Genomic DNA, 144,179 nt, shown 5'->3' on the forward strand with positions numbered 1-144,179 from the left:
GTTATAAATTAAATTCAAAATAATGCTATAATGTTTTGCACAAGTCTAAAATAATCGAGTATTCTGAATGCATTCATTGTCTTTGAATATGCTGTTGTGCCAACAGTCTTCATGTATCACAAGCATTGTTCAGAACTCCTTCAAATAAATTCTACATAATCCCAGAATAACACTTTACTCCAATGAGCACTACGTAATTTCAATGAGTAATTCAAACAAATGTTTCCTCTCAAATTATATCTAAACACAAAATTAAACACATCTGTAGACTGATGTTAAAACATGAACATAGGAAATAAGAATGAAATAATTGCACAGCTTTACCTACTTATGGACATCTATAAAACCTTAAAAGACAAGTCTTTTCCTTCTCACTGTGTGATATTTCACAATAATCCATGTCATATTAACCCACCCATCCAATCCATCCAATGAGAAATAACCTAAATCATTTAGGCACCCACCTGACCTCACTAGCCAATGAGAAATTAGTCCAAATATATAAACAGGTTCAATCTACTGGTTGAATTTAAGTTGAAAACACCTATTTAAAATCTCACTATTGTTAAAATAGAATATACACCCATGGACAAAAAAGTTTGCTATATAATATCTTGTTATAGATGATCAATACAATTTACATCATGAACAAGTATTACATACAATATAGATAGTCATGTACCAAAAGTAATGCACAAACTTTAGATCTATGCAACACAAGGTTTTCCCCTTTTTATGTTGGGTTACTCCATCCAGCTATTCCTGACAAAGGATTTTTTGTTGAAAATTTGTCAGGTTTTCTAATTGACGACCTAAATTATAAAGTAGACATGTTTTTGATAATAAGTAGCCACAAGTTAGTTTTTACAATCCTTATATAGTACATATGAATAGCATGGTCTCATATAACACAATCCTTATATGTAAATACGTATAGCACAGTTGCTCATATTACACAGTCCTTACTTATACAACATATACGTATATGCACTAATACATATATGTACAAATATATAGGAAAGTCTTACATAAAAAGCAATACTTACATGCAGATATGTATAGCACCGTGTCTCATAACACCGTTGCGATTAATGATCCTATTTTGGGCATCAATATGATTATGATACTAACCCTAACTTAGAAAACCAGTCCTTCATTAATCCATACCCATATAACTTGCAGACCTGCTTGTAATGCAGTAAGATATATGGATCATTATTGCTTACACCAGCTGTAAGAATTATGCTCTATCTGTTTGCTACCAATTTCGTTTCTGCACAAAAGTCAAATTTTCACCATCATCATTTACCTAATTTGTTGATGGCCAGAGGTGATGTATATAATGCACAATTTTTACGAGATGAGATGTCTTTAGACAACGAATGCTGTTAAAAACTAAATAATTGATCTATTGCTACAACAAAAATATGTACAAAGCTTTATGGATGAGTACATATCATACAAATAGTAGTAGTGAACATGTTTCAAACATTGTTAAGGTGAGTACATGATATACCAATATTCTAAAGAATAAAAGTACTGAATTAAGCAAAATCAAACAAATGATTGTCTTTGTAGAGGATGACTAAGAAGCTTATAAAAAGCTTGGCATGAGTCATCTGACTTTATATGAGTTGATATGGAATTCCATACTTTGGCTCCAAAAAAAGCAAAGCTCTTTGTATAAGTGACATAGGGTTACCTCGTGTATCGCACTGTTAAGAGTTTTGGGAACACTCTCCTATAATATATACAGCAAAGTTACGGTTAAGACCTTGTCTTAAGATATAACAGCACAACCTGCCTAACATTAAAGGGCAGTGAGAGTTTTTTTATTTCTGTCATTCTCTTGCAAAGATTAACATAAAAGTTGGCGATTAAGAAGGTCTTTAATAGGCTAAATTCTAGTCAAAATGACATTGCGAGGAAGGGACAACCAGTGCCTGGAAAGACAGCCTTGACAGGTAGCATCATCCTACCATTTGTGAAAGGGCTTTAACAACTGAAGCATATTTGTTTTTCAAAGACAAAATGAATGTGTATTTAAAGTGTACTGGACCCTAAAGACAGATGCTAGTTCACACAGAGAATAAGACTAATATGAAAGATATTTGTGGGCCTATCAATCACAATAAGTGTGATGGACAGGGTGTAAGTCAGTGCCATCATAACTATATTTGGGAAACAGAAAGGACATTGAAAGCAAGATTTTACGAAAATAGAAGACAAGTTCAAGGTCGTCTGAGGTATCATGGTATGACCTGATAATATCGTGTCTTGGAACTTGTTTAAAATCTTAGATCAAGAAGCCTGGTTTGAGGGGGAGGGTTTTAAAGAATTTACCCATAATCCAACATTGAACAGGAATGGGGGCCATTACAACCTGCTGCATATTTTGTACGATCTGTCAAGATCACTCACTATTCCCATAGGTGATGTTAACAGTCAGTAGAGGATAGATCAGTCTGCTGATGAAGTCCTTAGTGTGAGGACAAAAGCTTCAGGTTAGCTATGCATATTTATTTTCTATGATTTAAAAGTTAAAACATTATCAAATACCTGTAGAACTTATTAATGAATGTCATACAAAAAATTTGCCATTGAGATCTTTTGGATAAGCTTTACCCAGGTAGTGAATCCATAATGTTTTCTTTAAATGATGTTCATTTTCCAAATGGAAATTTGTATTTTCCATTTCTAATTTCCTTTGGAATTCTGTATCAAATTAGTGATTCAGAAATCTTTCCTTAAGGAAAGCTGAAATTGATCTTAAATTGGGAGTGTTACCTTTTTTTTCTAGCATGCAGTAGTTCATTGAGATATAAGAGAGCCATATTGTTTGAAACTTTATACATAACTCTAGCCTTTCTCAAAAATATTCATTCACTTACCATTAACATTTTAACAGCATCCATTGCCTTTGGGATGTTTTCAGTATAATGAAGTGCTTTGTAGTGAGGTAGTTCAGTCTACCATGATAATAAAGTGCTTTATAGTAAGGTAATTTTTGGTCCTGTATGTTGCAATAAAGTGCTTTATGGTGAGGTAGGTTTGGTCTACAACATTATAATGAAGTCCTTTGTCAGCAGTGAGGTAGTTTTGGTCCATATTGTTATAATAAAGTCGTTTGTCAGCAGTGAGGTAGTTTTGGTCCATAATGTTATAATAAAGTCCTTTGTCAGCAGTGAGGTAGTTTTGGTCCAATATTGTTATAATAAAGTCCTTTGTCAGCAGTGAGGTAGTTTTGGTTCATAATGTTATAATAAAGTCCTTTGTCAGCAGTGAGGTAGATTTGGTCCATAATGTTATAATAAAGTCCTTTGTCAGCAGTGAGGTAGTTTTGGTCCATATTGGTATAATAAAGTCGTTTGTCAGCAGTGAGGTAGTTTTGGTTCATAATGTTATAATAAAGTCCTTTGTCTACCATATGTTAATGAAGTGCTTTTTAGTGAGGTAGTTTTGCTCTACCATATTGTTATAATTAAGTGCTTTATAGGGAGGTAATTTGGGTCTACCATGTGATAATAATGAAGTGCTTTGTAGTGAGATAGTTTGGGTCTAATGTTATAATGAAGTATTTTATATTCAGGTAGTTTGGGTCTAACATGTTACAGTAAAGTGCTTTGTGGTGAAGTAGTGCTCAAGTTTTGGTCTACTATGTTATAATAAAGTACTTGTGTGGTAAGTTGTAGTTTTGGATCTATTTAAATTAATAGGAAATCAATTGTTATAAGCTAGGTTACAAGAGTGCAGCAGTGATACATACCCAAGATAAAAACAAATTTAGTTCTTGTTATTTCATATTATGCTTTCTTGGTTTCAGGTCTACCCTATTTCTATGTATTTTGGAAATGGTACACAATTATTTTACAAGCTGTTCAATGGCACATATTCAGGAGACGGTGACTCCCTGGAGGATATGATTTCGCAAGGAAATCAAAGAGGTTGGTTCATTCTTTACTAGGAAAGGGTTATAGTCTTCTGTCTAGCAGTTTAGTTTTTTCATCTCAGAATTCTCAAGTCCTGCAGTCAAAGAAATTTTCTAAATTAAACTCAGAAAATTATGGAACTATTACCGAAAAATGCAGTTGACAAATTCTTAGTTTGATTGGTTGTTTGATTTTATTTATTTATTGAAGATGTTTCTTGATGAATCAAAATATTGCCAGAATATTCCCAAACAATCCAACCAAAAGGTTGTAATAATTTATCAAAGATAATTTCAGGGTGTTTTTTAGAACATTTCTTTATACATTTTAATAAGAAGTGCTGAACTATTTTCACAGGTACCAACTAATTTCTTTGGAAAATATGTGCAACTCTTAAGATAAATAACTTAAGTTCGTGGCGTGGACCTGTATACATCTGGTCATCATATGACTATTAACACTTAGCAATTTTCAGTTTCTTAAGTAAAAGCAACATAGCAAGTTTTCTAATTTCAGACTACTTTTGCATTTAAACCTTTCAGAGTTGGACCTGTAATGCTTTTCTTTTGTCCAGTGTACTCACTGTTACTAAAAAGCAAGGAAAATCTTTTACAGATTCATCAAAAAATCGCTGAACAAAATTGATCAACTTTTAATTTGATAGAAAGAGTAAAGACATAAGGGACCATTATCAAATGATACCAGTCTTCTACAACTGAGATAACCTAGACATTGATTTTTTTGTGCAAAAATGACAAAAGGTGTCATTTGACATTTTTTAAATGATCTTACCATAAGATATTTTTACAGAATTGGTGAAGACAAATTTAAACATTATACTGTTGACCATCAGTCTGTTTTAGGCGTGGACCACATTTATAGACTTGTCCAGTCTTGTGACCAATTTACTGTCGGTTATGACAATATGATATTTCAATTATGCATCCATGTTTACATACAAAACATAAGAATGTGATCCACAAATTGACATTCAGAACCATCAAAGGACATGCTAACTCTTGAGAACTTATAGCATAGAACTTGTACATGATGAGCAGAGTTAATGATAACATTCTTGCTACAGTCTGGAGAAATTATCAGAGGTAGTGGTTACATTCCTGCTTAACTCAATAACCCCTGGAGGTTCTTTTCGTTTTCATCTGAAGTTCAAGTAGGAAACATATTTTGAAAGCTATTTCTGAATAAATCCTAAAACACCAAATTCCAGGTGATCTTCGAATAACATACTGCCTAGTTGTGTTAGAAACATCATTTTTCATTGGCTATTTGGCTCGCGCATGAGCAGAAGGGTAAAAGTTGAAATTTTTTTATAAAAAAGATTTTGTGTATGCTTAATGGACCAATTATTTTTGTATTGAGACCACTCTTTATTCCAAATGCCTATCTTATCCTACTTTTTGCAAAGGTTCACCTGTTTGCAGTTCATACCTGTCTGCCTTAGATCTGAGACCAAATAGTCTCAAATCAGGACACAAAATTGGATTCCGACCACAGGCGAATTTTGGGTAGAAAAATATCAGGTCCAAAAGATGAGGTTTTTCCCTCTGTATTTTGTTATGCAACTAGAAATTCCAGATTGTTTGGTATCATTGTAGAGCTACATCTGTGCCTTTCTATAATACCACCCACTTTAGTGTATCTTATATGACTTTGAGCTACAGAGCTCAGGAGTATGCTACTACCTCCTGCCACTTAAATTCATCACCAGGGGTTAATGTATTATTGCACCTCAGCACTTCATCACAAGAACAATCTAGTATTAATGTGATACCTGCCCAGTCCAGTTCAAGTTGATTACATTTGTCTTTATTGACATATTGTAATTCACACTTTAGCAAAAAGGACTTTTCAAAATTTAAAAGAATTTATTTATGTAATCAAGATTTTTCTTTGTGTAATGGATATGCGATTCATAAAGAATAATTGAACTGCCACTTTCTTTCTCTCTAAAAAAACTCTATTCAGAGAATTAAGGAGTTTGAAATGAAAAGATTTACCAGAAAGACTGAATCAATAACAAGGGTCCCATCAAGATTAGCAGAGTCCTGGAATGGATCATAGACTGAATGGTTAGGATTCCAGCAGGATTTTGATTTTCTGGAAAGATTTCTTTATCCACTAGCATTTCAGTTAGTCCCTGTTGGAATACCTTTTCCCTCTGTCTGTCTGTCTGTGTCTGTAGTGCACCTTTTCACATTTTTTCTGCCTCTTCAATAGTTACATCTTGAAATATTAAATGTACATGTACATTGTTAATCTTAGTTTTGTACTCCTAATTGCACTGGGAAATTAATATAATATGTCAGACTGGATATCTATTAATGAGTAAGAAAAATTAAAATTTGATTTTGGATAAATATATATATATATATATATATATATATATATATATATATATATATATATATATGGTGTGAACTTTTGTTCATGATTGTACTTGAGACAATGGTCATTTGTAAAGAACATGTTTACATAGCAAGAGTTCAAGGTAAGTATTGTTTACAGTTAGGCTAGGTTTTTCCATTTGAAAGCCTTCATGTTCTATTACATTATAGGTCAAGTTAAAATCTATATCAATAGAAACTTGATAAACAAATAATTAATTACTATTTTTATGATCAGTTTGTGGAATCCATTTACAATCAGAGTTTACAGTTGTGTTCAGATATAATTTAAGAGGAATTTATTTTAATTGTTAATTGGATTTTCTAAGTGCTAATTGACTTTGGAATTTTGTTCAAAGACTGAAATACATAATTGTGGCACATTGAGACAATCAGGACCATTAGAACTCATTTGGAACATTCTATATTTTTGTAATTGTGATAGGATATTAAGGATTTTTTAGGATTTAATTAACACTACTGTAAGTGTCTTCTGAATTTTCATTTTGTATTGAAGGGAAATAAATTGTTTGTTGATTTGAATAAACTTGTGGGTTTTGCTTTTTCATGTTGTAAGTCTCTTCATTTTGGGGTGGGTGGGTGGGTACTGAATTTCATGAATTTGAGCTTATTTTAAAGAACCAATAATGATTCTTCTGTAGAAACATTAAGACTTGATCCAAATCTATGAACAAACAAAAAAAAATGTTTCTAAAAGCCACATAATGAATATATATGAAAATAAATAATATATATCCATTATTGAATCCAGCCATTTTCATGTAGATAGATATGGATCTACTATCAGCACTCACTCTAAATCAGACGTCAAAATGGATGTCTTAGAATGTGTAACGGGATGAAGGATGAAGCTGGGTGGAATTGAATCTAGTGAACTCAACACGGTCATGTGAATTAGATGTTTATTTTTAATGCGTATTAATTATGAACTAATCTGACACCCTATCCATGCACACAAAGTTCCACAACATATACAACTTATAGGTATTGTTTCTCAATAAATACAATTAAAGGATAGATTTTCAGAAAATAATCACATTTGCTCCATGTATTATGTTGACATAGGTCTGATTTTCTAAAAAAAAGTTTAATAAATCATAAAACTATCAATATACTAAACAACTTCATCAGACAGAACTATCAAGAAAGAATAGTGTTTATTTTCACATGCCTCTACAACTGAAGATTGTTTCCTTAAAGTTTGCATCTTTCTGACAAGACAGATCTGTATTCTGATAATGTAGAGTAAATTTGGACTGTAAGTACTGTTACGACTCTACGGTCTTAAAGTAAGTAGCAGAAAAGAGCAATAACCAACAAGTTTGTTAAATTTAACATATAATTTATTTCCTTAGAATACATAGTGAAAATTTAAAAAGAAATTACAGCATCATGAATTAAATCCATAAAATTCCTAAATGTTCTACTGCAAGTCCAAATGTATGAAATCTACTGAATTCCAGAGGTATTCCAAATAAAATTTCAATATTAAATGTATTGATGTGCCTGTAGTCTTGAATATACTGATGTGTCTGGCCAGGAGTGTGGTGATGTGCCAGTAGTATTTTGATGTATCAAAATAATATAATCCAAAATTTTCCTTGTCTAAATTCACTCTAATTCCAAATTAATGTTTCTGGCAGAATATTATTGATCAGGACTTTGTATTTCCAGTGTATAATATATATTTGAATAAAATTAATCCACCCAAATGAAAAACTGAAAACCAAAAAAGCTAATTCTGCTTCAAGATATTAAGGCAAGAATGAGTTATTTCTCAAGAAAACAACATTATATCAAAAGCTGAGACACAATAAATAAGCTTGAATGTAGGTCAGCCTCTTCTCTAAAACATTTAAAGTTGTCTACAGATTTAGGAATTTTCAAGTTGAAAACTGATGTTCTAGAACTGAACCCAAATAAACATGTTTACCTCTTTTGTTTATGATCTGAATATTTAATCGACAATGAGAGAGAAATATTAGCTATATAGTAATATTGTGTAGAAAATAATTGGTATAGCTCAGGTACACAGTGAACTTGAGTTTGGACCAGATGTTGTGTATATTTAATTTACATTGTTTGTTAGATAGTTGTTTATTTTTTAAATACTATTTCATTAACTGCTACTGATAATGTGACATTGTCTGTTGGACTTGACCTTGTCAAAATCAAGTTCATTTTCTACTTGACGTGAATTATTGATTTTGGTTTTGTAGTAAACATATTTATATCAGTCTGAATCTTGAACTTTGGAAATTTAAATGGAAAATTAAAAATTCCGCATCATGTCACATAGCACAAATTTCTACAAAAGAGCCGGTGTCATTGGTATCTTTCAATTCAAGGCATCACTTCCTTTTCCTGTGTATCCACATGTGCAGTATCAGGCACACTTGGGACTCTTATTTAAAGACTGGAGACAGATTGCACAAGTTGCAAAAATTAAACATGTAAGAATTTTCTCTTATACAATAATCATTTACTGAATTTTTCTTTGTAGGTGCCATATTAATCCTTTCAACTCTATCCAGTATGATCAATGCCGACACCAATCAGACTTCAGATAACATTGAGCAAAGATTCGGCGTAAGTTGATTTAGTAATATCATATTGGTTTTTGTTTTGTGTTCACAGGTAACATTATAAACCTAGATCTGCCAGTACATTATGCATTGACAGGACTAGGCTGAAATGCTGTTTCCTTAAGATAGAGCTGGGTATGGCAGATATTTCCCAAACAATACACATCACATTATGCAACTTCTGATTCAACATGCATTTAATAATTTTCATCTTGTTTATCTGTAAAAAATAGTTGTTGGATATCTTAAGTCACATCAAATTACCAAAGGTTTGGGAACACACTAACTACACAATTAGGTATGCAGACAGATATAAAACTTAGACTACGACCTATAGCTCTACATGATCTACCAGAAGTTTGTAATTGACTGCTACATATGGAAAACAGCTGTTTTATTGTGTAGCGATGCTACTGGTGGTGGTGTTGTGAGGTTGCACCTTCTTACAAGGTGTCCGTTTTATTTAGCTATTGTTATCTAGAGGGTGATATCGACCGTTATCTAGAGGGTGATTTCCCTAGGTATTGCCCAGATCGAGCAAATATTAAAATAAAATATGAAATTATAGATGGAATAAATAGAGATCTGAGCAGATATATAGAACAGAATGACACAAGAAACAACAATTTAATCAGTTACATAAACAACTGTGATAATACATTAAATTAGCAAGATACACTTCTCTTTGAAATAAATCACTCAGCGAATTTCAAACACAAATATATTTATATCAATAGCCAATCTATTTTAAATGATAGAATTTGGTTCATCATAGAATCGAGTGAACAATCGAAGTCATTGCCTTGCACAACTTCATAACCTGCTTATTCCCAGTTAATCCAACTTACTGTGGCAGTTCTTCTCAGTCCTTTCGCTTTTTTCCTTCTCCAACCTACCTATTGTCTCGCCTCTTTTTGGCCCTCAAACTTTGTGTGGGTAGGTGGATACGTAAGTATGTAGACATGTAGATACTTGGATAAGTAGGCACATGGACCCATCATTGGATACTTCATTGGAGCTATTTCACCTTGTGCTTTCAAGTTTTGTTTGGTTCTACCGCTTGAATTGTGTCCGTTGACTTTCCAGACGTCTGATCCCTTTGACCAATGTTTTGCGAGAGAATTTCTTCCAAATTCAATCTCAGAGTCTCCTATATTTTCACACTTACTGGAAAAATGCAGACTGACTAGATTTTTGGTGATGTGGGGCATATAAAACCCAAGAAATTTTGTGTGGGAACCATGCCCCTTATTTAGCATAACCAATCAGGACTAAATATGTTTACCACCCTTTTATAACTAGGTGCCAAAATTGTGGTCAGCCTGACTTCTAGATTAGTAAAAAAAAAAAGGATTCTAGTCGGTTTCACATCTGACAGTTCCGCTATAAAATCGAAGTTAACTTTCCCTTTCTAGTATGTCTGATGGCTAAATAAACGAAGGCTTAATTAAGAATCAATTCCTCTCCCAACACAGACATTAGAAATCAGTTCAGTATAGTGATTTAACAAGCACCTGTCCCCATAAATCTAATTAAGTGTCCTCTGGCCCAAATTAATGTGCCCTTCATAGATCGACAGAAATTTGCATCCTTACATATAGATTTATTCTCTTTCTTAATTTTAATTTTTATCTTGCCCGCAAAACAAAGGTTTGACATCACATTTTGCAAGAGCATTTGCAACATTGGTTGTCTTCATAAGCATTAATGTTAAGTTTTGTAGTTTGCTCATTTTCTGTGACATTGTTGTCTATATAGTCATGAAACAATGTAAAAATTCATCTTTTAGAGTACTGCATCTTGCCTTAGGAAAAGTATGTCACAATGACCATCTTTCTCACTCCATTAAATTTTATGCTTTCTATTCAGGCCATTTTGTTCTATGTACATCAACAAAACTTTATGGGTTTATTTATCTTAAAAGGTACTACTTACTAAAAATGATCAAAAATTAGGTTGCAGTGACTTTTCTCACTCCACTCTGCACAAACTCACTTTTTTTCCATATAACTTGGTTCTTCAGACATATGTACAGACATATAATGGTGTATTAGGGTTATTATCCACCTCAGTGACCTACTGTATTATAAGAAGAAATTTCATAAGGATATATATACCACCAGAGAAAATGTTGGACTTTGGAGGGAATGTAGATTATATTTAAAAAAAATTGACCAAAATTTTTAGTGATTTTTCATATTTTACCTTTTATTGTATATACCTTGTACATAGTTTTACCGTTTTTAACTTTATTATTTAGATTTATTTTCCTTGAGTTTTTTGTAATGCCTTTAATTACATTTTTAGAACTTTATTTTAAACTTGCACCATATAGCCAATATTGTGCTAACATTCTGTTCAAAGTGACTACTTTTATACTCTGTTATGGTCACAGTGACCTACTTTTATACTGTGTTATGGTCACAGTGACCTACTTTTATTGCTCTAGTTACTATGCTTAGCTTTGGATTATGCCACAGTTGAGCAGGAGAGATAGAACATTCTTTGGAATTCTTGTTGATGGTAAATAACCAGAATTTGTCGGACTTCAAAATTCTTAATAAACCAACACAGTTGAGAATTATCATAGTTATTGTGACATGATATATAGATTTATGGTGGGTTATCAAGATCCACATGCATCTGCAGACATTGATCTGCTGATGTATTATGCAACAGAAGATCAGGGTCAGTACATTCTTTTTTTATCTCCCAGGTATGTAAAAATGATGGATACAGATACCTCCATGTTTGTCTTTCTGTCTGTAAACAGTTTTATTTCCCAAACATAACTCAAGACATTGAAAGTACAGTAAAACCTGTTATGAGAGACCATCTCTTAGAGCAGGTGGTCTCTTATAACATGTTTGTACAAAATGACCAGTTTCCAGGGTCCAGTTTCAAAACAATTTAAAGTACAATAACCACAATCACTGTACATATAATCACTGTACATATATTCTATTTCTTTATTAATAGTTCTTGCTAAGATATGGTCTGCATTCATGTGAGAATTTTTTTTTATATAGCAATATGTGTATGTATGTGTGTGTGTGTATGTGTGTGTGTGTATATATATATATATATATATATATATATATATATATATATATATATATATACTTCTAACATTAAACATGAAATCACATTTACATTTGAAGATCACTTATACATGTATTAGCTTATGAAATCATTTCTGATTTACTCATTTTCCTTAATAACACCCTAAATTTGTTTTACCGACATTTAAACCACAATATTATGAGTGGTCTGCTCTCTTTCACTTTTTTCAGTTACAATAATTATTTTCTCCAGTGTTAAAATTTGTCTCTTTTTTGCTGAAGGTTCTTCCATTGTTATTAAAGTGTTAACAGTATTAGTGCTCTTTTGTAATATAGACTGTAAAGACGGTTTTGACTGGGCCTTGGGAAGATATGAAAAATCTCTATATGTGCATTGCATATCGAACAATTAATGAAATAAAAAGAAACAATTATCTCATCCAGAAACAGAGTCATTTACTCAGAGAAAAGTCAATGGCTTAATTCAATGAAGACCTACAGGGTTAATTTCGATAACAAAGTGTTTAACCTGGTTGCACCAACTTGAATAGACGAAAGCTTATGTAGCTTTATGTAAAATCTGAACAGTTGATTTACTGCTACATAATAATAAAGTGACTGGGATGTAAGACCTTATTCACTCCCAGGCAATACAGATTAACTCTAAAGAAAAACAATATACTCTACCACTACCTTAATTTTGGCACCACAATGGAAACTCGTGACATGTACATTGGCCTAGTTTATAAAAATAATAATAATAATAATAATGGCTTTATTTAAAGAAGAGGCTCATTTGGTCAACTGACCAATATTCCATGAGGCCTTTGTACATACATACATACATACATACATACATACATACATACATACATACATACATATATACATACATACATACATACCTCTATATATATATATATATATATATATATATATATATATATATATATATATATATATATATATAAAAAATGCACAATTTTTACAAGAAAATATCCGTGTCTGTAGACAACAAATGCTGTTAAAACTCGACAATTGATTTACGGCTACAGTAAAGGTTATACAAGGCTTCAAGGATGAGTACATACAGGATTCATACAAATAGTAGTAGTGAACATGTGTAAAAAACTATAGTATAGTACATAATAATAATGTTGTAGAAAGTAATAGACTAAGTAGTGAATTAAAGAAAATCATACAAATTATTGTTTCTGTAGATGTTGACTAATAAGCTTTTTAAAAGCTTCGCATGTGTCAGCTGACTATATGAGGTGGTATGGAATTCCATAGTTTGACTCCAGATAAAACAAAACTCTTCTTGTAAAACTCTGAATTTGGTTTAGGTAAATGTAAGTTGTTGTTTGAGATGGATCTTAGTTTATATGTCCATATTTTAAAAATTTAAACTTGTAACATTTAAGATAACCAGGAGCCAATCCATGTAAGGATTTATAGACTTGTAAAAACCCTTTTGAAATTGAGTCCTCTGCTGAAATGGAAGCCACTTTAGGGTTTTAAAAAGATTTGATGGTGTATCTAAATCAGCATCAAGAATAACTCTAGCTGCTTTTTTAAAAAATTTCAGTAGTCTTTCCTGATTTTCTATACCACTACTACCCCAGACAGAACTTCAATATTCAAGGTGTGGCATGTATATATGCATAGTAGAATATCTTTGTTCTTGACATTATGTCTCATTACTAGCCAGATTATTTTCATACCAATTTCCTCAGGATCATATCGATGTTTGAAAGAAATGATATCCCTAATGTAAACAAGAAGTCCACAAGTCGGTCTTTTCTTTGAAAACTGTAGTTAGGAATTTTAAGTTCTTCATGAAATAGTTTGTGAAAGAAGGTTTCACTGAAAGCGAAAATAACAGTTACTGAATTAATTCCTGAAAGAAGTAATTTGATTTCGTCTAGTTAAATGGACTGTAACCTTCTGTCACTATAATACAAACCAGTAGCCTGAATTCTTTTCTTTTTTGTGTGTTCTTTTCATGCATATATTTTATCAGAACAATCTTTACTATTCAAGCGCTCGTTATTATGAATGATTAAATAAAGGTCAGTGGTGTCTGTCTCTGTTCTCACAATATGGTCATTCATAAAACTGGATGCTTGGTCCTACTTGTACTTATGGTCAGTATCTACAATAATGCCTGGAACCAGGCTAAGTGCTGGGATACTCTACAGGTACTTTAGTTTGGTTTACTGTAGAAAAATACAAAAACCAGATCAGCAAAATTTCAAATACTAGTAGTTAGCCTCTTTTTGTGGCCGTTCATAGCAGTGTCAAGAGGCCTATTTTGGCAAGCAATTGTGATCGCTGGTCGCGTTCAGCAGGTGGTTGCTCATGAATGCGTTTATATAATAAAATTGATCTGTGTATTACGATCGTGGTCAGAAATGACAGGTGATCGCTCATAACAGTTTTTACTGTATAGTCAAACCTCTCTGTTACAGCCACTCATGGGAAAATGATAAACTTGGCTTCGTGCACACACAAATGCAGATTCATCTTTCAAATTCTTAAATATATACCGTGTAACAAATACCATTATTGTTATTATTATTCATATTGCATTATTATTATTATTATTATTATTATTATTATTATTTCAAACAATAGACATAGTTTCCCATTCAAAGAATTCTCTGTTTACGTTTATCATTAATTCAGTCTTTTGGTAAAGATTTTCATGAATAGATTTCTTGAAGCTTTCTCTGTTTATTATGTTCTAGCTTATGATAAGGACTCGGATAGCTAGTTCAGCTGCTTGTATATTGTAGCTCTGCAATCTCAGAAGTGACAGGCCCAGGCTTTGCAGTGACACCTAATGATTGACAGATCACCCTTGTTCAAAGACTTTTAATACTTTTAAGTTGAAGCACTGTTCCCATCCTTTAAGTTGAAACACTGTTCCCATCCTTTAAGTTGAAACATTGTTCTCATCTTGGCGAGATACATTAAATATAATGTGTTAAAAATGGGACAAAAATGGTAACCTTACAGTGTATAATATGGGACAAGTATAACATTGTCAAATTGCCAATGAAATGGAACCCCAATATTAATCCATAGGTCTGAGGGGTATGGACCCCAAAATAAACATTTAGGTCTGGATGTATTAAACAAACAGCATATGTTACTGACAACAACTTTGTGACACTGATCAGTTTTTTAGAGCTGGAATTTTACAGTTAGTCTAGTTTCATTTTTTTTAAAAACAACAACAAAAGTTGTAGTGTCACTGGAAAAATTAAAAAGTAAGTGTCCCCCTACGGTATTATTTCTAACACTGTAGAAGAATGGACAATTTAAAATTTAGATAGTACTGAACCCCCAGTCAGCAATGCTAAAAGACTCAAGGTGAAATGTATAACAGTTTAATAAAGATCAACATATTCACCTATCTCTTATAAAATTTCTCAAATAATGCTTTCAACAAATACAAACAGTGACCTACTCCATTGCCAGTTACTTTCCTCGTGTGAAATTACAGCCTTAAGAGAGTGTGATTCCCATCGGTGTTGATTCTGGTACTCATCTGTCCTCTGTTATTTCTGGTACCCTTGACTCCGTACTCTCCTCATACTTCTTGAACTATCTTCCATGCTTCCTTCCGGTACTACACCTGTCTGGTACTTGTGACATCCTCGACTCCATGCTCTCCTTGCACTTTTGGAACTCTCGTCCATGCTTCCTTCCGGTACTTCGCCTTCACCCAGCTGCTTACATCATTATAGACCTCCCACATGGTCTCAATGTGTCTTTCTTCTTTCCGATTCTTGGGTCTTGTCTCTCACTCCCACCCAAAAAGTTTCCTGTGAAATTAGAAGGGATGTATTATCTGGTTTCTTTGCTGTAATCTCTGCAGAATTAACAACACTCTCACAGACCTTTCATCAGAATAATGCCGAATCACATCTAAATATTCCATACACGCTTGGTTCTACAATAATTGTGCTATAACAATAACGATATTATCAATGACTTCTGATACATGCATACACATTGTTAACTTCTTTATATAGTAAACTCTCATCATCAGCGACAATCATGCACATTTCCCACCCTACGAATTATAGCAATGCATAAAATATACAAATACCTAATTATATGTGTACAAGTCCAACAATGACTAACGCTGCATAATTCATAATATATATGTATGTATGTGTGTGTGTGTGTATGTGTGTGTATATATATATATATATATATATATATATATATATATATATATATATATATATATATACTAACAAAGCAGTACAAGTTCTAACTCCATTCACTAATATATTCAGTCATGCATTATGATGCAACATAGTAAATTGCACAATACAACAATCTACATACATTAATCTTGCATGTTAGTAATTCGCTAAACATTGAAGATTCCATTTCTAGTTAAAAAAAAGGTACATAGTAATGCATCAATCCTACAACTAGTTATAAAAGTGAGACAAATACGGGCAAAGATAAGTTACCTCAAGAAGCCTTCGTTCACAATCCAATCCTGAAATTCCTTTCTCACTTTTTTAATGAGTGCTTAACTTCGGCACTCAGAGTGCACTCGAGTGTCATAGTGCTCTGCCTCCCCAACAGGAAGGAACAACTCGCTACCTGAAGCGTGAACACTGTTAGGGATACAAGAACTTTCCGTCATCTCCCTACGGGGAGAGTTGAATGGCTTCTCTAACATTGAGACCCTTTTTCTGGAGGGGCTTCAACAGCTGCTGAAGATGTTTGGCCTAACATGTGAGATCTGGAAGAAAGCCAGACAAATTGGATGAAGAAGAATGAATGTTCTTCCATCTTTGATAGGTATGCCTGGAATCTACTAGATGCTGGAAAACCACAAATCACAAATGGTGCAATGGTTTTTCCAAGTGTACCTGGAGCACTTGATGCAGGCTGTGTGTATCCCATACTGTCCCACAGACTTTTGCTGATTTTTTTTTTTTCAGTGGCGTGGTCCCTTGTTGTGAAACTTGACTACACACGAATAAACAAAGGATGATTATCATTGAAATGTTTCCTTATTTATTGAAAGAAACAAGATATTCCAGTTCTGATTATTTATTTATTGAGGTAACATGCAAATATACATGAATTTCAACATGAGTGTTCTACGAAGTTATAACTATTTTATCGAGCTGAAAATAAAAATAGAGGAAACGGTGTCCTCAACATTTGAGTGAGGCCTGTTATTGTTCCTAGAATATAATGACTTACCCATACCATTCAGTTAATATTTTAAGTGAAAGTGTCTACTGTCATGGGTAGAACACGAGGTAGCTGCCTAATTCCTGCAAAGAACAAAGTTCTAAAGGGGAAAACAGAAAGCTACAATACAGTTTTTAGAAATGAACAGACAGTAGTGACACTGAGAATTATTAAACACTGTAGAGAAAGAGAGATAGCTAACTGCGGTATATTGGATGTCTAGATTTAAAATTTCTTAGTCACAACGACTTCAGACATCTGTACAGCATGGCATCCTTGAAAAGAATGACATATAGGTACATCTGCCTTCTGCTAAAGATGAGGTGACAGAGTGGTGTGCAACAGGTCAAAGGGTCATACTGACTTTTTCTCCATTCTGGGAGGATGTGTTCACATCATATGGACTATATTTTCAGCATGAAGCAATAGTGACAGGATAAGTAATTGCTGCTATTAAAAATATGTATACATTTCAGCCATTTATTTATCATGAATAATTTATATCTGGACTGGGTGCTGATTTCTACAGAGTGGATGTTAAATAGAAAGTTTTTTCTAAATTTTTAAATTGATTAGTGACTTAACATTATAGAATCCAGAACTTGGAGCTTTTATTTTATGAAGCTTTTCCCTGAGTTTGGGTTATGCTAGTTCCTCATTTCTACTTGGTATGGAAGTCCAGGAGTGACCAAGCTGTTAAAGCTCTCATGGTAATTCCATATTGGTCATGAGACTCATCTGGGTTACTTTCATTGTGACTTGTGTGTTGTAGTGCCTATTCCTGCATGACTCTCTTAAATATAAGAAACCTTTTATATTCTTGCATTTCAGAGAGACTTAACCTCTGACCTTTCTTTAATAATACACCCCCCCCCCCCCCCAGTTTGTCATATCTAAAGTTTGCTTGGATGGGGGTGAAATTACCTATACATTTCAGACAGACTCTGACCCTCTGAAGGTTTACTCCAATAATGCCCCACATCCATCAGATCTAAAGTGTGCTTTGATGGGTCTGGATCCATGTGAGGTATGCTTGGCTGGAAGTCTGGATTCAAGTAATGTATGCTTGACCGTGGCTGTGGATTCAACTAATGTATGCATGGATGGGGAATCTAGATCCATGTAATGCATGCATGGATGGGGGTCTGGATCCATGTGATGTATGCTTTGATGGCAGTCTGGATCCATGGGATGTTTACTTAGATGGGGTCTGGATCCATGAGCTGTTTGCTTGGATGGGGTCTGGATCCATTGTAATGCATGCTTTGATGCAGATCTGGATCCATCTGATGTATGCTTTGATGGTGATCTAGATCCATGTGATGAATGCCTGACTGGGAGTCTGGATTCAAGTGATGTATGCTTGGATAGGGGCCTAGATTCAAGTAAGGTATGCTTGGATGGGGTCTGGATCCATTGTAATGCATGCTTTGATGCAGGTCTGTATCCATCTGATGTATGCATTGATGGCGATCTAGATCCATGTGATGAATGCCTCACTGGAGGTCTGGATTCAAGTGATGTATGCTTGGATAGGGGCATAGATTCAAGTAACTTATGCTTGGATGGGGTCTGGATTCAAGTGCCTGGGGTTATGGATTCAGGTAATGTATGCAAGGATGCAGGCCTGGATTCAAGTAGTGTTTGCTTGGATGGGGGTCTGGACCCATGTGATTAATGCTTGATGGAGTCTTGATCCATGTGATATATGCTTGGGTGAGGGTCTGGATCATTGAGATGTACGCTTGGATGGAGGTCTGGATTTATGTGATGTATGCTTGGATGGGGGTCTGGTTCCATGGGATGCATGCTTGGATGGGGTCTAAATCCATGGAATGCATGCTTGGGAGTCTAAATCCATGGGATCTACGCTTGGATGGGGGTCTAAATGCATGAGCTGTATGCTTGGATATGGGTCTGGATCCATCGGAGGTATGCTTTGATGGGGATCCATTTTTCTACATGTCTTCTAAGTTTGGATTTTAATATTTATAGTCACATGTGCTTAAGAAGTCAAATAAACTGACGACAGACTGTAAATATACGATAAGATGTTATGCAGTCAGCACAAAATTGTGCATGAGCTAAATTGAAGTTCCTTTTTATCATTATTAAAGCATGTATCCATTAAGTGTTTATCTATATCATGTGTATTATTCATTTTATATTTTTGAAAGAGTTGTTTAGTTATTAACATTGAATTCTACGATTCTGTGAATTGGTTCTTTACTCTTTGAGCTATGTATATGTACTATGTCATTCATAAAAATTCCAAGGTCGATGTACGAAGTTCAGATAAACATCACATGGTCCAAATAAGGCTATGAGTGATGGAAATGCGCAGAATGTGGCTTTTGATTGGTTAGTTTGAATCAGCTGACTTGTTGACAGTTTCAAGTACAGGATGATTTACTGAAACCATTTATAAGCTCTGTGACAATTACACATTATCTTGCTATATAACAAGAAAGATGTGGAAAGACCAGGACATTTAGATGCTTGTCGAAAAACTATCCTGGATTATTTTTATATACTTTAAATTATTGAGAATTCATTTTCAGCATCAGCCTGTGAAATTGTATGACCAGCCATATTGATCTTTCACAATATTAAATCTACCAATTCTCTGTATTTTTATCACTGGATCATCCAGAATTGATAAATTATCAAAATCTGATTTACCGACATTAATATCGGTGACTGTATATCCGACATAATGAAATCATAGTCACAACACGAGAAAGGAAATGTAATCAACTGTTTCCATTTTAGATCAGTGAGTATTCAATCCAGTTACTTTAAATATCAAATTATGACAAATTTAAAAACTCAACAATGTAACTTGACATTTGTTCATTTACCTAATTGTTTGCCAGATGGGATTAAAGGCAATATCCCAGCAATAATGCTTTGAGTCAGTGCCTGTAAAAAATAGATAAAGATTTTATCAAAGTGTCTATGAGAATTATTAATTGTTAAATGTAATCAATCATGGTCAACAGTCATGGCCAATTTAAACTGGATGAAATCAGCTCATAACTTTACAGGTGATTTTCAAAAATAAAAAAATGTTATTATGAAATTTCTTTTTTAGGCTCGTGATGAAATTGTCAATATTTTAATGAAAGTCACTGCTTATACCATACAAGATGTTAAGGACATTGCCAGTGTGCTGAACTCTGCCACTCAGGTTACTGTTGAGCTTGAAGAGAAGACCAAGGTAAAGTTGTCTGCCCCTACAGTAGCACAAGATTAGAGGCATGTATCAGTCTGCAAAAAAATAAAAAAGAACTTATGTCAAGATCTAGAGAGAAGTTAAAATGCAACCCATTTAAAAGCATTATATTACTGTGCAGTACAATTGGAAATCATGATAAAATGTGGTATCATCAATAAGTAATGCAAAATCAGACCTGTTGGAGACGTTAATAGGTATTTGAAATAGTGCACAAATTATGTCAGTTTGCAATAAAAAGAAGCCTGTATTATGAACACTCTACATTAGAAAAAAAAATCCTATAGAAAACAAATTGTTTATAACACGATTCTAACCACTTGATTGTATTCTACTTACAAAAGCATAGTGTCAGCTACCATCACAAGATTACATATAAAACAAACTTTAAAGTTGGTTTTCACAAATGCCTACAAGCTATAAAATAATGTACACCTAGACAGATGCATAACAGATAAGTATATATCAAGGTACACATACACAGATGCATAAAAGATAATATATCAAGGAACACCTACACAGATGCATAAAAGATAATTATATCTCAAAGTACATCTACACAGATGCATGTAAGATAATTATATAGCCAGGTACATCTACACAGATGCATGTAAGATAATTATATATCAAGGTACATCTACACAGATGCATACAAGATAATTATATATCGAGGTACACATACACAGATGCATAAAAATATATATATCAAGGTGCACCTGCATATATGCATACAAGATAAATATATATCGAGGTACACATACACAGATGCATACAATATAATTATATAATAATAATAATAATAATGCTTTATTTATAGAGGGTGACTCATTAGTCAAGGACTATTCTCCCTAGAGGCCCTCTTAATGAGAGTATAACAATGCACATTATATGAAGATGGCAATAATCAGTATTTTCATATATGAAAATATATCAAGGTGCACCTGCACATATGCATACAAGATAATTATATATCAAGGTACACCCACATAGATGCATAATAGATAATAATACATCAAGGTACATCTAGAAAGATGCGTAAAAAATAATTATATATTGAAGTACACCTGCAAAAAGAAAAGTACACATTACTTTTTAATTTATACCATTTTTATTAACAACAACAATTGCCTAAAAGGTCTTATTTTTCTTTTGGTGAACATAATATCATAATTTTATTGTCCCATATTAATTTTTTTGGTGAGCATAATTGCACACTTTTATTGTCCCATATTTATTTTTTGGTGAGTATAATTGCATACTTTTACTGCCCCATATTTATTTTTTGGTTTTGGTTACTGTGGAGATGTGTGATCACCCCCACTCCAGATGGTTGTGATTACCGTGGAGATGTGTGATCACCCCCACTCCATATGGTTTTGGTTACCGTGGAGATGTGTGATCACCCCCACTCCATATGGTTTTGGTTACCGTGGAGATGTGTGATCACCCTCACTCCATATGGTTTTGATTACCGTGGAGATGTGTGATCACTCCCACTCCAAATGGTTTTGGTTATCGTTATCAAGGAGATTGACCATGGTGTTATTTCTCGATGATTGAGTAATCCATAAAATAAAATATGAAATTAATGGATGGAATATCAGAGATCTGAGTAGAGAGAAAAAATAGACCAACACAAACATCCGTATTTAAAATATAACAATTTAATCAATTACATAAACAAATTGAAATCGAACATGACATTTCAATGACTCACTTTCTCTTACAAAGAGAGTTACAAATGTATGTGAAATTCAGTTAACAATAGAACATCTCTTAATCGCTTGACTGAACTCAAATTGTATGCCCGCATCACCAGGTGCATCCGGTCTTCCCAAATCACTGTTGTTGATAGGTTAGCATTTCTGTATTTTCATCCTCCTGTGTGACTCTTTAGCCTTTTGGGATAATCAACCTCTTGGCTGCAGATTACACTCTCTTTCCACTGTGTAGTTGACTGCTGTGGTGGCCTTCTTGTTAGAGCATTTGCCTTGGATGTGGGAGGTTGTGGGTTCGAACCCTGGCTGAGTCATACCAAAGACTTACAAAAACGGTACTTGCAGCTGCCTTGCTAGGTACTCAGCATTAAGAGGTTAGTGTTAGAACTGGTTGGCCTGGTGTCAGGATAATGTGACTGGGTGGGACATCATGCTACATGTCTACAGCACGATGCCCCAGTGCTAGACAGCACTATAAACTTCGACAATGCAGACATTGTAGCGATGTTAAAAAACTAAATCACACGTACGCACTTCACTGTGCAGTCATGTATGGAGCTATGACATTTTTTTTCCATGTGCTTTTTCAGAGAATTGCACTTCCTATGAAGTTGAATTGCTCTCCTTCATGTCCCTCACTTTCCAACACATAGCCTTACACAATTTAATAAGAAATACTTTTATTTCTGAGAGCTAAATTGAGCTGGACATTAACACTGTATCTTCTGCAAGTACTTGCTGCCCTGGCTACTAAGCCTGATAAGCAGCCTGCCTTCTAGCAGCTGTTTGTAGGCTGAACCCCAGAGCATCATAATAGCTGCCCGAGTGAGAACTTCTTGAGTTATTTACATGCTGTCTACATTTTCTGTATCAATTTTGTCCCATGCAAACTATGTAATTTAATGAAAAATAAAACTTTAAACACTTACCAATATTTTATGCCACTCATTTCCACCAACAAGTACATATAATCTACAGGAATCAATGTTTATATTCACTTATTTATAATTAAAAAAACTTGCGCAGCTGTGTTACAGATAAGTCATTGATATAGACATTGAACAAACTTGGCGAAAGAACAGACCCTTGTGAGATTCCATTAGTTTGATGTATCCATGAGCTGCAGCTCTCTCTCTGATGTGCATTCTGAAGTACCAGTCGTGAAGAAACAGTTCGATAGTCTCAACTATCCAGTGTGGCAATACTCTGGAAATTTTCAACAACAGCCATGCATGACTGACTGTATCATATGCCGCTGTCAGGGCAAGGACTTGATTGCAAGTGCTACGGCCACGCCTGAAGCCTGCTTGCTCAACAGCTATGATATTCTCCAAGTCTGGACCAATTCTTTGGAGAATCAGGTGCTCCAGTACCTTAAAGCAGACTGAATGCAAGGAGACTGGCTGATAACTCGCTGCTTTGTGGGTATCTTTGCCAGGCTTTGGGATCAAAATAATCTTTCCCTGGCACCACAAAGTTGACATGCACTTTTTCCTGAAAACCCAGCGTAAAAAGTGGCAAGCCATTCCTTTGCCTTTGAGCCATGATGCTTCAATATCTCAGGCAGGATGTTTTCATATGCTGCTACTTTGTTTGATTTGATGTTGCATAGTACCATTTCAAATTCTGTTGTTGTAAATGCCTCTGAAGTATTTTGATCTAGTTCATCTGGCTTCCGACGGCAGTATTGTCACGACTCATCTCATACTTGATGTTGGTGATATTTCTCCAGGGGTGCTTGTGCCACTTGCAATAAGTGGCTAGCTACAGCATTTGGCTTGACAACAGGGTGAATTTGAACTGGTGGTTGCTGAGCAGTGCCTTATCTTTGAATCAATCTCCAGCAAGCATTTCTGGCTGGAGCACATAAAGTTAAGTGATCTGTAGTTTCCTCCCAGTGAGTGCGCATGGCAGTGTCTATTTAATTGATCAGGTGATCTGCTATGTCAGGGTCTCCAGATGCTCCGTACTCCTTGAGAAGAGCATGATACTCTTCATCCAAACAGGATCTATTAACTGGATGACAACCACAAGCGATAGACTGAGTGGCTGCTTTGAATATGGCTCTTTGGAAGCGATGGTAGGATTCCTTGATTGGGATGCGTAGAGATGGTATAGTGACTATGCTACACTCCAGTATGTCAATGTACTTTGTCCAGTCTCCTTTATGGAAGTTCTAATGCTGCTGTGAAGAGCTATGTATTGCCCCAGCTAAAGTCCAAATATAGATAAGTATTGGTCTGTGCTGACTGTGCAGGAAGTCATCTAGAACAGTTTGGCTTACTGGCTGATGATGGTCACCAATGGAGCTGACCCAGCAGATATCCAGTGAGTAATCCTTTTGCCATCTTGCAGAATGAAAGGTCCCACGTTGCTTGGAGTTGTGGGTCAGAAGGAGATCATCATTCATTGCCCACTCTAACAAGTGTTCCCCATCTTCATTGGAGTGTGAGTAGCCCCAGTCAGGGTGATGACTGTTGAAGTTGCTAATATAGACTAGTGTTTGAGAGTTGGAAGCATATTGTTTTCACAGTGGGCACTGGGCAGTATGTAGATATTGGCAATCTTGTAACATCCAACATGGACCACATTGCAGAGTCTTGTAGAGGAAACTGGAGAAATATCAGTAATGTCACAGCGTGCATATGTAGCATGGCCTAATTTGGAGTCTGGTGTTGATGAAATAAGGTCAAAGCCTCTAATGGTGTATTGTTCTGCTACCTCAGGTATGCTATGTGAGTCTCCTGCAGACAGATTATGTCAACATTATGATGGTAGGCTATAGTGCTGATGATGGATCGTTTGGCTGCTGAGAGACCCTTGACATTATGATTTAAAACTTGTAAGGCTGGTCCAATGGCTTAAAGGTCAGTGGACATTGCCAAATCAGGGGCTGCTCTTGGTAGTGGCATGTAAAAGGGATTCATTGCAGAAATCAGTTTGCGATTTGGATCCTTTGCAACCCCTTTCTCAGGCAGAGCCTTGGCTGAGTACTGACAGTGAGTGTGATGTGAACGCGGATCCATGCTCTGTGATGCTGCATTGGTACACTAGTTATGTACGTTGACAGTAGTCGCACACTAATCATGTGCAGCAACAGTAGTGGTACACTAGTTAAGTACAGTGACAGTTGTGACACACTAGTTATATATAGTGACAATATAGTGGCATACTAGTTATGTACAGTGACAGTAGTGACACACTAGTTATGTAGTAATAATAATAATGCTTTATTTATAGAGGGTGACTCATTAGTCAAGGGCTATTCTCCCTTGAGGCCCTCTTAAGGAGAGTATAACAATCTACATTATATAAAGATAGCAATAATTAGTGTTTATTTTAACATGTTTAGTATTAAAATACTAAATTCCATTATCAATTAATAACACATACATGCTCATTATATCTCTTCTTAAGTACTCTAATATTTTCAGCAGATTTTACATGTAGTGGAAATGTATTCCACAGAACTGTACCAGAGTACTGAAAACTCTTTTTAAATTGTTCTGTTCTTGGTTTTGGTATTAGAAGGTTTCCATGTGATATTGATCTCAACTGGTATTGTGTTGAAAAAGGCCTCATTAGTGGTACACTAGTTATGTACAAAGACAGTAGTGACACACTAGTTATGTACAGTGACAGTAGTGACACTAGTTATGTACAGTGACAGTAGTGGCACGCTATTTTTTTTGCCATGGCTGTATTGGCACACTAGTTATGTGCAGTGGCTGTATTGGCACACTATTTTTTGCCATGGCTGTAGTACCACACTAGTTTTGTGCCATGGCTGTATTGGCACACTATTTTTTGTCATGGCTGTAGTACCACACTAGTCTTGTGCCATGGCTGTAGTGGCACATTAGTCATGTGCAGTGGCTGTATTGGCACACTATTTTTTGTCATGGCTGTAGTGGCACACTAGTTTTGTACCATGGCTGTATTGGCAGTAGTACCACACTATGTGCCATGGCTGTAGTGGCACACTAGTCATGTGCAGTGGCTGTATTGGCACACTATTTTTTATCATGGCTGTAGTACCACACTAGTTTTGTGCCATGACTGTAGTGGCACACTAGTCATGTGCAGTGGCTGTATTGGCACACTATTTTTTGTCATGGCTGTAGTACCACACTAGTTTTCTGCCATGGCTGTATTGGCACACTAGTCATGTGCAGTGGCTGTATTGGCACACTATTTTTTGTCATGGCTGTAGTACCACACTAGTTTTGTGCCATGGCTGTAGTGGCACACTAGTCATGTGCAGTGGCTGTATTGGCACACTATTTTTGTCATGTCTGTAGTACCACACTAGTTTTCTGCCATGGCTGTATTGGCACACTAGTCATGTGCAGTGGCTGTATTGGCACACTATTTTTGTCATGGCTGTAGTACCACACTAGTTTTGTGCCATGGCTGTAGTGGCACACTAGTCATGTGCAGTGGCTGTATTGGCACACTATTTTTGTCATGGCTGTAGTACCACACTAGTTTTGTGCCATGGCTGTAGTGGCACACTAGTCATGTGCAGTGGCTGTATTGGCACACTATATTTTGTCATGGCTGTATTACCACACTAGTTTTGTGCCATGGCCGTAGTGGCACACTAGTCATGTGCAGTGGCTGTATTGGCATACTATTTTTTGTCATGGCTGTAGTACCACACTAGTTTTGTGCCATGGCTGTAGTGGCACACTAGTCATGTGCAGATGCTGTAGGACACACAGTACTAATTGTATGGAAAAATGGGAACCAATCCGGAAACAGATGAACTTAAAATAGAGTATATATGGGTTTGTCTGCCCTGGATTGGTTGATAATGAAAGTTATTTTCTAGGAAAAAGAGTTTTTGGAGCAGTTATCCTAATTGTAACTGAAAAAATAGAGACATGGTTTTATTGATGGAATTTCAGTCCTTCAAGAGTCTTGAGTTTAGAACACTCATTACTGAAATCAGCACCTGACTCTTTGGTGTAGAATTGAAAGCACATGTTTCAAACACATGTAGGTCCAGAAAAATGCAGCAGCTCATATCCTTTTCTCTACACATTAAGCTCTCATCCAGGTTTCATCTATACTGATATATATAGGTTTGATCATGAGCACTCAGAAATTTTAAGTTATTGAATTTTTAATATCTTGTTGTTTGCATAGGTTTACTGTGGGAACCGAATTAGTACCACGAGTCCATAAAAATCATACTAACAACTGCTGGAGTCCTTTAGTGGCACAGTTATGTGCTGATTTTCTTCTGATGAACATATTGATGCAATGGTAAATGAAGTAACCTCTGGATAAAGTTTAATTTCCATGCAAAATAAAAATACTTATTGAAAACTTTATTTCCTTAAAAACTCCTTCAAAAGACTGAAAGAAAACCATTTGGGCCTGTACAAACCATGGTTACTATAAATTCCCTACTAGATGCTTGTACTTGTTTGAAAGAGAACCACAGCAAAGGACAGGTTCACAAAGAATGTTTTTATTACAATTAAATTAAGGAGTGCCATTTAAAAATTGGGTATACCACCATGAAATAGATGGACCAATAAGTTGAATTTACTTCTCAAAAACGTAAAAATGAAAAGATATATAAGTCAAGGAAACATAAATACTTCTTGTTTTCAGAGTAAAGCAGTTGCCATGTATTCCAAGCTTACCAGCTCACTGATTGCACTTGAGAAAATGGGAACTGCAGCTGAAGTAAGGGACACAGCCAGGTAAAAGACATTTTTTTCATTGAGTAGTATAAATGTGAATGTTAAAGGTCTAGTTTTCAAAAAGTTGGTAAATAAATAACTTGCATGAAATCATTTGAGAATTCAAGGCAGTGAAATTAACCATCAGGGCTAAAATACTTCTGCATGAATAAGCATCAGGACCATTAAATGATGACCAGATTTTGAGGAAGTGGTACATATCTGGTAGCTGGGGCAATGTTTAGCTCTTCCTCTATGGTAATTAGGGTACTTGAAGAAATTGGAAGTTTATGATAGCAATCATTTTGTTATCCATCAACAGTTTTGTGTGTATGTGAGTGATTTGGATTTTTAATGTAGCCTTCACAATTTTTCACTTAAATCACTACAGTTTCTGCACTGGCATTTCATAGTGGTGTTTAGCACTGGGTATCATGCTAGCTGCAGGCATGTGGCATCAGTCCCACACAGTTACATTATCCTGACACAAAGCTGACCAGACTCCTAACACTGACTTCATAATGCTGAGGGCCTAGCAAGGCAGCTGTCTGTACCATTTTTATAAATCTTTGGTATGACTCGGCCAAGGTTCTAACCCGATGCCTCCTCCATCCAACGCTCTAGCCAGTATACCACTTGAGCAGTCATCAGCAAATTGGTTTCTGCAAGATAACTTTACTGGAAATGTTGCAATTTTCAGCATCTTTTATATCCATGTTTATTTTATTGAGACCTTGAAAGAGTTTGATTTCCAGCCTACACTGTCATCATTTATGGGAGTTATTACCCCTGATTGCTTGTGCTCTGAATTTCTGTTTCCACAGCTTAACTGTACCTTGCATAGTTGGATTTTTAGCCAAAGATATATATAATTATGAGACTTTGAACTTGTTCATTGTCCAGAATTTCACCACATAATTTACCTATGTCCCCAAATGTACATCCTCCTCACCTTTGGTTTCAGCAGCATAACTTTACACCAGTTTGGGGGACTTCAGCCAACTTTGGCATCCATGTTCACCTTGAGATTTTGTACAAGTTCTTTTCACTACATGATTGACATGAGTTATGGGACCAAATTGAATTTGGTTTTTACAGTGTAACATTGGCTTGATGGATTTCAATTAAATTCAGTGCAGTGCGTTATATGGTTTCCCCAACCCAGATTTAAAAAAAAAATCCATGTGTTTCCTATTGCACTCGTTTAAGAAAAAATTACCTTTGGGGGAAAATGTGATAGGGTTGGCAATGAAAAACAGGGCCGGTTGGCCGACCAGAAACACATTTTTTCTTTGGCTTAAGACCTTGCATGAGTCAAATTTCCAGCTTTCTGTGACATAATTTACAAGAGGTGAGCTCGTTACTACTCAGGAAGAAATTATTACTGATAGGATTTTGACTAAATAAGGGCTATATATTATTAATATCTCAGTCACGTTTAATAACAAATGATAGAGTGAGTTTCTTATCATGAAAGCTTGTACTAATCAGACTTCAGTAATTAGGCTGATATAATGAAGCCTTTAGGTGAGTATTGCTTATATGCTAGATCTATGGATAATTATGCTGTCATCTTAGATATTGCTGGATTTTTCACCACTATAAAGTCTTTACATTTTGACCAGACGTGGTAAATAGGCTTATATTGTCATGATCTTAGTTGGGTTTGATTAATTATAAGTAAGATCCACACATGAATGACATGATCTTGCATCTGGTTTGATGAGCTTCCGATTCCGATTGCAACGATAGTGATAAGTTATATCAGTCTTGTCAAATAGTCTAATACACTATGAAAATGTTGGTTGAGCTTGATAAAGAGCAAGATCTATGCATATTTAGGATGTAATCTGACTGGCTGAGTCTGAAGTTTAATTATAAGTTTATATTGCCATTGCCATGTTAATAAGATAATCTTGCATCTCATTTGCTGATCATATTACCTCACTTGACCTTGAGAATATATTTCTAATTAAGACATGATAAATAGGTGTTCATCATCAAGATAAGACAGCTTCAGCAAAATACTATGTATACAATAATTATGCTAATTATATTTTATAAACTTTGTAAAATCAAGAGATATAAAGATTGGGAGGGTTGTGGTCCAAAACTGTAACTATTGACCGTTACTGAAAATTTAAACAATTCGCTCCTTGAGACCTTGACCTCCATGGTCTTCAATCTCTAGTTATGTTCCCTCCCCTAATTCATTTGACCTTGATCTTTGACCTCTTTGGTTGTCAGTCTCTAGTGATGTGCCTTCCCCTGATTCTTTTGTTGGTAATGTCTGATGATGATCAACTGATAAAAAGAAAATATGAATAGATGAAGCACTTTATTCATGTTTTATGTATGTATGCATAAAAGTTTTTTCTTTTTCTTGTGTAGTTCTCTTGCTGAGGGAGTTTCAAAAATGTTGTTTGCATCTCCACCAGATCCATCAGCAGTAGACAAAGATCAGGTAAAAACTTATATAAACATTAACTTGTGAATTATCTGTCTGACATTCGATAAAGTCACTTGTATCTATGATTGATAAATGGCTACAGAAAGAAAAATGTTTGACCCTAGTATGATTTATTTTTGTAAAGATTTTGATCTTGTAGGGCATGGAATTTTGTTTGAAGAACTGAACATCTATCAATGTAATGAAAACCATAAACTAGTTTAAATCCTACATAACTGGTACTCTGTAGGAAGTATCACCCAGCAGTCACCTTTTTTGACAGTAAAAATATTAATTCTAGGTACTTTAGGACTCTGTCCTTGGAACCATGAGGAATAAAGACTTGGAACCAATCTATAGTGTCAATGCAACTCAAATTACGAATTCTTGGAACCATGAGGAATAAAGACTTGGAACCAATCTATAGTGTCAATGCAACTCAAATTACGAATTCTTAAGATATTTAAGCTTCATGTTTAGGAAATTACTAATGAGCAAAGGAGTTTATTTTCAAGTTTTATTACAATTTCCCTTTGATTGTGTATCCGGATAAACAATCATTAAGATTGATGGGCACCCGCTAGGAGTTTTCTTATAATTTTGACAGCATTATCCATAGTTGCGGTGCAACATGAGGGAAACCATCATAATGAGTAAACCCTTGTTTTTGATCAGTTAGACATGTCAGCCTACCCACCTGACAAATTCAGCGATGGGTAAGTTATTGCTGCTATCAAAATTAACTGGAGGGGGTAAACTAATTTTATTTATGCAGTCCTTACTGATTGCTATTGCTGACTGCCTCCTTCCACCCATGATCTGATGTCCTGGCATAATGTCTGTGAAAAAGTTCACTGTTCTGCACAGTCGTGTGAGGTGCATGAATTGATCATGTCTTATTGGCAATTCTCTACTCTGTGGGATGATGTATTCAGATCGAACAGATGAGATTTTAAAATGCACAAAAATATAAGCCATGTCATAATGACAGTTATGTTTTTGCTTAATAAAAATTTGCCCTTCCCAGAAAATTATGTTTCAGATTTCATAGTACTTTGATGCACTTAATGATGTCATAATGTTGTTATCACATCATTTTTAGCTGCGTTGATTGTACAAAAGTAGACTGCCTTAATGTAATTTTTACAGATGCGAAATTTTACCACCAGAGTGCTTCAAGTGGTGGAAACCCTGCTTGACTTGTTATTAGGGGTGCAAGAAGTCGGGGCAAATGAGACGTCCATTCAGACTGACCAGATGACATTGATTGTTCAAAAGTTCATACCACAGAATCTCCTTAATACTGACCTTGAAGTGATACGATCGGCACATGGGAATTACACAAAAGGAGCCTTCATCTTTCCCAACTCTTCATCCTTCTTAGACCAGCTTTCAGATAGTAGCAGCATTGGCTTGCAGGTTTGGTTGCTAAATATAACTACTTATCATACATTTGATTCTATTAAATTTTCGTTAATTTATATACCCTAAATTTATGCCATTTTGTGACAAACTTTTTTTATACTTGTTTTTACAAATTTGCATTGTTATATATATTTAATTTGCATTGTTTGCTAGTGAGTTTTTTATATATAAATATTTCATTATATGCTTTGGATAAATGTATTTTGGACTTGACCTTGTCCAAAGTCAAGTTCATTTTCTACCTGACTTGAATAATTGATTATTTTTAATTCTGTAAACATTAGCTAATATTGACTCTATGAGTATGGATGTCATATTAGGATTATTATTAAAAGAAACTTATTTATCTCATTCTGAGTCAAGGACATTATGTTTTCCATGTTCTTTATTATAATTTTAGTAACATTCCTTCTAATTATAACTAAAATTTTATCTTCTAAACATTTGGAACCTTCTAGACTGAAATTTTCCATTTTTGTAACTGTTTTTTTAATTTAGAAAATGTTAATCAGGTGACATGAGGTCAGGTAGAGGACTATATCATTTTTGCTGTAAGATTTGAGCAGAATCAGTTATATTATTGCTGTGTCCAGTATTTTATTTGGGTTGGAATTTATCTATTGAAACTATTAAATAAAGTGTTACTTTTCAGGAAATACAAAGTCTTCAAAATAACATTTTTGGAAATAGAGACTTGGATTTATAGAGAAATTTCAAATAAGGATATATTCTTGGAGTGCATTATTGCGATTCAACAAATGATTGACGTCACTATGACACAGGCCACAACAGGCACAGCAACACTTAAAGTGTTGTATTTATTTTAGAATACTGCTAATTTTTGTTCAAAACTTTAATTATAAAGACTTGTGTTCCCAAATTTTAGCATTATTTGTGGATTTTTTTGTGTGCAATACTGTAAGTTCTTTTTCCTTTTTTTCACTACTTATTCTAAAGAAATAAATTCTTTGTTGAATGTTACAAAGCTTGTTGCTTCTCACTCTTTTACCTTACTTATTATAAGACCATAGAGTTGTAATAGCATCTGGAGTGCATTTTTCCATATTTTACATAAAATATCTATTGTTGGTGCAAAAATTCGTGTCTAATTTGTCCTTGGTTTTTATAATTGAAGAATAATATGATCAAGAAGGTTTCACTTTTTTGGAAGTTCCTGAACAAAGAAAATGTACTATTTATGGTCACATGCTGCAACTAGTGACGCGTCTAAAATTGTTGATCAGCTTATGTGTTAACCTTGTAGCCTAATAGAAGACTAACTCACAGGTTGAGAGTGAGCAACAATTTGAAATTGATTCAACACTAAAGTATTCTTTGAGATGTCCGGCGGTGTTTCTCAGAAATGGATATTATTGATGTTGTGATATTTTTCAGGGCTTATCTAAAATTTGGTATAGTTCTGTTCGTAATATGTTTTTTTGATAAGAATTATTCATGTCCATATTTTTTTAAACGTTCCATTGATGAATATTCCACAATATTCGGGAAATTTCTAGACTATGTGAACAAAACCGACTGCTCCCCTTATCAGAGGCACATGATTTGTAGTCATCTTTTTTAGGATGACACTATATGCTTCTTTCACTTAAGTGTGCTCTGCAGAATTTTTGACTTCATTTGTGTGCAGAATGTGCATTGAACATCAAAATACAGTTTTCCTTTTTCTAGATTGTTATTTTCTTAAGAGTTTATAAGCATTTGTTACTTAAGCAGTTCCCTTTGAACTTTACTCACCAATGGTAATCAGGTAATCATTATTTTATAATTCAATTCAATTGCCATTATTCTTATTGTCCCCCAGTCATTGCGGGAATTGACTGACCTCTACTTCAGTCTTTCATATATAGGCTTGATGATTCATTCATAATGATTTATATTCAAAGAATGGGGTCACACACGTTCATTTATTAATGTTTGATACTCTAGAAAGGGGGATCATACACTTGACTATGATTCATAAATGCTTTGTGCTCGAGGAAGAGGGTCACACACATGATGATTCATTCAAATATTGGAAGAAGGGGGTCACACACTTGAAGATTCATTCAAATATTGGAGGAAGGTCATCACACACAAGATGATTCATTCATTAATGTAATTATACTCAATGAAGGGGGTCACACACTAGATGATTCATTCGTTAATGTTTTATACAAAGGGAAGGGGACTTATGCACTTGAGAATTAATGCATTAATGCTTTATACTCAAGGAAGGGGGACACACTTGATGATTCATTCAAGGAAGGGGGTACAGGCTTGATAATTCATTCATTAATGATTTATTATTGAGGAAGATCATCACACACTTTATAATTCATTCATTAATGCTTTATACTCAAGGAAGACTCCTGGGTCACATACCAGTACTTGATGATTGATTCATTAATGCTTTATACTTGAGGAAAGGCATCACACATTCATTATTGCATTATACTAGAGGAAGGGGGTCACGCACTTAATAATTCGTTCATTAATGCTTTATACTCGAGAAAAGGGGAAACACTTCATGATGCATTCAAGGAAAAGGGTACACACTACACTTAATAATTCATTCATTAATGCTTTATTGATGTACCCATTAGGATAACAGGTATGTGAAATGCTAATTGATCACCTCTATACTACCAATGCTGACAATGTTTAGTCTACAAACAGCCACTAGAAGGCAGGCAGTTTTGCTGGCTTTGTGGAGAGAGGATTTAGCACTTACAGAAGAATTCCCATTTTCAAAAGCCTATGGCTATAGATCATCAGGAGAAAGTTTGTTAATAGAGGATCTTCTGTTATGGAGTTGTGAAAATTGACAGATGAGGAGAAATAGGGACTTTTTGACAGGTTCAGTAAAATGTATGGGCATATGCATTTTTTTTAGCAATATACAGCATCATGCCAGTCGTAGTAAGTGTAATACTTTTAAAATATCCACATGAGAAATGTACGTGTACTATTGAAAGATTTATTAATTGGCTTAATTTCAGATGATGTTAATGGACCAGAATCCTTTTGTCTGGGATGACACAGCTGATAATATTACTTCTCCTGTTGCATCATTGTCCTTAAAGGATGAAAACAAACAAACCATCAAGCTGCAGCATCTGGAGGAGCCAATAAAAATAGTCTTATCTCATGAAGGTAACATTTTTAGCTTCCATATGTTCAAAGATAATTTATTTATTTTTACCATATATTCAATAATTTTGTGTTTGTAGATTTTGCAAATTTGCCAGATAGCAGAGTAAATCATAATTAGTCATCTCACATTTTGACAAATCTGGAATTGCCTATCAAAGTAAATTTCAAACAATATAAAAATGGATGTACAATATATACGCTTTGACTGGTATAATTTATTCCGTCGATCAGTAACTGTTTTAGTGACTGTTGTTTGTAACAGTGTCCAGAAGAAGAAGCAGATAGTCTCCATGTGTGGAATAGATGATTAAAAGATACTGTTTTGCAGGTCCAGAAATTGGTTCATCCACTATATTTTCTGACTTTCTGTTCATTGATTAATGTTGTTTACTAATTGTAAATCGATAGTGCAAGCCCTGTTGGTAACAGACCTTAAAATATTGAAATGCTTTTAACTTGGCAGAGCTGAAAACAGGTGTCTCAGCAACACATCAAATGTATTTATATGTGTATATGACATGTGTATATGTTTATGTAAGCAGTATGTATTAGTGTTGATCCTAGGGTGCAGGATTACAGGATTTCTATGTTATTTGTAACCTGGGCACAAATTAAACCACTCGATGCACACAATTTTTTTATACTTGTAGTTCAAATTTGGCACATTTCCCTTAATCCAGTACTTAATGTGATTCATGTGTATTGGGTTTATACATACATGTCACTCAGAAACTACCGCACAAGTGGCCTAGAGGTTAGAGCGTCTGCCTCAGATGCAGGAGGTCGCAGGTTTGAACCCTAGCCGAGTCATAACAAAGACTTACAAAAATGGTACTAACAGCTGCCTTGCTTGGCACTCAGCATTAAGAGGTTAGTGTTAGTATTAGAACTGGTCAGCCTGGTGTCAGGATAATGTGAGTGGGTGGGACATCATGCTACATGTCTGCGGCATGATGCCCCAGTGCTAGACATCACTATAAATTGCCACATTGCAGACATCGTAGCGATATGACTGAAAAATTGTTAAAGCTACGTTAAAAATCGAGATCACAGACACACACCTGTTAGAAACCAAACGAAAAATCTGCTAATTATAAATAAAAGCATGATGTTCCACCCAGTCACATTATCCTGACACCAGGCCGACCAGTCCTAACCTCTTAATGCTGAGGCAGCTGTTAGTACCATTTTTTTAAGTCTTTGGTATGATTCGGCTGGTGATCGAACCCATGACCTACTGCATACGAGGCAGACGCTCTAACCACTAGGCCACCAGAGTGGTGTTTCTGACAGGAGACCAGGTAATTGTTTGATCCATGAAACTGGCATGTCAAAAGGGTGATTTTTGTCTGGCAGCAATGCCGTTAACCATTTGTTCTACAACATTACTCTACACAAAATAACTGTTGGAAAATCTAAAGTGGGTTTAGCAGGATGAGATGGCCTGCATAATAGCAGTACTAAATTATTTTGCCCCCCCCCCCCCCCAATTATATTGGACTGACTAGCAATTGACGTCACTATCATTGTCAGTCAGTTAAGGTATGAACACTTGCTCGGTTGAGTAATATGATGATCGTAACTGAGTAAATACATGCATATTTATGGTCGTTTACATCAAAAGCAAACTATGTCTTGAGTGTTTAAGGTATTACAATTATTTTTGAAGCATTATTTCTGAAATTTCTTCATTATATTTTGGAAGTATTATTTAAGTTTAGCACAATTGTTCCTATAATTTGAATCCAAGGGATGTACTTCATTTACTGCAAGTCAAAATCGTCAATGTGCATGTGGTGACACTGTGATGTAAACATGCTATAACTTTAATATGAGCATTGAACCAAATGCTATTGTTGTTCATTCTTGTCATACTGGGAGCACAGATTTAACGAGTTAGGCATTTACATTTTCAAAGCAACATAAAACATTATTACTGGTGCATTGATAGAATATCCTGATGCATTAATGCTTACACAAAGAATAATAAACTGAAGACAAAAGGGATTGGTTACTGTTGTAAATGCTTATAGCAACCTGCTAATGCTCAACTCTTGTCATCAATCAAATTATACCCATTTCAATCAGGTAGAAATAAGAAGAAAATAGGTGAAAATCAAATATATTTATTGACTTTTCAAAAAAATTATTTCAGCGTATAACATTTCTATGTAGTAATTCATGATGATAGTCCAGTCCCTTGACAATTACCACTGTCACTTTGTAAAAAATGTTGTTACAATTGAGAAAATACATTGATCGATTAATAGAAAAAAATGTTGAAGGTGTCCCAAGACCTGAAAAATGGGCTTTAATTCTGTGTCCCAACATTTATTAGTCATAAAAAATTACTTTTTGAAAATAATTTAGGTGTCCAAAGACTATAAATAGACAGAATTAAAGTCATTACAGTAGTCTGCAGGAACATTGATTCTGAGAAGTTCTAATAATCCAGCAATCTGATTATATAAGGCTGGCAATGTCCAGTTACATTGTACATTCAAAGTTGAACCTGTAGTCTGCTGGTAACAGTGTGTCAAATAATCGTAAGTCAGTTTTGCATTTTTTTGTTGACATCACAAAAAACATTTTCAGTAAAGTTCAGAATCTCCAACGCTGAGGATGGTGGTTATTCTTTGCCACTTTAACAGCAGCAATAAAGTGTCTATCGTTGTTGCATAACTTTTACTATTTTCATGTCGAGAAACCTTACCTGTTCAATGTGAATACATCCTCCCACTTGGTTGAGAATTGTCTATAAGATATGGTTCACTCACGAACTCAGAACAGTTATCTTTTTCAAAGATGCTATGTTCATTGATGTGTCGTACATCATAGCCAGAGAAAAAATGCTCATTAAATGTATTTGACTGCGTTGCAGTTTTCCTGTAACGATATTATTAAGACTCTAGGATCTTAAAATATGTAGTAGAAAAGAGGGAGAAGCAACAAGCCTTGTAAATAGCAACAAATAATTTATTTCCCTAGACTACAAAGTAAAAATGTAAAAAAAAAAAGAACTTGCAGTATTTTGAATTAATTCCCAAATAGTCCTAGTATTACAGACACAAGTCCTAAAACATTAAATTAAATCCAATGCTGAAGGTGTTGATGTGCCTGTGGTAGCCCGTATAATGCGGATGTGCCAACATTCCTTTGTTTGGTCACAATAATACAATCAAAGAATTAAATCCTGATTTGAAATTTCATTATAAATTTAAGTCTTTATTTCCAAGAATGTTTTTTCTTTTGAAGAACAGTTTGTTCTTCCAGAGAAGAGTTACTTGAATTAAATAATTTGAATAAATAAAATTCTAGCCCAAAGAACTTTTGGACACAACAATAATACAATTGATTCTGCTAAGATCTTAAAGCATAAATGACTAATTTTCAAATAAAAACAAGATTTATATTTTAAACTAAGACCTAAAAAGAAACTCCAGATAAGGGTTGAAATTACACTGTTCTAGAAGGATCTTGGTTATAATTAGAAAGTCCCTCACCAAAATCACATTAAACATATGACAATAATCATATAGTCTGCCTCAGTGTTACATTTGACCGTATATATTCTGTTTATATGCCCATAATTCCTTACCCCGACCTTTTTGATTATCACATGGTATTCCACCATTAAGACGTTTGGGTACACCCCTATAATGCAACCATACATACTTCATGGCCAGCGCAAGCTATGTGCGAGAGTGCACTTGCACAAAGCACCGTTTTGAGAGAAGTGCCAAATCGGAGAAGAAAAGGTGTGTACTTAGACAAGGGAGCTAAAATGAAACAAACCCTTGTTTTTTAGTATCAAAATCCTATTATTTGGTCATAATTTACATCAGTTTCTTTCATATTTTCTTCTGAGAAAATATTGAATGAGGGTGTGTGTGTGTGCCAAATGTCCATTTCTTGTAGGGTGCCATGTTTCCTCGCAGTGGCCCTGCTACCCTATATTATTAGGAATTGGTATTCCTTTCTTTTCAAATTCTATCAAAAATCTTTTCAGTGTTTTTTCCTTTTCATTGTATGTTCATAATTATTCACATGGCTTATGTCCCAATTTTGTTTTGTGTGTCTGTATGGCTCCGAGATAATAATAAATGTTTATAATATAAATGTCTTCTTTACTAAAAAAATATGCGGATTCCTAACAGGTGAGTTCATTGTTTATTTTCTTCATACTCTGGGGTCTGTATAGCACCAACTGTATAATACAAGCAGGTGAGTTTTCACACCATTACATATTGTCATTATTTCTTGTCTTTTTTCAGATAATTTTATTATTTTAGGGAACATTGTCAGGGGAGATTGAGAAAGTTTGTCCCCAATAAAAGTCCTAGGGACACTCACCCATACTGACTCCTAATTGTTCAAAATACAGTAGAAAGAATCATGCCTTTTGCATATATGCCAAGCTTTTGGCATAATCATTGTTTTTTCCGCACTAAATTATGTGTTATGCTTGCCTGTAAATGGATTAAGTGTTTTTGGTACATTAAAAATAAAAACAAAGAAAAAATTTGTTTTTGTTTTTTTTATTATGATCTCTTTCATTCCACTCGCATAAATTTGAGAATATTCTTATAAAGGTAACTGCTGTGTAAGAATAGCATAGTCAGTGTATCCCCTAGGGTGCATGAGTGAGAGTCGAAAATCTCCTTGGTGTCAAAACTGGGGGTTAGACTGATTAAAAAATGAACTATGGTATAAAAACTGGGGATCAAATTAAAAATTTGGGGATCTCTGAAGCACAAATGAGGGTAAAGGGAAACACTGGCATAGGAAGTACTTTCCTTGTTTGCTATTTATAGCAACTGTATATGACCCATTGCCAAGAATACGGATGTGTTTCTTTAAATATGAACTATGCCTCACAGAGTCATTATATTGATAAACTAGTTAGTGGACCAATCTATACTTTTAAAGAAAGTGGTACCAAATGTTAAACAAAAGATTCATGCATTGTGTCTGTTGACACTGGCCGTCTTTGGTTTAATTGGAATTACAATTCTATTTTCTTTCCTTTGTGAACTGGAAGATTAAGCAAACAATCAGTTACCTTTGGTAAGTCCACTGGAGATCCCCAATCTCAGTAAAGTTTGTGATGGGGATTATCAAGATAGGCTTTTTTGCCTGGTCGGGGCACTGCATTTCTGTCTAAATGTCTCCGAAGGGAAAAGGAACGGTTGTAAATGTCTTTGCCTTCTTTTTTAAAGGCTCTAGCAACATTTCTGCTTCCACTATCTCATGATGGATTGTCACAATTCTAAAGAACTTTTCAGTCCCGTACTGATAGAGACCTTTCTTTTATGAAATTAAAAAACCATGAAGTTTGAGCTACTGCTGCCTTATGGACCTGTCTTAATCATTCTTCTTGGTGTCATGAAGGCAGAATTTTGGTGATTGCCTGCTACTTTCTCTTCTTTCTACCTCTGCTCATTAGCACAGTAACAGAGCACATTTACTTTTTCTCTGTGGCCCATAGTTGCAGCAAAAAATGTGGTCTAGAGTGATACCATCATTCCGTAAATTTGATATCCTTCAAATAATGAGTACATTACATTTTTCTGTTCTTGATCTGTTTAACACATCAGTAACTGACAGATTCAGCTGTGCAACAGTGATGGGTAAGATATTGCGGCTAATAAAATGTAGTTTGGGGTTTGGTAAAAAGAATTTTAATTATGCAGCATGCAAACTATTGCCAGATGTTTTCCTCCTATCCAGCTCTGTCGTCCTCGTCTAATTGTTGTCAAAGAAAAATGTAATTGGATTGTGTCTCTTTGACAATACTCCGTCGTTTGGGAAGATGATTCACACTGAATGTTTTTTTGAGATCACATAAGTAAAAGCAGTAGCAACAATCACTATTGTATAATCAAAATTAGTTTGACCCCTTAAACCCCACGTGATGCACCTAGATCTGAGACTGGGGAAGAAGGTTGCAGTTCTTCAGCAACTGAGATGTCCTTTCCATCGAAAAAAGTGAAATATGATTATACATTTTGAACTGTCCATTCCTATCAGAAAAATGAAAATGGAATGATGTGCGATGTACTTAAAACATTCATGATAGGATGTAAAAAGTGACTGAACTAGTGCTGTTGAAAAGTGTGAAAAGTCAGTACCATCTGGAGGCAATACAGAATGAGGCCTTGTGGAGGCCATACAGAAAGAGACCATGTGGAGGCCATACAGAAAGATCTGCCATACAAAAAGGAGCCATGTGGAGGCCATACAGAAAGAGCCGCTATACAGAAAGGGGCCATGTGGAGGCCATACATAAAGAGGCCATGTGGAGGCCATACAGAAAGGTCGGCCATACAGAAAAGGCCCATGTGGAGGCCATACAGAAAGAGGCCATATGGAGACCATACAGAAAGGGCCATGTGGAGGCCATACAGAAAGAGGCCATGTGGAGGCTATACAGAAAGGGCCCATGTGGAGGCCATACAGAAAGAGGCCATATTGAAAGATCTGCCATACAGAATGGGGCCATGTGGAGGCCATACAGAAAGAGGCCATGTGGAAGCCATACAGAGAGGGGCAATGTGGAGGCCATACAGAAAGATCTGCCATACAGAAAGGGGCCATGTGGAGGCCATACAGAAAGAGGCCATGTGGAGGCCATACAGAAAGGAGTCATGTGGAGGCCATACAAAAAGAGGACATGTGGAGGCCAGACAGAAAGGGGCCATGTGGAGGCCATACAGAAAGGAGCCATGTGGAGGCCATACAGAAAGAGGCTTTTCAGAACAACTTGAATCAAGCCAGAAGAGCTTTTACTTAATCCCAATTTTATCTGTAATGAATATTTATAGTTTGAATTGAAATTTTAAATGGAGTTGTCAAAATAAATGTCAGAACTTTACAACATGCAAAATACTTGTTCACTGTTAGTTACAAAGTTTAATATCCATTTGTCAAATTTAAATAGGTGCTTGGCTTGGCTTGTTTGATATCTTGAGTATTCTACAGTTACCACCCAATTATGCCTATAAACAGAAGAAAACAGCATGATTCAGGTAGCCAGTGTTGTAGTGCACCAAAGTGCTGATGAACCAGCAGCTTCAACTGCAAAGATCTGAACTGTTTTTTGCATGACAAGTGAAGATATACCCATAAAGAAATATACTGTAGTTAATTGTTCTGCACACCATTGTGAGTCCATGTCTGTAGCTCAGTGAATTCTCATGTTAGTATCTTTAAATGTACTTAAAATCACTTAATTCATTTTGGGCACAAAATAATTCAACACCATTTGTATAGACAAAGAGTGTAACACTTGCCACTCATTACACGCTGAAACAGGGTGGTCTGTTCATGTCAGATTCTTTGGTTCCTTTATAACCTGTGGAAGAGTCAATTTGTTTATTAAGGAGTGATCAGCTTTCCTGTTCTCCTATTTTTGGCCATAATGTAGTTGCCTCCCTTTGATTTCTTTGCATTATCAGAAGTTGACACATCCAGAACTCAGGACAAAAATGGTGACTTACATGTACCTTCTTCAGCATGTACCAAATAATGGTGTTTTGCTCTATATCAATATAAATTAATTTTAAATCCTTCATGAATAAAACAAATGCAGTAATTTAGCCACATTTTGAGATGCTAACATGAAATGAGAAAAAGATGCAGATTTAATTTTCATTGCTGTGTGAAACAAAGTATAGTTAGATATACCAGTATAGAAATGTACTATGATTTTGATATACCCACATATTACTTTGATATATCCATAAAGAAATGTACTAGTTTGTGTCATGAACTTAGTTGAACTTGAGATAGGGGAGGGTTAATATTTGGGACCGTTAATAGTCACTCAAGAGACAAAGACAGGCAGTGAAAAATAAATGAATAATATTACATTTATCGACATATACTACTAATAATGCACACTCTAACACATTCCCACTAATATTACCTCCATTGATGATAAATGCTAAATGAAATAATAAATACAACCTGATTCAAGTACTGCGATTCACCTGTGTTAATTGTACAGTTCTATCATTTCACTACATTGGGAACTCACCAATGTCAATTTTTTCTCTTGTCTGGTCCGAATATCATTCAGTTTGGCTCTATGAATTTACACAATTTTTCTGTCCATTAGTAACCAATATATATATATATATATATATATATATATATATATATATATATATATATATATATATAACACCTAAACGTGACTACAATTGAATACTATTCAATGTTCCATTAATTCTTTGCTAATTCCCTGCTTATATTGAAACAATCCTTACTACCTGTCAACTTATATTCTTATAAAGTGCATTTGCACATATCATTATTGTTTGAGATAATTTATAGTCTCCTTTCATTGTTAACATTCCCTTGATGTTGGAAAGTTGTATCTCTGTTTCCATTACAAATAATAGTAAATGCAGTAACAGTTTTTGATAAATGACCCTTGCACAAACGAAAAGAAATTTGATACAATATTTAAATCTTATAAAAATGATCTGTTTAAATATTTTTTTTTATCTGGGTAAAGATTTTTGAAGCCCAGTGTGTACATGATAGGATTGTAAACTGTTATCACTTACCTTCTATTTTGAGAGAGAAATAGGCAATTGTATCCATTTTTCTCCAGGATTAAGGTAATGCTCATGTAAGTTCATAATTTTTCGTCACCAGTGTGATGAAACTGTTCATCATCAATGTTGAATCTTTGTATAATTTATTGTGAAATAATTGCTGTTTTTGTCATTTGAAATCTGGTGCCATTTTTACTACTGTGTGTATTGGCGCTCGACTTCCCACTAGGAGGCACTCAGGTTAATCTTTCCAATTTCTTCCATATTTAGTCATGTTTGTGAAAACTTTGTCATGAATTTCCTGCGTGTATTCCCAAAACCTATAAATAGGGGTGAGATCCACTGTATACTTTTCTACAATTGCAGGTGTGGGTACCTTTAGTAGCCTTGGTCCAATCATATAATGTCCTGTAGCTTTACAATCATCCATTTTTGTAATATATTTTAACACAAATTCTGGACTCATTTCAGGAGTTTCAAACTTTATATTGTTTGGTAGTTTTTTAGCACAAAAATGTTTAAATGAAGTTCTGTGTTCTTTAAGTTTTTCAGCAGTTTGAGCAAAAAATGTATAAATGCACTCATGATTGAGGGATAAAATTTCAGTTTTACTCTTTCATTTGCCTGCACCAAACACTGTAAACACTTTGCAGATAGCTTTCGAGTTATTTAGATTTTCATCCAGGACGTTTTTGAAGTGCGTTTGTTTGGCTTGACGCATCAATTTATTAACTTTATTCCTCCAAACTCTATATTCAGTTTGATTTAAAGGGGCATGTTTGTTCACCATGCATGCATACTGATGAACAGATCTAACCAAGTATCTAAAACATCATCAATATCTTCAAAGATTTGGAGTGTATTCCATGAAATCTGTTTCAGATCTTTTAGGAATGTAACAATATCAAAGTTTTGAAAAGATCTATAAGTAATGGATTTAGGGATATTATTTTTTGTTGATTTGCCATTGACTTTACGTGTTAGAAAAATTGCAGAGTGGTCACTTATACCAATCTTTGGAACCATTACTTCCAAAACATTTTCTTTTGTATTGATATAAATTTGATCTATAAATGTTTTAGAGGTAGATGTTACTCTGGTGGGTTCATTTACAAGTTGCTTCATACCTAATGAAGCAATAAAGTTCATCCAATGCCCTTTTATTTGATCATTGAGTAGGTCTCTGTTTATATCGCCTAGAATGTAAAATTCTTTCTCTTCATTTGAAATTTTATCTACTTCAAGTTCAAAATATTCACACCAATCAGTATGTGATGATGGGACTGTCTGTACACAAAACCTACTAAATAGGGCTTAGCTTTTTCTGGAGTGATCTGTAGCCAAATGGATTCTATTTCCTGTATTTCTAGGTCTTCCCGTCTTTTACAAATAATACCAGTTCTAACATACACAAGGAGCCCACAACTGCCTGCTTTCCTATCCTTTTGATAAGGTTTGTCATAGCCATTGACATACAAGAAATTTTCACCCTGATTTTCTGTTAACATTGTTTCCAAGAGTCCAAATAAATGAATATTATTATTTGGAGAGGTTAACAGTAAATTCACTTGATCAACCTTTCCACGAACCCTAAATATTTAAATGATTTATGTGTAAACCTTTGCTAGAAACTCCTAAATTCATAAGATTAATATCAGTGCTATTAGAGGCACTCAAGGTGACATTGAAAGTATTAAAACTTATGTTCACAGTGATCATCGTTACAACTATCATTACTGTATAAAAAAAATTGTTTTTCTACAACTGCAGTTTCTACTTTTATAATCATTGTATAAATCTGAACTATCAGTCATATTTGAATATGTATGAGCTGGTAAGTTTCCACATTCAGAACATCCATCAGCAAGGGGATCAAATCTGTTTTGACAAAGGATGCATGGTGTATATGACAATCTTTGATAGACATATCGGTCCTCCTGCTGAAAAGTCTTCTTTTTCCTATTCCAATTGCCCTTTTCCTATTCCAATTGGTCTTTTCCTTTTCCAATTGCCCTTTTCCTTTTCTAATTGCCCTTTTCCTTTTCCAATTGCCCTTTTCATATAAAAACAAATGCTTGTAATATATGCTAGGATAGTAGACCAGCAAATTAAAATGTAATCCTGTGCTCTTGACTCATTATGACTTAGCCATATCTTCCATTTTTTTCAGTTCCTGAGGATCAAAATAACCTTCTGAACATGACCATTGCATTTTCGAAGCGTGCATCACAAGATCATTGGACCATGGACCTGTCCAAGACAAAGTTCCCATATCTGTGTTTTCAATCGGAAGAAAATGCCACAACAGTAATTATTGTGTCACCCGACACACTCAATATATCCCTTCTGTTTCTTATAGATGAAACAAAACCCACATTCACAGATATTTTGACTGAAGGGAATAGAGCAATGCCTTACAGTAACTGGAATTCATCTGGTATACTGCCAGCCTTGGTGGAATATAATACTACCAGTGGAGTCAAAATGTACAATCTTGGAGTAATAGTTGATGTAAATGATGCACATACCATGAATTCAGTCAAAGCTTTAATTGATCCCATGCAGCAGTGCTCAGGTGAGATGACCTGTCACCTTGCGGTAAATGTCACGGTTAGAATCATTATGTTTCCTTCAAAATGCCTTTATTGGGATGAAGAAATCGAGATATGGTCATCAGAGGGATGCAGAGTGAGTACATGTGTATTATAAATGGACATGTAAAATTCCATTTAACTAATAAATTACCAAACTTTCAAGGGTTAGGTTGAAATGTTGTTAAGTCTACACTGTTATGAGCCAAAGACAGTGACTAGCTAGACTGGCTTGCAAACATACCAAGCTCAGAAGGCTGTAATTTCTTCTGGTTCCCATGGCATGGTATGCTGTATAAGTACCAAACTAATGAAACCTCAGCCATTCTGATGACCCCAGCAATTTTTCCAAACCCCCAAAAATTATACATCTAAGTTTCCCTTTCTTGGTGGGTGGCCAGTCCATCACAGGTTATTCCCAAAAGTAGAGTCAATTGTATCCATTTTAGGTTCAGATAATTACAGCAAGTTATGCTAATTGCTAAATAACTCGAGAGCAAAAAAGCAATTGTCAGGGAACCACCTTAGACGCATGAGCTTCAGAGAGTCTGCAATATAACCACCACCAGGCCACACTGCATCTCAGGAACTCTTTATAGATTTATTTACTAAGACTTGCTTAATTGACCACCTGTATTTTAAGACCATTTATATATAAGTCAAATCTGGTTCAGATCCTCCTTGTTAACAAAGACAATCTTTGTGCAGTAAAACCTGCATTAGGACATACCTCCATTAATAGGATGCTTGCTTATGATTTACACTATGTGTGGTATATAACAGTAGCAACGGTCGTCTCCATCCATAAACAAGATGGTTTCAGCAGAACAACTTGGACAGTTGGTCTAATTCAACATTGCTGGCACTGGTAATGCATGTTTTTTTCTCTCTCTCTCTCTCTTTCTCTCTCTCTCTCTCTCTTTCTCACACACACACACACACACACTCACCCCTTGAAACTGAATAGCATGAAGAGCTTTCCATTTCAGCTGGTTTAATGAATCAAATGTGATTTTGACTTTAGTTCAGAATTTTGACTCGTGCATAACATCAGGTCATTGCATGTCAAAGTCACTTGAAGTAAAATTATGTTAGTTAGTGCTACTGGTAGTGGGGCCCCGAGTGGTCTAAAGTGCTCACCGTTCTGGATCACTGCCATCTCACCTATGTCTGCGCGGGTTTGAGTCTAAGGCTCACCTAGCATGGGTACGTGGGAAAGCCTGCCAGTAGCTTCTCGTGGGTCAGTGGTTCTTCCCTGGGTTTTCCAGGGTTCTTCCTCCACCATTTATGCTGGCCGCCATGTATAGCCTATCTTGTGCTGAAAAATGGCGTTAAACCCTAGAACAACAACAACAACAAAAATCTACTGGTAGTAGACCCAAACAATTGATGTGATGCCCAGCTGTACATTGTGGTCTGGTAGTAGACCCAAACAGTTGATGTGATGCCCTGTTGTACAATGTCTGTGGTCTGGTAGTAGACCCAAACAGTTGATGTGATGCCCTGTTGTACATTGTCTCTGGTCTGATAGTAGACCCTAACAGTTGATGTGATGCCCTGTTGTACAATGACTGTGGTCTGGTTGTAGACCCTAACAGTTGATGTGATGCCCTGTTGTACATTGTCTGTGGTCTGGTAGTAGACCCTAACAGTTGATGTGATGCCCTGTTGTACATTGTATATGGTCTGGTTGTAGACCCTAACAGTTGATGTGATGCCTTGTTGTACAGTGTCTGTGGTCTGGTAGTAGACCCTAACAGTTGATGTGATGCCCTGTTGTACATTGTCTATGGTCTGGTAGTATGCCCTAACAGTTGATGTGATGCCCTGTTGTACATTGTCTGTGGTCTGGTAGTAGGCCCAAACAGTTGATGTGATGCCTTGTTGTACATTATCTGTGATCTGGTAGTAGACCCTAACAGTTGATGTGATGCCCTGTTGTACATTGTATATGGTCTGGTAGTAGACCCTAACAGTTGATGTGATGCCCTGTTGTACATTGTCTGTGGCTGGTAGTAGACCCAAACAGTTGATGTGATGCCTTGTTGTACATTGTCTGTGGTCTGGTAGTAGACCCAAACAGTTGATGTGATGCCCTGTTGTACATTATCTGTGGTCTGGTAGTAGACCCTAACAGTTGATGTGATGCCCAGTTGTACAATATCTGGTCTGGTAGTAGTATACCCAAACAGGTGAAGTGATGGCCTGTTGTACATTGTCTGTGGTCTGGTAGTAGACCCAAACAGTTGATGTGATGGCCTGTTGTACATTATCTATGGTCTGGTAGTAGACCCTAACAGTTGACATGATGCCCTAGTGGTACATTGTCTATGGTCTGGTAGTAGACCCAAACAGTTGATGTGATGTCCTGTTATACATTGTGTGTGGTCTGGTAGTAGACCCTAACAGTTGATGTGATGCCCTGTTGTACATTATCTGGTCTGGTAGTAGTAGACCCAAACAGTTGAAGATGATGGCCTGTTGTACATTGTCTGTGGTCTGGTAGTAGACCCAAACAGTTGATGTGATGGCCTGTTGTACATTGTCTGTGGTCTGGTAGTAGACCCAAACAGTTGATGTGATGGCCTATTGTTCATTGTCTGTGGTCTGGTAGTAGACCCAAACAGTTGATGTGATGCCCAGTTGTACAGTATCTGGTCTGGTAGTAGTAGACCCAAACAGTTGAAGATGATGGCCTGTTGTACATTGTCTGTGGTCTGGTAGTAGACCCAAACAGTTGATGTGATGGCCTGTTGTACATTGTCTATGGTCTGGTAGTAGACCTAAATAGTTGATGTGATGCCCTGTTGTACATTGTCTGTGGTCTGGTAGTAGACCCAAAGAGTTGATGTGATGCCCAGTTGTACAATATCTGGTCTGGTACGTAGTAGACCCAAACAGTTGAAGTGATGGCCTGTTGTACATTGTCTATGGTCTGGTAGTAGACCCTAACAGTTGAAGTGATGGCCTGTTGTACATTGTCTATGGTCTGGTAGTAGACCCTAACAGTTGATGTGATGGCCTGTTGTACATTGTCTGTGGTCTTGTAGTAGACCCAAACAATTGAAGTGATGCCTGTTGTACATTGTCTGTGTTCTGGTAGTAGACCTAAATAGTCAATGTGATGCCCTGTTGTACATTTTCTGTGGTCTGGTAGTAGACCAAAACAGTTGATGTGATGCCCTGTTGTACATTGTCTATGGTCCGTTAAGTTTGTCATCACTACTCTTCCTAAACTACTGAAAGGATCACCATTCAACTTTACACACAAATTAATTCCATTGTCAAGTAGTCCGTAGTGAAAATGGTTCCCCTTGAATAACATGGAGTTTGAAGACTGTAAACAAGGCAGCCAAAGCAGCTTCAATGAAAATGTCACAGCCGAAGCAACTATCATGGTGGCCATGGTGGGCATTTTGAAAATCTTACTACTAATCCTAAATTAATGGTCATATTGACATGGTATTTTCACAGAAAGATTTATTTTTATGTCTGATTGGTTCTAGAGGAAAATAGTGTTGATCAAAAACTAAAATGGCCACTATGGCAGCCATCTTGCAAATCATTTTAATACTTTCCTGAACTGACAGTTATAGCAACATGAAGTTTCACAAAAAGACTATATGATTTCTAGATGGGCCTGAATCTAAATGGCGCCATAAAGCATTTATAATAGCAGCTTTAGCTGCCTTGTTTTCATGATTGCTGCTTTGGCTGCCATTATTTCATGATAGCCACTTTACCTGCCATATTTTCATGATAGCCGCTTTAGCTGCCATATTTTCATGATAGCTGCTTTAGCTGCCATGTTTTCATGATAGCTGCTTTAGCTGCCATGTTTTCATGATATCCACTTTCACTGCCTTGTTTTCATGATAGCTACTTAGCTGCCATGTTTTCATGATTGCTGCTTTAGCTGCCATATTTTCATGATAGCTGCTTTAGCTGCCATGTTTTCATGATAGCTGCTTTAGCTGCCATGTTTTCATGATATCCACTTTCACTGCCTTGTTTTCATGATAGCTACTTAGCTGCCATGTTTTCATGATTGCTGCTTTAGCTGCCATATTTTCATGATAGCCACTTTGGCTGCCATGTTTTCATGATTGCTGCTTTAGCTGCCATGTTTTCATGATAGCCGCTTTAGCTGCCATGTTTTCATGATATCCACTTTCACTGCCATGTTTTCATGATATCCGCTTTAGCTGCCTTGTTTTCATGATAGTTACTTAGCTGCCATGTTTTCATGATTGCTGCTTTAGCTGCCATGTTTCATGATAGTTGCTTTTCCTACCATATTTTCATGATAGCCATTTTAGCTGCCATATTTTCATGATATCCACTTTCACTGCCATGTTTTCATGATATCTCCTTTCACTGCCTTGTTTTCATGATAGCTACTTAGCTGCCATGTTTTCATGATTGCTGCTTTAGCTGCCATATTTTCATGATAGCCTATTTAGCTGCCATATTTTCATGATATCCACTTTAGCTGCCATGTTTTCATGATAGCCGCTTTAGCTGTCATGCTTTCATGATAGCTGCTTCGGCTGCGACATTTTCACTGAAGCTGCTTTGGCTGCCTTGTTTACAGTCTTCAGACTCCTTCTATTTGTCAGATAGTCATATCAACATGGAGTTTTTACTGAAAGACCTTTGATGGTGTTTACTTGTTCCTAAATGGTTCCAATCTAACATATGAATGGTGTTTTTACTGAAAGACCCTTTATGGTGTCTCCTTGGTCCTAAACTAAAATGGTGCCAATCAAACATATCAACATGTGTTTTTACTGAAAGACCCTTTATGGTGTCTACTTGGTCCTAAACTAAAATGGTGCCAATCTAACATATCAACATGGTGTTTTTACTGAAAGACCCTTTATGGTGTCTACTTGGTCCTAAACTAAAATGGTGCCAATCTAACATATCAACATGGTGTTTTTACTGAAAGACCTGTGATGGTGTCTACTTGGTCCTATACTAAAATCGTACCAATCTAACATATCAACATGGAGTTTTCACTGAAATACCTGTTATGGTGTATACTTTGTACAAAATTCAAATTGTGCCAATCTAACATATCAACATGGTGTTTTCACTGTCAGAAAGATTTATGATTTATTGTTGACACTAAATCAAAATGGTATTGATCTGACTCGCAGCATTGTTGCCTTGGTGACCATCTTGAATGGTTGTAATGGTATGAGATTTTCACTTGCTATGTCTAGTTGGTCTTGGACTAATTTTGCTTATTAGATATTGATTATTGTTGTGGCCATCATGTAAATCTTTTCATCACCATTTCTTTTGACTCATTAGTCATTTTGATATGGAGTTTAAACTTAAGACTTTTTATAATATCTAAATGGTCCTTAGTATAATTAGTGCTAATCAAACCCTTAATCACTCCTAATACTACTAAAACCCTTAATCAAACCTAGTGCTGATCACACCCTAAATCACACCAAGTGCTAATAACACCTTTTATCACACCTATTACTAGTCACACCCTTAATCACACCTAATGCTGATCTCGACTTAACCACACCTAGTGCTTTTCACACCCTTGATCACACTTAGTGTTAATCACACCTAGTGCTGATTATACCTTTAATCACACCTAGTGCTAATCACATGCTTAATCACACCCTTAATCACCTAGTAATTATCAAACCTTTAACACATTTGTTATTATTACTTTTCACCAGTGCATTGTTGTATCAGCACGAGATTGGCTATTATGTGGTCATGTTAACGTCGTATGTGTCTGCCATTGTAGTTATATGAAAAAGTTGACAATTAGACTTAACATGTGTCTGCCATTGTGTTTGTATGTAAAAGGGGAAATAAATGCATCATCTAGCTAATATTTGTAGCAGTGTAAATCAGTGCATCCCCCAGAGGTGTAAAATTGAGGGTACAAAAAAAACCTTGGTGTCAAAACTGGGGGTCAAATAAAAAATGTGGGGGTCAAAAATGTACTGATACATTTTCATATGACTTGTACTTTTTCAGCTTGAAATAGGATATTGCAACTTGCACAACATATTCTCTCTCTCTCTCTCTCTCTTTCTCTAAACATACAAATAAACCAACATGCACAATTAACAAACAAAATGCATTGTCCATTCAAAGAATAATTTTATTAGTTCTTTTTTCTTTTAAAGTTGTACTTTTAACAGTCTCCTGAAGCAGTATTATAGCCCAACACATTACATATAAGCCAATACAAAAAGCCAAATAAATCTTTTTAGTCAAATGGGAGTTAATTTGCTGCCTTTCATTAAATGTGTACTATCATAGGTTTCATTGTACTTCGTCCTGTAAAACATTTATCCAAATTTCAAGGAGGATAATGATTCATCTTCTTTCTAATAAGTTACACTTGAACTTTAAGATGTTTCTTTTATTGCAGCAAAAGTTAAAAACCAACAAAATCTGCAATGACCCGCTGACTTTGTAATCCAAATAACGCTTTTGTCTCTGCAAGTTTACTGATTTCTTTGTTGTGAAATAATGTCTTAGGTTATAATGTCTTCTCCAGATATCTTATGGTGAACGAGGGCAGATTTTTACAAATTCTAAAATCCTGTCATGAAAGGATTATTCACTTTTGCAGTCTTTGCAATCATGTGATCAGAAGTCACACTGGTAATCATAATGAATGTGCCGTATTCCAGTCAAGGAAATTATTTTCTCCATTTTTCATTGAAGTTAGATCCACGGTTACTCTTTTGTGTTTTGCTTCTTTCACTTTCTTCGCTAATGCTTTTTAGTGCATGCTGTTTTAATATGGAGATCACTTTCTAGTGCAACAAGCCTTAAGGTTAAATGACAGTTTGCTGAGCTCGATGGAAATCACGAAAAGCTCGCGAGATTAGGGGAAGCTACTCCATCATAACATTGCCTATGCTAGTCTGGTTCATTGTTTTATAGTTCCCTGCGTTGCACTTTGCTATACGAATAGAGGAGCGCAAGGCAGGGAGCAAACAAAGCAGGGAACCAGTCAGTGCCTATACTCAAAGTATATATGATGCCATCCATCGTCCAATGCATTGGGTATTAAATAAATCCTGATCATATTATGAAAATCCTTTGCATAAACAAAAAGTATGACAACAAAATGTGTGCGTCAATTTTCTCCAGCGTGCGTCCCTGACGCACAAATGTGCGTAAAGGGAAACACTGGTAAATTGTGTTTGTATGTACAAGGGGAAATTAAATGTGATATCTAGCTAATATTTGTAGCAATGTAAATTGTGTTAGTATGTAAAAGGGGAAATTAAATGTGATATCTAGCTATAATATTTGTAGCAATGTAAATTGTGTTTAGTATGTAAAAGGGGAAATTAAATGTGATATCTAGCTAATATTTGTAGCAATGTAAATTGTGTTTGTATGTAAAAGGGGAAATTAAAATGCATTATCTAGCTAATATTTGTATCAGTGTCCATTGTGTTTGTATGTAAAAGGGGAAATTAAATGCGATATCTAGCTAATATTTGTAGCAATGTCCATTGTGTTTTATGTAAAAGGGGAAAAAAATACATCATCTAGCTAATATTTGTAGCAATGTAAATTGTGTTTGTATGTGGATGGGGAAATTAAATGCATTATCTATCTAATACTTGTAGCAATGTAAATTGTGTTTGTATGTGGATGGGGAAATTAAATGCATTATCTATCTAATACTTGTAGCAATGTAAATTGTGTTTGTATGTGGATGGGGAAATTAAATGCATTATCTATCTAATACTTGTAGCAATGTAAATTGTGTTTGTATGTGGATGGGGAAATTAAATGCATTATCTATCTAATACTTGTAGCAATGTAAATTGTGTTTGTATGTAGATGGGGAAATTAAATGCATTATCTATCTAATAACTTGTAGCAATTGTGTTTTATGTGATTGAAATTAAATGCATTATCTATCTAATACTTGAGTCTAATTGAGATGAAATTGTGTTTGTATGTAGATGGGGAAATTAAATGCATTATCTATCTAATACTTGTAGCCAATGTAAATTGTGTTTGTATGTGGATGGGGAATTAAATGCATTATCTATCTAATACTTGTAGCAATGTAAATTGTGTTTGTATGTGGATGGGGAAATTAAATGCATTATTTATCTAATACTTGTAGCAATGTAAATTGTGTTTGTATGTGGATGGGGAAATTAAATGCATTATCTATCTAATACTTGTAGCAATGTAAATTGTGTTTGTATGTGGATGGGGAAATTAAATGCATTATTTATCTAATACTTGTAGCAATGTAAATTGTGTTTGTATGTGGATGGGGAAATTAAATGCATTATCTATCTAATACTTGTAGCAATGTAAATTGTGTTTGTATGTAGATGGGGAAATTAAATGCATTATCTATCTAATACTTGTAGCAATGTAAATTGTGTTTGTATGTAGATGGGGAAATTAAATGCATTATCTATCTAATACTTGTAGCAATGTAAATTGTGTTTGTATGTAGATGGGGAAATTAAATGCATTATCTATCTAATACTTGTAGCAATGTAAATTGTGTTTGTATGTGGATGGGGAAATTAAATGCATTATCTATCTAATACTTGTAGCAATGTAAATTGTGTTTGTATGTGGATGGGGAAATTAAATGCATTATCTATCTAATACTTGTAGCAATGTAAATTGTGTTTGTATGTGGATGGGGAAATTAAATGCATTATCTATCTAATACTTGTAGCAATGTAAATTGTGTTTGTATGTGGATGGGGAAATTAAATGCATTATCTATCTAATACTTGTAGCAATGTAAATTGTGTTTGTATGTGGATGGGGAAATTAAATGCATTATCTATCTAATACTTGTAGCAATGTAAATTGTGTTTGTATGTGGATGGGGAAATTAAATGCATTATTTATCTAGTACTTGTAGAAATGTAAATTGTGTTTGTATGTGGATGGGGAAATTAAATGCATTATCTATCTAATACTTGTAGCAATGTAAATTGTGTTTGTATGTGGATGGGGAAATTAAATGCATTATTTATCTAGTACTTGTAGCAATGTAAATTGTGTTTGTATGTGGATGGGGAAATTAATGCATTATTTTATCTAGTACTTGTAGCAATGTAAATTGTGTTTGTATGTGGATGGGGAAATTAAATGCATTATCTATCTAGTACTTGTAGCAATGTAAATTGTGTTTGTATGTGGATGGGGAAATTAAATGCATTATCTATCTAGTACTTGTAGCAATGTAAATTGTGTTTGTATGTGGATGGGGAAATTAAATGCATTATCTATCTAATACTTGTAGCAATGTCAAAATGAGCATGTGAATACAAATTCTTGTTTTACATCTTGCACAAAAATGTTTTAAAGTGACTTGTAGGTGATCAAGGTACATATTTTCTATGAAAATTCAAAATTTATCTTTTATCTCTAAATTTTCCAAACATCTTGCTCAGAATAAATTATATCAATGCACTTAATCATCTTTTTCCAATAAATGTATATTTAATTTCTTACATTAATGACAACAATATAGAAACAGTGTGATTTACAACTTGTTTGTCCATTGCGGTCTTTTAGAAAATTCATCTTGGTGTTAAGGTAAACTGGAAATTGCACTCATAAGGTGACTCTTACCACATTTACATGTAGGAACCTGGCCAAAAGTAAAGTTTGTAAGTGATCTATTGTTTTTACTTCTTTCAATTACAACATAATTGATGTTTTTACTTTCATTTACATCATCTTTTATACAGTGAAACACCCTTTAATTTTTGACATGCATATTTTTCCTGAAAGGTATCAAGCGAATCAAGGCTGGACGAGCTGCACTGCCTGTGTAACCATCTGACCTCCTTTGCAAGCAGTTTTTTTGTGTTGCCAAATTTTGTCGACCCATTTGCTGATGCCAAGCTTTTCTTGACTTTCTTTGAAAATCCTATTGTTGTTGCAACAGTTGTATTTGTGTGGCTGATTTACTTTACTTTACTGCAATGGGCACTAAGAGCTGATAGAACCGACAAGTCCAAGGTAGGCTATTTTATATATATATATATATATATATATATATATATAATATATATATGAGACTTTTAATGAATTGGGCTAGTCTTTCTGTTTCATCCTTTAGGTTTTGAAATCTTGCTGCATTGGAGTAGGTAAAAAAAGCAATTCCTTAGAAATCGTAAGCTCCATCCACCCACCTAACCATCCATCCAGTTTTACATTTTCAAAATGGTAAAATTTAAGCTACCATAATTCATATTTTTTTATATCCAGAATTTTGGAATCATACCCTAAGATGTGTATGAAGTACAGAGGAATTAGATCTGATATTGTCTAGGAAGAATAGAGGAATTGGAACCTAAAATTTGTTTGAAAAATAAATGAATCAGGCCCTAAAATGTGTATAAAAATAAAGGAATTGGACCTAAAATGTTTATAATAGAAGAATTGGACTTTAAAATGTGCATAATTAATAGAGGAATTGGACCGAAAATGTGTATGAAGAATAAAGGCAATATAACCTAGATAATGTATGAAGAATAGTGGAATCACACCCTATAAATGATCCCTGAGCTTTGATACTTGTATTATTGCAGATAGGTATTCCCTTTGTGTATTGCAAACATGTACTTCCTTTGTGTATTGCAGACAGGTACTTCCTTTGTGTGTTGCACACAGGTACAGTGCAATCCCGCTATGATGCGAATTAGGATATAACACGGTCGTGGCGTGGCTCCCAAAATTTCGTATATTCATTCGCACATGAAAAAATATTTTTTGTTCAAAGTATATGAAATAGTGAATAACAAATTTATTATCATCATGGGGAAAGAGATTGCGTTGAATTCGAATTTAATATGATCTTGGCGTGGTTCCTGAAATTTTAAATACATGTATGTATATATTTCTTGTACCAGGAAAAAATATTATTTTTTTTAAGTACGAGAAATATTGTGTAAAACATTTATTATCACTTTGGGGAAGAGTTCATGTATGAATTTTAATATAATACAGTCGTGGCGTAGCTTCTAAAATTTAACAATATCACCAGGTTCTTGAAGTGTTATGCCAAAATAAACATTATCTGATATGTTACCAGTAAATAATGTCCGCTTTATTAGCTGGAAATTAAAATGGTATGAAATTGTATATGTGTTCAGCTTTTGAAAAATATTTTTATAAGTGACTCGTGACCATTGCAGGCCTACTGCACTTAGTTATTCAGGTTTTACATGAACTTATGAATGTGTTATTAATTTCCTATTTTTTTTATTAAAATATCTCACCGTTATTGTAGCCCAAGTTCACAAATGCAATTCATTCTCTGCACTTTGCACACAATTTTTTTACATTATTTTCGGGTAGAGATCATGTATGAATTCGAGTATAATACGATATATAATACGATTGTAGCATGGTTCCTGAAATTTTAAATATATATACGATTCATTTTCTTGTACCCAGAAAAATACTTTTAAAAAGTAAGAGAAATAGTGTGTAAAATGTTTGTTATCATTTTGGGGAAGAGTTTGAGTATGAATTTGAATATAATACAATCGTGGCTTGGCTTCTGAAATTTAACAATTTCACCAGGTTCTTGAAGTATTATGTCAAAATAAACATCGGAAATGTTACTTGTTACTGATCCATGAGTAAATCCAGTAAGTTGTCTTTGTGATTGTCTTCAGTTAATTCTGTATACCATCAGTTAGAGCATCTGCCTCGGATGCGGGAGGTCGTGGGTTTGATCCTCGGCCGAGTCATACCAAAGACTTACAAAAATGGTACTAACAGCTGCCTCGCTTGGCGCTCAGCATTAAGAGGTTAGTGTTAGGACTGGTCGGCCCAGTGTCAGGATAATGTGACTGGGTGGGACATCATGCTACATGTCTGCGGCATGATGCCCCAGTGCTAGGCATCACTATAAACTGCCACATTGCAGACATCGTAGCGATATGACTGAAAAATTGTTAAAGCTACATTAAAAATCCAAATCACATCACACACTGTATACCATCATTCCTCAAACAATAGCCAACATGTGTTTCTTTAAGTGCATGCACAAACAAGCAGCAGACAATGCGGTGGTTGATAAAAGATTCTCACAATTTAATAAACATCAAAAAATGAAAGATGCCAACATGTTTGCTGGGCTTGGCGGTGTTATTAGATGCAATCAGTTGACCAGTAAATAATGTCCGTTTTATTAGCTGGAAATTGAAAGGGTATGAAATTGTACATGCATTCAGCTTACCGATTTTTTAAAAAAGTGACTCATGACCATTGCAGGCCTACTGCACTTAGTTCTCGGGTTTTACATGGATAGGGTGTTTGTTTATGAACTCGTTATTAATTTCCTATTTTTTATAAAAATATTTCACCGTTATGGAAAAGCAAGTTCACAAAAGCAAATAGTTCTTTGCACTTTGCACCATGATTAGTATAGTAGTTTTCACACGTTTCTTTCGATAGTCACAAAATCTGAAGTAAAAGTTATATGCACGCTGAAAGCATGTGTTGATTTGTAATTATTCTTGTTGTAGTCGTTCAAACGAATAGGCATACAAGCGTTAATTATTGGAAATTTGCAATGGATAACTGTACACGGAAACGCATATGAGAAAATATTAGCAGTATGAAATTTGTAAAGACACCGTTCATAGACACTGGAACGTAATGAACCGTACATGTGCTTCATCTTTCTTAACCTAATTTTGCTGTTAATTTTTTCTATTGAATTGAGACACATAATGTTGTGTGACAAAATTATTGAATAGTTTAAATATGTATGCAATTTTTGCAATGGAATTACATATTTTATGGATTAATTTCAAACCCTGACGGTACGATATCAGATGGCAAGTAAACGGTGTTGATACTCTGTTCATGCTATATATTAGACATTGAATTCAGATAAAATGATCACGGGAAAAAATCTTGAATATTGTATATCTGTGCAATTGTTCAATGGAATTACGTGAATTATAGATGAACTGAATGCCACGACGGCACAATAGTAAACAGTGTTGATACCCTATTCATTATATACTGTAGACATGAATACACGTATATGTGCCAATGAGTTGTTCTCTCAAAAAAGTTAAATACTGTAAAACCCCGCATTAACGCGACCCTGATAATTAATGTGATCCAATTTTGTGGACCCCAATTATTGCATTATAGCGGGGTTCCACTGTATCTCCTCTGTGTATTGCACAAAAGTACTTCCTTGGTGTATTGCAGACAGGTACTTCCTCTGTGTCTTTGCAGACAGGTACTTTCTCTGTGCATTGTGGACAGGTACTTTCTCTGTGTATTGCAGATAGGTACTTACTCTGTGTATTGTGGACAGGTACTTTCTCGGTGTATTACGAACAGGTACTTACTCTGTGTATTGCAGACAAGTACTTCCTCTCTTCAACGTGATTAAAATGGGTAAACCCGTGTTTGACTTAATAATCTTTTATGCCTCATTAACCTCATAATTCTAATTAAAATGAAAGGACTTAGTATTTTATTTTATTACATTAATACCTGTCTTGAAAGACCACTGTTATGTGAGACCACCTGTCTTCAGGGACCATAAACTGGTATGAGAGACCACCTGTCTTTAGAGGCCATACTTTTATGGCAGAAGAGGTGGTCTTTCAAGACAGGTTCTTTTGTAATGAATGTGTGTGAGATGAAACAAAAAATGTTACCGATGTAAGATGGTATGCAGATACTGTAATGACAAGCAATCAGACTCGTCAGTTGTTCTTCATACACATCAGTAAAGATAGTAAAGGAATGTTATATTAAAGAATAAAGATAGTCTCATCATATTTTTACTTGAGAAGAAAACATCACATGGTTTCAGAACTTTTATCTTAAATACATGAGCCATACTGTGGTGCCTTGTGGCAGTAAAGGGCACTCATTTTAATGACATTGTTTAAGAGTTGAAATCAAGAACTTTAGAAGTTTCTCAGTTATGCTGCCAGACCATGCAAGTAAGCTAATGCAAAATTGTCCCTCTTTAGCAATTTGATATCAGCTATGCAGGAGAGCTTGTGCAATGAAACCTACCTCTCACAAATAAAAATCTGTATAGCACAAATAATCTAAATAAAAGTCTGGCAGTGTTTTGATCTGTGTAAGGTTGCCTGATCATTACAGTGTGTATCTGATGTACATTTCCATGCATCTTTTACACTAACTGCATATGACTGGAAGTCCATTTAGGAAGTCCTAGAGACAATGGTTGGTAAAGGATTGCTTTAAAGGTATGTCAGCCTGGACTTCTGACTTTGGTCAGGAGGTTGGTTGATATGAAGAGCACAAGATACATGGAAGGGAAAAAGGAATGTCACATGTTCAGATGTTAAGTACAAGATTTTAGCACCCTATAATATTCCTGACTTTCCACCCCTTTAAAACTAATTGCTGGCAACATTGTTGAAGGATTGGTAGGGGAATTTACTTCTCAGGTACATGTAATCCTAGTCAAATCCAGAATGGTGCAAGAGGACAACATTTGGGATCAAATTAGTATCAGTTGGGAAATTAATATTATAGTTCATTTATTGTAATGAAATAATAATATTTATTTACCAGTTGTCTTCATGTTGTCCTGTAATGATTTTAAACATGTAGTAATCGTTCAATAAGATAACATCATGTCTTCCGAATTTGTTTTTAAATGTGTTGACCAGCTTGATAACAGGCACTTATTAATGATTGAATTAATGATTTTATGAAGGAATTATGTGCTATAAAGGCCACTGTCCTGCTGTTAACAGTAATTTACAGCAAAAGATCACACACATCAGTTGTTATTTGTTATCACCAATAAAAATAGCAATGGAAGGTTGGATGAGAGAATAAAGGTATATTCTCATTTAACAGATCTATTCTCACTTGAGATTAGATGTTTAAAGGTTTGTCTTCGTGATTGTCAATGGTGATTATTTCTTCTTGTTCTTAATCTTCATAGTAGTACAGTGTGGCACTTTGCAGTAAAGATATGCCACTTGGGGTACAAGGGAAATTAACAGTATGCCTCCGTTGTGAATATGACACAAAGGGTTCAAGGGGTATTATACATTAGTACATAGTTTTAACAATAGTGTGGCATATGGGGTACAAGGTAAATTTACAGTTAGTCCTATGTATGACATTTCCCTTGTGCCCATAATTTTATCAAATATGGCATTTGTGTCCATAGTTTTAACATAGTGTTTTACTGATCAACACCCACATGTACTGACTAACACTACATTTACTAACCAATGCAGTTTTTTTAATGATAATCACTCACTCTCCTGTCTGTTGACCAATGCCTTGTAGCAGTACTAACCAATGAAAGAGTATGAATTTTTATATGTGTAGACAGACATGCTGTCAAACCTGACAAGGGTACAAATATACTATCACACAAAGGGAGGGGGTGCTCGCATGCATAGACACAACAATTCATGGGATTTAAGTTTTAATTATGAAACACAAAGACATCAACATGTACATTTGTTTTGGCAGTTTTTAAATAAAAAACTTCTTTGTACCAGCCTGTAGTTAATTAGTAAAAATGTCATTTTTCTATATATTTAATTGAGTTAAATGCAGATTTCAGTAGTAATTCTTGTTTCTCGTGGCTTAGTACTTGTTCAAATGCCTAATTTAGATCTTATGAGCGAATCTCCAAAAACAGCTTTTTATAAAAATGCAAGGTTTTGAAGCTGAACTATTTTTATTTCATTTGTTAAGGATTTTATGTGGATTTATATATAAAAAAAAATTCACCCAGAAAAAGACCTGAATATTTTTGTTTCAAAAAGTGTTGGAACCCTGATTTTGGCTTTTATGCAGATGTTAGCCAAGTGAACATTCTTAAATCCACTTTGATTTTAAGGTCAGTGGTCTTCATTAGGTTTCTATCTGTTGTGGCGGATGAGTGCGATAAGACAAATGAGTATGAACTGGCTTTTATTATCAAACCCATTTTGTGGCTATATCTATTAACAATACCTTGAATAATGCCAGTTCAGAATTTTATTTAAAGAAGGTATTGTTTTTTAAACCAAACTTTGCATATGGGTAAATCCCAGTATCTGAGATGAGTTCATTGATCTCTTATCTATAATATTGGATTCAAAATTATTTCAAAAGTTTTTGTACTGCTGTTATCTTTCTTGTAAACATGTTAACTCAAATACATAAAAAATTATTTGTGTTTTAAAAAAATTTGGCATGTTGAATTTATCAAAAATATTTGACTTGATTTCAATACTTGGCAGTTGAAAAGGAAGAAACAAACTTATCATGGATTCCTGCAAATTATTTTCAACCAATAGAGCATCAGTCTAATCATGGGACTTTTGTTTTTGGTGAATGGTATTTTCGTTAACTTTCTATTAATTCCTGAACTGAACAGATATGTAATTTTCTTGCAATCAAATCCATTATTGTTTGAAAAGGATGCTGGTATTGCTTGATTTTTAATGCATTTTGTACATATTATTAGCTTTATTATTTCCAGAAATCAAGAGCCAAATGCATTTCCCCAAGACATTGTGGCTGTTCACATGGATAAATATTGAATCTGTGACCCTGGATTACTGAGCTACCACTGCTTCCCGTTCTTTGAGGTTTCTCTTTAGCTTGTTAGTCCTTTGTCGGACTCACCTATACTCTAAATTCTATGAGGTTACTCTATAGCTGGTTATAGTCCTTTGTCGGACTCACCTATACTCTAAATTCCATGAGGTTACTCTATAGCTGGTTATAGTCCTTTGTCGGACTCTTTTTTTTAAAAATCTGCAGTTAGCACATTTATCCTGTACAGAAATTCTAAGGATTTTTGCTTGAAAAAAGTGCAAAGTAAATTAAATGGATTTTCTTTCTATGTAGGAATTATCAAGGAAAGTTGACACAAAGGAAACAGATGAGAGTTAGTGAATGTAAATTCTCTTCTACTGTGTTGCCATGGCATGACTGTTTTAATATACTATTCTGTATCTTTCCAGGATATTGCATAGATGTGTTCATTGTATTGTGCTTCCATTTGTAAGTCATACATCCATCACCAACACCTGGTGAACTGAGTTCTGTATATCGTCCTTCCATTTGTACGTCATACATCCATCACTAACGCCTGGAGTTCTGTCAATTGTCCTTTCCTATAATTTGAATCATTATCTAAGATTTATGACCACTAGGGACTAGAAGGGCCAGTTTCATTTGGATGTATATACAATTTTAACTTATCAGTTATTATTATAATTGCTTCAGCTTATCAGTCATTATCACTGTTATTATAATTGTTTTGTCAGAATGGATGGGTTTCATGTCTTTTTCTTTCTCAATTATAGATTGGAGTTATAGTAAGCACCAACAACGAGCCATCCAACCAGTACCTGTATGTGGTTTCTGTGACAACTGGTTGGTGGCGAGGTGCAGGAACAACTGCCCAGGTGTATCTGTACCTGATGGGGGATAAAGGCATCAGCTCCATCCATTGTCTGACAGACAATGAGAGGTATTGTTTGCAGTCAGGTTCACAGGACTGGTATTTGATCACCACCCAGTCAAGTCTTGGGGAATTAACAGGTGTCACAATCTGGCATGACAACACAGGGAGCTCTCCAAGATGGTATGTGTACTGTGCAGTGGAAACTGCCTTCATGAACATATTTGTATGAATGACACCTTTTTGAAAGACACTTTAATGACTCCATGAGAATCATCTCCTTATGCTCACCTGAAGTGTTTGGACATCTATCGTCAGCTTTGTCTGTCCATCCTTGTTTTCAAGTTTTTGCTTTTTGTTAACTTTTCAGATATTGCATGTGACATCGAATTGTAGGAATTTAACAAGTGTCACAATTTGGCAGTGATAACACAAGGGATTTTCCAAAATTGTTTGCATACCATGTAGTGAAACCTGCCTTCAAGAACATGTCTGTATAAGGGACACCTTTTAGAAAGAACACTTTCATGAATCCTAATATGCCTCAGCAGTTAGAGCAAACACTGGTGGGACATACGAGTTCCAATAACATTTTGGTTTTACTTGTTCAACAAGATTTTCGAAGACACCAATGGTTTTTTTTTTTTATCATAATGATGACATTTTTTCATGTAAAAGTATTAAGATTGTTTAATTTTCCTAATGAAAGAGATACAAACTTTCCCTTTTTTGAATGTGTTTTACACATATATTGGGTTGTCAGTGGAATTGATTCTTTCAATTGTCTTGTACAGTGTGACCCTGCTATAGCACACTCCGTTATAACAAACACGAATTTGGATATCACACGGTCGTGGTGTGGCTCCTGAAATTTCATATACATTTATTTTTCTTGTACATAAAAAAAGAAAAATTCTTTCTTAAAAGTACCAAAAAAAATGTAAAAAGTTTATTATCATTTTGGGGGAAGAGATCCCATATGAATAATACAAGACAATTGTGGCATGGCCCCTGAAATTTTATCTGTATTTTTTCGTACACAAAAAAGTAGTTTTTTCTTCTAAAAAGTATAAAAAATAAGGCATAAAAAGTTTATTCTGGGATCGTGTAGGGCTTCGCCAATGTCGCAAACTTGGATTGTTTTTCCTTATTGGCAGCAAAATATCCCATGTGGCAATTTTTTAAAATAAAATTTTTATTGGCGATATTGTTGGCTGTTTGAACTTTGTATACAACCATTGATTTGGAGTGCTGAAATTCAGAGGCCCCATGAAAGAAAGCCGCAAACTGGATATAAAATGCACTGAAATTTATTGTTCCATGAACAATTTCTTTGTCCATATTGACAAACCATCTAAACAGTGCATTGTTATATCATAATCCACTTATCTTGACATCTAGTATGAGTACTGTATGTTGTGAAATATCCACTTTTTTGTTGTTGACATTTCTGGCAACGGAGATCAACCGGACCGGGCATTATCTCATAATCTATCTTTCATCAGATTTTCGGCCGCTCGCTAGTAATTAATATATTCGCATGTGACATATGTATGTGGATGGTAAGTAAACTTCCTCTTCTTTTCACTCAGAATTAAATCCTTCAGAACACTCACATTTTCTGTAATAATTCCTGTCATCAGACCAGAACACATGCATCTCTATCGTCCGTTGACCCTTTGTTAATTTTCAGATGCATACGAGGAAGGCAGCATCACGCTGCTACCACAGATGTATATATAAAAAATAATTTGAAAATATACATCTTACTTATTGGTTTATTCAATAGGCATGGAGGGACAGTACCTAGAATAGTCCAAATGACGGCCAATTCCTTTTTTAAAATGTACCCAGATAAAATTGTTTGCTGAAATTTCAAAGGAAACAGAATACCTTTGAAGCACTGATTGTTATGAAAACGTACTCAGCAAATGGACAAAAAAATCAGTCTCAATCATGCAATACAATTATTTGATGTTGCAGCCCTAATAAGAAATGGGCTTTTGTTTGGTTCTCTAATTCTATCCTCTAGTAGTGACTTCAATAACGCATGCACCCTTCATCAAAGAAAGCTGACTAGAATCTTTCAATAAAAACAAGAACTTTTCTTCAAAGGAAGTCAGTACCAAACTTAAATAAAAGTGATGGAATCTGATGGATTTTCACATTTTCCAACATGACTGGAGCATGTTAACTGTGCCATGATAGTTTCCTTTTTGTAGGGAAAAGTTTATACTTATGAACGCTACCAACGGCAGCTTAAAATGCAAACTAACTTTTACTGACTTGGGACGTACTGAAAAGTAAATGTGCTTCATCATTCATTATGTGATTGTGCTATATTTTTCCACTGAATTCAGACCAATATGACCTGTGACAAAGTTATTGAATATTTTAAAGCTGTGTGTGTGCAATATTTTTGATGGAATCACTTGTATTGAGGATTCAACATATATGATGAGGTTCACGGGTGAGTACACGGTGTTGACACTCTATTTATGCTATACATTAGACATGTATATTTAAACAGTATTCACGTATATGTACCAATTTGTGGTTCTCTAAATAAATTAAACTATTATATAAGTCTTCTCTGTTTTCACTAAAGGTGTATTTCTCACTTAATATGCATCACTTTAAGACGGTAACTGTGCTGATGAAGCACGTATTTTCCCACTTGCATTTATTACCTACACGCACACACATCCTTGCAATTTGTTTTGGTTACATGCATCATTTTCTTAAGCTAACTGACCTGGTTGCTGATAACACGATTCGGTCTATACCACAGTCGGGTTCTATGGCTCACAGCTACCGTGTTATAGCGGGGTCACACTGTATTTATACCCAACAAATCATTGATTTATTAATTTCTGATTCAAAATATAATGTGTCTATTTAATAATAACCTACATTGGGATATAGAAACCCTTTTGGAAATTACTCTGTCCATCCTTCCTTTCATCAGTCTGTCTGTCTGCCCATACACACTTCTTGTATCCAGCACAGCTTTGTAACCCATGTACATAATTGCATGCCATATGAGATATAACAGAAGATTTTGTCCTTCAGTTCAAATTCGGACAGAGTTATTGCCTTATTTACATCAATATTACATCCTCACTTAAAGTAGATCCTTGTCATCAGCATAGCTGAGGAACCATTCAACATAGAATGATGCAGTTTGGTGTGAACATTTGTCTTGTATAGATCTAGATGTGCTGTTTATGTTTCTGTTTTTTCTTGTGGTTCACGTCTGTTATAATGAACATACACCTCTTCCTCGATAACTCATTCAAAACAGGGTCCCAAAACATAGACTGCACAATAAGTGAGGGCACAAGTTACTGTGACCTCTGCAAAATAAGATGTGATACCATCCCTGCTGAACATCAAGATCCTCCCGGCTGTTTAATGGCTGAAATGCTCATGTTATAATTGCTTTGAGAATAATTGTAAATAAAATTCTTTTCATTATGAAATTGTTCGTTATTCTGTATAAATTACATTTATTTTCAAGATGCTCAACATCTGAACATCTAAAATATCATTAACATTATTCCAGCTGGTTTAAAAACATTTCCATGTACGTGAAAACATTTGTGGATTACATCAACGCTTTTTGTTGTTGTTGATTAGTCCAGTTCCTTGCTTTGTATCCTAAGCCAGAGTGCAAAGCATGGAGTACACAAAGAAAGGAACCAGACTATTTATTGGTCACCAGATAAGATTCCTTTTTAAAAAAACTAGCAACATTTATTTAGTGAAACAATCATCTACAGTGAAACTTAATTTTTTGCATTGTCAGTAAATAATGATGCTGTGATTTCATTGCAAGTAATACACCACTCCCTTGATAACTCGCACCCGGATAACTCGCAATCCCGCTTATAACGCGGTGTCCGTCTTGGCTCCCGATTTTTTCCAGAGAAAATATATTTAAAATATCTTTAAAATATGCTGAACATCAAAAAATTATGATAAGAATTGATAAATTAAACCTTGATACATTGCTCGTTTTATCATCGAAAATGGTGATTAATGCCCGTAAAAATATAATCCATATTTTGAAATTTGCAAGTTCTAAATAAGAATTATGCATATTTGGACGCAAATTTTTGATGTGGGACGCAGAAAATCACTGAGGCAGGAGTCCTCCGTATGCATGTAATAGGTGCACGGGAAAATTCAAAGATTTGCTGGTCTTGTTTCAGCCACCTGCTTTGTGGGAAAATGTGTTGATTAGTTAACCGTGCTGATATTTACAATGACAGAATTCAGTGACTGAAAGACTCTTTGATGTACATACATGTTGCCATTTTATAAGAGTACATAAAAAAAAGAACATGATGCAGTAGCTAGGAGGCTAGTTCAAAGGCTTTGACTGGCGGCCGGGTGAGAAAATGTACTGATATTTAGTGATTGAATTCAGAGGCAGAAAGACCCAGTTTTAAAATCCTAGCGAGACCTCTGTTTCAAGATATCATATATTATTTAAGTTTTTATGATAAATAGTCAGTATACTGTAAATAAACAGTCTGGTGAAATAGTGATCAATGAAAACTTCTGGCAAATGCTAACAGGTGGCAACTGAGAATGAAATAAACACCAATTAAAAGTCTTCCTGTATGAAAGTCATGTTCTAATCCTTTAATTCCGTTTCAGTGTAAACATTATAATCACAACATATTCTGTTCATTGAAAACATGAAAAGAGTCAATCGACCGTCACATAGAAACCCGTGAGTACTTCTGTGAGAACCTAATTACATGCCGGCTTTGTTTTGATCAACAACTTGGGGAAATGTTTGTTGCATTAAAAAATCGATTACAAGAGACCTGGGGTGCTGGATTAAGGGTCTTGGAGCTGCCTTTGACGTAAAGCAAAACAGTAACAGAGACAGCGACGATGATAGTGACTTCGAAGATTTCAGTGAAACTGATGTCATTAATGCTGAGGCTGTTTGTGAGAAATTTGTACAGACTTATGGTCCTGAGATGGGCATTTCTCTTGATGATATGGAGGAGTGGATTTGTGCTGGCAATGATTGCCCCACAGCCAAATACATGTCAGATGAAACAATAATTAATTCTATAATGAACAAATTTGCAGCAGAAGATGATTCTAACTGGAGTACCACAAGTGTTGAAAGTGATGCAGACGCAGATGTTGCACCACCTCCCCCCTCTGCACAGGAAGCTATCAAATATTTTGATATTGCCATAAGATGGCTGGAGACCCAAAATGTTGACTATGTAAAGCTCATGCAGTTGAGAAATCTGAGGGATTTTGCTCGGTGGCAGAGAAACCAAGGAGTAACACACACAAAAAAAATTAACTGATTTTTTCAAAAAGTGAATTGATATTTGTCAAGCGTGGCATGAACAGCAAGTATTAACTAGTTCTAATTTACGTTGTTTTAAATTTGTAGACCAATTAAATATGTTAGTTCTGATTAACCCTTGTTTTTTTTGTTTTCCATTTTACTTCTATCGCATTCAAATCTATCTATCTATCGTTCGATCGACACTGTTTCTCAAAAAGTCGATCTTTTGTATATAAAAAAACTTCTAATTTGGATCAAAGAATAAAACTAGAATGTATCCAATTCAACATAAAAATTAGTGAAGTGGTACACATGTTAAGCGAACGGAAACCACGTGGAATAATGTTTTTGATGATCGCCTCAATATACTGTAATTTATCCTGAAATTAATGTTGCCCTATGAGGAAATAATAAATAAAGTACACTGTTATGAAGAGATATTTATTCACAGTTAATCTCAGCACATTTATAAAGTGAGTATTCAACACTATAATCTGCCAACCGCCCCCCCCCCTTATTTTTCCTTTATGTTGTTGATCACTTTTTTGGTTTTGGGCTTATTTTATAGGTCTCTCGATAACTCGCGCCTCACTTATAGTGCGGTCGATGTTTCTAGATCCCGATGTGCGCGAGTTATTGAGGGAGTGGTGTCGTGCTAAAATTTCACTTGATTAAAAACCTATTTAATTGGTTTTGATTCATTAAAGTATTGCCTCCAGTAAGTGACATTTTCATTGACTGAAATTTCATTGAATATCTTTATTTATGGTGTACAAAGAATGTTGTTTGGAAAGAAAATGTAACAAAATATAAGACTTCTTATTAAAAGCTGATACTATCATAATGTTGATTAAAATTTCAGGTCATATAAACCATTTTCGATGATAAAATGAGTGACATATCAAAGTTTCAGTTAGGAATTTCAATTTTTATTTTCTTGAAGTCAACAAATAGGGGTCAATTTCTAGTAATTTCTTGTATTTAAAAAAAAATGGGATATATGCCTGACTCCTTATTAGGAGCAAGTTGGCAATTTATCACAAGACATACTCAGAATGTTGAGGTGAATAAGAAATACAAATTCCTGCATCTTTTTTCAATTCATTTATTATTTTAAATTGCATTTAGTATTTTCATTGGTTTTTGTTGACTGTATTCTACCCCTCAATGAATTATTAAAAATAATAATGTTATGTTTACTAAGCACCAGCTGTAAAGTCGTGTGTAAGCTATAATCTACCTGTCTTGGGAATATTACCCTGGCCTTGTGTTTGATCTCTAAATATTGCAGCCAGGTTAGTGTTGAACAAGGTTACCATGACCAGCCAAAGACCAGAAACTTGAGTTGGCAAAGGTGACTGGTTGCATCACTAAACAAAGGCATGTTGTTATTACACCTATATCTTAAAAGTTAGTTCAAGGATCAAAAGGAAGTCTGCGTGGTGAATGAGGCATGTTCTTTTCCATCCCCACATTGACAGACAGCGAGAGACACATTGTCCGCTAAGTTTGATTGGATCTGTCCACAGCAGTATCCAATAAAAAATTGTGATAGAGGGCATGATAACAATTCAGACCCAAATGAAAGCTTCCAAACTCGTAAGATTAATTCAGCATTTGCCTGAAAGGATTGCAGATCAATAGGGTTTACTCCAAGTAGCCACTTATAATCTGGTGGCAGAACTTAGAGATAGATGCTAAGGAAAGACAAAGCTTCAGAAAGGTTAGTAAGTTATTTGCTCAATTTTTGCAGAATATTACGACATCATAATTGTAATTATTTGTAGTTTGTACATTAAATTACTAGGATTGTTTAATATGTAGAGTGTTAGCTTGTGGTCAGAATTAATTTTGTAATTAGCTAGGTTACTTTGTGGTAAACCAGTTCATTTATTAATGCATTATGTTAGAATTTACACATGCTTGAATTTGGAAAAATGGTTGACGTAAGTAAGATTAGTTACTATAGATGTATGCATATATCAGAGCATGGATATTTAAATATTTGCATAATTTGTATGAGTTGCAAGGTAAAGAAATGTGCTTGATTATTGTAATATTGTTTAGTATAACAGGATTAGGAATATGTACTGATGTGATGGAATTTATTGATATATGTATAAGAAGTAATTGATACCATTCTGTATTATGTTTGTTTTAACATACAAGAACATTTGGGTATCTCAATTTGAACGAATGCTTGACCAAAGAAATTGAATAGCCTTTGTCTGATGATAGGCTCTGTGTTGTGTGAAATGAGAGGGCTAAGGAAAAAGATTGTACCGTCCTTGTGTTTTCACAGGAAGTTTTTTAGGGGACAGGGAACTTTGGTTCGATTGAGTCCCAGTCTTCAAGAGTTGGAGACGGAATTGAGACTGTAGCTGAGACAGTTGAAGTCTACAGGAGGGTAGTCATAGGAGAGAAAGTAGAGAAGGAGTAGAGAAAGTCGAGGAGGAGAAGGAATTTGGAGAATAGTTGGGGAGGAAAAGAAGGAGGAATTGGAAGAAATAAGAGAGAGAGAGGATACAACAGATGAGTAGAAATATAAGGACAGGTGGAAATCAATCTCACACTGCTAATCAAGTGATGCAATATGCTTATGAAAGCGTCAAGCAGAAGGAGTATAATTGGAAATTGGAGACATTTGATTATTGAATTGTTATTAAATTGTGATTCATTGAATTTCAACCTTTTTTGTATATTTAACCATCTAACCATCAGCATTGCTGACTGGGGGCTTGGTGCCTTACAGCTGTCTTTCACTAAATTTAACTTCCAATAAAATAGAGCCTGGGTGGGACTTAGATAATACTTTAAATAAACTATTAGGAGCTACCTACCCCAACCATATACTTCATCACAAAAAATAATGATAATAGTATTGCTAATAAAAAGCATATTTAAAGAGGGTAAAAGAAATAGCTGGATACTATTTTACCTTGAGACCTTTAACAAAGGTATATTTATTTTAATTACATCTCTGAAGCCACTGAATATAGAGGTTTGGACAAAGGAAATAGAATGGGCATTTCTAAACTATACTGGAATGCTATTCCAGAGCAAATATTGGAAATGTCTTTTGAATGATTTCTTATTTAGTTTGGTTGAACAAAAGCTTCTGAAAACAATTTTCTCAGCAAAAATTGTCTGAAATTTGATAGCAAGCATCATAGCTTGAAAACCTTTCTGTTTGTTGAAGTGTTGCCAATCTATGAAATATGGCCACCAATTATAAAATTCAAAGCATTTATACACCTTTATCTTGAAAAAACTGTTCAACAGAATTTGACCATCCTTGATAGAAGGAATCCAGGCATAAGGTTTTCCGATATTGAATAAATAGTGTTGATGTGCCTTCAGATATGAATACAGAGACAAAACCAGAGAAAACTTGTTTTCCAAACATATATAATCAACAGCACTAATGACTTTTTCTACAGAAAGCATATCAGCCTCCAACAGGGGAGGGTTTATCTCATGAGTTTAGAGGTGTCTCCCACATGTTAAAAATTATGGTTAAAATTGAATGTTTTTCTGTTATTTTGTTCCACATCTTGGCTCCAGTGTAGTACATTTACAGTAATACTGCCAGTGATCATGTGACTGGACTGGCTTTTAAGCAGGGCAAGACAATGTAGTTTGCTAAAATCTTTTGATCCTACATGGTTGGCTAGCTTCAATTTTCAAAGTTTGTCTAGGTGAATTATGTGTGAGCAAAAGAAGTAATTCAAAAAAGATTAAGGACATTAATTGATTATGTCTGAGTAACTGAAGATTCCACTCAGCATAAAACAATAAACAATACTTTATTCTCTCTGCAGGTTATGTTCTGCTTTGGAGCTTAAAGAGATGGATTAAAGTCTATAGTCATTGTGATGAAAAGTAGTTGGAAAAGGATGTTGTTGTAGTTATGGGTTGAATGTCACTTTGCAGCATGTGATAGGCCATACATGGTGACCATTATATCTGGTGGAGGAAGAACCTGTGAAGAACTACCAACCCATAGACAGTTAGTGTTGAACTTTCTCACATGCTCATATTGGCAGAGACTTGAACCCATACGGACAGAATTGAAATGTCATTGACCTGTCAAGGTGAGCACCTGTCACACAGGGCCCCAATTTGACCAGTATTGACAGGATTAAAGATGTTGATTGATTACTCGAGAGCTCAGGTAGCATCAAAAAGGGTCAGTTGACATTAGTGTTTAAAGTGTTTTGGGATATTTAAGTGTGACAATGCCAAAACACCAAAATCCAAGCAACCAAAATATCACACAAAGTTCATTGATGGTTGGAAATAGGAATATCACTGTTTGCAAAGGATGTCAAGTATGCATTCTGATATTCTTGTAAAGCTGATTTTAAAGTTTGTTATAGTGGAAAGAATGTCATCACACACATCGTGCAGAAACTGATCTCATAAAAGCGGCAACATTTGCATCATTGTAATCCATGTTCACAAAATCCGCATCAAAAATGTTTCAATGTGCAATTTTATAGTCCAGCATTATCTTCCATTTCTACTAGCAGATCACATTTCTGATTTAGTCAAAATAATTTTCCCTAACCCATAAATTGCAAAAAAATTCTCATGCAGTCAAAAACTACTCACATAGCTACTGTTTTATTGTTCATAAGAAATCTTAATTGAATAATAATAATAATAATAATAATATTACTATATAAAATATGATTGGTGACGATCTGCGAAACATGACCAGCAATCATGATTTTTAGGTAAAATATGCATTCGATACTTCACTGAATGAATGCATCACAAAAACTGAAATATACACCACTGACCTTGATTTAATCCTTGTACACATGAACATAAACCAGACTAAAGTCCATGTCACTAACTACCATTATAATCCATAATGGCCAAAATGAAGGGGGTCATTGCATTTATAATACTAGTAAGAGATAATTGGTTTCCAGATTTGACTGTCATCATTAAAGAGTGGTGATTTTGATGATAATGATGACCATGAAGGTGACGCAACATAGTCTTGAAGTTGCAGAGGGTGTAAGTTTATAATGTGTGTGTTTGTACTTTCTGTGGATTAAAACAATGTTAAACCCAGACAGTACCAATCTTGAGCTATTCTGGCAGGCAGTCAGCAATCTCAATCTACCCACAGGCAGGAGCAAATTTATGCTCCCTAGTGGATACCTTGTACTAACATTGCCACATTCCAATGCAGACAGTGAAAAGGATGTTTTCCATTCTGAGAAAAATTTAGGCTGAATTCAGTAACAATAAATCATCTAAATATTAAGATCATCGATGATGAGGACTGCCACCTACCAGTGTATAGTCCAGCAATGATCAGGACTGCCACCTACCGGTGTATAGTCCAGCAATGATCAGGACTGCCCCTACTGGTGTATAGTCCAGCAATGATGAGGAACAAAAACCTAGATTTCTGCCATTTACAACCTTGCCCAGTGTACTTAATAAAACAAGATATCTAGAAACTTGATAATCAATGAAAAATTATGTAATTGCAGATTTGCAAAATGTCAGTCATATTGATCTAGCTTGCTGTCTTGCTTGCAGTCAGACAATGAGTTAATGAAGACAACAAGGTTCATTATGCTCATGGGAATCAGCCATGCCAAAGGTAATATTGGAGGCTTAGGAGGTAATTTGCAGAGTTACAAATTCTGGCTAAAATCCTGCCTCAATCACAAAATGGTGAAATGAGCTAGCAGTCCATCACTCTGTTTTAGAAAATTCACCCATCCTTTTCATACTTTCTGCATTTTGATTTTTCAGGTATCTGAGGTAATATTGGAGGCTTAGGAGGTAATTTGCAGAGTTACAAATTCTGGCTAAAATCCTGCCTCAATCACAAAATGGTGAAATGAGCTAGCAGTCCATCACTCTGTTTTAGAAAATTCACCCATCCTTTTCATACTTTCTGCATTCTGATTTTTCAGGTATCTGAGTCAGGTTGCTGTCAAAGACTTACAGATGTCAAGAACTTGGACTTTCTTATACAACGACTGGTTAGCCGTTGACAGAGGTGCCATGTTATCTACTGCTGCCACGCTCCCCGCTGTGTCTGAGGATGAATTCAAACAGAAACACATACATCATTTTTTGCTCAAGTCAAGTCAAGATTTGCGTGACGGTCACTTGTGGGTCAGTATTTTTTGTAAGCCAGCTCAGAGTACCTTCACTCGAGCACAGCGCTTAACATGTGGGCTTTCACTGCTGCTGACCAACATGCTTACAAACATCATGTTCCATGGTATTCCCACTGATGATCCACACGCACAAGTTGGTGTTTCTGGGATCAGTATATCTCTGACTGCCATTATTATTGGAATAGAAAGCAGTCTCATCATGTTCCCCATAAATTTAATTATTCTTCAGCTCTTCCTCAGGGTTGCCCCTAAGTCAAAAGGTAATACAAAATATAGGAGGAAGGGTACACTGCATCAGTCAAAACAATCAATGCTGAATGTTCATGGCCAGAGGTCCAAGGCACGGGACATGGAGACTACAAAAGAAGAACAAACTCAAGATGAAAAGAATCCCCAGTCTTCAGATGCTGCAAAAAGTCCAGCAAAACCTAAAAGGTTGGTTTATTTTTGTATGTGTTTTCAACAGGTAAAAGTTACAGAACATTTATGTTACAATAGTTATATTTTGGATGTTTTTACTGGTGCGCTTAAGAAACTGTTGTTGCAGTGGCCCTTGTCTTTCATCAAACATCTGTCCATCCATTAGCACAAGTTTGTTATTAATAATCCTAATAATTAGAGTATTGCCATGAAACTTTGTGTACACATTCACCCTAACGTCTAGTTGCTCATTAAAATAATGGTTCTTCTCAGACAGCCGTCCAATATGGCCATGTTGGGAATCTTCTTATTGCTGTTCTGCTTAATGGGACAACATTGGAGTTTTCATTGAAAAAAACAACTTTTGGTGTCTTGAATGAAAATGGTGCTGATTTGATATTGTTACCATGGCTGTCATCTTGAAAATCTTAAAATCTTATTATGACTGAATGAAAAGGCAATTATCAACATGAGATTTACATCAGAAGATTTATTATGATGTCTAGTTGGTCAGAAATGAAAACAGTTCAGCATGGTCACTGTAGCAATGATCATCAAAATATTGTTGTCTCTAAAGAATGCTTGCTCTTATCAACAATAGGTTTTCACTGAAAGACTTCTTACGATGTCTAGTTGATCCTAAAGAAAATGATGCAGTTCAGATGCTAGTATTGTACACATCTTAATGATCTTGTTGTCACAACACAATTTACATAAAAGGTATTACTATGCATTTGACTGGCTCCCCCCCCCCCCATGACCACACACAAGTATGCTCAACAATTCTGATAATTTTCTCATTATCGCAGTTTTGGACCTTGACTACCGTGTTGTAATGGATGAGAGCTGTATTGGGTTTTCACCAGAAGACTTGTGATGTTAGTTGGTACTAATGAAAATTATGCTTATCTGATCATCCGTTATGGCTACCATGGCAGCCATCTTGCAAATCTTGTTGTTGCTACTCCTAAAGGGGAAGTCCTATTAACATAGAGCATTTGATCGACAGGCAATTTATTATGATATATAGTTCTCCTGAATGAAAATGGTGCTGCTCTGACCTTAAATATGGCTGCCACAATGAACATATTGAAAATCTTGTCACTAATTCTCCTGAATGGATGGTCATATCAACATGATGTCCTCACAAAACATCATCCAGTGGTGTCTAGTTTGTCCTAAGTTAAAAAATGATGTCATTCTTACATCCAACATTGCTGCCATAATGACTGATCTTATCACTTAAGAATATCATAATGGTTTCAACACTGCAGTTAAAAAAGGAAACCGTTATTATAAATTCTAGAGAGCCTTTATGGGCAGCCATCACTAAAGAGTTATTAGAAATGTATTGAATTTATTTACTTATTCTCTATTTTTATGTTGCATCATATAAACAAGCTAGGTTAAAAGTACATTGTACAATCTAAGTTTTATAAATTGATGACAACTCATTATTAGCTATCCAGATTTTAAGAGACTTTTGCAATGAATGAATTCTGTAAATTTGCAACCATGTAATTAATTTTCAAGTGAAAGTTATAGAACTATTTGAAGCCTAACACAATTATAGACATCACTTGTTTGTTTACAAAAAAGAAACAACAGGCAGGTATTGATAGATGAAATTATTGCATCGTCTATCACATTCTCTTCAGTGTTATTAAAAGATTTGAATGTACCAGTTATGCCATTTTCAGGGAATATATAAAGCTGCACATATGTGAGAACTCTTTTTGTTGTTGGAATGACATTTGTATACACTACAGTCAGTGATGAATAGAATTGATTTCATTTCAGACTTCCATGGTGGTTCTTGTACATTGCCTGGTTTCTGGTGTTGGCAACAGCCCTGGTGTCATCATACTTTGTTATGCTTTATGGCCTAAAGTATGGCTATGTAAAAAGTGTCAACTGGCTGGTGTCCTTCCTCACTGGATTCTCCCAGAATGCTGTTGTTCAGCAACCTCTCAAGGTCATCTGTGTTGCCTTGGTGATCACATTGATCCTGAAGAAATCTGTAGTAGCAGAGGAATATGGATATGATGAAGAACTCGGTAGACACTTATATACTAGTTATTAAAGATTTTCTAGGCTATTTGAAAATGAGAATCAAATTCTCTTTGATGGAATAAAACTTGATCTATGAAGATAAAGGTTTTTCTGGATTAAATTGATATATTGGGAATTTTACGTGCTTTTGAGTACTGCATATATTATTCAATTCGTCAACTCCAAATTCATCCTGCAGAAATCCAGATGTGCCTTTGCATAATGCACCAGCAGAAATATAGATTTTTGCTATAACTAATCAGTAGAACAAACAGAGACTCTGATCTGTTGATCATTCTTCAATGCCAGGTCAAGGTCAGCTTTTTGCAGTAGGACTCAACTTGTACACAAGTATAGATGGTATTTTTGCATGGGAGTTTGACGTATTTGCATGGAAGTTTGACATATTTGCATGGGAGTTTGACGTATTTGCATGGGAGTTTGACATATTTGCATGGGAGTTTGACGTATTTGCATGGAAGTTTGACATATTTGCATGAGGAAAGGAACATAGCTATAACCCTCAAAACACCTTTAGAAAATCTTTGTGCAGTGCTGCCATCAAAACACTGGATTTTTTTAAGGCGCCAACATGATATAGGTATATCGTGTTAGGCAGGGGTTTGTGTTATTACCTTTACATGTCCAGCCATCATATCTAGGTTATGTTTTGTTTTCAGGCAATGCGGTGGGACATCTGTGTTCCTTGAACACATTTTATGTTGTTTTTGTTGCTGTTGTTGTATTTGTTGGTGGGGTTGCTCCTTTTGAGGAGCAGAGAAATGTGGTGAATTAATCATGAGATAAATCCTGCCCATCAGACCCTGCCTTAAGAATTGTATCCCCCCCCCCCCCCCCCCGAAAAAAAAGTACCTGTTGCAGTCAGTCATATTGGTTCTGACAGCCTTGACCTTTTAGGAAACAAGTATTAACCTTAAGTGATCATAGTTCTTTGTAAGCATTCTTTTCTCTTTGTAAGCATTCTTGTCTCTAAATCCATTTTTTACTACATATAATTTCATAGCCAAAGAATATTGCAACAAATGTGGCCACAAACTTCACCAGTCTTTCTTCTAGAGCAAAATAGCACAAAATTACCTAATGTCTACACTCTGAGGAAAATTGTATTTGGATGAATTTTGGTAATAATTACTCCATGATAATTAGTTTTAAATGTAACTTACAGGGTTCCCGCGCTACCGGGAAATTGGGAAAAAGTCGGAAGAAATTATAAATTTTCCCCCACCATGAAAATTCCTTGAGTTTTGCAAATATTGATGAAAGTCAGGAAAAACCCAGAAATTTCTCTTTACAACTTGACACCCAAAACAATTATGTAATTGAATCATAACTGAACTGATCGTGAGTTAAATTTATCAAGTTCTAACCAGAATATTAGGAGTTTGCAGTATGGATCATTTGGGTGTTGCCATAAATATATTTGTTGAGACAATCCAAATGCTCAGTGGATTAGATTCATCTAGTGGACTTTTTGTTTCACAGGTCGATATCCGTATTTTTTTTTCTATTTTTATGGAAGGTATGAAAACCAGTCTAGCATCACTAGAGGTCAACATGGTGGCGTTAAAGCATAGCCGCTTAGCAGATGGCTAGCAAACTTAAACGTCGTTAAATCGATTTATACCTGCATTAAATCTATATTAAAATTTAAAATTGTTATGTCTTTAATCTGCTGAATGACGATAAAACTAATGCTTTCTCAAAATTTGTGCTGGTATTAGCAATTTTGTGCTGAGTTTCATCTAGTCTGTCAGTGGATTAAAGACATAACAATTATAATATGTACTTGCTATTTTTGAGAAAATAAATAATTTTCCTATTGATAGGCTATCTTACAGTGGTGGCAGATTCCAGATTTTTTATATGTAATTTCTCTGAACCCACAATCCATCCTAAATGTCCATATGTGAAAAATGGGGTTGGAATATTTGGAGGAAAACCAGATTAGAAAAATGTTGACTCTCTGAGGTGATCTTTGGTGCGAAATTATTACACAGTGACTTGTAATTTGAAGCATTGGTTTCAGAGAAATGGGAAATTGTTGTCCCTTTTATGTTATATTAAGAAACTAGAAGAAGACAAGTTGATTTTGTAGAAAATTCAGCCCTTGTTTATACAGCAATGTATAACTTTGAAGATCTTTTGTCAAAATTTAAATCAACTCTTAAAATGATGGAATTTTTAACCAAATCGTCTTAAAATGTTTAGGCTGGTTGAAAAATCTTGTTTGAGATGTTATTGGCACACACAAATTCAGGGTTAAACTTTTTTCATTAAAAGATAAGATTCTAATACTTTGCATTTATTGGGGTTTTTTCATACTGTGATAGGAAATGTTTACTTTGTATAGCGTGCACATATATTTCTCTAGAATTCCTTAGAATTAAAGGTGTGAAAGGAAACAAAATAATTTATGTTCATTATGTTGTTTCCACATAACAACATAATGCAGGTCAGCAAAGTAAAATAAGAATTTGTTTTCTGTACATTGAAATGGCTTTAAATGCCACTTTGTAGGAATATAGTCAGATTTGTTTTGTGTGACTCATTTTGTAGTTTTGTATGTGATTGGTTCTTTTCTGACATATTTGTTTTGGAGAGTCTTGAAAGAGAAACATCTTCAGATTTTTGAAAATGCATGTTTTATAATCCAAAATATTCTTTAATCCCATTCAGAAATGGTCATATGTTAATCTTGAAAAAATTAATTTCATCCTGGAAAAAACCAGGAAAAGACCTGGAAATTTATATTTAGAAGAAGTGTGGGAACCATGAACTTATGAAACAGTGAAAGGACAGCTTGTATCAGCAAACTTAAAAGTACAGGAAGAGTTTGATTGGTACAAAACATTTAATTATTATAATATTCAGTGCAATGCTGGACATATTTTGTGCCAAATGGTTTTAACATTTGCAAACTGTCTTAAGAGTTGTTAAATGTATGATTTGTTTAACATTATGGGTGAGATTTTTTTATATTTAAGATGAGGATGAGGAATACTTGCACACAATTCAAGTACCTAAGAGAAAAAAGCACCCTGTCCATATTCCTCCAAGTCAGCATTTGATGAATAGGATTAGGCATCGGCTTCACCTTGAGTGGTTTATGAGTATGATCTTGAGAGATATTGTGCTCTATGTGTTCTTCCTGACCATTCTGCTGTTCATGGTACATGGACACAGAAACGTTTCACAGGCCTTTATGACTACAGAAGCTATTCAGAATAACTTCTTCCATGCAGCATCCACTAATGAACTGAAGTTTTATCAGGTGATTAGAACAAATACAAATTTAGTTTGCAAGTGTCATAAAGTGTGCTGACCATTTTTTACATATGTTTTGTTATTGTCATTGACTTGCTACAGGAGTAGCCAGGCCTGTATTGTTCATTTTCATCTTTAAAGGAAATCTTATTCTAAAACTCATGCAAGAAAGTAATATGCTTAATTGATTGTTTTAGTATTTACATTTTTAGCAGTAAGACTTAAATTACACTGTAGGAAACTTGATTGACCTAGTGAGATCATGACGTTCCTGAAGCACAAATGATTCTCAGCGTTTTTGGTATGAACTTGTCTTAATATTATAGAATGCAGGTAAAAGTGTTTTATTTTTAGGGTTAATAAAAAATTCATTTATGTGTTTTCAGTGTTATTACATGCCAAAAATCTGACATGCTTCATCTGGCATTTGAATCGGGTTTTCAGTCTGCATTTCTGTATCACAAATCCAAACTCAAACTACTTTGCCTTCTTTTATATCTGCATGTAGATATTTTTTGATGCAGTGAACCAAACTTTTAACAATACCAATTCATTTTGAATTTTATTCATACAGTAAGCTAAAAATATTTAGAAAACATATAAAAGAGGGTAGGTAATAAATATAGAACTGTTGTTGTGTTTTGTAATGAGTTGAGGGAAAGACGTCGTTTTATATGGCTTATAAATACATTCCGTCCTGATGGACTCCGTGTAGCCCTATGAAATGTCAAAACTCATTCTACATGCTGGCTCAGAACAAAACACGTATGCAGTTTTGTATATTAATCAGCCCTGCTCACATATCACCATTAGCACACATTTTGCAACAGTAAATTACGATGAACATTATCATATCCTCACATATCACTGTTAGCACACATTTTGCAACAGTAAATTACGATGAACATTATCAGATCCTCACATATCACTGTTAGCACACATTTTGCAACAGTAAATTACGATGAACATTATCAGATCCTCACATATCAGTGTTAGTACTCATTTTGCAATAGTAAATTGTGATGAACATTATTATATCTTCAAATACAATACTGCAGTAACTCGGGTACTGTATTAACCATAGATGTTGGGACACTGTATTTGTTGGACACCATAAATTAATTTTGAAAGTAATTTTTTCGTGCACTGTATGTTCTGAGACATATCGTTTTCTTGAGTCATAAGGTGTGGGACACCTTTTAAATCATTAAAAAATTACATGTGAAAAATGCCCTCCAACTGAAATTTTATTATAAAAACTATAAAACAGTGTACTTGATAAAACTCTTTAATCCACTGCAGCATCATCTCATCAGCACAACCCTTCTGCACATATATGATCCATTCTTTCGGTGAATTTAATTTAGCTTTGTCAGACCTTGAAAAATTATCTTTAGAGGCAACACATCACCTAAAACAGAAACTGCAAGGTCTAAAGTCAGATTTTTTCAGATCTGCACCATTTGTACTAATTCTCACACTTTTGACCCCTATCCTGTCCTCAGTCCATCCAGGAATGAGATCAAAGTACACTAGAATTTTATACACGTTAATGTTCATATTGTAGACAAAATCATCTGCTTCTCTTTTGGCCTTCACGAATTCATCAAATGATTTTATTTTCTCCAAATCTTCTGGGTGACGCTGGTTCGTCAATGTCCATGTATGAAGCACTATGTTGCATCACTTTATTTTCTCCATTGTTTCAATTTATTTTCAAAATTCTATTGAATACAGGTGAAAAGGAATCAAAGTTAGCTTCCATATCTTGACCGTTTTTGTATATTCAAACAAAAAAAAAAAATTAGAAAATCGGCACACTTAAAAGATTCCAAAGTCGGCTTCTGAGGTCAGCTTGCTTTGCAATAAAATAACTTTATATTGATATCCTTTAATAATAAAAATAAAAACCTGCTTCAGAGTATCCAAAATTAGCTTCCGAGGTTGGATTGCTTTGTAAACAAAAATAATTTTTGTCTTTGCTGTCCTGCTAGCTAGTTCAGATAATAAATTTACTGCTTGCCGCTAGTTGTGTTTATTCACCACCTCATGGGCTCCTATGTGCTTGGCATCTGTAGTTATAATTGTAACAAGATAACCGTGTTGGATTTACAACAGAACACTGATAAAAATACAATGTTTACAGATGAATGACTCAAATGAAAAAAGAATTATGATTAGTACATGCGTGTATAAGAGCCAGATATTGGACAAATTACCACAATCTGCATGAACCTATTAATGTAACATAGATGTGAATACAAGTAAATGACCTTACACAATACCAGCACAAACTGTACTCATTAGCTATATGATTTAATCCATAAAGTCAAAAATAATATTTGAGTGTGATGTAATCCATAAGGTATACAAAAATATTAGGGTGTGATGTAATCCATAAAGTAAACATACTGTAATATTAGAGTGTGATGTAATCCATATGGTAAACATAATATTAGAGTGTGATGTAATCCATAAAGTAAACATACTATTAGAGTGTGATGTAATCCATAAAGTAAATTATAATATTAGAATGTAATGTATTCCATAAAGTAAACATAATATTAGAGTGTGATGTAATCCATAAAGTAAACACAATATTAGACTAGAGTGTAATGTAATCCGTAAAGTAAACATAATATTAGAGTGTGACGTATTCCATAAAGTAAATGATAATGTTAGAATGCAATATAATCCATAAAGTAAACATACGGTAATATTAGAGTGATGTAATCCATAAAGTAAACAATAGTACTAGAGTGTGATGTAATCTATAAAATAAACAATAATACTAGAATGTGATGTAATCCATAAAGTAAACACAATATTAGAGTGTGATGTAATCCATATAATAAACATAATAGTAGAGTGTGATGTAATCCGTAAACATACGGTAATATTAGAGAGTGATGTAATCCATAAAGTAAACAATACTACTAGAGTGTGATGTAATCCATAAAATAATAATATTAGAGTGTGCTGTAATCCATAAAGTAAATATAATATTAGAGTGTGATGTAATCCATAAAGTAAACATAATACTAGAATGTGATGTAATCCATAAGTAAACATGATAGTAGAGTGTGATGTAGTCCATAAAGTAAACATAATAGTAGAGTGTGATGTAATCCATAAGGTAAACATAATAGTAGAGTGTTTTGTAATCCATAAACTAAACAATAATTTTAGTGTGTGATGTAATCCATAAAGTAAACATAAAAGTAGAGTGTGATGTAATCCATAAAGTAAACATCTTATTAGAGTGTGATGTAATCCATAAAGTTAACACAAAAATAGAACATTTGTTTTACTATTTGAGTAAAACATCAATTTTTTTGTTGTGAAATCACTGTGAATCATTCACCTGTTGTCCTTGTACTGTGTAAGGTAATTTATTTGTATTTTCATTATTAAGTCTGTGAGTTCTATGTTAATTGATGCAATATTTTTATCATATACACACACATATTAATCATAATTAATTGCTTATTCAAGTCATTTATAATTAAACTTTGTATTTTTATCACCATCAAAAATGTTCTGTTGTAAATCCAAAATCACACCCGGTTATCTTGCTAGAACTTTATGGATTACATCACACTCTAATATTAGAATGTGATGTAATCCATAAAGTAAACATAATATTAGAATGTGATGTAATCCATAAAGTAAACATGATATTAGAATGTGATATAATCCATAAATAAAACATAATAGAGGGTAAGGTAATCCATAAGAAGAATAATAATATTAGAATGTGATGTAATCCATAAAGTAAACATAATATTAGAGTGTGATGTAATCCATAAACTAAACAATAATTTTAGAGTGTGATGTAATCCATAAAGTAAACATAATATTAGAGTGTGATGTAATCCATAAAGTAAACATAATATTAGAGTGTGATGTAATCCATAAAGTAAACATAATGTTAGAATGTGATGTAATCCATAAAGTAAACATAATATTAGAGCGTGATGTAATCCATAAGTAAACATAATATTAGAGTGTGATGTAATCCAAAAGTAAACAGTATTAGAGTGTGATGTAATCCATAAATTAAACATAATATTAGAGTGTGATGTAATCCAAAAGTAAACATAATATTAGAGTGTGATGTAATGCATAAACTAAACACAACATTAGAGTGTGATGTAATCCATAAAGTAAACACAATATTAGAGTGTGCTGTAATCCATAAAGTAAATTATAATATTAGAATGTGATGTAATCCATAAAGTAATCATAATATTAGAGTGTGATGTAATCCATAAAGTAATCATAATATTAGAGTGTGATGTAATCCATAAAGTAATCATAATATTAGAGTGTGATGTAATCCATAAAGTAATCATAATATAGAGTGTGATGTAATCCATAAAGTAAACACAATATTAGAGTGTGATGTAATCCATGAAGTAATCATAATATTAGAGTGTGATGTAATCCATAAAGTAATCATAATATTAGAGTGTGATGTAATCCATAAAGTAAATTATAATATTAGAGTGTGATGTAATCCATAAAGTAAATTATAATATTAGAATGTGATGTAATCCATAAATTAAACATAACAGAGGGTAAGGTAATCCATAAGAAGAACAATACTATTAGAGTGTGATGTAATCCATAAAGTAAACACGATATTAGAGTGTGATGTAATCCATAAAGTAATCATAATATTAGAGTGTGATGTAATCCATAAAGTAAATTATAATATTAGAATGTGATGTAATCCATAAATTAAACATTGTACTAGAGTGTGATGTAATCCATAACATAAGCAATAATATTAGAATGTGATGTAATCCATAAGGTGAACATTATTTGAATGTGATGTAATCAATAAAGTATACAATATTATTAGAATATCATTTAATCCATAAAGTAAACCATAATAGTAGAGTGTGATTTAATCCATAAGGTAAATATATTGGACATATGATGTGATCTATAAGGTAAACAATCCTATTAGGGATGAATTGTAATTTAAGATGACTGAATAAGCATTAAATACATGCAACCATCGTGATTCTAAGTAAATCCTGTTACTATTAGTTAACACTAATGTGGGGCAAGCCAGACACTTCTTACTAAAACTAGATCTACATTGCATCACCACAAAAAACCTTCCTTAGCAACTGTGATAAGCATAAAGACTGGTATCCTACAATTTAAAGTGAAATTACACACCACACTATTGTTTGTGTTTCCGTGATCCTGAATGAGACCCAGTATGTCTGATATATTGAAATTATGCACTACAGAAGATGAGATACTAAAATGTGTTATTGCAGTGTTTGGGGTTGGGGGTGTACAAGTTTTGATACACCAAGCTGAGTATACAAAAATGTAAACTACAGTATTAAATTATTATAACATTTTGCTATTGCTGAAAACAGCAAATGAGTTTGAAAGGTGCCTTACTGCTTAGGTAGTGGTTTACCTTATTTTTTTGTATCAGTTGAAAGTAATGAGTAAAATAATTTACAAAAGATAGCTGAATGTATGAGACAGGTTATACCAAATAAAATTATTTTCATGTAATTGGACCATTGCTTTGTGTTTTATACAGGTCAACACCATAGAAACATTTTACAAGTACCTAGAAAATACAGTGATTCCGCAGATGACTGTCATGGGTGCTGACGATGGAAAAAAAGATGAGACTGCTTCCTTTTTGTCAGATTTTCATCTTGTGGGTCCTTACCGCTTGAGACAACTTAGGGTCGTCATGGGTATGAAAATTATTGTATAATTGTTCTTAACCTTATTACCAAAATGTTCAGAATATAACAAACAGTAAAAAGCATGGACCAGCAGATCACTATCTGCTTGTTAATTTCTGTGTTGTATACAATACCCAAACACATCAATGTTAGGAATTCTGCTACCTCCAAAATCAAGCTCTCTCCATAGATTTTAAAGGTCTCTTTGTCTATAATTTATAATGAGAGAGGGGATTAGCTCTTACCTCCCCTTTATAATGACAGATGGGGATTGGCTCTTACCTCCCCTTTATAATGTAAGAGCATATTAGCTCTTACCTCCCCTTTATAGTGACAGTGGGGATTAGCTCTTACCTTCCCTTTATAATGACAGAGGGGATATGCTCTTACCTCCCCTTTATAATGTCAGAGGGGATTGGCTCTTACCTCCCCTTTATAGTGACATAGGGGATTAGCTCTTACCTCCCCTTTATAATGACAAAGAGGATATGCTCTTACCTCACCTTTATAATGTCAGAGGGGATTAGTTCTTACCTTCCCTTTATAGTGACAGAGGGGATTAGCTCATACAGACTACCTCCCCTTATCCTGCTAGGTGGCCTTCTATATACTGAATATCGTCGGTTTTAACTTTTGCTGCAATATGTCCACATGCCTCTGAGAATATGTGGATTTATATTTGTTTCTTTTAGCCATCCAGCATATTGTTTTGGTTTGTACATTAAGTAAAACAATCACACATTGTAGTGTATACTGCATATTGGTGCAATTTCAGACATTTTTTGCATATTTGTTAAGACTTCATGCAATGTGTATACATCAGTAAAACCATGAAACCGTAGTACAGCTGTTCTTGCTCTTATTAGCTCTTACCTCCCCTTTATAGTGAGGTAAGGGCTATTCCATTTAAACATACCCCTGGGGTGGGGTGGGGTAAGGCACATTCAAAAATGGAGTGACCAGCCATAGAAGTGATTTTTTTCTACCACCACCAGTCATAGCAGTGAATTTTGGACACCCATGCCCATGCATCTTTTGATATGACATGGCACAGAAGTGATTATTGTTTATTGATGACCATGCATGGAAGGTTTTTTATTTTGCCGTCTGTGGGGTAGTGGTATGTTTAAATGGAATAGCCCTAAGAGCATATCCCCTCTGACATTATTGTTCATCTATTTGAACAAATTATCACTTTATTTTGATATGTTTATAATATTAACAGCATCTATATTATTATCATTGCATTTATTTTTGTATTAAATTTGATTGGTACTTTTTCTTTTTTTATTCACAGACTATTGATGATTTAGGATGTCTGTCAGAATTATACGTTCATATTTTGATTTTTGTTAGCCATTATCTCACATTGTATTTACACCTGGTATGTTTTGTTCTTTATACACCACTCCCTCAATAATTTGCACCTTGATAACTCAAGAACCCACTTATAATGCGGGCTTAGGCATGGATCCAATATTTAAAAATAAGAAAATACCTCAAAAATTGATATCTTTTTGTTTGACTTGAAGAAAATTGTGATCAAATTGGTAATGGAAACTGATATATTGTTCATTTTTTCCTCGAAAATGGAAGATAACACCTGGAAATCTGAATAAACATTCTGAAATATCAACTTTAAATAAGAAGTCATATAATTTGTTTCATTTTCTTACCAAATGACATTTTTAAGGATATTCAAAGAAATTTTGATCAACACAAATGTCATGCCTGATGGAGGCAGTACTTTCATAAATACTAATTAAATAATTTTTTTTATCATGTGAAATTTGTGTTCTAGTTTTATGTTTTTAGTTCTTTTTAAGTGTAATCATCATAAATGCAACGTGTACTCTTATAATTAAATGTAAAATGTGTCAATCTACCATAACAGCTATATCTGCGAGTGTTTCTCTGAGAACCAAATTAAGGACTGGCTGTGTTTTGTCACCGGACTAACAAAAGCATTTGTTGCATTGTTGCACTGAATTTAAAGCAGGCCTCCTTTGTATTATCACATTAGTTACATTGTTTGAATCAAATAAAGGAGGTGGAATAATTAATATAAAAAAGTTAAAAGTCATATAAATCCTACATGCTTAAGATCTAGCAGCCTCATTGTCTGTTGGGTGAGCTCGTTTCAGATGATCAATCTAACACTGCTATGAATTTTATTGTGTACATTAATATAACTACCTTAAATTAACCTACTCAGTCATAACTGTATTCAATGAAAGCAAGGCAGCCAAGCGAAATGAATAGTTCATAAAACGAAAGAGCTTTGTTTCACAGATATGGACCATTGTGGAGAAAACTAGTTCGAGAGAATTCCTGAATTCGTACTTAGAGATATCCTCAAGGATGATAAGTTTCACTATTACTTGCAATGAAATGACGGCATCAATATTTTACTAATTGAACAATACACCTCTCCCTCAATAACATAGACTGCACTATAAGCGAGGCGCAAGTTACAGAGGTACCTTCAAAAATTGGGGGGAAAATGGCTCTGACATCAAGGAGACTGGGGGGAGGCAGCGTTAGAGAACTGGGCTGTTTATTGACGGAACCCTCATTTTACAATCACATTGATAATAATTATTAATAATGTGCTTTTTCTAATGAAGTTGTTCGTTATTCTCTTTAAATAACATTTATTTTCAAAATGTCCATAATATGAAAAATCGTTCCAACTGGTTTCAAGAACCATTATTACGTCACTGCTTTTTGTTTTCTTGATGAGTTTGATTCCCATACTGTTGTTTAATATTATCCTGCCAAATTGGGAGTCCCCAGAGCAGGGAACTAGACTAACTGTTGCTACACCTCCAAACAAGATTCCTTTTTTTTCTCAAAAATACGTGACATTTATTTCGTGAGACAGTCATCTACGTTGAAACTCAATTTTTTTATTGCTCAGTTAGTACAATATTGATGTCGTGATTTAATTGGAATTAATAATGAAACTTCTTATCATACTTGAGGATATCTCTAAGTGCCAGTTCAAGAATTTGCTGAAACTGACTTACCCACAATGGTCTGTGTCTGTGAAAGCAAGTTCTTTATTTTACGAAGTAATCATTTCACTTGGCTGCCTTGTTATCTTTGATCAAAGTTATGAAAGAGTTGATTAATTTAAGGTAGTTTATGTTACATACACAATAACATTTATAAGTTTTCAATTGATCAAATGAAGTGAGTTCACCTGACATACAACTGGGGCCACTAGATTTTAAGTTTGTAGGATTTTTGTGCCTTTTAACTTTTCTTTTATTCCACCTCCTTCATTTGATTCAAAAGACATAATTAACATGATAATAAAAAGGAGGCCAGCTTTTAATTCAGTGCAACAATACAACAAATACTTCCAGAAGTCAGTTATCAAAACACGGTCGGCACTTAATTAGGTTCTCAAAGAAAGGCTCGTGGACATGGCTGTTAGGTAGATTGACGCATTTTACGTTTAATTACACATTGCATTTATGATGATCACACTTTAAAGCACTGCCTCCAATCGGCATAAGTGGCATTTTGTTTGATCTAAATTTCCTTACATATCGTTAATTGCGGTGTACTAGGAATGTTATTTGGAAAGAAAATGTAAAAAATTGTATGACCTATTTTTAAATTTGATATTTCATAGTGTTGATTAAAATTTCCAGGTCCTATCTATCGTTCTTGATGATAAGACGAAAGATACATCAAAGTTTCCGTTACCAATTTTGATTGTGATTTTCTTCAAGTTCAACAAATAGAGATCAATTTTTTGGGCATGTTCTGATTAAAAAATGGGATCCACGCTTGACCCCACATTATAAGCAGGTTCACAAGTTATCAGAGTGCAAGTTATCGAGGGAGTGGTGTAAAAAAAATTGAGTTTTTTCGTAGACATTTGTTTTATGAAATAAATTTCACTTGTTTTTTTATAAAAGGAATCTCTATTTTGGTGATGTATCAACAGTTAGTCTGGTTTCCTGCTTTTTAGACTCCTTGTTTTGCACAACACTATTATATGCCACTCTGGTAACCAGGCAACTAAAAAAAAGCAGTGACATAATACACAAATATTTTTGTGTACTCGTGTTGGTTGTTGAAACAATTGGAATAATGTTAACGATCTTTCATATGCATGACATTTTGTCATAATACAGCCCGGTTCCCATCCCAACCCTATGGTTTTCTGGATGTATAGCAGATTTTTTTTAGTTCTGTCTGTGTTTTTGAACCCTGTTGTGCGTGAGTTATCGAGGGAGAGGTTTATTTTCAGACAGTATGTGACAGTATTGCTATTACTTGTAACAATCCAGGTGTTTTTAAGGTGGTGGAAGACAATCATGAATCCTGCCTTTCCTGCATTAAATGTTCATCATCCAAAACCTGTTTTGTGTGCTCTTTGGGGACAGAAGATATTTGGTCCAATGTTCTTCAAAAAACAGCAGAGGATAGCTTTATCCAAATTTAGTCATTTTGAAGTTTACACCATACCTCTTACTTATTCTCTGGTTTAGCTGGGGATGCAGGAATTCCTCCCCCTCCACCTGTTAAATTCCTTTGTATGGAAGACATATTACAGATGGATGCCAGATGAGATTTTGAATTGATGGTGATCAATATGCTTCATCAAGCCTTGCCAATAAGAATGTCAACAAGCGAACACTGCAAAGTTGCATCATACAGATCAGGCAAACCCACTAGGTGCAAGTCCAGCTCCCTTGTCCCGACATGATGTAGACAATGAAGCTGGTCATATGGGAGCTTTTTGGGGGTTGTTTTTGCTGACGAATCAAGCCAGCACTATTCTTATGGTATATTATTCAATGCTTTGCCATAGATCATGACAAATCCAAGGAAGAGAACTCTCAAGTCGATGACCATTTAGACTTAAAATCTCCTGATAATTCCAGTCCTGGAAAGAACTAAACTCCGTTTAAAAAGCTGCCATAGAAGAAATTTTTCGCAGCCTAATCTCTATGGAATATCGACCACTGTCTGCTACAAATACAACTTATAAAGTGATGGTTTGTTGATAACCATGAAAATGACATACATTCGTCCTTCAGAATTAATAACCAGTTGTTTGTTTGGAAAAGAAATCAGTGAGTCTGGTAATACTAAGACCTCTTGTTTCAGCAAGTCAGCTCCTGGTCACCTTTTTCTTATTGATACAGGTCACTAGCTGCTTCAGAGATGAGATAACAAGCTTCAGAGATGCAATAGAGATGCAAGAACCTTATAGAGGTAGAACAAGCTATTGGAGATTGTCTCATTCTTCTTCTCGCAAATAGGTGGGAAGGGATTAGAACAAACCAATTTATTCCCTTATCGTGATAGGATGATACTGTGATTTCAGAGGAGCTCTGCATCTTGTTCAGCCAGCCCACTCCTCTCTCATCAGTCCTTTTCATGAAGAAGGTAAAGACATTAATATACAAAAGAGCAGTAGAGATTATTTGAAAAATGACATCCCCAGGCTTCTATGTCAGGCTGTTCTTGGCCAAGAAAGCCAATGGAAAATTGAACCTCATTATAGATTTAAGCAGTCTGAACAGGTACATAAAACCCGTAAAGTTGAAAATGGAGGCAGGAAGATCCGTCCATTTGTCAGTATGATGCTAAGAATACAAAATAAGCATGGAACTGTCTGACACATATTTCCGTGTTCCGATTCATATAACATCAAGAAAATACCTGCATTTCACCAAACAGGTAGCACTGAATTGATTTCGTGACCAATCTTTCAGTCTCAACCTCATCCCTTGGGGTTTTACCTAAACATTTGACTCTATTATTGCTTTTTCTGCAAGATGTCCTTGACCCGAGGACATCAATATACCTCGAGGACATCCTACAAAAGCACATGGTAAGTTAGGTTTTGCATCATGATATACACAACCTTCTTTGTCTCATTCGATGTTTATGGTGGTCTGTAAGTGTGGACAGGTTAGATTTTGTTTCCAACCAACATTTCATGCGTTTTGGGTAAGGAGTTCCTCACCTATGTGAACCTAGTTTGCCATCCTCCTAAACACATTGACTGTTTATAAGCATTAGAGCTTCTTACAAGTTTTGTATCATGGCAAGAGAGTTTGTTCAACTCATTAGCCTCTTAAATACAGCCAAGGATCCCATGAATCTTGGTTGCCTCAACATACACCCTTGCTGATGACCTGCCTATCACAGTTGCATTCAGTTTCTTGTCAAATCAGCAGATACAGATCTCAGTAGAAATAAGGCATTACCTGATTTGGTGACAGAACAGAGAATGGCTAGCATTGGGAATTCCATTGGAAACCCAGCAACCACAGGTCACAAACACAAATTTGTCAGGTTTGGGGGCCCACTTACTTCTGGACTTCAAGATGGTCAGAGGCAAGTGGAAACAACAAGAGAATCCTTCATATCAATCTCCTGGAAATGATGGCATCCTCAAAGCCTCCTGTGTTTGGAGGGTCCATCTTCATTCAAAAACAGTCCGAATATTGTCACACCACTGTCAGCCTTCATTCCTCAGCTGACTAGCTTCTTTCTTTTTCTCTTTGTAAGTAAGAAGTTAGCACTGATGACTATTAAGGGATATCTTGATTTCTCCCGATCTCTGATATCATGGGCATCTTGACAGTTGTCACACAAAATCTCTCCAACTTGTTAACCAACTTTAATCTATCCCAACCTCGCTTGCTGACCTCATCTTGAAATGTAATTTATCATGGGTCTTGACATGGCGCTATTCTGCTAAGGTTGAACCTTTGTCCACTGTCCCGCTGAAGCATTAACTATCATACAAATCATGCTTCCAGATAGGCTTTGCTTCTGCATCAAGAGTGTGTGTGTGTGTGTGATTTGGATTTTTGACATAGCTTTAAAAAGATTTCAGTAATATCGCTACTGGGGCATCATGCCGCAGATGTGTAGCATGATGTCCCACCCAGTCACATTATCCTGACACCTGGCCGACCAGTCCTAACACTAACCTTTTAATACCAAGCGCCAAGTGAGGCAGCTGTTAGTACCATTTTTATAAGTCTTTGGTATATCTCGTACAGGGATCGAACCCATGACCTCCTGCATCCGAGGCAGATGCTCTAACCAATAGGCCACCAGAGCGGTCTGCATCAAGAGTAAGCAAGCTCCATGCTCTGTCCATGATCTACCTACATGCAACTACATGCAGTATCATTCTGATGAAAAACTGGCATTCATCTTTAAGAACAGGCTTCTGTCAACTAGCAACCAGAAATTAACTATATGGCCCATCTCTTCAATGAGTACTTTGAGAGAGGCAAGGTTACAGAACCCAGTATATGTTCTCTAAATTTATCTGAAACATACAAAGTCCATCCTACAACAGAAGCCAGGAAACAGGACATAACTATAGAAGCATTTTTGTCCAGGCTAAAGGGATCCATAAAATCAGCATGCTCGAATCTCTGATGAGCATTTCATCTCTCGAAATGTGAGCTATTTCTATAAGCATTGCTTTTTAACACAATTCTGAATTGACAGTATAATGGAATCAGTCAATTGGCATGTCCTGTCCACAATGTTTGGTCCCTTGGAGCATGGAATGTTCACCAGACCATGCTACTCCTAACACAGTCACATTTTTTGGTAGGACCTGTCAACTTTCACTACAATTATTTATTGAATATGTGAGTCCATGGGATAGTTCCTTCAACATATAAACACTTATGTTCATTTGTCAGCTATCATTAGGAGAGTTTTACCCATAAAAGTAGAGTTTTTTACACATAGGAGGCAGATGCTCTGCATTTCCTCCTCCTTTACCAATTCTCCTAACTAATTGAATCGATTGGGTAATGTATTTGAAGGAGAAAGTAAAGTTTATAGCAAATTATGATTTTCTGAAAATATTTATTCAATCACATTACTATAAATCCCTCCCAACCCTCCAACCAATACAAGTATCCTAACTCAAACGATGCTCAAGCTAAAACTGACAATATCTGGTGTTTGAAGCATGATCTAGCAGAGTAAGGGGAGGTAATCTGTAGAAGTTATTTCCCTCTATACAGAGTATAACCAGATAGACCTTTAAAGTCTGTGGGATGGCTGGATTCTGGAGGTAGCAGAAGTGATTCCTAACATTAATGTGGTTGGGTAAATCATTTCAGAGGGAACAAAATTACTTTAAAATTTCCATTTTGGGTGTAAGTAGCCAACAGTTCCAGCTGTTAATAAAAAAAAAAGCCAAGGTCTAAAAAATTTGAAATTCTTCATTAAGTAGTTCACTGTATGCATAAGGTTTAATTGTACATCAGTACAATCCAGACTATGCCATTTCAAGTAAGTTCAATAGGTCACACAAAGCAAAGATAATGCTAAAAGGACAAAATTCTTAAAGTATAAAGTGTAATTATTTTAGAAATTTAAAATTACAAGAACTGGAACATCGTCATAACATAAAAAGGCTGCCTTCGGTAGTTTGATTGCATGTTGACTGTCTGGCAACATGACTAAGCCACATGTGGTGGTTTTTGTTTTTGCATGTTTATAAAATAGTGGTCAATAATTTCAACAGACTTAAGCCATGAGATTGATGAATAACAATTGATTAGGTATGTAAATTAATTTATATGTTATGTGCTTGATCATGTATACTAGTTGACTGAGCAAACACCTGTTGGTTGTTCACCCAGGACTAATCAACAATTTAGTCAGGATCCATTGAAGACAAGCACACAGAAGACCTAATGGTTTAGTAGTTAATGGTTCAGTAGTAATTACAGAGAAGACATAAAGGTTCAGTAGTAATTACAGAGAAGACCTAATGGTTCAGTAGTAATTACATTAACAAGCATCAGGCTTTTACAGTAATGATATCTCTGGTAAGAATAAATGAAGGTCAAAGTGCTGTGATTGATTACTAACAGTATTTTGGCACCAAACGTTAGTAGCACTTAAATAAATTGGTGAAATTATTTTAAAATTTCAGGAGCCATGCTACAACTATGTTGCATCTGAATCTTTGTTACAGTTTAGAACAGCAGGGTTTCACTGCACTAGAGTTTATGATATACCCCCTGCATCATCATTGTCATTTGCAGTTAGGTTAAACATGTAAAAGCATTGTTTAACTTTCAGTGCTACCAACTTTAGACATTATATTTTAACAGAACTTATGGTCTTCTTTGCACCGTTTTCAACCATCCCTAGGGGGTAAGTAGGTCGCACTGACCTACTTGTCTTACTCTAATGACTTTGACCTTTCACACATATCTCTAGCTGTTGGCATATATTAAAGAACTTGAGGGGTTTCATTCTCATTTTGAACCACCCCAAAAAGGTGAAAGTCACACTGACCTATATTTAATTATTATATTAATTTCTCAGCTGTATGCAGGTTATACCGAGCTTTAATGCTGGTATAGAGGTGAGCTAGAATGTTTTTCTGACAACTCATGTTTTGAAAGTCCTCTGAAAAAAATGATATGCTTATCCTTAATTCTTACATACAGGTACCAAGTAAGATCAAGATCTATCTATCAAGCAAAACACCCTCTTGTCTACACTTACATACCAAATATGATCAAAATATATTGAGCAATACACCCTCTTATCTACACTTGCATACCAAGTAAGATCAAAATCTATTGAGCAATACACCCTCTTGTCTACACTTACATACCAAGTATGATTAAAATCTATTGAGCAATACTGTCATCTTGTCTACACTTGCATACCAAGTAAGATCAAAATCTGTCGAGCAATATACCCTCTTGTCTACACTTGCATACCAAATATGATCAAAATCTATCAAGCAATACACCTTCATGTCTGCGCTTTCATACCAAATACGATAAAATCTTTTGAGCAATACATCATGTCTACACTTGCATACCAAGTATGATCAAAATCTATTGAGCAATACACCATCTTATCTACACTTGCATACCAAGTATGATCAAAATCTATCAAGCAATACACTGTCTTGTCTACACTATCATACCAAATATGATCAAAACTTATCAAGCACTACACTGTCTTGTCTACACTTGCATACCAGGTATGATCAAAATCTATTGAGCAATACACCCTCTTGACTACATTTACATATCAAGTAAGATAAAAAAATCTGTTCAGCAATGCACCCTCATTACTACACTTACAAACCAAGTTAGATCCAAATCTGTTAAGCAAAACACTCTTGACTACACTTACATACCAAGTATAATCAAAATCTATTAAGCGCTACACCCTCTTGACTACATCTGTATGATTTATCACAACTGAAGTCACATGCCTTGCCCAAATACTCACCATAGTAGCTGACTGGGCCAACCCATTTGTAGGATTTGAACTTGCACCGTTACAAGTCCAGCATGTTAATCCCAGAGTCACCATGACTTCTTAGTTGTGCTCATTTGGTTTTACAAACCTGTTACTGATTTCCACAGATCAATTACTGATGGTTTTTAATTTCACATTTAATTCCTGAAAATCGGAACAAATTACAAGCCAGTTAAGACAATAAGTCATTCATCATATTAGGACACTAAGTCATTAATCACATTAAGACAGTAAGTCATTCATCACATTACAAAGGTAAGTCATTCATCACATTAGGACACCAAGTCATTCATCACATTAAGACACTAAGTCATTCATCACATGACAGCAAGTCATTCATCACATTAAGCACTTAGTAATTTCATCACATTAAGACAGGAAGTCATTCATCACATTAAGACACTGTCATTCATCACATGAAGACAGTAAGTTATTTATCACATCAAGACACTAGGTCATTCATCACATCCAGACAGTAAGTCATTTATCACATTGTGAAAGAAAGTTGTTCATCACATTAAGACACAAAGTAATTGGTCACATCCAGACAGTAAGTCATTCATCACATAAAGACACATTATTTTCACATAAGACACTAAGTAATTCTACACATGAAGACGGTAAGTCATTCATCACGTTACAAAAGTATGTAATTCATCACATTAAGGCAGTATGTCATTCATCACATGATTGTAATTCATTCATCACATTAAGACAGTAAGTCATTCATCACATAAAGACACATTAATTTTCACATAAGACACTAAGTAATTCTACACATGAAGACGGTAAGTCATTCATCACATTACAAAAGTATGTAATTCATCACATTAAGGCAGTATGTCATTCATCACATGATTGTAATTCATTCATCACATTAAGACAGTAAGTCATTCATCACATAAAGATGCCTAGTAATTTAACCAAAAAAAACAGTAAGTCATCCATCATATTAAGACACAAAGTAATTCATCACATTGAGACAGTAAGTCATTCACCATATTAAAACAGTAAGTCATTCATCACATTAAGACAAGTTGTTCATCACATTAAAACCGTAAGTCATTCATCACATTAATTCATCAGATTAATGCAAAAAGTCATTCATCACATTAGGACACTAAGTCATTCATCACATTAAAACACAGAGGCATTCATCACATTACAAAGGTAAGTCATTCATCACATGACAGTAAGTCATTCATCACATTAAGACAGTCATTCATCACATTAAGACAGTATATCATTCATCACATAAAGACACTAACTGATTAATCACATTAAGACTAAGTTATTCATCACATGAAGACAGTAAGTCATTCATCACATTTAGACACTAAGTTGTTCATCACATTAAGACACAAAGTAATTCATCACATAAAGACAGTAAGTCATTCATCACATGCCAGTAAGTCATTCATCACCTTAAGACACTTAATCATTTCATCACATTAAGACATTAAGTCATTCATCACATTAAGACACTTAGTCATTCATCACATTAAGATGCAAAGTAAGTCATCACATTAAGACAGTAAGTCTTTCATCGCATGACAGTAAGTCATTTATCCCATTAAGAAACTTAGTTATTTCATCATATTAACATGGTAAGTGATTCATCACATCACAAAAGTAAGTCATTCATCACATTAAGACAAAAAGTAATCACATTAGGGCAGTAAGTCATTTCATCACATTAGGACAGTATATCATTCATGACATTGTGAAAGTAAGTCATTCATGACATTGTGAAAGGAAGTCATTCATGACATTGTGAAAGTAAGTCATTCATCACATTGTGAAAGTAAGTCATTCAACACATTGTGAAAGTAAGTCATTCATCACATTGTGAAAGTAAGTCATTCATCAGATTATTACACTAAGTCGTTCATCACATTTAGACACAAAGTAATTCATCAAATCAAGACAGTAAGTCATTCATCACATAAAGACAGTCATTTATCACATAAGACACTAAGTCATTCTACACATGAAGACGGTAAGTCATTCATCACATTACAAAAGTATGTAATTCATTACGTTAAGGCAGTATGTTATTCATCACATGATAGTAAGTCATTCATTACTTTAAGACACTTAGTCATTTCATCACATTAAGACAGTAAGTCATTCATCACATTAAGAGAATGAGTCATTCATCACATTAAGGTACTGTCATTCAACACATAAGACACTAAATCATTTATCACATTAGGGCAGCGAGTCATTCATCACATTAAGGTACTAAGTCATTCATTACATTATGACAGTCACTGATCACATTAAGACACTAAGTTGTTCATCACATAAGACACAAAATCATTGATTACATTGAGACAGTATACATTTACAGTATATCTGATTGGATAAGGATCAAATGATAATAATTTTTCTCATCTTTGAAGTTACCAGCTCAAATTCCAAAGAGAAGGGCTAGGTTATTGCAACAAAAACAAAATTTCAGGTGTTTGAAGTTAAAGGATTCATTGTTACAATTTATAAATGTAGATGGTTTTTAAGTTAGCTGCCAATTTGAATGCTGACAATAAAAAGTCTTACTTTAAGGTTGTACCCTCTAATTTGAACACTGACACTAAATAATCTTTACTTTAAGATTGTACCCTCTATTTGAACACTGACAATAAAAAATTGTACATTAAGACTGTACCCACTAATATGAACACTGACAATTACAAATCTTACTTTAAGATTGTACCCATTTGCAGTGTGCAAGTGAAGAATGAGCAGAGTTGAGATTTATAAGCAGCATGAAATATTGGAATTCCAAAAATACCTCACTTTATAATATTTAATTCTACCACTTTTAATAAATGGGAATGTACATTTGCATTATGTTAAATCATTAATATTTGACTTTTCTGTCCTGGCAGATGAGCGTGAGTGTCATTAGAGCTAAGATTGTCTTACACTATACATGTATTTCAGTACATAATTAATTTCTGTTGTTTTCTTCAATTAGATACTTGTCATGATGAAATACAGCAATTGATCCGAATTATTTCTGTGCCGTATTGCGTACAATCGTACTGGATAGGCAATGAGGACACAAACGATTATAATGGAAGCTGGAAAAATCTATTGGATGATGAAGCTGTTAATAAGGTCACACCCTGGATACATCAATCAGCGTTCAAGTTAAACACAATTCCATTTCCTGCCGAGCATGCCATATACTCTGGTGGTGGGTATGTAATTGACATGCCAAAGGATCTAAATTCACAACTTGCTTGCTTGAAAGACATTCAAGATTCAGATTGGATAGATGATAGGACAAGAGCAATTTTCATTGAATTTACCTTATTTAATCCGAATGTGAATCTGTTCAGTGTTGTAATGATGATTGTTGAGTTCACAAACATTGGTGCAATGTTTCCATATGGTCAAGTTTTTACTGCAAATTTGTATCATTATGGTAACAGTTTCGAGGTCTTTGTTGCAGTGTGTGAAGTAGCCTTTCTACTTTTCACTATGCTGTTTACATTCGTAGAATACACTCGCTTTAGAAAAATTGGAAAAAAGAAGTATTTTGAGGACCCATGGAACTATGTAGAAATTGTGCAAATAGCTCTTTCATATATAATTGTTGGCTTGTTCTTTGAACGGATGATGTCAGTAAAAAATGTTATAAAAGATTACAAAGAAAGCAGAGGAAATAAGTTTGTCAGTTTTTACACAGCAATTTCTTGGGACTTCTTTCTTGGCAACTTTATGGCTTTTTTGGTTGGAATTGTTGTTCTAAAAGCATTCAAGCTTCTGAAATTTAACAAGAGAATGTTCATGTTGGCAGATACTCTAGTCATGGCAAAGGGAAGCCTTGGAAGCTTTATCTTGATGACTGGTATATTTATCATGGCATTTGGACACTTTGCTATGATTTGTTTTGGAAAAGACTTGGTTGGTTATATTGATTTAGGAGCAAGTTTGGTTACCCTTTTAAATTTTGCCCTTGGTGTATCTGATTTTGCTGGAATAGATTCAGCTAATCGTATTCTTGGACCTTTATTTTTTTTTTCTTTTGTGTTCTTGGCACAATGGTGTTTCATGACGTTTTTTATGGGAATCATTGATCTTGCAATTTCTGATGCCAGATCAAAACTTGAAGTCAGGAGGAATAAGTATGAACTGTTGGAATACATTCTTAGAAAACTGAAAGAAAATATTCTCCATAAATGATTTTTCAGGCATGAAGTTACTGTTCATAACGTCTACTTTTGCTGAGGGTTTTGATCTGTGCACATAATACTCCGGACACTGGTCCACATCTCGATCAAAATTTATCTACACAATGTCATATATATGTCTGGTATCATTGAGTTATGATCACTTTTCTTTTACAATCAGATTTTATTGGCAGACAACATAATTCAGTTTATTTGGACCCAGTTAAAACCGTTATTTTGGGTAGACTTCATAATTCATTTTACATGAACCTTGGCGTTTGAATAAGATTTTATTGGTAGACTACATAATTTAATTTATTTGGACCCAGTTTAAATCAGATTTTATTGGTTGACTATATCATTCAATTTATTTGGACCCAGTTTAAATCAGATTTTATTGGTAGACTGCCTAATTCAGTTTATTTGGGCCCAGTTTAGATCAGATCTTATTGGTAGACTGCATAATTCAATTTACATGGACCCAGTTTAAATCCAATTTTATTTGTAAATAATTCAATTTATTTTGACCCAGTTTAAATCAGATTTTGTAGGTAAACTACATAACTCAATTTACAGAGACCCAGTTTAAATCCAATTTTATTGGCAGACTGCATAATTCAATTATGTTAACCCAGTTTAAATCAGATTTTATTGATTGACTACATAATTCAGTTTAGATGGACCAGTTAAATCGTTTTTTTTTTTTTAATAGACTTCATAATTCAGTTTATTTTGACCCAGTTTAAATCAGATTTTATTGGTTGACTACATTATGAAAGGTACAAATTCAGACGTCTTGGTGTTTTCAGTCAAGATTTTGATTTGGTAGGTCAGGTCATTTGATGTAAACTTTGCATGAAATATCAGGTCCAATTTTTACTGACCATTGTCACTTGAGCTCAAGTTATCAAATTTCGCATTTGTGATAGCTACTTTGGGTCAGGGGGTGGGAGAATTATGTCTAGTTTTATTATGAATCATGTACTTGTATTATTTTGTCAAAATCATGGTAAGAAATTTTGTATTTTAGTGATTTGATGGAAAGGTATTTTGCATCTATAAATGTAACTGCCAGGTCAATCAAAGTTAATGTCATTTTGTAGTTTGAATTTATGATAACTTGTACCCGTTTATTTGTTTTCTTTTAAATAACTGATGCAAAGTTATGCAATCATGATTTAATTTAAGTTGATTTATAATTAGATGTTTACAACAAGTTATCTGTGCCTGATGAATTAAATCCTTTGGGGATATGATTTTACAGCATTCAAGGGTTTCCTTAGAAGAAATGTTTATCCACAGTAGCATTTTGTCTTTTTATATGATACAGTTTGAGGAGCATTTTACAGTGAGAGGAATAACTTGGGAATTTAGAAAACTTACTACACTTGAAATTCAAGGGGGATTTATAGCCACACATCAAGGCATATCTACACTTATTTGAATTTCAAGGGCGATTCATAGCTACATATCATGGCATAAATACACTCATTTGGAATTTCAAAGTGGGATTCGTAGGCACACGTCAATGCATAAATACACTCATTTGGAATTTCAAGGGGGATTCATAGCCACACATTAAGGCATATCTACACTCATTCGGAATTTCAAAGGGGGATTCATAGCTACACATCATGGCATAAATACACACATTTGGAATTTCAAAGGGGGATTCATAGCTACACATCATGGCATAAATACACTCATTTGGAATTTCAAAGGGGGATTCATAGCTACACATCATGGCATATCTACACTCATTTGGAATTTCAAGGGCGATTCATAGCCACACAATAAGACATATCTACACTCATTTGGAATTTCAAATTTCAAAGGGGGATTCATAGCTACACATCATGGCATATATACACTCATTTGGAATTTCAAGGGGGATTCGTAGCCACAAGTCAATGCATAAATACACTCATTTGGAATTTCAAGGGGGATTCATAGCCACACAATAAGGCATATCTACACTCATTTGGAATTTCAAAGTGGGGTTCATAGCTACACATCATGGCATAAATACACACATTTGGAATTTCAAGTGGGATTCATAGCCACACGTTAAGGCATATCTACCCTCATTTGGAATTTCAAAGGGGGATTCATAGCTAAACATCATGGCATATCTACACTCATTTGGAATTTCAAGAGGGATTCATAGCCACACAATAAGATATATCTACACTCATTTGGAATTTCAAATTTCAAAGGGGGATTCATAGCTACACATCATGGCATAAATACACTCATTTGGAATTTCAAGGGGGATTCGTAGCCACAAGGCAATGCATAAATACACTCATTTGGAATTTCAAGGGGGATTCATAGCCACACAATAAGGCATATCTACACTCATTTGGAATTTCAAAGTGGGGTTCATAGCTACACATCATGGCATAAATACACACATTTGGAATTTCAAGTGGGATTCATAGCCACACGTTAAGGCATATCTACACTCATTTGGAATTTCAAAGTGGGATTCATAGCTACACATCATGGCATAAATACACTCATTTGGAATTTCAAGTGGGATTCGTAGCCACGCGTCAATGCATAAATACACTCATTTGGAATTTCATGGGGGATTCAATCCCTATGTAGTCACCAGTGGATGCTAGGTCTGTACTTACTGACGAGGGATCAGAACATCACTCAACAGTTTTGGTCAGGTCCTGAATTAACCTCAGAGGTATTTGCAGAAATACACATCAGTTTGATGTGTTTGGCGATTTTTCTCTGATAGAGTGTACCACTTATGTTATGACTGCAAAGACCAAGACTGTTCTGATTCATACTGATCTGCATGAATGAAAGTAGTTCATAATATAGTTCTCAATTGCAACAAATTACATCTGAGGATTCTTTCTCAACTTGATGGAAAAAGTAAAAAGTCAGGATATTCAAACTGACCCCTGAGGTGGAGCCAGTCGGTAATAATTTGGAAACCATCAAAATTTCCACCATTTTACCATATGCAGTATGCAGTTTCTTGGCAATAATGCATCCAGCATTGGCTCCGTGTCTCTCACTACCCTCTGGAGATGGGGATTTCATTGGTCAGGAGTTAGTTGTTGAGGTAACTGGTCCAGATTTTTGTTCTGCACTGATAAATGTCAAGCTGGTTTCAGTATCTTTAATATATTATTCATTGTGCATTTGTAATCTGTGTTTTCTTTTACCATGTTGCTGTTTATATTGTTCTGTATTAATCAGGATGCAAACTTGGAAGAATATGTGAAATTGAAATTGTGTTTGGATTGTTGTTTATTAATAATAGTCATTAAAGGTTTTTAAATTGGGTTATTTCTTTATTGTTTCTTGCCTTCTTTACTTTATCTTGTAAATTTGTTATGTGTGTGTGTGTGTGTGTATATATATATATATATATATATATATATATATATAAAGTTTAATTGTAGATGGCCTTATGAAAGATTAGTCAGTTGACCAAATGAGATCCTTTTAATAAAGTCATTATTGTTATTATTATTATTATCTTGTTCATCATTCTTCATCTTCAGCATCAAAACTGATCAAGTATCCAGCCATCTCCTTATATAATTTTCAGTAATTCCAATCCTACAAATACCATATACATACTGGTATATATTGTCATGGTGCCATAGTTCTCTTGTGTATAACACACATACATACTGGTATATATTGTCATGGTACCATAGTTCTCTTGTGTATAACACACATGCATACCAGTGTATACTTTGATAGTACCATAGTTTTCTTATGCATGGCACACAACTGGTATATATTTGCATGGTACCATAGTTCTCTTGGATACAACATACATACATTGCAGTAATATATTTTGATATTACCATAGATCTCTTGTGTATAATACATAGCAAACATGAAGAATATAGACTCCAAATCATCTATCACATAACGTACCAGTAAATGTAATTCTGTATGGTTAGCTTGAGACCATTAGTAGGAAAAACAGCATGGACTCTGATCTACCATCACATAATGTACCTGCAAATCTGTATCTATACTGTTGGCTTGAATTGCAAGTAGATAAAATGGCATTGGCATATGTATGTATTTGCGTGCAAAGGCATATCAGCATAACAGTGGTTATATGGTGTTGATTAACAGTTAAATTTATTCAGATTGTTATTAATTGTAAGCATGTTTACTTAAGTTTGAGTTAAAGATAGTCTTGATTCTGATCTTAGAAACTTCCAGAAAAGAAATTGCCAATAAAGTTGACTAAGTATTTACAGAAAATAGTAATTGTGACCTGGGTTAAGTAGAGGGGTATATAAACTTGTTTACATTAGGAGTATTTATTCTGGCCTCATATAAAACAGAATTAGTCTTTTTGTTGTGTTCAGTATTTAATTAAGGGTTGATTTATTTATTCAAATTATCATTCATTAGAACTACGAAGTGCTCAATAATATTCTTGGACTAAAACGTTGATTTGGAATTATAGTGATTTCAAACAAGGACCTTTTGGCATCCACCCCCCCCCCTTCTTTGGACCCTGACCAATCACACAGCTTCTAAAGATCTTCCAAACTGTACAACTTTTCTGTAAGTTGTACAAAAATGGTATATCAATATGGACTTATGAATCAAAGCAAAATCTACGGAGATATGATGGTTGTGGTAAAATCTGGATAGTTGTCTCATCCATGTTTGATTTGGATTCTGGTTTCATGTTAGATTTACTGGAGCTAATCAAGGAAATATTCTAACTTTATAGTAGTACCTCAGCTGCTTTAAACTGCAGATTTTTTTTTCATGTAAAGCATCTGCATGATCAAATTGTTGATTATAGAATTTTTTTCAAAAGGCATCCAGCAAGCAATATATTTTAAAGACAAAAGGGAAATATGCCTATAAAAAAGTGTTAATAATCAGTACAGAAGAATAAAAACAATATTAAGATTCTTTTAAACAAAAGCAGGAAGGGACACAGTTATGTTTACTGGACATCACAAGTCAATTTGAGTATGTCTTTGGAAATATGATTGCCATCATCATGTGAAATGGACAACAATTCCAAGAATTGCAACAAGTTAAGAGATAGCATCAATCCATTAGCTGCATAAGGTTTGGAACTGAACTTTGTGCACCTGTAATAAAGGTAAATAGGGTCTGCATGTACTTTACAAACTTTTCAGTTGAAAATAATGTTTACCATCACTGCAACAGTTTTGAATACCTAACTTTTGAAAGACATATTTTTGAACTTTAAAGTAGCAATACATATTTTGTTACACTTTACTGAAAACTGGTCAAACTTACAGAAAAATATTTACCTGCCTTGCTGAGACAGTCTTGTTAGAGTTGGTAGGTCTGCCACTATCCTCATTGATTTGACACACAAACAACATAAAAGTGCAAGTCATGTATAACTAAGTCACAAAAGTACCGGTAGTCAAAATGCATTATTTGTTCTTGAGGCTGTATATGGTATAAATATGCATCATGGTAGGCAGCTGCTGCTGGATCGATCGTTACTTTCCAGGCAATATAATGCTTGCTTCATGACTACATCATCCACAATTGATACTGGTTTTATCTAAGCAATAAATCTTATGTGCCTTAAATTCAAAGAGATATAAAATATTTTGATTTAATCTGCACTAGGTTAGAACAGCTTTGCTAATGTTGAAATATTTTAGTGAAAGGTGGAAATATGTCCAGCTACAGTTACTATTTATACCTACCATTTTCATGATGTACAAATTGTAATGGTGTATTTTCAGATATTAGCTCATAATGGGAGGCAATACATATAATCACATGTTTTCCAAATGATTTCTTAACATCAAATGCACTGTTTTCGTTTACACTCAACACAGGCCATAGATGTAACAACTAATGTACTGTACTACCAGACACAAGATGACCAGTTTGAATCCAAGTTTTAGAAGAAATTTTTTTTTTATTAAGTAGGGAGACAACTGAGTCTAGCTGGTAAATGTCAAGAAAGGGAGTAAGAGTTAACGATTGTAAGGTTGACTCAAGTAATGGATGTGTGGCACACATGATCTTTGAATTTTATCGGAAATTGAAAAAGACTGCCAACGTTAATTGACTGCAAAACCTCACATGAATGGCTAACAATTAGTCACATGACAAACTTTTAAAGAATTAATTCAAAAGCACAGCTTGGATGGAGAAATCTCCTATATTAAATAATGTATTTGGTATGTAAAAAGAATCAGATTAATGCTAATGAAGGAGTTTATTGAAGCCTCTAGAAAAGGTATTAAGCTACCAAATGAATGGGATGTAAAATCTGAATGAAAAACTTTGATCACTTATTGTTTGTGTGCAGAATATTGATTTATCAAAGATACTCAAAAGATGTTATATGCATTGTCAGAGACATCAGAACACGTTGATAAATTGACTAACTTGTGAGGCAATTTAATGGAATGGAATAAACTAGGACTGGCTCATGAAGAGAAGAATAATTGATACAATTTGGTCCGAGAAGTAGTCTCTGATTAAATTGCATCTGAAGCATTTGAAACTTTTGAGGATTTTAGTGAATGTTCTAACTGTAAAGATAAAGACATCTAAGGACAAGCTAGTTAATGTTTTGGAGGTATTATTTAAGAATGAAATCAGAACAGTTTTACAAAATAATATACCATGATGCAGAAGTGGAGAAATGTAAGTACATGAGAAAGTAATAATTTTAAAAAAAAAAATTATTGTCCCCTTAATAGATTGACCATTGGGTCAGGGAACCATTCCAGGGTCACCTTACAACTGATATAGACTTGGACAATAAACATATTGAAGGAGAAAAAAATAACATACACATGCACACATTCATATGTTACACAAACTCTTGTCTGACAATTATAAATATACAGCATCTAGGTGACACACTGTACATTATAACATGACACTATCAGACATGTAGTTTAGTTAAACTCCTCATTCTAGTTACTATGTAATAATGGTTCCCACTGTTCCTAAATGAACATAAATGCTTCTTTCCTTTCAAATTTTATTGCAACATATTTTTCCAGATTATAGTGATCTTTAATAAAAACTTTCAAACCATCCAGCCTAGGTATATCCCCTTTCATTTTTCATATACAGATGTAGTATTTGGCTAAAAGAAAGCAAAAATAAAAAGTTTGTTCATATTTTACATCTCTATTTGTACATGTATCTCCTAATATAACAGTTTTTGCACTTGGCACAGTATCTTTGTTCACTTTATCTGAATCCAAAGGAACAGCCAGTGCAGTATTGTTTCCAGGGTATTTTTGCAAAAAAGTACATCTATTAGTGCTGGACAGTATCACATTGGAAGCAGTCAACAACTTTACTTACCTGGGGTCAACTATCAGCAACACTCTCTTGCTCGATGTGGAGCTGGACAGATGACTTGGAAAGGCAAACACCATCATGGCACAACTAACGAAGAGGGTGTGGGAAAACAATGTGCTGAAAGAGCACATCAAGATCCAAGCCTACAAGGCCTACATTCTCAGTACCCTCCTATATGGAAGTGAGACTTGGAGCACCTATATGAGACAAGAGCGTTGGCTCAATTCCTTCCATATATGGTGCCTAAAATGCATCCTGAAAATAAACTGGCAAGACCGCGTCCCACACAGCAAGATCCTGCAGCGTGCAAGTATCCCCAGCCTGCTGAGCAAACACTGCCTTCGATGGCTAGGACACATCTGATGCATGGAGGATGGGAGGCTGCCAGAAGACATCCTATAGGACAGCTGGCCACTGGCACCAGAAGAGTCAGCCACCCCATACTCCGTTTCAAGGCTGTGTGCAAGAGGGACATGAAGGCATGTGAAATTTCACCCGACATCCGGAAAGTGCAGGCCAAGGTACCTGGAGACAGTCAGTCCGTAAGGGCATAGCAGTCGCTGATGTGAGGAGATGACAGCTGGCAGCAGAGAAACATGAGAGAAAGAATAACAACAACAGCAACTCAGACTTCACAGTATGTCTGCACCAACTGCAGTAGGGACTGTCACTCACGCATAGGCCTGCACAGTGACAGCAGATATTGCCAAAACCCCAGAGACAGAAGACACTCCAAGTGCGCTACTCTCATGGTCTCTCGAGACTGAGCTGCCAGTGATGATACATTCATATTCAAATTAAAAATTTCATTCCATTTATTTTCACTAGTCTGTTTAACACCCTTCTTTAAAAGTAAATTGCAGTAGTCTTTACATCCTTTATTGTTATGAAATACAATTTGTAAATGGAAAGGGATAAATAGTCTGACCAGTGTTGATTTATCAGACTAACTTTTTACACAAGGACTTTGCACACTAAATTATCCCATAAAAGGCAAGGAAATTAGTATTGAGACCATATCTGGCTTTAAAGCTTTCAAAGTCAATCAGTTTCCTTTTCTGTAAGCATATCACCAATATAGATTACATTATGTTCAAACCATTTCCTATAGATTACATTATGTTCAAACCATTTCCTATAGAAGACATTATGTTCAAACGATTTCCTATAGATTACATCATGTTCAAACCTTTTGCTATACATTTCATTATGTTGAAACAATTTCCTATAGATTACATAATGTTCAAACCATTTCCACTGGAATACATAATGTTCAAACCATTTCCACTGGATTACATTATGTTCAAACCATTTCCTATAGAATACATTATGTTCAAACCATTTCCTATAGATTACATCATGTTCAAACCTTTTGCTATACATTTCATTATGTTCAAACAATTTCCTATAGATTACATAATGTTCAAACCATTTCCGCTGGATTACATAATGTTCAAACCATTTCCACTGGATTACATTATGTTCAAACCATTTCCACTGGATTACATAATGTTCAAACCATTTCCTATAGAAAACATCAGTTTTATTCATGAAAAGTCATTATTATGACTGGTGATAGCATTGGTGAGTTTTCATCAGCCACCCATTGCAGGAATTTTAAGGAAGCTTTACTTCCACTTATGCCAGTCACATCACTGACTTTACTTCCACTTATGCCAGTCACATCACTGACTTTACTTCCACTGATGCCAGTCACATCACTGGCTTTACTTCCACTGATGCCAGCTTGCCGAACACAAATTTGAATTTCATTGCTCCACATTGAACACAAGTTCCAGCAATCGCTGCTAGTCACTTATGCATTTGAAAAGTTGGATTTGCGGCATAGGTTTTTGTCCAGTATCATACACAATATAAAGACATGATTGCATTTTATACCGATAGTTCAATGGCATCACGAAAAGGAAATACACAGATGCTTTCAGTTAAAACAAAAGACTTTTCAGAAAAATAAAAAATTTCGCCATCATTGATTTCTTTATGTAAGCAAAACCCAAACCATCCAAGTAAGGTGGTGAAACTGAAAGTGCCATATTTCCAAACTCAGTTCGTGTACTAATCAGTGGCCCTACTGCATCGGGTAAACCCAACTGTCAAACTCGATTTTACGATAGATGAAGTAGGATAGGTTGTATGTGATTGCACCATCAGCTGATGGCTAGCCATGTTATCTTTTAAAATACTACATATATTTTCACAAGGTTGACACGGAAACACGAATGCCTTCTATTTGATTCAATGATACGCACATGTGCCAAAAGTGATCTGAGACATTAACTTGTTGATGATATTTGGTGGCATTGATGAGCAAGGTATTGGAAATATTCATTGGACTTGGTTCAGTTACCCAGCAACAGAAGGTCACGCTGTTGACCAATCTTGATTTACTCGCGATGGCTATATCAGTCAAGCATTTTCTTGGTGTCTTTACACAAAATAAACTTGATGATGCCAAGAACACGTGAAACTAGTATTGTCAGCCTGGATTTGACACTCATTAAGTTCCTTACCTGGTGACACCTGAACCTGAATGTCCTTTGTATTGTGACTTGTATGGACCATTTGAAGTTGTTCTTTATTTAACAAAGGGTACTAGCGCTCTAAGTGGATGGCTTTATAGTGGTATAATTGTTGTTCATGTTAATCAAGGTGAATCTGTGATCATTGAAAATCAAAATGGGAAACTTAAAACATCTGATGGCGACATTAAAGATATTAATGTCAAGTTGAAAGATGCTGTTGCAAAGATTCTGTTGAGTTAACTGAAAACGGGAATCAGACTCTGGTGTACCGGTTGCGCTTATCAAAAGCTATGTTGATGCTGCTAATATAGCAACAAGACCATACGTGCATGAAGAAAACACACATGCACCCACAACACAACATGTAGTAAGTTCAATTACAGAATAGATGAAACTGTTGATTAGCAAAGAAAGGGACATGACTGGTCATAAATAACAAATGGTCAAATTATTTTTGATAATGTAAATGGTTTTGATAAACTTAACATCTAACATATTAACAGCATATGGGTGTGTATCATATTTATTTATTATATCTACATATTAACAGCATATGGGTGTGGATCGTATTTATTTATTATATCCGGTTATTATAGTGGATGGAGTCAAATAACAGCTATTGTAAACAGATCTACGATATGTAACGAACCCTATGCCGGTCTTCCAAAATCTTTTGTATTTACTGTACAACATTAATATCATTGGCAGCTAAATGTGAAATTCAGTTTGAAGCAGTTCTTATTTATCCAAACAGCTACTTAACCATGTTTGGTATTTTAGTTTAAAGTTAGATTCAGTAAATCTATATATGTGATGGATTCTGATAGTTGTGGAGTTTACCGACGGGCTGCTGGACCAACTAACAGTGGTTACTAACATTGATGATATGTTTGTCCCACTTGTTGATGAATATCTGTGTAAAAACAGTGTTACCAGACCCTTGTAATCTTGTTAATCATCAAATAGAAATTGATAGTTGGAACCACTGTGATGTGGACATGCCAACTCAAACTTACTCAAACACTTAGACTTTTAATGCAGTACCATGTACCGAGATGATTGTCAATGACAATATATTCACCGATACATCCACCCCGTTTACGTTCAAACAGAATATTTTACACCAACATTGACCCAGATAACAAGAGAAAGATTTCGACTGTTATTCAATCGTTCACATCGTTAACTTTATCATCTATACTTTCAAATGGACGAAACAGCTGCTTAAGTTCATTCACAAACAAATTTAATCAACCAAAACTTAAAGCGTATATTACACGAGTGTACATAGTTTGTTTACAAAGTTGTGCCTAAAACACTATACTATCTTTAGGCGCATGTGTCGTGTACGTGCATGTAATATAAAGGTGTTCACTTTCATAAAATATTGCACTATTCTGACAGTGTAAAGTTAACGGAGACAAAAACGAGCATATAATAATGCACTGTTTTCCTCTCAACATTACTAACAAAGTCTAATTGACAAGAAAAACTCCTTAAAGAAACTGAAATATTTTGAGGAAATTTATATGGTGAAAACAAGATTGAAAACATCGCGTTACAGAAAATCAGATTGTGGTATGTATTGTAAGAACAGTAAACCACAATATGCCAATATATCGGTATACCATTGCGCCATTACGGTCTTGTCATCATGGATATGAACGGATTCAGTTTCATTACTGTAAATATGGGGTTTTAGTTTTTAGTTGCAAAGAAAAATATAAACGGTACATATATATTGGCATGAGACTATAACACTGAGACCAACAATATGAAAATCACTATATAAAAGTCAAAATGTTATATACAGAAGTTATTAAAACACAAGCTTCATTTACACTATATTCAGTGGCTTACAGTCCAAGTACAAATAGTGAGCAAACTTTATATGTGATTATATCTTGCTGATAGGACCAGACTATTGATACATGCCTTTGATCTTGCTGATAGGACCAGGCTACTGATACATGACTGATCTTGCTGATAGAACCATGCCATTGATACATGGCTGATCTTGCTGATAGGACCAGGCTATTGATATGTGAGTGGTCTTGCTGGTAGGACCAGGCTATTGACACATGACTTTGATCTTGCTGATAGGACCAGGTTATTGATACATGACTTTGATCTTGCTGATAGGACCAGGCTATTGATACATGACTTTGATCTTGTTGATAGGACCAGGCTATTGATGCATGACTTTGATCTTGCTGATAGGACCAGGCTATTGATACACGACTTTGATCTTACTGATAGAAGCATGCTAATTATACATGGCTGATCTTGCTGATAGGACCAGGGTATTGATACATGACTTGATCTTGCTGATAGAATCATGCTATTGATACATTTCTGATCTTGCTAATAGGACCAGTCTATTGATATGTGAGTGGTCTTGCTGGTAGAAGCAGGCTATTGATAAATGACTTTGATCTTCCTGATAGGACCAGGCTATTGATACATGACTTTGAATTTGCTGATAAAACCATGTTATTGATATAAGACTGATCATGCTGATAGAACCAGGCTATTGATACTTGACTTTGATCTTGCTGATAGGACCATGCTGTTGATACATGACTGATTTTGCTGATAGAACCATGCTATTGATACATGACTTTAATCTTGTTCATCTTGCTGATAGGACCAGGCTATTGATACATGACTTTGATCTTGATGATAGAACCATGTCATTGACACATGGCTGATCTTGCTGATAAGACCAGGCTATTGATACCTGACTTTGATGTTGCTGATAAAACTATGTTAATTATATATGGCTGATCTGCTGATTGGACCAGGCTATTGATACATGACTTTGATCTTGCTGATGGAACCATGCTATTGATACATGTCTGATCTTGCTGATAGGACCAGGTTATTGACATGTGAGTGGTCTTGCTAGTAGGACCAGGCTATTGATACATGACTTTGATCTTGTTGATAGAATCATGCTATTGATACATGGCTAATCTTGCGGATCGGTCCAGGCTATTGATACACAACTTTGATCTTGCTGATAGGACCATGCTATTGATACATGAATTTGATCTTGCTGATAGAACCATGCTATTGATAATGACTGATCTTGCTGATAGAACCAGGCTATTGATACTTGACTTTGATCTTGCTGATAGGACCAGGCTATTGATATATGACTTTAATCTTGTTGATCTTGCTGATAGGACCAGGTTATTGATACATGACTTTGATCTTGTTGATAGAACCATGCTATTGATACATGGCTTATCTTGCTGATAGGACCAGGCTATTGATACCTGACTTTGATCTAGGTGATAGAACTATGCTAATTATACATGGCTGTGATTTATATGTGATTATATCTTGCTGATAGGTTCAGGATATTGATACACAACTGTGATCTTGCTGATCGGACCGTACTATTGATGCATAACTGATCTTGCTGATAGAGCCATGTTATGATACATGGCTGATCTTGCTGATAGGACCAGGCTATTAATACTTGACTTTGATCTTGCTGATAGAACCATGCTATTGATACATGACTTTAATCTTGCTGATAGGACAATGCTAGTGATACATGACTGATCTTGCTGATAGAACCATGCTATTGATACATAACTGATCTTGCTGATATAACCAGGCTATTGATACAGGGCTGATCTTGCTGATAGAACCAGGCTATTTATACATGACTGGTCTTGCTGATAAAACCATGTTATTGATACATGACTGGTCTTGCTGATAGAACCAGGCCATTGATACTTGACTTTGATCTTGCTGATAGGACCATGCTGTCGATACATAACTGATCTTGCTGATAGAACCATGCTATTGATACATGACTTTGATCTTGCTGATAGGACCAGGCTATTGATACATGACTTTGATCTTGCTGATAGAACTATGCTATTGATACACATGACACACCATCAAACTATGATTTTACAATGATAAACATTTCATACAATGATCTTTAACAACGCTGCAGCTTTTGGGTGAGTTTGGACAAACAAAAATGATACTGCCATGAGACGTGGTTTTAGAGATAGGTCATACAGACCAAGTATATTAATTCATATTAATTAATGCACTCCATGAACTTGAACAATGGGCAGGTATAGAATACATTAACTGCGATGCATCATTGTTATCCTGCATGATAAAAATGGTTCTCTTCAATAAGTGTGGTCTTAGTATGTGTTCTAAGCCAGGGAATGATATATACAAAAGTAGAAGCATCTCTTTTCGACCCAGATGCTAGATTTATTCACAGATTGGTCATCCATCTAACTTGTATTTCCTTCAATGCTTGGTACTCCTTAGCTCCGAAATATTGTGTCAAAATAGACACATACAGGATCAATATTTCGGTGGAGTGTGCGTGTCTGACCTTTCACATTATCCCTCTTTACATTAAAAACTGGTATAGCTGAGTTGGGTTGTTCAGAGAGTTTAAGTATCTATTTCCACTTGTAAGCTTGGTTGGATTTACCTATGATAACAATGTTTCTTACCAGAACTCTATCATCTTTCATTTTTATTATTCATTTTATCTGCTATTTCTACCTGCCAATAGCCAGAACAGAAATTCCACTTGGAGAAGTACTTTGCACAGAACAGGCAGTCAACACTGTCATCGAACATGGGTAACATATACGCGTCTTTCAGTGTTTTAGAGCTAAGGCCCCTTATATCACGTTCAAAAGCTTAAACTGACATCATTTTTGCGAACAAAAGTTATATTCAAGGATAAAAGGCTCGACAACTCGCGTATTGCTCATGCATCTAGGATGTCTTAAAGATGCGGAAAATTTTTTCAATCATACCTGGAATATACGTCAGTAGGAAAGTTTGAATGGTGTGTTATGTGCCAAGATAAGATTTTGTTTAACGAAATTAGTATGGCCAGAGTCATTTTTCTTACAGGACCATTGAATCAACTCAAATTGACCTAGTAGTTTTGCAACTTGGTAGACCGTACACGTAAGGAGTCTCTATTCATCAAGCTGTCAAAAGCCACCTTTCATGTTTGTGGTGTATCACTTTTGACATTTTGAGAAACACTTGATCTAAAATCTAAACATACGAATCATATTTGTACCCACACTGACAGGAACATATTTATTATCAGGGCCGGTGCTACCGTATAGGCAAACTAGGCAGCCGCCTAGGGCGCTGATTTCAGGGGGCGCATTTCTCCAAATCAACAACAGTTTTGAAAAATAAATAAATAAATTTCAGTTTTGTTGAGGGTCATTCTTTATCCTGGTTTATTTCATAGATGGACAAATAATCAGGTAGATTCAGTATGACCGAAACACCAGGCTGAACGGAACAAGCAAAATAAGTGAGTGAAAATCGCGCGTATACAAAACTTTCAGGATGTAATTACGTTTGTGTGTTTTTATAGGCCACGAGTTTTTCCGAGGAATCACGCGTATACGAAACCTTCAGTTTGCCACGGAAACCAAATTGAGGGGGGTGGGGGGTGTAACTCCTTATTTTAATGGTATAAACAAGGAAAGAATTGGGCTGACAAATTTGGGGGGGGGGGGGGCATAATCTAACCTTGCCTAGGGCGCCAGATAGTCTGTCGCCGGCCTTGTTTATTATAAATTGTAATGGATGTAATCAATGCCTGGACACATAGTCTTGACCGATGAATGGAACCGGAACGTCTGCTTCAATAAAACCTTGTTAAGGTAACTGATTCCCATCAGCGCCATGCACTGACGGATTAAAATCAGAAATACTCTGAAAATCTGGTTTGTTTGGTAACTGATTGAAAAATATCCGAAGAAACAGTAGTCATCACAGAGTTTCTGTCAGACAGGACTGTTGACCATGCAACGCACCTACAAATTTCTATACATAAAAAATGGTATCTCCTTTGAGGGAGGGTCAACTCCTAAAGAAGAAGATAATTTCAATGGATTAAGTGACCAGTTGTGTTTGATTTACTGAGTATCTGTTGCAGAGTGGATAACTGAAAGTGAATTAATTATTCTGGGTCCAAGTGATGCATAGTTCATTGGGGAAGATGATACCTTCATACCCAGAGGCTGATTAAATGGACCTTTAGGTGCTCCCGTTGCGATCGGTGAACTGCTTCTGACCGTTGCTGAATGGAGCTGAAATGTAAACACGCTGTATAGTGGTTGTATTCGTCACGTATGCGTAATTTGTATTCTCCATTGTGACAAATATTTTCTCTCATGGCAGATACATCTTGGGGAATACCACCTTCAGCTATGTTTGTAAGAGAAAACAAAACAACATTTACTTAATAACTTAAGCATATGTAAATTCAAAGAATATATGTATATATTATATTCATTAAATCATTATCAAAGCACAATATTTCAAACATTTGATGAGTTACCCAATGTGACAAAGATACATAATTTTCTCTTTTTCAATTCCATTCTAAAATGGCTTAAGCTTTGGTCATTGTGACCTAAATTAAACCTTGACTTTGGATTAGAATAGTCAAAACTCACTTTTCGTAAACAACTGATTTACAAAATGATATTCAGTGTAGAAATAAATTATGTTTGCAACGCACAGCACAAATAAACAAAAGATGAAGTCCACTCTCATCAAAACGTTGTCACTAGGGTGCAATTAAGATTCGGATGGTACAAACAGGGTTTCAGGAATGAACTAAACGCAAGTATCTAACTCCACCTGGTAAATTGTAAATCATAACATATGACAATAAGGGAATCGTACTGAGAATGTACTTGCAACAAAACACATACAACTAAACTAGAAACAAATTACAATACCACCACAACATATAGTGTGTTCAGGTGTTCAGCACACTAATCATGAAAATTCCTGTTGAATAGGAAACTGTTTAGAATTAATGAAGAGAAATCCAGACATCGCCAACCCCGATCCCGAAAATGTCAACCGAATCACGTTTAACGACGGCAATTCACAAAATAATGTATATTATTGTTCATATCCTTTCGTCCTTAAACTGGTCAGGTTCTGCGTCCCGCCTAGACAAACCACATTAGGCTCCAATGTCACAGGGTTCAAACCCTTTCATATCCAGGGAAACGTTACGTCTTCAATCGCTATGGGTCTATGACATATATTTATAATCAAAGAAATAAAGAAACAGACCAACCAGTTGGATTCTAGTAACTAAGACTGCAGAAATCTTTAGAAAGAACGTGACCTTGAGTAATAAAAAGGGCTTTTATAAGGGTAGTATTATTGTTATGATAAGATTTGGATGGTAAGCTTCTTCTCAAGTCTTGCTATGAGAAGGAAATATTTATAAAAGCTGAGAAATGATTTTGCCCATGGTTAGAGAGAGAGAGAGAGAGAGAGAGAGTTCAGGTTCTCTTAAACGCGGTGTCACTCCTAACGGTGTAAATAGAGTTACATGTTGAGAGGTACGTCGTGATCGACTGTAAAAAAAAGACAGTCTTCTGATTCTTTGACAAACGAACTCTATTTAAATAATATTTATATAAATTAAACTTTTCCTTAGAGCCGTACCATTTTCATACATTTGTATAATCTCTGCATTTTAGAATATAATACATATAGTTAAATCTCGATCAACTTCATGATAACCAAAGAGTATAAAATTCAATAGTTGTGATTAATGCAACAATTATTTTGAAGAAATAGTTTTTACAAAATTTAAAATAGAATACTAATTCGAAATAGGCTGCCGAAACATTATTCTTTATTACTTAAAGAATATTTTGTTTCCACATTAAATCTAAACATGAAGTTCGTAGCGAATTTGTCTTTTCCGATAATAATTATCATAAATACGAATGAATATCAATTCTTTAAAACATTTAAACATTCCATTACATTATAATATCAAATAGAAGGAACTCAGAAAAATGTTGCAAAAATATGAACTTTGCGTAAAAATCTCTAACATTAAAAAGTCCCTATTCTTTAAAGAAGTTTACGAATACAAACGATTCTTACCTGTAAGAAAAAGCAGTCTCCTGATTTTTCGATGAACGAAATGATTTTGCGCAAGCCTGCTCTCACTTTATACGCAATTATGGACATACGTCTAGTTTTCTTGCGTTCGTTCATTTCAAGTCAGAACGAGGCTCCTGTCTCTTCTCACTGAGACAGACTGTGTTTGCTACGTCATCAGACAGACAATTCTGCCGCATCATCTTATTCATTTCAGAAAACGTTTGAATTTATAGCTTGCACAGTCAAAGAGAATTTTAGGAATCCGCTAGTTCAGCAACGTACACAACTTACCGAGTGTAATTTTTGCTGACTTTTAGTTACAAGAGAAATGTATAGTACAGTGGGGCTTGCACTTAGTTGTAAGTGCACAATCTTAATAAAAATAGTATATAGTTGTAATACTAAAATAAATAAAATTACTCTCAATATAGTTTAGTTAAAAATTACTTCCAATATAATTTGAAGAAAAATTACTTTTGATGCAATTTATAGAAAATTTCAATCTTATTACTTTTACTCAAAAATTCTGCTCTAATATTACTCGTAAAAATGGCAAAAAATATTAACAAACCGTGGATATATTCAACTTACTATATTACTTAATGCATCGAAGAAGAATCAAACCATATGTTGATATATGGTATATTTCTACAACATACACATAGGAATTACAGAGAGACAGACAGACAGACAGAGGGAGGTGGGGGGTTGGTAGGGCTGGGGACCTAACCAGTTCACCAGGTATTACTCAAGAGCAAGTCAGTCCCTTACCATAGGGTCTCTAATGTAAAAATGCTTGATTCCATCACGTGTCCATTAAACAAAATTACGGTTATAATGTGGGGATGTCAACTGGTTCCCAGTGTGACTCGGGAAAAGTGTGACCCAAGGGAAGCACATTATGCACAATTCGCCTTGGTATTCTTCTACAATTCCATGTAGTGATAATAATTAGGGTAAATACGACTTGGTATTCTTCTATATTGCCATGTAGGGATAATAATTAGGGTTAATACGACTTGGTATTCTTATATAATGCCATGTAGGGATAATAATTAGGGTTAATACGACTTGGATTTGTCTTCTATTATGCCATATAGGGATAATAATTAGGGTATATACGACTTGGTATTCTTCTATATTGCCATGTAGTGATAATAATTAGGGTTAATACGACTTGGTATTCTTATATAATACCATGTAGGGAAAATAATTAGGGTTAATACGACTTGAATTTGTCTTCTATATTGCCATATAGGGATAATAATTAGGGTATATACGACTTGGTATTCTTCTATACTGCCACGTAGGGATACTAATTAGAGCAAGAACGACTTGGTATTCTTCTATAAAGCCACGTAGGGAGAATAATTATGATAAATACAACTTGGTATTCTTCCATGATGCCATTTAGGGATAATAATTAGGGTAAATACAACTTTCGAGGCTGTTACGGCGGGAAGGTTGCTGTCCTTTAAATTTGTTGTTTTTGAAGAGGTGTGTGTGTGTGTGTGTGTGTGTGTGTGTGTGTGTGTCTTTAAACTGTCTGTTTGCACCCGTTTTCTCAGTGAATGGTCAGCTTGCATTACAACGTGTTTTTTTTTTCTTCCGAAACGAGTCTTGAAATTTGGCTATTTGGTCCTTACTTTTACGTAGTCCGTTGTCCAAATGCCGTCTTTTATCCTCATAAATAAAAATAAAAGACACCTATATAATAAGATAAGATAAGATAAGATTTTTTGTTAACTTAGGTATGATTTAAAAGAACAATTCACCATAAGCACTAATGCGATTTCACTGACATTACATAAATCAAAATAAGGCATTACAACAAGCATGATTGACAACATATTCAGACATATAACACATCAATACAAAGTTGAGCAAAATGCACATCACGTGTCTTGAGACATGAGCAAGCAAATCATTTTAATGAAACTGGGTTTAGTATCTTGATAAAGTAAAAAAAAACAACACATTTTAGGATTAAAAAAATAAAATTATTGGTTAAAATTAAAGTTTTAAATATATGCAGAAGTACAAATTTAATACTTAAAAGCATGATGCGATGCAGCTTACGCCTTACTAAGTAAGCAAGAAGCTAACACAGTACAAGAATAAACAACAAAGGCTTACACAAACATTAGTTGTCATGATGGCGGGGGTTGGGTGGGGAAAGGTATTATTTACATATATTAAATTTACAGTCTGTACCATTTCCTGATAGAATTAAAGATCTAAATGAATTAAAAATCAGATTGCTCTCTAAATTGGTTGGGCAGCTCATTTCATCAAGTGACAGCTGCATGTCTAAAAGTGTTTGGTCTTTCTTGTCAAATGTTGAGGTCTTAATTCTCGGGACATTTAAACTATTTGAATATCTAAAATTATATTCATTGTGTTTAAAACTTGCTAAATCGTTAGAACATTTGTAAGCGCGCTTATTTAGTATTTTGAAAGTCTCAAAAATCATGACCCAATGTATGCTAATCTTTAGAGTTAGCATTTTTGTCATAAGTTTATGATATCTGTTTTTTAAAATCTTCCTACACAAATCGAGAGCACGCCGTTGTATTTTTTCTTCACGTTTAGTAGTGTTCATGTTGCTGCAGAAATGCCAAACTAAGGGACAGAAATTGAAATTGGATTGGATAAATGTATACAAGGTTGTTGAGTATAGTTAGCTTATGACCAGTACGTATCAGTCAACGTCAATCGAAGTGCAGTTGATAGTCAACTTCAATCGAAGTGCAGTCGATAGTCAACGTCAATCGAAGTGCAGTTGATAGTCAACGTCAATCGAAGTGCAGTTGATAGTCAACGTCAAAAGAAGTGCAGTTGATAGTCAACGTCAATCGAAGTGCAGTTGATAGTCAACTTCAGTCGAAGTGCAGTTGATAGTCAACGTCAATGTCAAGAGTTTAGCGCTTAGTCTGCAGGTCTTTATTGGTCAGCAAAACGTTGATGGATAGCACGACATAAGACCAATAAATTGTTCTATCGAACAGAGGTGGTTCTAAATAATTTACAGCGATATTCCCATTGCATGTTTTCCATTCAGTGTCCGAACAGTATAAAGAGCCTAAAGCAAACTGGAACTATGTTATTGAATGCGAATACAAATTTGTGAAAATAAAAAGAACAAAAATGGCGTGGTAGATTCAGATCTGTATTAATAGAGATCCTTGATAAGGCTGGATAATAAATAAACTGGGTACATTACAGTACTGGGCTTTAAGTCTCTCTTTCTCTCTGTGTTTCACACTTTCACACACACACACACACACATACACACATATACTTTAGTTCAATAATTTTCAGCTGCAGAAAACCAAAGTTAACTTTAGCACATACTATTTTGCCAAAACACTCTGTGTCTACATTAAATGTTATACTGTCACAAGCATTCTGAGGGGGAGGGGAGATAGAGACGTCAGCCAGTGTGTTTACCAATCTACCGCAGCTAGCGAAGACGTCTAATATTACCATACATTAAAACTGATGAATGTTACTTTGGCATAAACGTACGATAGCAGAACTGAAGTATAAATTGACAGTGCAGACAAACTACAGACTAACATTTCTCACCTAAGCGTACGACTGAAGAGAGAAGCGAATGGGATGAATGTTTTGTTTAAAATAGGGCGGCAAGGTCATTATATATATATATATATATATATATATATATATATATATATATATATATATATATATATATATAGGTACTATAAAGGTTAGATGTAGGATTATTAATTCTATATAGAAGTAATTTATGTAGTCTGTAGTCTGTTGAGTAAGGTTTAATCTGTAAATTTGTACTAATATAAATATTTAAGGTAGTTCTGTTTTAAAAATAGTAGGGTAGAGTTGGTATATTATAAAAGGTGGCTACACACGGGCCTTATATGTGTATGCTTAATTTATAAGTGTTATTATACAATGGTATGGGGGTGAGGAAATTTAGTTTCATTTAGAAGGGATATATGACTGTTAGGTTGATAATATTTAATTCATTGGTGAATAAGTGATAACTGCTTGTTGTTAGCAAAAATCCGGTTGTTACTGATAGTATATAACTGGATGCTGGATAGTAGATAACTGGGTTTTGAGAACAAATCATCGGATGAATAAAGGGTCACTGGGTGCTATATAATAGAAAACTAGGTATTAATGGTAAGTATTTGGTTGGTGGATAGTATATTATATAACTGACTATTGGATATTATACAACTTGGTGGTGGATAGTAATTACTATGGTATTGACATGTAAAGGTTACGATAATGGTAGTTTGTTCGGGTGCTGACAGCAGATGACTGAGTGATGGATAGTAGAAAAATGATTGTTGATAGTCGATTACTAGGCTTTGGATAGTACATAACTAGGTGATGGATAGTAGATAAATCGTTGGCGAAAGTGGAAACTTGAGTGTTGGTATAATATAACAGGTTGTTCGATAGTAGATAAATGGGTCCTCATAGTAGATAATTGATTTGTGGATAGTAGATAACTAGGTATTGATTGTAGATAATTGTTGGAGAATAGTGAGTTTTTTGGAGGTGGATAGTAGATAACTCGCATCTAGACAGTAGATTACTCGGTGCTGCGTAGTATATACTTGATTGTTGAATAGTAGATACTGTGTTTTGTAAGTAGTTAATCAGTTGATAGATGGTAGATCCCTGGGTTTTGCATGGTAGATAACGGTATGGTGGATAGTAAATTGATGAACTTTGGATATTAATTAGCTGAATGATAGATAGCAGATAACTGGGTGCTAGTAGGAGATAATTGGTTGTTGGATAGTAGCTGATCACGAGGTGTTGATAGTAGATAATGCTTAGTGGATAGTACATAACTCGGTGTTGGCTATTAGACAACTAGGTGTTGATAGTAGATAATGCTTAGTGGATAGTACATAACTCGGTGTTGGCTAATAGACAACGAGGTGTTGATGGTAGATAATGCTTAGTGGATAGTACATAACTCGGTGTTGGCTATTAGACAACGAGGTGTTGATAGTAGATAATGCTTAGTGGATAGTACATAACTCGATGTTGGCTATTAGACAACTAGGTGTTGATAGTAGATAATGCTTAGTGGATAGTGGATAGTACATAACTCGGTGTTGGCTATTAGGCCACACGGTGTTGATAGTAGATAATGCTTAGTGGATAGTACATAACTCGGTGTTGGCTATTGGACAACTTGGTGGTGATTGTAGATAATGCTTAGTGGATAGAACATAACTCGGTGTTGGCTATTAAACAACGAGGTTTTGATAGTAGATAATGCTTAGTGGATAGTTCATAACTCGGTGTTGGCTATCAGACAACTGGGTGGTGATATTAGCTGATTATGTATTGATATTTAAGGATTATGACGATTATAGTTTTCTTTTAAAATAAAGGAGGAAAGGCGATCATGGAGATGTCATAGAAAGAGGTAGAGATCTAAGCATTATAAGTGGGGTCATCAGGTGATAAGGCGAGAAAAAGAAGTTAGTTTCTTATGAAACAAATGTAATTTAATTTAGAGTGCAGAACAACTTTCATTTTCCCGGTTGACAAACTCTACCCAATGACATTTCTGTCCAATATGGAATTAACATGTTGCAAACAGACATACTCTCTGTGTGAAACATATGTCAAAAGATAAAAGAACGATACCTTTCAGCATAGTGCCATCACGTTAATTTCCAGTTTGTCCCCATAAACAGTCGCCCTTTGTCTGTTTAAACTTTCGGCATTCAATTTACCCATGTAAATTTCTCGTTTGTCCCCATAAACAGCCAACCCTTTGTCCGTATAAACCTTCGACAATCAAGTTTATCATGTTAATTTCCCGTTTGTCACAAGCTTTCAGGCATGTGTCCCATAAACATTCCACCTATTTAACATAGAACTCCTTTGCAGTATTTCGTTAGAGCGTAAACCAGCCTCTCATTTCCCTCCAAATGCATCAAATTTGCTACGCTGTTAGAAATAAAGAGCATCGTAACACATGATATAAAATACAACGTAAAGTTTATTTCCGTTCGCTTGCAGACCGTCACCTCGTGATGCAGTGTTATCAATGTATTTATAAACCAAAGTGGAACCTGTGTTAAATTTCCATTATGCCCTTGTGATTCTATTTAACATGGGACTTCCGTTAGACACCTCGCTGTCATTCTCTACTTCTATGACTCAATCTGTAAAGTATTATCCTAGACCAGTCAGTCCGTCCAATAAATGTGTCAGGTATTGCCCTAGACAAGTCATCCCATCCGATCAATGTGTCAGGTATTACCCTAGACTAGTCATTCCGTCCGATCAATGTGTCAGGTATTAACCTAGACCAGTCAGCCAAGAGATTACTGAGTCAGTTATTATCCCAGACCAGTCATTCCGTCAGATCAATGTGTCAGGTATTTTCCTAGACAAGTCAGCCAGTCAGATTACTGTGTCGAGTATTACTCTAATCCTATCACTGTGTCACGCATCATAACAGATCATGAAACTAGCCAGGTCACTTTGTTGAGTATTACCATAGACCTATCAACCAGTTAGATCACTGCGTCAGGTATTACCATAGAGCACGAAATAATCAGATCACTGTGGTAAGTGCTATCATTGACCAGTCAGATCACTGTGTCAAGTATTATCATATACCATGAGCTGATTAGATCACTTGTTTGAGTATTATCATAAACCAATCAGCCAGTCAGATTACTGTGTCAAGTATTACCCTAGACCAATCAGTTTGTCAGATCGATGTGTACCCTTCCGATGGTCTTGGTGGCTTGAGCGTCTGCTTCGGTTGCGGATGGTCGCGGGTTCAAATCTCGGCTGAACCATACCAAAGACGTATAAAAATGATACTAGCAACTGCATCGCTTGGAGATCAGCCTTAAGAGGTTATTGTTAGGACTGGTCGGCCTAGTGTCAGGATAACGTGACTAGGTGGGACATCATGCTACATGTCTGCGGCATGGTGCCCCAGTTCTAGACATCACTATAAACTGCCACATAAGAAAAATCTTAGCGATATGACTAAAATATTATTAAAGCTACGTTAAAAATCCAATTCACACACACACACACACACACACACACACACACACTCACACAGATGGCTGTGTCGAGTAATACCCTAGACCTATCAGCTATTCAGATCAGTGTCAAGTATAGTTTTAGGTAGTCAGATCACTGTGCCAAATGTTATCATTCACCAGTCAGCCAGTCAGATCACTGTGTCGATTGTTACCATAGACCATGAGCTAGTCAGACCACTGTGTTAATAATTATCCTAGATCAATCAGCTAGTCAGATCAGTGTAAAGTGCTACCCTAGATCAATCCGCTAGTCCGATCATCGTGTCAAGTATTACCTTAGACCAATCAGCTAGTCAGATCAATGTTTCAATTATTACTCTAGACCAATCAACCAGTCAGATCAGTGTGTCAAGCATTACCCTAGACCATGAACTAGTCAGATCAGTGTCGAATATTACCCTAGATCAATCAGTTAGATCAGTGTAAAGTGCTACCCTATATCAATCGGCTAGTCCTATCAGTGTCAAGTATTACCCTAGATCAATCAGCTAGACAGATCACTGTGTCGAGTATTATCCTAGATCAATCAACCAGTCAGATCACTATGTCACGTATTACCCTACATCAATCAGCTAGTCAGATCACTGTGTCAATTATTACCCTACATCAATCAGCTAGTCAAATCACTGTGTCAATTATTACCCTACATCATTCAGCTAGTCAGATCAGTGTCAAGTATTATCCTAAACCTATCAGCTAGTCAGATCACTGTGGCAAATGTTATCATTGACCAGTGAGCCAGTCAGATCACTGTGTCGAATATTACTATAGACCATGAGCCGGTCAGATCACTATGTAAAGTATTACCTTAGATCAGCCAGCTAGTCAGATCAATGTAGCAAGTGTTACCCTAGGTCAGGCAGCTAGTAGGATCACTATGTCAAGTATTATCCTAGATCAATCAGCTGGTCAGATCACTGTAGCAAGTGTTACCCTAGATCAATCAGCTAGTCGGATCACTATGTCAAGTATTATCCTACATCAATCAGCTAGTCAGATCACTGTAGCAAGAGTTACCCTAGACCAAACGGCCAGTCAGATTAGCGTGTCAAGTATTACCTTAGACAAATCAGCTAGTCAAATCAAAGTGTCAAGTATTACTCTATACCAATCAACCAGTAAGATCAGTGTATCAAGTATTACCCTAGACCATGAGCTAGTCAGATCAGTGTCAAATGTTACCTTAGATCAATCAGCTAGTCCGATCAGTGTTTCGAGTAATGTATACACACTCTAGATTTTAGGACAGTAATAAAGACATAATAAAGTTAATATAGAATGTATACACAGACACTCTGGATTTCTAGAACAGTAATAAAGAAATTTGGAATTTAACAAAGAATGTATACACAGTTAGTCTGGATTTCTAGGACAGTAATAAAGAAATATAAAGTTAATATAGAATGTACATACAGTCACTGTTGATTTCTCAGACAAGACGAAGGCCTATAAAAGCTAATATAGAATGTATATACAGTCACTATGGATTTCTCTGACAGTAACGAAGGCATACGGAAGTTAGAATGTTACAAATATACAAAAGACGGAGCGGAAAGTGTTATACCTTGATCCTACATGAGGATACGTGATACAATGAAGTTAGATTGTGTGCAGAAAGAATATTATCATATACTTTATAGAAATCTGAATTTGTAACCTACTGAAATTGGAACCCAGGTCCTCGAATTTCAGCAGCCATCACCTTGACGAGTATTTACTTTTCATGTAATTTGTGTAAATCATTTTTTCAAATTTTAACATTTTTCCATCAGTCTGCATCTGTTTGTCACACAATCAAGTTCTCTCCATCATTTTTCAAGACTGCATTTTGAAAACAGCAACAAGAAACCTCCAGAATGCTCGATTGCTTCGTGTGCATATGAAGACCATATTGCGCTTATGTAATGTTTATCAGATTAGCAGGTATTGTCTGGATCTACAGCATTCAGTCATATTTTCTTCTTAATGATTGTCTACCAATAACTCGTTGAATAACAATTTCATTTGGGTATCATTTATTGACGAGGAACTGTCATTATCCCAAGACAGACTCCTCCCATCAACGCATCGCATAGCAACGTAAAACTCGTATATACAGATGCTTCCGATACGTTTACTTATAAAAGCATATATCAATGGAAGCAGAGGTTGTTTGATTGTCTGTATCCATTTAATTGGAACCAATGGAAGGTAAATGTGTTCTTTTTAATATTTTTAAGGACAAATTTACTTAGTTTTATTAATGTTTGTGTCGAGTCAAACTGAATAATCTTGAACAAAGTGGTAAAAGAATTTTGAGTAGGTTAATGGAAATAGTATACGAGTGAAGTCGAAACTTTGCTTTATCACGAGTAGCAAAGACTATTAAATGTTTCCACTTAAAGAGTGTACTGTTTCCTTACATTTACTAAAGAAATTTCTCAGATTGACTATCTTTTTTAAATACTTTTAAGGCGAAAATAGTTCATTTGCATGGATTTTTCCCCATTTTATGTCAGTGAGATGAACTAGTGCATCACTAAATCGATAGATATATGTTCCAAATTTTTTGCAATAATTTTTGGACAGTACCATTTTACAAATTTAGCTTGTAAGTATAATGCTTTAATTTGTGTTTTCATCGGAAAATGAAAAGATTACGTCACTAACACATTTCAAGCGCGGATTGATACAGTAAACATCGATGGGTTGGAGTACTGCAGAAACATGACTTCAGAACATAACATCGATAAGCAAAATATTTTAAGAGAGAGAGTTTACTTGGGAAGAGTTTGCTGTTTCTATATTTTGTTTACTTCTGTATTCCGACACGTGATTTTGGGAATTTTGTAGTCTAGCTCAGCAACCTACACTAGTCATTGCCAGATATCTAGCAACCTACACTAGTCATTGATATATCTAGCAACCTACACTAGTCATTGCCAGATATCACATCATTTTCAAACATGATTATGACGTTAGTAATTTTATGAATGTTTTCATAAATTGTGTAGCAGTTGTCGTAAGGTAACGTACTATGTATGTATGTTTATATACATACATATATATATATATATATATATATATATATATATATATATATATATATATATATATATATGGACAACATTTTTAAGAAATATGCATTGGATAAATGAAAAATGCACAAAATGATTCAAAGTGATAAATCGAGATAAATTTGTATCATCACTCACAAAGACTTCTATAAAGACTGAAGAAATATCAACCCATATACGTATCGATGCTTAATTGAAACAAAAATCAATCCATATACGTATCCGTAATTAAGTGAAACAAAAATCAACCCATATACGTATCCATACTTAACTGAAACAAAAGTCGACCCATATACGTATCCATACTTGACTGAGAAAAAAATCAGCTCATGAACGTAAATATACTCGATACATAATTGAAATGATTCAAGTCTGATTTCACATTTGTACGGAAGCCCATTAGCGCCAGGCAAAACAAATTTTTTGTACGTTTTTATGAGATAGTATTGCGTTATGCTTCCGTACATTTGCCCTAAAAATAAAATTTAACGAAAGAAGGGATCTTGTGCAAGCGTGCATATTTCAATCTTCATAACGTGATCATGTTTAATAGATCCTTTTATGTGAAGACAAGTGTGAAGCAAGAGGACAAATGAGCATTACCGCAAGTTTCCGTATGGTCATACATATATTACAGCCACTAATAACTCAATGCTTGATTAAATTTCCATCATTTATATGACATTCAAGCTATGCAGACAGGTTTTAAAAGATGAACGAGACCGTTATTTCAAGAAGAAAAAAGAAACAGCAGTAGCAAGGAAAATGGTCAGCGCGAGAGGGCATTTGGAAAACTTGAATAAAAAAGAGTGCCTGTACTTTTCAAACCATTTCTTATCAATTACTGATTTGCTGTTTTACTAGATTGTTTAGTGCAGACGTAACATGATGACAATGTTTGCCAATGACACATCACGGTATTTGGCTAGGGTTCTTCTGGTGATGGTATTCGAACCTGCAACCTTCTGGTGTGTGCTTGTGTGATTTTGATTTTTAACGTAGCTTTAACAATTTTTTAGTCATATCGCTACGATGTCTGCAGTGTGGCAGTTTATAGTGATGCCTAGCACATGGGCATCATGTCGCAGACATGTAGCATGATGTCCCACCCAGTCGCATTATCCTGACACCAGGCCGACCAGTCCTAACACTAACCTCTTAAAGCTGAGCGCCAAGCGAGGCAGCTGTTAGTACCATTTTTGTAAGTCTTTTTTTTTTTTTTTTTTTTTTTTTTTTTATTAACCCCGTAATAGGTTGACCACTGGGTCGGGGAACCATCCCAGGATCACCTTACAATCAAACATTTCTGGTTATCAGATAATCTAGGGATAATAAATATAATCTACAGAGAAAGTAAAAAAGAAAAAAACACGCACACACACGCATATACACATGCATATGGCCAAAATCTAGGTGACATGGCTTTTGTGATATTACAGTATTTTGTTCCTGTTTACCCTCAAGTCAGAGACAAGTTAAATGTTCATTGTTGAGGTCCATTTTTGAAGAAATTGGTCCTCTTTTTTATTTACCTTGGCAGTGTAATTTTCAATGTTCTTATGCATTGCAACTATTTGCTTAAAAGCAAAAATAGAAGGATTTTTCATATTGAATCTGCAAGTATAAATATAATATTTTGCCAAAATAAGCAGAAAATTACCCAAACTGTCCAGTTGTTCACTTCCTAAAAATGTTTCTTTTTTGGACAGATGTACAATATTTGGGCAAAAAGGTGCAAAAACTTCATTAAAACGGTACCAAAACTGTGAAGTAATACTGCAGTCATAAAAGAGATGCTCAATACTTTCAGTTTCACTCTTACAGAAAGTACATTTGTTGTCATCAAATATGTTAATTCTTTTAAGAAAATCATTAGTAGCGATTATTCTATGGATTAATTTAAAGTTAAAAGAGATCAACTTGGTATCCTTAGTACAGCATTTTGCCCGGCCATATATATATCAGACCACTCCTCACTACTTATATTTTTATTTAATACTTGCATCCAAGTTTCTTGCTTCGCAGTGTGTTGCCTTTTAGCTTCCTGTAAAAGATCTTTGTAAATAAACTTGAGTGAATCTTGTTTTCGCAAGTTCGTTATTTTATCCTCCTGCTTATCAAAATTATTATGTACTAGGTGGTTTTTTATGGCATCTTTCCATGCTTTAGGAATTCTGGATATTAAGGAGAAGTATTTCAAGAAATCATCGCTTCCAGTTTTTTGTTTTATTATCTCAAAAGGTATTAAATTACCGTGAACATCTACTAGATCGTTCAGAATTTCAAAACCAGCTTCTGTCCAGGATTTGTATTGATAGATCATTTTAGGGGGGACAAAATTTAAAATACTCATGGATAGATACTCGTTAGGACTTTGCGGTTCTTCTTTCCATTTAGATACTGCCAAAATTACATCTCTCCAAAAACTGTTTTTAATGAACTTACAAAATTCTTCTAATTTCCTTCTCCCTAAATTCCAAATATCCTTTTTATTTCTGAGTATAGTTGTATTGACTAAGTTCTGCCACGTTCCATTTTCCTTTTCCAGCAATCTTTTATTTTCGTAAGTCTTTGGTATGACTCGGCCGGGGTCAAACCCACGACCTCTCGCATCCGAGGCGGACGCTCTAACCACTAGGCCACCGAAGTGGTCTGCAACCTTCTGGACGAGAGTCCGGCGATCTAATCATTGGGTCAACACTACTCTCCGTTATTAACGAAACGGATAGGATCATTTCAAGTTGTTCAGGTCATTTGTACTTATCTTGCCATCCACAGTGTTTCATTAGACGCTTTAAGTCATCAACATTGTTACAAAGGAAGTTTTAAGTCATCAACATTGTTACATTGAACGCTCTAAGTCATCAGCATTGTAAGAAAGGACACCTTAAGCCATCAACAGTAATTTATTGGACGTTTTAAGTCATCAACAGTGTTACAACAGACAGATTAATCTGGTCATTTGCACCTTTCATGCTATCCACAGTGTTACGATGGGCGCTTTAAGCCATCCACAGTGTTACGATGGGTGCTTTAAGCCATCAACAGTGTTACTATGGGCGCTTTAAGTCATCAACAGTGTTACTACAGACACATTAATCTGGTCATTTGCACCTTTCATGCTATCCACAGTGTTACGATGGGCGCTTTAAGCCATCCACATTGTTACTATGGGCGCTTTAAGCCATCCACAGTTTTACTATGGGCGCTTTAAGCCATCAACAGTGTTACTATGGGCGCTTTAAGCCATCAATAGTGTTACTACAGACACATTAATCTGGTCATTTGCACCTTTCATGCTATCCACAGTGTTACGATGGGCGCTTTAAGCCATCCACAGTGTTACTATGGGCGCTTTAAGCCATCCACAGTTTTACTATGGGCGCTTTAAGCCATCAACAGTGTTACTACAGATACATTAATCTGGTCATTTGCACTTTTCATGCTATCCACAGTGTTACGATGGGCGCTTTAAGCCATCCACAGTGTTACGATGGGCGCTTTAAGCCATCCACAGTGTTACTATGGGCGCTTTAAGCCATCAACAGTGTTACAACAGACACATTAATCTGGTCATTTCAATTTTCATGCTATTCACAGTGTTACGATGGGCGCTTTTAGCCATCCACAGTGTTACTATGGGCGCTTTAAGCCATCAACAGTGTTACAACAGACACATTAATCTGGTCATTTGCACTTTTCATGCTATCCACAGTGTTACGATGGGCGCTTTAAGCCATCCACAGTGTTACGATGGGCGCTTTAAGCCATCCACTGTGTTACGATGTATGCTTTAAGTCTACAACAGAGTTACGTTGGACGCTTTAAGTCATCAACGGTGTTACAATGGGGGGCTTTAAGCCATCAACAAATTTACGATGGGAGCTTAGTGATTAGGACTGTTACAATGGACAGATTAATCTGGTCATTTGCACTTTTCATGCTATCCACAGTGTTACATTGATTGCTTTAGTAAAATAAATTATGTTTCACCCGTACAACAAATGTATTTGTTTAAATTAATAATAATAATAATAATAATAATAATAATAATAATAATAATAATTTATAAGAGGCAAGAAAATGATGTGAAGAAGACAATGCAGACCATGAAAAGGCCTTTTTTCAAGGATCTGTCCTATGACGTATATATACTTTCTAAATCATTATTGATAAATTTAATTATTAAAAAAAACTGCAAACATTTTAAAAAATCTCCTTCCCAAGAAAGTACCTGTGTATTGAAATAAAAATGAAAACAGATATGAATATTTATTTTAAAAAATCACACCAACCTTTACTTACTATTCAAGATCATATATAAAAAAATCTCTCAAAAACTGTATTTTAAAGCGTAAGGTAACAAAACACATTCAAAACTGTAGGTTGCGATTTTGCTAAAATATTAAGTGACTCGTATTAGAAAATCAAAAGAAGTTAAAATCAAATTTTTGCTTTTCCATGTGAAATTTTTTTTTTTTGATGAATAAAAACCGTTTGGCAGTATAAAATGAGCTGGGCTTGGGTGTTCCAAGTGTTTTCAAAAATATTGTAACTAATTCTCCTTCAAATATCTCAATTACATATCTGACCTAAATTATTGGTAATTAATTATTTTTACAGCATTATGTTAGAACAGACCCCACATGGTTATTTTTGTTTTAGTCCTTTCCGATTTCGTTTTACATAAAACAAAATTCGTCAAAACTAGGAAATGCAAAACATTTAATATGCTGATTAATCCATTTGCATGCTAACAAATTGCATGGGGACGACACTAATGTATGAAGCATTTCTGCCATCTGGGAAGACATTGTAAATTAATTTACGAATTGACTTGTGTTTGATCTGACCTTTGGGAGTATCTGCATGACAGTATTTTATTTCTTAATTATTTTGCGCCTGCCACAGTAAAGACCACAAGCATGACGCACGCTATTCGTGAATCGAAAACGCGAAGAAGTGGATGGAGATGGGGTGGGGACACAAGTTGCAACCAATACTGTAATAACTAGCCGATTTTGTAATAATACATGATTATACAATAAACGTTTGCCGAGAATGTAACCCTAACCGACGATATACATAAAGTTTAACCTATTTTGGAATAACTTCTTTGACCGATAATGATAGAAAATATGAACCAGTATTGTAATAACTTTCTTTCCCATGATGCAATACTGTTTTGACCAATAATGCCACAATTAAAACTACCTTCAAGTATATCAGGAGAGTTTGTAAAGGACATGAGCTGTTCTAATTTGGGTATGTACTGTGAATCCAATGAGTCTTGACTGAGTCACTATGGCTGTAATGTATTCGCTCACTTCTTGATTACGTCACTAAGGCTGTAATGTCTTGTGTCACTGCTTGATTGAGTCATACAGACTATAATGTCTTGGTTCACCAAATGAATGTCAGATCTTTCCATTGTGCTTAATTTCTACTTTATTTCTGAGAACCAGCCAATAATTTTCTTTTGAACATCTATATTCATATTGCTAATAGTTTAAACGTGTACAAAAGAAGCCAATACAAAAATATTAGAAGAAATTGCTGCCTGGCCATTTTATTACTCATTGTTAATAAAAGATAGTCAGACCACAATTCAAAAAGAGTTCTTATTTATTCTGACGATATCATATTGCATTATGGGTGGAAGGTTAGTCCATCATCGGTCAAAGCTTTACTATAATGGCCTTTAGAAATCATCACTTTATTTGCTAGAATATGTCAGACTATCGGTAAGTATTACATTGTCGGTGAAATTTGTATTTCAATATTTGTTAGTATATTGCATAACCAGTAATTATTATAGTTATTACATCCATGCAAGAATAATGGCAGAAGGTGTTTTGATAGGGCGATGGATTCTTTCCGAAAAATAAATCTGACGTTTAGTAAACTGCATAAAATATATCCCTATATTCGGAAAATTAAGACTCAAACATCCATATTATTCCAATTCGTATTTGCAAAAGCTTTTATAACGGTGGTAGATCGTCATCGATTTTTATCTTGATTAAAATCCATAAGTAAGATGTTTACAAGGCTAAAACGTCTCAAATAAAAAAAATAATATTGATGACATTTCCGTCATTAAGTCACAGGGGAGGTGCTGGTTTTTGTTACACCTGTGCTACAGGGTTGGATCCGCAGAGCTGGCATGTTGAGGGGTTGGTCGTTCATGCAGGGTCGATATTTTCATGAGGTTGTTCATTCACCCGAGAAAATAAATGTGTCTACTTCGGGCATACGAAACGATTATTTGGGATACCGTACATATTCGCTTAAAAGTTGTATGATACGCGGACAGATCAGGGTCTCTCTTGCTTGTTAATGATTCCTCTTAACAATTTATATAGACCCAGATATGCAGGAGCATTATGCGACGGCAGACATAAGTCTGTGCAGTTTGCAGTTAAAGTCGACGTTTAAGGGAGTTTGTAAGGCATTTGTTCAGATTAATTGAGTTTCGTGACCGTAAATTGACAATGCCATTAATTAGCACTACATCTCCAGTTACAACCGACGGGAGGCTGGTCATAAATATGTCATACCAAAACAAGAATTGACATTATGCGTCAATCTAGACTGAGAAAAGCACTTTTGTATTCAAATCGTTGTTTGTTCGTTCCCTGAGAGAAGACACCAAAACACATTATATGACAAGAGGCTAAACTTGAAATATCTCCGCAAGAACATTTTACACCTTTTTCAGATGTTTCATTTATCCTTCATTTTAAACGAAAACACAAACTGAATTGGATTGTAAAATTAAACAAAGCATATCTAATATTTCGATTGTGCCAGTAATATTGATTATTTTGATAACTTTTGTCGTTTTATATTTCCGCTGCTATATATTACCATTATGTCAACTTGTAAAATTTTTCGATATATATATATATATATATATATATATATATATATATATATATATATATATATATATATATATATATATATATATATATATATATATGCTAATTCACCAATAAATCCATATTATATTATGTTACGACTCTATGGTCTTAAAATAAGTAACAGAACAGAAAGAAGCGAACCAATACCTTTTTTATTACATTTTTACAAATGATTTAATTTAATTAAGTTATAAAATGAATATTTAAAATGAACTTACGTTTTATGAATTAAATCCAAAATAATCACAAATGTTCTATCACAATTGCAAATGATAGAGTGATCCCAGTGAATTCCAGGCATCAAATGTGTTGATGTACCAGTATCATTGAAAATGTTGATGTGTCAACAGTCCTGATGTATCTCAATGGCATAGTCCAAAACTCCTTTGAATGAATTCACAGTAATGGAAGAGTAATATTTTAGTCCAAAGTCATCGAGCGCTTTGCAATTGCAATGCATAATCCAAACTAATGATTCATCTCAGATTATATCTAAATGTGACAATAAATAATCTGAAGACTGATTTCTAAGTTTGAATCAGGAATGAATTGATTCTCTCATTGTCTAAAGCTGCATGATTCTATTACGACTCCATGTCGCAATATTTCCTTTGTGACTTAAGTCTCATCACCACGCACTTGACTCATGTCGCAACACAGTCCATAAGAACTTAATCATCCAATGGGAAATGACCAAAAACAGGTTCCTTATAATGAACACAAACTCAGATAAGAACCTATTTTTGTAGCTCAAATTTTTTCTACTCGATGGCATCAACATAAACGAGTGTGGTCCTCGTGTGACCATGCTGCTGGAGGTAAGTCGTAGACACACTGCGTTTCTGATTAGGCGTGTCGATAGTGGTCGCTTCCTGCCCACCTCGCTAAGAACCCACCTCGTATTGTGACCGCCATCCCATTCAATATCCCACCTACCCGCCAAGAGCTCCCAGGGCCTTCGTGTAGTAAATACTTTGCTGCTTCGTGACCTCTGCATAAAAGTGATGCAAGGTGGGCGAAACTTCTCGTGGGATTGGGGTGCAACATGACCTTCTATCACCTATCCTGGAAAACATGATGCAGGCTGAACAAACTTCTATTTTACGTCTACTCTAAATCTTAGTCATTGCAGTAAACACCTTTCTCTGTTGAACTACATTTATTCTGAATTATTCCACATGCAAACTTTTTGGAAACATGATTACATTGTCATGTTGCAGATATAATCACCAAAGCAATCACAAATGTGGACCGCAAATTTCTATATTTTCCAATTCTGTGCAGTTACATGGAACTGCAAGACTAATGGAGTACGGTTTAGTTCAAATGCTGTTGGGTGAGTGCCACTTGAAAAGTGTATGCTAGTATCAGCCATGTCATCACTTTAAAATGACCAAAGTGCCTTTATCGTCTATGTTTCAATTATTACTTTTGTTACGGTCTAGGCTCTTACAAAAAGTTACAGGAAAAAACTGAAGACAACAAGCTTTGTAAAAATTTAACAAATAATATTTTTCCTAGAATATCAAGTGAAAAATGACAAAAACAACTTACAGTTTTACGAATCAAAACCAAAAATAATCCAAGAATTAAAATATGGAAGTCCTAGTAATAAAATGTCCTGAACGAAACTGAGATCGAATCCCAATGAAATCCAAAATGGAAGGCGATGACGTCATTAATTATCAGCGAAGTGCTACAGTAAGAACAGTCTCTTGTTGAATCAGAGACAATATTCTTTTAGTTTTTGAATTCTGTAGAAATTTTGATAAATGTCCTTGTCCAAGAATTAGTTTAGAGCATTGGTATTTCTAGGGAAAATAATCACTTTAAATCCAATAATTTGAAGAAAATAAAATCCCAGCCCAAACTGGTCACAGCAACACAACTTACTGTGTCAAAGTTTATAGCCCACTGAATACTTCTACACAAAACATTGGGTATAAGGCTTACTTAAGACGCAAAACAGATTCCCGGATGGTGGTCAACCATCTAGAAATGGAAGTTAATTATATGATAAATATCACGTCTTCCAGGTGTGCCCTTGACTTAACATAATAATTCTTACTCTAAGAAAGAATTAAAAGAATTTGAAAAAGATGTTTACCAAAGGTCACTGGTTCTGAATCAAGGTCAGAAACTAGATGCAGTGTTTCTATTAATAGTCCATTATAAAAAAATAAATCAGGTCAACTAGAACTTTACTGAATTGCTAGAAAATATCAAATATAGCAAACAAAGTTACCTTACAGTAGCCTGTAATATAATTTTAAAAAACTTAAAACTAACAGAAAAAAAACAATTAAATTAAATAAAAATAACACTTCCCCTATAAAAGAAAAAGATAGATTTATATAATAAAGCTTTCGTGTTACCATAGGTCAATATACATGTGGCTTATAATTTAGAGATAAATAACACAAGAAAAAAATCTTATGAGTGATACAAAGTATATATGAAAATATATTCATATACACGGGGAAGCGCATCTGATATTAAATTATCTTTTCCCTCGATGTGTCTGATGTCAATATTGTATTCCTGTAACAACAAACTATACCTTAGTAGACTTTGAGTTTTGTTCTTCATCTTCCCGAGGAAAGTAAGGGGGTTGTGATCACTAAACACAATAATAGAAGAAGGAGTTGAACTACTGTAAACTTCAAGATGTTTTAATGCCAATATCAAAGCCAAACATTCCTTCTCGATTGTTGAATAATTTCTTTTGTGTTTCTTTAATTTCTTAGAAAAATAGCACACTGGATGATCAACACCATTTTTATCTTCTTGAATCAATACTGCTCCAACCCCAACATCACTTGCATCAACAGACAGTTTAAATGATTGACTGAAATTTGGAGCTTTAAGGACTGGTGCACTCTTATGTATGGTCTTTAACTTACCAAGGCTCCTGACATTTTTCAGTCCAATGAAACTTGGTTTTCTTGCTCAATACATTTTTCAGGGGTTCAGCTATTATGGAAAAGTTGGAACAAAATTTCTGATAGCATCCATCCATACCTGAAAATCGCATCAGTTGCTTTTTGCTAACAGGCACTGGGGATTCAGAGATAGCCTTGACATTAGCATTTATAAGTTTAACTTGTCCATGTCCCACGATATGTCCTAGAACTGTTACACAAGCACGGCAAAACTCATTTTTGGATAAAGTAATTGTCAAATTTGCATCAGTGAGTCTGTCACAGAATTTCCGAATTGTCGCTAAATTTTCCTTTCAGGTGTAGTTGTAGATGATGATTTCATCGATGTAAGCATAACAATTATCTAGACCAGAGGTAATCATATTCATTAGACGTTGAAAAGTACTTGGCTAACCTTTCATCCCAAACGGCATCTCTTTATATTGATAAAATCCATCTGGACTCACGAATGCCGAAACTTCCTCCCGTCGGTGGGATTTACCAAAATTCTTTCAGAATGGCGAATGTGGTGATATACTTTGCATTTCCGATCTTATCAATGGAGTCATCGTTCTAGGTAATGGAAATGAATTTGTTTTAGTCACACTGTTCACCATTCTATAATCAAAGCTCGTTTTGGAACAAGTATACATGGTGAACGCCATTCAATTTTATTGGGCTCTATGAATGAAATCATTCTCCAGCAAATACTGAATTTCTTTTTCCAAGTATTCCTGTGTGGATGTTGTTTCACAGGTGTGGAATTTCCAATTTCAACGTCGTGGTAAATTTGGTTTGTTCTTTTAGGAACATCTGGAAATAAGTGCTCATATTCAAGTAATAACTGTTTATGGTCATTCCTTTCTTGCTGTTGCAAATGTGAAAGTTTCTGGTTCAGTTCATTCATAATTTCTGAATTCCGAAGATTTGTCACTCCAAAATCAGTAGAGTCTTATTGCATCCCTTCAAATAAATCCTCGCTGAGTGGGACACATAAAAGTAAATTAATTGCATGATTAACTTGGCATCTCTCTCAACTCACTCCTATAACATATTAATGTGGCAAAGTTGTTTTTGTTTCGCCTCCCAGGAGCATTTATGATATAATATAAATCATTTACTTTCTTGTCAACTCTGTAAGGACTATATTACTTGTTTGAAGAGGATTTTTATGGTGTGGAGAAGAGAGCCGGAACTCTATTACTAGGCTTAAAACTCCTTCCCATTGCATTTTTTTCATACCTTAATTTCATTTTTGACTGACTGAGTAGAGTGCATATAAGTTTTTGCAACTTCACAAGCCTATGACAACTTATACTTAAAATTGGAAACATAATCAAGATGACTGATCTCAGTATCTTCATTAGAAAGAAGTTTTTCTTTTAACAACTTCAGTGGTCCACGTACAGTATGTCCCAAAGCTAGTTGAATGGGACTGAATCCTAAAGATTCTTGAACTGATTCCTTAACAGCAAACAAGAGTAAATGAATGGCTTCATTTCAGTCTTTACCAGTATCAATACAATATGATCGAATCAAGTTTTCAAAGTTTGATGAAATCTTCCTGATGTCCCTTGGCACTCAGGGTGAACGGCAGAGTATTTGAATCGTTAGATACCAAATTCGTACATAACTTGCTGAAATATTCAAGACATAAAATGTGACCTTTGATCAGATTGGACAGATTTGGGAAAAATGAGTAAAAACTTTATCAAAGCTTTTACGACGGCTTTAGTTTTAATACTCCTCAAAGGACGTGCATCTTTGGACGTATACATTATGATGAACTAGTACTGGTTATCTGACTTGGTCTTAGGTAAGTGGCCAACACAAGCTACCATCAGTCTGCTAAATGGTTTGTTAAATGCAGGAATACGTTGCAGATGAGCCTTAGGTATCTTCTGATTGGGTTTACCTACCATTTGACAAGTATGACGAGATATGAAAACATCAATTTTAATTTTTTGGCCAATAAAAGTGATTCAAGATCTTTGATAACTTTTATTATTCCCTAAATGACCAGCCAAAGGAGTTTCGTGGGCCATACAATGTATTTCCTGTCTATAAGATTTTGGAACTACAATTATATAGTTCACTGACAAATCGTCACCAGCAGATACATTTTCCCTTAAGAATTCCATTTTTAATAAAATAACACACTGGTACTGCAGTGGCTTCGGTTTCGCTGATTGCTCTTTGAAACAAATATGAGATCTCTTGAACTTTTTCAAGTGATTGTCGTTTGTCACCCTGATTAGAATAAAAAGAATGAGTAATTAAAAGAGGATAACTGTGATCAATACCGTTTGATTGATCCAAACAAGGAGTGAAAGTGACCTCATCAAAAGCCTGACTAATACATGTGTCAATTAAAGGAATACGTTCCTGATCAACATCATTCTTAAGAGCTTTCTTTACCATATCTCTAGTAAATGCACAAACTGGGTATAAATCAGGGAGTTCTTTTTAAAAGGATCGGCTTTCTGAAGAAAAAAAACAAGGCTTGTCAGTTACAAGTGGATTAACCACAACCTTATCTCCAGATAGGTCGTTGCCTAGTAATAAACGAATGCCATCAACGGGTAAAGCATACACTATTACGACTGTCACGGGTCCTGAGACTATAAGTTTAAAAACAAATTTAAACCACGGAGTGGAACATTAACAAAGCCACACTCTACTCCCTGAAAAAGAACACTCTCATTAGAAAAAGAATTCTCAGAAAATGGCAAAGTACCTGACTGAGAAGCTCCCGTGTCCATTAACATTTTAATAGGGATGGGATTGACCAAATCACCCAAGAGTGATATAGAACCCTTCGATATGAATGGTTTATAATTATCTGTAATAAAATTAGACTGGGGTTTGTTAGACCCATCAAATGTATTGCATGACTTTGACCTGTTAGAATTAAGATCATTTGGAATAGGTCTGTATTGATTCTGATGCTTATTTTTCAATTTATAGCAATCAGAAAAGACGTGTCCTTTCTTCTTACAATAAGCATACGTAGGAAGAGACAAGGATTTTTGATCAAGCTTATCAGAAGCTTGATTTCTAAAAATTGTGCCAGATTGATCTTTAGAAGGGCGTGAATTAGGCTAAATAATTTTCTACCAGAAGACTGACTGCTGATTCGAAGACTTGCCTACATCTTATGAGCTACGAAATGCTCGCAGCAGTACAAGCAACATTTTCAAAGATTTTTTACCATATGCTCATCAAGATAATTCCTAATGTAACTATGGACTTAGTTCTTGAACTCTTCAAGTACATGTAATACAAGCTGTCTGAGATATTCGTAATCTTGATCAACTTTCTTGCCTAAGCACCATCAGGCAAATAACTTCTTTTCTTCTCTTGCAAATTCGACATGAGTTTGTCTAGCTTCCGTTTTATAGTTCCTGCATTTTTTCCGATAAGCCTCATGGACCATCTCATAACCATTTAAGATGCATTCCTTAACCAGATCATAGTCAGCACTTCGCTGCAGTGACAGTGAATTGTAAATGTCACTAGCTTTTTACCAGTAAAAACACATTGTAATAATATAGTCAAATGATCCCTTGGCCATTTCAACTTTTCAGCAATTGTGTCAAATCTAGGAAATATTTGTCTACTTCTTTTTCTCTGAAAGGGGGGCACCGACCTAATATTCTTAGTAACATAAAAATTTGAATACGTATGTGAAGTGGGAACGCGCATTTCACTTGCCAATTCGATTTCTTTTATTATTCTAATGCATGATGTGCAAATGGATTCAGCTGACTATCCTACTTAATGCATGATGTGCAAATGAAGTCAGCTGACTACCCAACTTAATGCAGGATGTGTAAATGAAGTCAGTTGACTACCCTACTTAATGCATGATGTGCAAATGAAGTCAGCTGACTACCCTGCTTAACGCATGATGTGCAAATGAATTATGCTGACTACCCTACTTAATGCATGATGTGCAAATGAAGTCAGTTGACTACCTGCTTAATGCATGATGTGCATATGGATTCAACTGACTACCCTGCTTAATTCATGATCTGCAAATGAAGTCAGTTGACTACCCAGCTTAATGCATGATGTGCAAATGAAGTCAGTTGACTACCCTACTTAATGCATGATGTGCAAATGAAGTCATTTGACTACCCAACTTAATGCATGATGTGCAAATGAAGTCATTTGACTACCCAGCCTAATGCATGATGTGCAAATGAAGTCAGCTGACTACCCTACTTAATGCATGATGTGCAAATGAAGTCATTTGACTACCCTACTTAATGCATGATGTGCAAATGGATTCAGTTGACTACCCAACTTAATGCATGATGTGCAAATGAAGTCATTTGACTACCCAGCTTAATGCATGATGTGCAAATGAAGTCAGCTGACTACCCTACTTAATGCATGATGTGCAAATGAAGTCAGTTGACTACCCAGCTTAATGCATGATATTCAAATGAAGTCAGTTGACTACCCTACTTAATGTATGATGTGCAAATGAAGTCAGTTGACTACCCTACTTAATGCATGATGTGCAAATGAAGTCAGTTGACTACCCTACTTAATGCATGATGTGCAAATGAAGTCAGTTGACTACCCTACTTAATGCATGATGTGCAAATGAAGTCATTTGACTACCCAGCTTAATGCATGATGTGCAAATGAAGTCAGTTGACTACCCTACTTAATGCATGATGTGCAAATGAAGTCATTTGACTACCCTACTTAATGCATGATGTGCAAATGGATTCAGTTGACTACCCAACTTAATGCATGATGTGCAAATGAAGTCATTTGACTACCCAGCCTAATGCATGATGTGCAAATGAAGTCAGTTGACTACCCTACTTAATGCATGATGTGCAAATGGATTCAGTTGACTACCCAACTTAATGCATGATGTGCAAATGAAGTCATTTGACTACCCAGCTTAATGCATGATGTGCAAATGAAGTCAGCTGACTACCCTACTTAATGCATGATGTGCAAATGAAGTCAGTTGACTACCCTACTTAATGCATGATGTGCAAATGAAGTCATTTGACTACCCAGCTTAATGCATGATGTGCAAATGAAGTCAGCTGACTACCCTACTTTATGCATATGTGCAAATGAAGTCAGTTGACTACCCTACTTAACGCATGATGTGCAAATGAAGTCAGTTGACTACCCAGCTTAATGCATGATGTGCAAATGAAGTCAGTTGACTACCCTACTTAATGCATGATGTGCAAATGAAGTCAGTTGACTACCCAGCTTAATGCATGATGTGCAAATGAAGTCAGCTGACTACCCTACTTAATGCATGATGTGCAAATGAAGTCAGTTGACTACCCTACTTAATGCATGATGTGCAAATGAAGTCATTTGACTACCCAGCTTAATGCATGATG

The 144,179-nt window shown here is 35.0% G+C and overlaps 1 protein-coding gene across 1 annotated transcript; it reads left to right on the forward strand.

Moving 5' to 3' along the window:
- The first annotated feature begins 3,827 nt into the window (after window positions 1-3,827).
- Window positions 3,828-102,152, forward strand: LOC149794845 (polycystin-1-like protein 2). The gene is made up of 15 exons (XM_089964500.1): window positions 3,828-3,944; window positions 8,859-8,944; window positions 20,332-20,457; window positions 27,816-27,907; window positions 30,278-30,350; window positions 31,485-31,754; window positions 34,760-34,913; window positions 45,648-46,165; window positions 55,858-56,088; window positions 63,414-63,694; window positions 74,783-75,427; window positions 77,213-77,469; window positions 80,470-80,756; window positions 86,325-86,487; window positions 99,767-102,152. The coding sequence occupies exons 1-15, from the start codon at window positions 3,839-3,841 to the stop codon at window positions 100,978-100,980; spliced, it is 4,503 nt and encodes a 1,500-aa protein (XP_089820626.1). The 5' UTR covers window positions 3,828-3,838; the 3' UTR covers window positions 100,981-102,152.
- The last annotated feature ends 42,027 nt before the right edge of the window (window positions 102,153-144,179 follow it).

Source organism: Sinohyriopsis cumingii, chromosome 7 (genome assembly GCF_028554795.1).
Source record: "Sinohyriopsis cumingii isolate HCF-2022 chromosome 7, ASM2855479v2, whole genome shotgun sequence".
Classification (NCBI taxonomy): Eukaryota; Metazoa; Mollusca; class Bivalvia; order Unionida; family Unionidae; genus Sinohyriopsis; species Sinohyriopsis cumingii.

Excerpts from the sequence above, each read along its gene's own strand:
- LOC149794845 (XM_089964500.1), top strand. The coding sequence starts at position 3,839 with ATGTATTTTGGAAATGGTACACAATTATTTTACAAGCTGTTCAATGGC. Across the intron at positions 8,945-20,331 it reads ACATTGAGCAAAGATTCGGC|GCTCGTGATGAAATTGTCAA; the intron begins GTAAGTTGATTT and ends TTTCTTTTTTAG. Across the intron at positions 27,908-30,277 it reads GAAGTAAGGGACACAGCCAG|TTCTCTTGCTGAGGGAGTTT; the intron begins GTAAAAGACATT and ends TTTCTTGTGTAG.